This window comes from Semicossyphus pulcher, unplaced genomic scaffold (genome assembly GCF_022749685.1).
Source record: "Semicossyphus pulcher isolate SPU_LCO1_2020_fin unplaced genomic scaffold, fSemPul1.0.p SCAF_11, whole genome shotgun sequence".
Lineage (NCBI taxonomy): Eukaryota > Metazoa > Chordata > Actinopteri > Labriformes > Labridae > Semicossyphus > Semicossyphus pulcher.
The window spans coordinates 17,792,417-17,897,465 of NW_027211615.1; the positions used below are offsets into that span (position 1 = coordinate 17,792,417).

The following is a 105,049-nucleotide window of genomic DNA, read 5'->3' on the forward strand; positions in this document are numbered from 1 at the left end:
TTACATTCACCTCGCTAAACAGGGATGACATTGATCATTACAGGATATGTGCCTGTCACCTTCTAAGATAATATTTCACTTTGCAAAGCACTGACCTCATTAATCATCTCCGTCGCAGGCATGTTTCACGGACAACCTCATCACCGGAAGAAAGCTCATTTATGTAAACTGAATCTACCTGCCAAGGCTTGCAGTCACAGATTTTAAAGACATGCAGGTATGAAGAAGAGGCAGAAGCTGGAGTTTTTGATTCTAACCTTCAAAAGAGATTGATGTCACTTTGGGGACTTGTTTACATATCAAAGATGGAGGCTCACACAATGTTCAAAGAAGTTTCAACAGGCTGAGTAGCAGCAGGATAATGATGCTATTGTTGAAACTACTGTACTCTGTATAACCTGCTCGCACCTTCTGCTGCTGACACAACTTTTTTTAGGAAGTTTGTCTTCTTTTTTAAATCCTGAGAAGAGATCATATTTTAGAGGCCAAATTCACCAAATAAAGATACCTAAGATTTTTCAACCTATAGATGATTAGTAGCTAAGATTGTATTCCAAACATTTCTCCAGTAAGCTTTTAAGTGAGCCACAAACACAAGAAAACTGCTGTCTTGTCAATGCCAGCTCAGTTGCATATCCTGTTTGGCACATGAACACTCTTTTCTTTGAAGAGTGTGACATCCAATTAAAGTTGTGCATTGTAACCGAGCATCACTGCCAGCAGACACCTCAGATCAGATGTAACACATATGCGCTGTTTACAGTGACTGCGAGTGCTTTTCTTATCTCTCCCTGAGGTCACAACTAAATTGGCTGAAAGCGCCTGTATGTATCCAGCTCTGCTGCACTGTAGCAGCATCAAACCACATATCTCCAGACAGGCAGACTCACTTAAGAGCTGTCTGCGCTCTATTTAGTTAAGAATTTATATTTGTTTAGCCTGTAAGCCCTTTGATACGTTTGTTTTTGGGGGTGTAACACTGTCACTTTTCCTCCCATGATTCCACACACTTGGTTAGATCTCCTTCAAAGATGAGGCACTCTCACTCTCAGTGCGACTGCCTTATTAAATGAAGGTTAGATTCTGTAAACATATATTTTATCAAAGGATTCAACCCTGCTGTGCACCCTGCAGGTCATCTCTGCTCGTGTGCGTGAGCTGCTGGGGATCACAGAGACCCCGTGGAGCCGCAGCACCGCTGACCCTCCACGGGACAGAGTGGGCCTGTTCCTGGAGACGAAGAGCCGGACAGGTGAACGGGCGGACAGCCTCTCATGCGACCACCGGTTTCCTGGGTGACAGGTGTCAGTGAAAGTGTGAGTCACAACAGTAAAGGTGCTCTGCAAAAAAAACAAGACATGTCAGTGTCATTTCACATCACAAGCTGTCAGCTCAGGATGAGACAGTGCTGCAGTTGACCTTTCAATGCTTCAGTTATTATTATTAGTCATACTTATATTAGCCTATCATTATTATGTTTTTACTGCTTATATAAGTCATTTTTTGCTGTTATTATTACTATTATTATTGTCATTACTATAAGTCTCTTTTGTCTGTCTTTACCCTGTCTGTCTGTCTGTCTCTATCCATCTCTCTCCTGCTGTCTCTTCTTCTGTTCCATGGTTGTCCACCAATGAGCCTGGTTCTGCTCGAGGTTTCTACCTGTTAAAGGAAGTTCCTCCTTGCGATTGCTCATTGGTGGATTAAGTTGGATCTCCATAAAAATATATAACAAAGAATTAGACCAGCTCTTTATGTAAAATGACATGAGGTAACTTGTGTTGTGATTTGGAGCAATAAAGTAAAATCCAGGTTACAAAGTGCTCGACAAAGGTCGCCTACTAGCTTGTTAGTGGTCGCACAAACAGAGCAGAGACTTCATACCTGTAATATAAGTGAGCTTTTGCAGACACACGTTAAATAAACAGTTTAAATATCCAGCTCTGTATAATGTTGGATCTGCTTAAACCACTTATTCCCATTGATCTAAAGTGGATATGTTGTAGCTGGGTGGAGCTATTGATCTGGAGCAGAAATCCTTGGGGTAATTCTGTGGATGACAACCAAAACAACGCCTCATTTCAAAGTGCCATGAGGCTCCAGGGGCAGTGTGGGGTCATTGTTCTTTGGGAATAACAAAACACTGAGTCTGCACTGTAATAGACTTATGCAAAACATAAAGGCCACTTTGCCAAGTTGCACAAAAGGCCATGGGATCATTGCATCAGATAGTGATGGCTCGAGTGCCAACGGGGACCCACAGGGAGTGTGGGGCTTCCACTTTCAGCCAACTCGACATTTCGTAGCCAATAATCTATGTAATACATGCAGGATATTCAGCCATAGGCTGCTATATTTGGCTTTTTCCAGACCAGATGTACCAGTGCAGTACAGGTTTTATCCAAAGCAATGGATGGATTCTCAATAACACACTTGTTTAGACTCATTTTTCATCCCCTGTCTAATCTGATAAACATTGCTCTCCCCTTTTTTCCAATTTAATTTAATTGTTAGAGAATATTATAGGCCCTGCTGCATTTTCGTGCAGTGGAGTTCAATCTACATGAATAAATGATGATGCCTTGCCTGTGAGAGAGGCTGGGAGGCAACTGCATCTGTCTGTGCACACAAATGCTCTCTGTGCAGCTCGGAGCGCGCTGATTACCATTCCGAGCACAGCACCTCTGGTCAGAAATGGAGCCGGGTCGGTGGTTGACAGTAGTCCGGGGGCAGTAAGAGGAGGAGGGTGGAGGAAGGGGGGGGGACATATTATGGCAGCAACCTTTCAGTCAATCTGGATTAACTCGCAGTGAGCCGTGCGTCGCCAGGAAGAAAAAAAACGCGTGAAAGCGATAGGAACATCTGGCTGGATTCAGCAGCAGCAGCAGTCACTCGCAGCGCTGTGGATATTCAAGCAGGCTGCCGCTACAAAAGGCGTTTTCTCTCTTCTGGAGGTGCATGCAGGCGGATGCGCAGTAGAGGCGATCCCGCACAGCTGCAGCCCTCAGCGCCACACCGGGACGCGTCAGGTTGCGTTTTTCCAAGCAAAGCGTATTTTTCGCTAAAAAAGAGGGGGACGCCGATACATTTCTCCGGTGTGGCTTTATCGAAGAGGAGTCGTCCTTTATCTGCTGCTCATGGATTTCTTGAAGGGCATCGCTGGTTTCGCAGGCCGTCACATGTTATAGGAGCCGAGACGCGTGTTTCGGGACACCTGAATCATCTCACAGTCGGTCCAATTTTAAGGCAAGACGCTCTCAGGATGCTCTCCGGAGGAAATCAGCTCAAACACACCCTCCTTTGACTTGGCTTCATGTTTCATCTGCAAGGTAATTTCAATATTTTTCATTGCACAGGCTGCGATTGGGGTGAATTTGAGCCTCTGAACTCTTTTGGGGCGCAATATTGACTTAAAGTACTTTTCCCTGCAAGGGTTCAGGTTCTCCCTCGTGACAGGGGTTGTGGCTGTAACCCACCAGCCCAGGACCTGCACCGCAAGGTCAAAAAAAATCCTCAATTGCACAGGAACGCTGTCAGATAACAATTTGATCATTTGTATTCACTTGGCTGCATCCTGTGTTGTTTTTTTCTCTCCCTACAGGTGAAAGTGAGAATCATCCCTAATGTGGCCATTATTCAGCCCGCTCTGTGATCCGTGCAGGATATGATTGATGTCAGATGTTTCTTTGTTTTATTGTGTGTGTTATCAGCACACAGGATCCAGTGATAGGCTATCTAACTGCTCTGTGCTGTGCTTAAACCGTATGCAAATTACACACCAGTCATTAAGGTGTGATAAAGTCTAAATGAGCCTAAGTAAAACATCTGATAAAGGGATGAGTGAGTGGGCATGTTGTGACTGATGGAGACTGAGTGATTTCTTATAAAGGACGGGGTCTAACGCTCCTGTCTTATGTCGAGTGTTAGTTATCACATATCTTATTATTCATGAGCGCCTGAGGCTCCATTGTAACAGCTACACCAGTGAAATCAGGCCCACGCCTCATTTTGCTGCTTCTGTTTGCTCTCACTGCTATGTTAATGCACTCAGTCATGTAGCTTATGTGCTGCTACCTTCCCTGATAGCACACACTGATATGTATGTAAGGATGTTCTGCACACCAGCTCCACATTCACTGACCTAAATTTTTCCTACTCGCCACAAAATATGCTTTGAGTGCTTTCACGAGACTTGAAGCTGATTTTTTGACAGGCACACACTCGCACACACACATCTGGCCAACATATGTGTGTGTGTGCTTTTTGATTACACAACAAATAAGGAGAAACGGATGATGCATTATTTAGCCGTTTTGTTGCTGTGTGAGGTGGAAAACACAGCATCCTGGTGGTCTTTAAAAGAGGGGGGGAATGACTCAATGGAAACATGATCATTGGTTTTATTTTGGCGGGTTGTATTCTTCCACATTTATACTGTTACATGAAAACAGCCCATGTAACAGAGCATAGTGTTTTCACAAAAGAGAAGCAAGAATTGTGCTTCTTCTTTCACTTCCTGCTCCTGAAATTGCACTCGGGAGCTGGCAGTTTTGAAAGTCTACAGACCTGCGGGCCCATACTGTGAAGAATATACACTCGAGTCCACCATATTGATATTCAGAGGCGGTGTGCATGGATTCTGTATTCCTCTTTCCGGAAGAAAATCCCTGGTCATAAGCCCTGCTCACATCAGGGCACGTCACACCGGTGCAGGAATTAAGACCCGGAGTCAGTGATCGGCATTTAAATGTGGCCTCCCGCTGTAATACAAAACACCATCTGAAAAATGAGCGTTTTTTGTGTGTGTTTGTTTGCTGATTTGTTGGACGGATACTCCGCTGAGGAGATCTGCAGCATATCAAGGTATCAGAGAATTTCCTGTGATAGCGTGTGAAGGAAAACACTTGGACCTACAAGGGGGAGTTGTAAATGCTGATGAACAGCACTTCTATTGATGCAGTGGGGTCTGCTTAGTATGCTATCCCCCTGGCACGCACACGCGCACACACACATTCCCACACATCATTTCAACTACATCAAGTCATTTCGGTTTTTATTAGACTGGAAAACAGTAATGATTCAGTCAGTCCAAACACTGAATCCAATAGAAAATTAGCTGAATGTACAATCCCTCCTCTTCTCATCACAACAGGCTCATAAACGCTACAATGAGTCCGCCCTGGCCCAGAACCAGGGCCTCAATTGTCAAGGACCCCCTGTCATCCAGAGAGGCCTCTTTGTTTGAAATGTTATTAGGTGATCTGAAAACGAGCCGCTGATTACATCTCACCCTAAAACTGACGTTTTTCTGTGTTGCCATGGCATCAAGGCTGTCACCCAAGAGCTATCGCACTCTAACATTGGCAGACTCTGCAGGAAAAGGGTGTCACAGCACATGCACACATTCACAAACACAGATGTGTGAGCGAGACGCTCCATAACTGCATCAGTGTTTGGTCAGGATGTTTGGACTCGGACTACACGAGCAGTTACCCGACAAAATGGAATTTCAGTCAAAATATGATCCACTCCAGCAGATGCAGCAGCTCCATTTGGTCTCATAAAGCAGCCGGGCCAAGGACCCATTTCACTGCTTCGTCGATACCATTTTACCATCATGTTGCAGCATCAGTTTACCTCCTTGACACAACAGAGAGAGCTTATTTCTGGCAGTGGCACCCGTCCGGCTGCTTTTTCCCTGCGAGTGAACCAGGTGAGACGCCGCCATGTGCCATCGTGTCGACCTGCGAGGTAGACTTCATCTCATTAACTCTCCCTGATTCCCTGCCCAGACGTGGATTGCAGAGGCTTTCTCACACGAGCTCCAGCATAAGTTAGACCATCTGAAAACATATCCCCCATGACCTCACCGGTGCATTGGCATGCAGTGTGCTGCATAAGGCTTTTCTTGGAGAATGCTGCCCCAGGGAGAGCATAGATATCCTCTCCTACAGTACACCACCACCGCTGCTACTGCTGCTGCTGCTGCTGCACATGAATGTCTGTCTCCATAGCTGGGGGTTGTTGTGTAGTGAGCTACCTCTATTAGGCACAAATCCACCCACTGGTGCGTGTGTGTGGGTGTGTGCTGTCAGTCTGTTCTGCTCTCTGAGGGCCACAAAGACCTGCTCAGAGGTAGTAAACGCACATTTGATTGACTAAGAAGGAGATTACGGATAATGCATCAGTAGATTATCTGTTTTCTTGTTTAGTTGTGGCCCTCCCACGTCGCCCTGCTGTAATGAACAGACCAACATGAAGGATAATGATTTTCTGGGGGTGTGACATTTAAAGATGAAGTGTGTGATTGATGAATGCATTGATTGATTATCTACTTATTTGTTCCTGTACCTGATGAGTGCAACCTGTTATGCAAATCTGCGTGGAACGACCATAATTAAATGCAAATTAAGGGCAGACAGCGACAGATATTTCCTGCCCCGGCCGCAGCAGCGAGAGGGGCCCTCCTTTTGTCCTCAAGGAGCGGGATTACAGTTGCGACCGTTCTGTTCACGTTTGGCTGAGTTTTCAGCAGAGAGAAAAGGCCTCATCTCCACCGAGTGAATCGATATCACGTCTTCAGCGCCATGCGAGTCTGGAAGTAGCAGGTCCTGTGCGCCTCATTGCACATCCAGAGGCCGTGCGGTTCGGAGGCAGAGCAAGAAGGTGGTCGGCGCATCAACACCAACAAGCCTGTGAACACCTCAGCTTTGAAATGTCTCCTTGGATGCACACACAAATTAGATATAAAAGTTTCCACACAGGTGCTTAGAGAGACTACACATAGCTCTGCAGCAGCGCCTGACACTGAAATCATCTGCCGTCTTTAAGGAGAGTCATGGCAGCATTTAAGCATCACTCTCTGCAGCACTGCACCCCCAGACTAGCATCCACAGAAACAGGGCTCTTGTGTGACTAAAGTTGTCCCCTGTAAAAATGGGTCAAGAAAGACATTGATTCATCGCTGCTTGATCAGCAGTATTCATGAAAATGTCACATCCAGGGTGCTCCCTCCAATGATTTCATCCCTCCTTTCGCTATTACAGGCCGTTTTAAAGCGACCTCTTCCCTGCCTCCTTGTCGGCCTGTGAAACATTTTACCCGCCTGTCAAAGCGCGGCTGTTGTCAGCGGCTGGCACCCGGCTTTCCTAAGCTCCCCTTCCCCCGTTGAAAATGTGCCCCCACATGGCAGGCATGTCACTCTCATCCTGTCTGATGTTTTCTTTTGCTCAATGATATATTCCTCATATACTCCGACTGTCAAGGTTATTACACCTCGAGTTGTGTGTCAACGCTCCGGTGCAACAGAAGCTTTTGAAGCATGAAGACACTCATTTGGCAGGCTCTCTGCTGAGGCAAGGTTTTTCTTATATGCACACTCTCTCCAAGACGCAAACGCAGACAATGGAGGCATTACCAGCAAACCACAGAAAGCTATGATAATAAATCAGCAGTTCTCTTCGGTATTTAAAGGTTAGCCTTTGGATTTTTACTATGGCTGTGGGATTGGATCTCTTGTTCTCTGTGTTTCATTGGATTGTTGATCTTTCCCGTGTGCCGTAACGGGACACCCAGGGGCTTGAATATTGCATGTTCAACCAAAACGACACTAAATTTCATTGCTAAAAATAATCACAGCGCTCGCTTGAGTACACTTTGTGGCGCACCTTCAGAGTCGCGATCTGATCTCCGCTGTCTTACTTTTATGACATGCTATATCCCTGACAAGGTCTCAGGATTCATCAAATGGATCCCTCCTTATCCCCCATCTCAGCTGTGTCATAAGTAAGAGTAGCAGCAGAGAGAGCAGAGAGAAAATCAATAGTGAGGCACAGCACATCCTCAGCGAGGCACTGGGCCCAATCATCCCTTCCTATTGGCGATATGATCCTGGGAGATATCAGTCTAATTCTGATGAGGCCCCTGACTGCCGGTCTAGACTTTCATCCCTCTGTACACAAACATAAAAGGACGGGCATTATCACATCAAAAAAAGGACGACTGGGGGAGCAGGGGCTAAAAAGGAATCCTGTCACAGGAATCACATAAGATTACTGGGGATGTTTCACTCTCAAGTCTGCAGGTGACTAATTAGATTCATGTCTAATTGCACAGCGTTTATTGTTTGCTCAGGCATTAACTCTCCTTGCTGCCTGCTCAGATTTTTGACTCTGTAGATCTCAGCTGTGAGCTGGCAACGATAGTGTTTCATATCTAGCGGGAGAGCTTTAAATTGACAGAGCAGAATACCCCAGTTCCATTTTTAAAAGGAGTGCCTGTACGATTATCCAGCTTCAAAATTTGCAGTTTGATAAAAATGAGACGGACTACAATTGCAGTTTTAACGCTCTGCCTTCTTTACTGCTTGATAAATAGTCTGCCCTTCTTTCTCTCTCTCTTCTTCCTTTGATCTTTTCTAGGTGTGTTAACCTGACTGAAAAGCCAAATGGAGTCTCTCCTGGTTTATCTGATCGTCCTCGGAGTGGCTGTGAAGGCGCACAAAGTTCAGATCTGCCCTAAACGCTGCGTCTGCCAGGTGCTGAACCCCAACCTTGCGACTTTGTGCGACAAAAAGGGTCTTCTGTTTGTGCCCCCGAACATCGACAGGCACACGGTGGAGATGCGCCTCGGAGATAACTTTGTAACCAGCATCAAACGCAAAGACTTTGCTAACATGACCAAGCTGGTAGACCTGACTCTCTCGAGGAACACTATCGGCTCCATCGCACCTCACGCTTTCAAAGACCTGGAGAACCTGCGAGCCCTTCACCTGGACAGCAACCGGCTAGCCCGCATCACCAACGACACCTTCAGCGGCATGTCTAAGCTGCACCACCTCATCCTCAACAACAACCAGCTCACGCACATCCAAATCGGGGCCTTCAATGATCTGACGGCGCTGGAAGAGTTGGATTTATCCTACAACAATCTGGAAAGCGCTCCATGGGTGGCTATTCAAAGGATGTCCAATCTCCACACGCTCAATCTGGACCACAACATGCTCAGCTACATCCCTGAGGGCACCTTCTCCGGGCTGCAGAAGCTCAAGCGGCTGGATGTGACTTCCAACAAGCTCCAGAAGCTTCCTCCTGACCCCATCTTCCAGAGAGCGGGGGTCCTGGCCACCTCGGGGATCATGGGGCCTACGTCGTTCGCATTAAGCTTCGGAGGGAACCCGCTGAGGTGTAACTGCGAGCTGCTGTGGCTGCGGAGGTTACGCAGGGAGGACGATCTGGAGACCTGCGCCTCACCGCAGCACCTCGCCGGGCGCTATTTTTGGACCGTTTCCGAGGAGGAGTTCCTGTGCGAGCCTCCTCTCATCACCAGGCACTCTCAGGTAAAACCCTGTAAGACATAACACTCACTAAAGCTACACTCATCCAGACATCGGATTCTGTCTCATTTAATCCAAGGTGGTATTTTGTGCTTTCTTCGACTGTCACAGCAAATATTAGCTTTGCGAGCGAGCCAGAAGAGTCTTACAAGACTTCTGGGACTCATCTGGGGCAGCTCAGCTAACCGAATATTGTAAAATATATAGGACTTACTAAAAAAATGTAATCAAATTGTGGCCTGTGGAGGGTTTTTAGAGAAGTTCTTTAGCAGGATTTTCAGTTTCAATAAAGCTATTTGCAGGTTTACGATGGATCCCCAGTGAAGCTCTTATTACACAGTGAAAGCTTACAGTGGTTTAGCCCCTGATTCATGCATCCAAACAAAATTATCTGATCAAATCCTCGCCAAATAACTACAGCTATGTCATCACATTAACATTCAGCTGACATCTTTTGCATAATTGCAGAGAAAATTATCCATCATATGCTCTGCACAGTACTGTCATATTGATTATCTTGGCTTCGTAATCAAGCTAATTCAATATCTTGACATAATCAATTGCTGATTAGCCCGTATTTACATGGAAGGACGCTTTAAAACACAACATCATGAATATGGAAGTTAATTATGTTATCTCAGTTATTCAGACAGTTTTACTTGGAGCTAAAATGACTGTACAAAGGATAATTGTTTGTCCAAAGTGTTTTCTGTCTCACATTATTTAACATATGCGGAAGTTCTCCCGCTAACCGCCGCTCCTCCCTCCTCTCAGGAGCTGCGAGCTTTGGAGGGTCAGAGCGTGACCCTGCGCTGTAAGGCCAGAGGCGACCCCGACCCCATTATCCACTGGATCGCCCCCGACGGGCGCCTCATGTCCAACTCCTCCAGGGCGGCGGTCCACACAGACGGCACGTTGGACATCCTCATCAGCACCGTCAAGGACTCCGGTGTGTTTACTCCCCGGCGGCTGTGCTTGTGTTGTTGACTGAATGAAATGACTTGTTTGCTTGTGCAGGATGGAGACATCGGGGCTGGAGTATTTGCCGACATCAGGTGATAAAGTTTAGAGCGAGGAAGTGTTGGCTCATGCTGATTAAGGTCACAATGAATGGAAAAAATGACTTTTTCACCTTGTAAGCCACCAAGTTTCTGTCATCAGCTTCTATTTAGAAGGAAGTACTTTTATGTTTAAGTGGTTAAATAATCACATTTGAAACTTAACGTTTGACACTTTGGGAAATACACTTATTCACTTTCTTGCTGAGCGTTACATGAGAACATTGCTACCACTCTCATATCCGTCCATTAAATATTAAGCTACAGTGCAGCCAGGAGCCAGCCGGTAAGCTTATCTTAACAGGCTGTAAACAGAGAGAAGCAGCTAGCCTGTGTATCACTAAAAAAGTGTATTACTCCATAATAATACGGCTCCTGATAATATTTTTATCTTGTGCACAGAAGATAAAGACTTCTGGGGCTCCATGTAGTCCCTTAATGTCAAACTTTTTCATAAAATATGATTAGATATGTTTGTATTGCAGCTTGAATACGTTTGCGCCACAGTACAAAAACCAGGAAGGAGGATCTAATTAGTTTGTGTTGCAGGTTCCTTCACCTGCGTGGCCTCCAACCCGGCAGGCGAGGCCCAGCAGACGGTGGATCTGGTCATTGCCAAACTCCCTCACATCACCAACAACACAGTGGCAGAGCAGGAGCCCGACCCCGGCTCATCAGATATCGCCACTGTGACCAAGACGGGGGCAGAGGCGGGAGGGTTGCCTCTGGGGAACGCGAAGACGAGCCAGGAGAAGAAAGTCGTGATCGCGGAGGCCACGTCCACCTCTGCCATGGTGAAGTTTAACTTCCAGAGGAGTATTCCCGGGATACGCATGTTCCAGATCCAATACAACGGCAGCTATGATGACTCACTGGTTTACAGGTAAACAGAAAGAGATGGCCTGCTGTTCTTATACCATAGACTGTGTAAGAGAGGTGGACGTAACCAATGTGGGAGTGCCTTAAAGCTGCATTCTTTTTCTTTGCCAGCAGAGTGCAACTCTGATTGAATGAAACCAGATGAGACAATGGCTATATTTCTCGGTTGATTTATTAGACCTTAAACATTTTCCTAATGACTTTATGTTCTCAATCTGTAGTTTTAGGTCTTCTAAAACACCACAATGTGTTTATTTAGTAAATTATGCTCCCATTAAGAGTAAAATAGACAATAAAGCAGGGTGAGTTTTAGGTATGCCTACCTGGGATTAGTAAGTTGCTACCATGGCGGCCATTCAACTAGCACATAACGATGGGTATCCATACTGTTGTCCAAATATGGTCACTTCCAGTTAAAAAAATCCGAGATGGTGGCAGCCAAAATGCCTACTCCAGGCTTCAAAAGAGGGATTCACAAACCAATGGCTGGCGTCATCCTTTTATAAATACACAGCTTGAAATTATAAGTAGAAGAAGAAAAGGCTCCTTTCCTTAAAACACTGTCCAAATAACTTAAACAGCAAACAAACCTTAAATCAGAATCTGGAGGTATCTAAATAATCTGATTAGAATCATATTATACAAAATCCCCTGACCCATGTTTTACCTTCATATTCTTCTTTGAACGCTTAAGTCCCGTCGGATATTCAGTCATTAAGGAGGGGACCTGGCTGTCGACACGATTATTTGTGGTGTCTATTAGGCCTATCTGAAAGACGGACTAATGCACTCTATCTGACTTCTTATTCTTCGACTCCTAATCCCCCCTCGCCGGAGTGTATCGTTTACTATGTGCAAAACCTTGATAATGCTTAATCAACAAAATCAAAACAGAATGTCAGCACTAAGCTGCGGACTGATAGAAGATGAAAGAGTCGTCAGGCCGTGTTTTACAAAAAAAGCATCAGAGGCGTCGCACATGCCCGTCTGAGGAACTGGCACACAGAGAATTCTTTCATCTTTACCCTCCTTCGCTCTGTATTTACTGCTAATCACTGTGATGTGATAGGATCGTCGCACGGACCTCTTTTTAGAAAAGGAACTTGGAAGTCAACGACACATATGGTGTTCACGAGCCGCTGAGACATTAGAGAATCGACTCTGTAATCCTGATGTTGGTAAAAATGAGGCGTCGTGCGTCCCCAGCGACCGAACCTTTTATCAGTAATGACGCTGCAGAGAATAAATCAAATGTCACAAAAGATTATGCCCAGACAGATCTTAAATAGCCCTCTGAGAGATAAATGATTGTCATCTCATTTTATCCTACTAAACAATAAGCTGGATAATCTGATTTGCTTCTGCCTCCTTTCATTTAACTCTCTCTAATCTATGTCAGGACTCACAAAGCTTTTCTTTTCATGTCCTCAGAATGATTCCTCCGACCAGTAAGAGCATCCTGGTGAACAACCTGGCGGCGGGAACGCACTACGACCTGTGCGTCCTCGCTATCTATGACGACCAGGTGACCGCGCTGACCGCCACCCGTGTCATCGGCTGTGTCCACTTCACCACGGAGCCGCAGTACCTGAGGTGCCATTTCATGCAGTCCCAGTTTCTGGGCGGCACCATCGTGGTTATCATCGGAGGGATTATCGTGGCCTCAGTGCTCGCTTTTATCATCTTCCTTATTGTGCGCTACCGGGTGTGTAACCAAGGAGATGCAGATAAGGTCAGCTTGGCTTGATTCCCTCAGTTTTCTTCTTTCTCTTTTCGTTATTTCTGTTCATACTGAAGCAGGAAAGTCCAATAGAATAAACCATAATCACACTGCGGCCATTTTTATCTGAGGACCTCAGGGCGGGAAGCTCAAATTCTGTGATAATGTTGCACTGCTGTGTTCCAGGTAATAAGTCGTATAAAGGGCATCTAAAACTATTAGCATACTTCTTGATTAATGAGCAACTGCTATTGATAGTGAAAATCTGGAGACACATATAGCCATACTTCAACATAAAACAACATATTTAATATCCAAAAACTACTGTTAGACAGTGTTTAGTGCTAGCATTCAACTAGCCTACTTCCTAGCTAACTTAACCTTAGCATTACATAAGCTAAGAAGACATTAGCTAGTTATTAATGTCGTTATGGTATTGTGTAACTTTAACAAACAGTTATATTAGCTATCAACTACTTCCTAGCTAACGTGGCGTTAGCATTAACATTAGCTAGGAAGTAAATTCCCAGCTAACATGACGTTAGCTAGTGACTAATGAATACTGTGTAACATTAACAAGCAGTCATATTAGCTATTAGCCACTTCCTGGTTAATGCTAATGTTAGCCAGTAAGTTGCCGAAAGCTAGCTGTTGTCTGACCATAGCTCATTGTTGTTTCAACTTGAAATATGGGTCAATGTCCCTCCAGATTTTCACTGTTTATTTTCTGTTCAGTCGCAGTTTAATCGAGTAGTAGTGAAATTTGTAAGATACCCCAAATTTATACAGCTTGGAAAACTTGAAAACAGAAGTTTGACATTCACCCTGAGTATGATGTCAAAGGAAAATGGCCTCTCTGTAAATATGGTTGATCGCTTCCCTTCTTCTCTCTCTTTTCACGTACTCTCGTCTTGTCTCCTGTCATCTCAGGCTCTGGAGATGGGAGATATTCGGTCTCTGAGCAGTGACGGACAGCTACAGGGCTGTGGGATCCCAAAGTCTCTCTCCAAGCAGGTCCTGCGTCCAGAGAAGAATGACAAGGACTCCCTCAGAGTCGCCCTCCCGCCCCCGGAGCCAGCCAAGCAGCGAGCGCCGGCCGTCGTAGCAAACACCAAACCCTCCGTCCCCGACTGCACCGTCTCTACCTCTGCTGCCAGTCACAGCTGGCACCCGGCCTCCCCGGGCGCTCCGAGGCCCAAACGCTCCAGCGCTCCACAAAAACCCTCAGAATCTCGCCGATCAGAAGCACAGGCCGACGTCGAGCTCGAGAACATGAACCGGAATAACTCCTCAAAGGTTAAAATGGCTAATACCGCTGTCGCTCTGGCTATTCCTGGCCAGCCCATCAATTGGACTGCTGCCCCACCCAGGGGTCCACGGCCCCAACAGGCCTCTCGCCATTACATGACTGTGCCTGCAGGGGGCGTAAGGGTGAACCGCAGGCACTCTCTTAACGCAGACTCATATCGGGAGCGCTGCTACATGGCCTACCCCAAAACCGGGGCCAGCCTGCGCTCTAAGAGGAGCCTGTCGATAAGCGGAGAGCTGCCGCAGCTGGAGAGCACAACAAACATTCAGCGGGCCAGGGACAAGCTCTCCAGGTCTGAGTGGCTGCTGGAGAGCACTTTATGATTTGGAGTTTACAACCTGAGTTCTCTTGCTTTCTTGGATTGGATTTGTGGCCCGTTGTGAAACACGGACAGGAGTTTTATGCCTTGTTTTGAGCTTTTGTGCTCTCCGTTGAGGGACCTGTAAGCTTCTCTCATATATTTGGGGGCAAGGCAGGCGAACAAGGTTACGAAGGAAGGTTTCACGTTTGTTTTCTACCTTATAACCGATCAAAGTCTTCTTTATAACGATCAAACTTTGATGAAAGGCACAAAAATGTATAAAACAAGTTCATGTACAAAAATGTTAGGTTGTGTGAGAGGCTGTAAATCTCAACGCAACCATAAGTGTTCATGTGGTGTTGAAAGCAGCAACACGGACAGACTGTATTATAAGGAAGGAAGAAACACAAAGGTGGGGTTATTATACTCACATTCTCATCGCCTGTTACTTAACGTGATACAATCTCTGTAGACTTTGAACACGATTCTTGTCTCCAGCTCTACAGACAGACAATGACATGTCTTAATTACCTTGGCGGTGGTTTGGAGAGATTACGAATGTGCTTTACATCCCAGAGGTGTTGGAACAGAATGTAGTAGACAGACAGGCCTCCATCTTTTCATCCCTACACCCCCAGACGCAGCACAATGCAGTATTTTTGTGGCACAAGTCGTTTCAGCCTAATACTGCCCTCGGGTTTGAATCGATACATTTTTATCACATAATTACATAAAGACTCGGCTCTGATAGGATTCCTGTCGTGACTGATTCGAGCGACAATTGAGCCAACGACAACAGCATGACAGGTGGGGGGAGTAATCTGATAAAACGTGTGGATGAGATCCAGAGGAATGGTTCATTTCCATATTTTTTACTTACTGACGTTGTCGTGTCACGCCGACGACAGCCGTTGTAAATTAACTTGTCGATGTAAGAGAAACGATAATCACAAGTATGGGAGGACGTCAGCTCTTGATTTTGCTGTTGTTTCTGTTTGATGTTTACCAGTATAAATAAACCAGTGATAAAAGGGACACGCTCAGACTTTTCTCATTTTCAGCCTGTGAATTCTCACAACTTTTCCCGCAGAATTAAAAAGCCGCCCTCTTCGTGCTGTGAAGTTGTCTCAGAACAAAAACAAAAGATGCGTCCCTCACTTCTTCAAGCTCCAGCAGCCAGAGTGGTAATGAATTTGGGGTTTCAGCAGTCTTGCAGCAACATAATTCCCCTTTCTCTGCGAGTGGTGGACCTCTGACAGATCCCTGCCTTGAGCCCTTGTGTTTGTTCAAAGAGAGGAGGGAAGCAGATGATGAAAAGAGGCCATGCTAGTCACCGGGGACGCCTCTCGCCTGCGCATCTCCTCGCCTGTCTGACAGCGGCGTGCGTGTGCCCTCGGACTGCGGAAACCTGCCGCAGGAGAGCTTTAACACGAGCCCCGCAGTGGGAACCAGTGCGCGACTAATTCTCCAGTTACAGTAATGCCTGACATGACATGATATGCATTATCCGCAGGAATACGAGCTCTGATTCACTGTGCAGTTTGGTGGTCGGATGCAGCCTGATTGATTTTTACACACATGCACTGGTGTCTCACAGCAGGAGACTTCCAGGGATACAGCATGTTCAGCTGGAAATACAACAGTATGCAGGGCAAACCTGTTAAGATTAGCTGCACATACGGTATGTAAGACATAAATTAATTGCTGTCACACAAACAGGCTGCATTCAAGTACGTGTATTCATTATTTCTTGCTCATTAGGGGTGATTAAAATGCTGAGGAGCTTGGCCTGAACCTTGGTTCAGTCTTCTGCGAGAGCCAGAGGTGTGTGTTAATAATAGATGCATTTCTGGGGAGTGAGAGAGGCGAGGAGAACGAGGGGAGAGGAGTAGATGGAAGGTTCTGTGAAACAAATATGCCGAGGAGGGTGGGAGGCAGATTGGCAGGGGTGAGGATGAAGAAATAGAGGTGCAGAGAAGAAAGCGAGACAGCTCAGTGACGGAGAGAGCGAGAAGAGAGGAAGAGGGCACAGGGAGTAAGAGAGAGAGCAGAGCGAAACAGAACGAGGAGACAGAGAAAAGAGCATCCTTTGTAAGCCAGCCGCGCCGCCTCTGGCTCTTCGGTATTCAGTGCACCTTCACAAAAGGGAGGAGGAAGAGGAGGAGAGGGCAGCGGCGGGGTGAGTGCGGGTGAGAGACCTCGGCTGGAGGTCTGGCAGCGAGCAGAGTGGAGTGAACCCTGCGGCCACATCAGAACCACACGCTCCCCTTCACATGGAGCCTGACCCGCTTTCCAAACCCATCCCCCCATAATGTGTCTCCTCGCCCTCGTCTAGCCTTCCTCCTCCCCTCACCACCACCTGACCCCTCCTCCTCTTCCTTCTCCTCCTCCTCAGTCTACTGTCTTGCATCGTGCTGAGTCACTCCTCGAGTCCTGCCACGCTGCCAAACACATCCAACCCCTCAACACCTCCACCACCCACCCGCAGGCCCACTTGAGACCTGAACCTGCCAATCTTCCCCGAGCCCGACCTGCCTTCTACAAACAGACTGGCCAATCCCGCCTCAGTCTGGCCTGATTTGATATGCTGCTCAAATGCCACCCGGGTCAGAGTGATCGTCAGAAGCATTTTGATTAACTCTCACCCCCCTTCTCCTCTTCCTCTTCTCAATAGTAGCGTCAATGTTCCGCTGATTAAATTCATTTTCTGCTGTCACTGCTAATGGGCTTTTCATTCCTTTGTGTGAGTTTCAGTTGCTTCTGACAGGACGAGTTGCTTTACGGAGCACTTAAGCCAACGCGGCCTGCGATGCCACGATTGCTCGCTTTTAATGACACTCATGATGTGGGGAGAATCGCATTGGGGGCACTGATGTGTCCAATTGGTGGTCGATTGTCTGATTTAAAGAGATCGTTCAACCAACTGAAGAGCCAATTAGAATTAAAAGAGGGTTATAGGAATGCTTAAAGAAGACTGAGGCCCTTCAACAAGTGTGTTAGCACCTTTTGCTCTCATTGCAGCAGCTCGGGGTTTCATTATCTCTGCACAGCAGGCGGTCTAAGTCAGACTCACACATGAGACATTGCTCCCCTGGCGAGCTTTATCTCTGGGAGAACATGTAAAGAGGGAGCCCGGGGCCAGAGAGCGAATCCGTCCAAAACACCCCGGATATCCCTCTTAAAGGGGAGGGGGTGGCACCGAGTAAAATATGCACAGGCAATTCCAAAGAGTATGCATTATTGAGAGGAGTAAATGGGTGCAGGATGAACATCATGGCTCATTAATAGTGAATGTGATTACCGGTTCTGGGAAAACAGCAGTCTGGGCAAAGGGGGATCATAATTGAACTGGTCAAATTTAAACTAAAGACTTCCTTGTTTACTCAGCGGCAACTGTTACGGTCTAGTCGAACTCGCGATTAAAGCTGCTAACGAAAACAGAGCTAAGTGTCCTGTTATGATGTCAAAAGCTCACACTGACACCCACTCAGCTCCCCTCTTGACCAGTGCGCTCTGACTCTGCCGGTTCAAGGAGTTTGGAGAAGGGTTGGAGTCATTCATTTTTTATGATCTCAGCGTCCGAGTCAACTGTGCTTCAATTACCAACAGGATTCTGACAAAGCCGGGGGAGAAAATGACTGAGCAGTTTTCAAATCCCATTAGAAAGAGAAGGAGGCGGCTGATTGAAGGTCACACATCGGGGGGTTACTGACTGAGTGACTTCCCCTGTTTGACACGCAGCCGTACTGAGTGACGTGTCGTCATCCGGCAGCACAGGCACCAGATTTTGTTTGACGTGAACCCAGATTATCGTGTTGCCCCCCTGAGGGGTTCCCACGCTGAACGAACAGATGCTTCCTCCTCTTCTTCCCCTCTCCTGCCGCCCCCCCCTTCCTTCGGTTACACATGCTGCAGGGTGATGGACGACAAAGAGGCTGGCTGCAGTTTACACCAGACATACCAGGCACCATTAGGAACCATTTTCTGCCCATTTGCCTGATAGCTGCTATCGCTTATAGCAGTGATTTGCTCCCTGTGTCTGCACTGAGTGTCCCCAGTGATGGATCACACATTGATTTGAAATGTTCGAGATTACTAAGGGAACAGTGCTGCAACCAACAGATGTGCCAGTCAGCTACAAACACAGGGGCGTGTCCAGGCTTTAGACTGGGGGGCCCAACTGGGGCACTGACTTATGCAAAGAGGGGGTATTATGCTGTTTCACATTGTAAGACATATATATAATGTTACAATGTTGGATGTCCAGACTAAACATGGGTGAAGTTTTAAATCTGTAGGTAAAAGTATGTTGGAGTAATCCCCAGGCTTCTCAGCTCAGTCTGCAGGCTGCTGTGAATGCCACGTTTCACACTGTTTTTTTCTACACGCTGCACTTTGTGATGTCACAAAGTGCAGCCTCAGCAGGCTTCGGAGAGCTGGCCAATCAGAAGAAAGTGGACTTGTAGGGGGCGGGGCTTCTTAAAGGGACAGAGCTGACTGAGTGGTTTCAGGCAGAGGCTGTATGAGGGCCTGCACAGCGCAGCAGTGTGAGAAAAATGTTTTTTTAAACTGTAAATTATGCTAAGCTACTCCACAGGTATCAATAAATAGAAATATGAATATATGAAGAAATATGAAGCTTGAAATTAGCATAATATCCCCCCTTTAATTTCTGCCCTGGACGGACAGATAAAGACATAAAAGACAAGAAACTAACAACTAGACAATGAGACAATGAACCGACACACAAACAATAACAGTTACAGTAATGTATGGATGATGTTAATCTCTGTTTACATGATAATGTAGAATCTGTTGGTGCGGTTCCGGATTTTAATACAGGAAGTGTTGGACTCATTGGGCAGCTGTGACTCACTGGTAGAATCGGTCGTCTCCCAATTGGAAGGTTGGCGGTTCGATTCCTGTGTGCTGCAGTAGTTAGTTCCTGATTGGAAATTGACACTTTGCATAGTAGCCTTTGCCATCGGTATGCGAATGTGTGTTGGTGAAAGGGTGAATGTGACATGTAGTGTAAAAGCGCTTTGAGTGGTCTGACTAAAAAAGTGCTTTTTAAGACAGTCAATTCCAAGTGTTCTGGTTTCCCTTTGTAGTGTGTTTGTAGTCTGAGTAGTATTGACCAATTACATATCAGCAGACTTTGGTTGCGTGCAGGAAAAAGAGTAAGTGCAAGTGCAGCTAACAATCCGTTCTTAGTCGTCGTATCTCAACTACAACTCCATTCTGGCTCCTCAAGTTGCTAAGAAAGTTCTGGCTGGAAGTCCATTATCGCTAAACGCTGGCTACACCGGAAGCCCTAAAGAGGTGGCCGTCTCTGCCATAGGCTATATCATCGTCAGATGGCAGCCGATGGGTTCAGGGATTGGAACAGGAGTAAGACGAGTCTGGGAGTAGAGATCTAGTTTCGATTATAAAAAGGAGATAGAAAAAATCACATGTAGTCAATCATAGTTTAGGTTTATTTGATGGGAGCGCAATCAGATTTCAAGGGGGGCCCATGCCACCCCAGGCCACCCCCTGGCCCCGCCCCTGTTCCCAACCATCTATCAGCTGCTGGAGGGGGGGGGGGGGGGGGGGGGGGCAGCTTAAGCCTCTTTAAGGATCCCATTCACAGTGACTTACCAAAAGTGCTTATGCTAATCTTGTTATCGCTTCAGGCTGCTGGTAATGGAGGATAGGAAGCTGCTGGGAGGTCGGGGGCCACATTTTTTTGCATAAGCACCAAGTGGTCCCGAACTGTAACATGTTCCTGCTGCACGCCTGCATCTCGCTTGGCAGCAGCTGAATAGTTTCTACATCCACACTTGGCTTCGAGGCTTTCTTAACCAGCTCACACTACGGATTATCAGCTGATTGTGTTACTGTGTGCTAATCTTGTTTATTGCTCATGCGATCGCATCTAAGTGCGCTTGTTAAGTTGAGATATCAAACCATGGTGTCACATTTAACATGAATTTCACACTAATTGGGCATATAAAGCGTACATGCTAACACACATGGGGATAAGGACAGAAAATAACAGAGCAGTGGCCCCTCGGTTATCGTTTGATCACTTGTCATCGTCAGCAGCTGATGGGACAGAGCCACCGCGGCTAGAATTGAGTATGTCAGGTGTGTCTTCATAAACAGGGCTTTAAAGGTCTTTTGATCAGACTGTGACCACGTTTGCAGCGCAGAGCCCGCAGGCCCATCACCGCTCTGCACTGGCGTACAGTCACTGATCTGAAATGTAGATGCAGCTGCCTGTGCTCTTTTGAAGAGATTTCACCTTTAGTGACCGGGTGGAGCGAAGCGGGGACGTGATGAGGATCCTGAAATGAGGCATTAATCAAACAAAGGTCGATTTGTGATTGACGTGTGGCGGCTGATGTGGGAGAGGCACGGGGGGAAAGAGATAGATACAGACTACTGTGACAGAAGAGTACAACCTTCACACAATCTGGGCCATCGGGAACATCAAACACAAAAACACAAACTCAAAGCTATTAAGCAAAGAACAGACAAAATAAACGGCTGATTAATTCAGCAACAACAGAAACTGAATACAAAGTAGGTGATCATGATTTGGCCACTGAGACTGGTGGACAGAGACAAACCTGGCAACCCAGAGAGGAGCGTCAGCGCCAAGAACTGGATGTAGAGACTGAGCAACACTTAATGCTTCTCTGCTGTCTGTATGAAGACAGAAGAACCAGGCGTGTTACCAAAAAAAGACTCAACAACTGAGAGTTTGACACGCTCTCAGACTTCAAAGCTCCTCATTACAATAGATGATATTGTAGCGCTGCAACTAATTACTATTGTCGTTAGTTATTCATGTGTACATGTTCCTTCTAATGTGACAGTGATCGAGGAAGAACCCAAAGACAACATTGTAAAATACTCTATAATAAGTCTTGCTTTCAAACACATAGATTCTTTATACTTATGCCTCAGTGAGGAGCATTTTACTTTCAACATGGATTATGTTAGTGAGAAATAAGCTTGTATTTGACTCAAGGGGTTACAAAGCAGGGGCTGAGCCCTCTCCCAAGGGTCACCAAAGAAATCAGAGGGGTCGTTAAATGATTAATGTGTTAGCAGAGAAGACAATCCAGAGTTCTGCAGAGTTAATGCACAATTTTCATTAGAATATTATATTTTTTGGGGTGCCGGTTTGGCTCAGTGGTTGAATCTGCGCCCGGTGCACAGAGGCCACAGTCTTCTATGCAGTGGGCCTGGGTTTGACTCCCCCCTTCGGCCTTTTGCCGCATGTTATCCTCCACACTCTCTTCCCCTGTTTCCAACACTATCCACTGTTTTCTCTATAAATAAAGGCATGAAAGGCCAAACAATTATCTTTTAAAAAAAACAATATTAGATTTTTAGTAATTTATTGGAAATAATGAAATCTTTCGGGCCTCAGTGAACAAGAAGCCTCAGCTACACTCTGCTCATTGTAAGGCGTTACAAGCCAAAAAGGCAGAGGACTACTGGTTTAATCTTAAACAACGAATTGTTTTTTATAATCTAATTATATGTTTTTAAAGATTATTTTTTGGCCTTTGCTTTTATTCTGTAGGACAGTGGATAGAGTCTAAAAGGAGGAGAGAGTGGGGATGACATGCAGCAAAGGACCGAGGGTCGGAGACAAACCGAGGCTGCTGCATCAAGGACTGAGCCTCTGTATATGGGGTGTTTGCTTTAACCATAGAGCTAAACCAGCACCCCTAATTATATATTTTAATGTGTATTTAAATGTTGCCAATTACTGCAGCTGCAGTGACTAAAACTGATCATTATAGTGAGGGAAGAGTACAATATATCCGTCTGAAATGAAGCTAAATTAAATAAAAAAGTTGCTTTAAAATCGAAAATGTTAAAGTAAAGTAACTCAAAATTGTTGTTAAAGCTCCTGTGAGGAGTTTTTCACTGGTTAGGAAACAGACTGAAATTAATTCTGATGACTCTATACGAGCTACAAAAGCAAAACAGACCATCAGTGACGAGATTAATTATTTCTATATAGTTATTTTTATTGCCTGAAACTGCTGGTGGGGGGTCAGACAGCGCGATTAACTGCATGCTGCCTTTGTTTAAAATTTCAAGGGCAAAGATTTAAAGTTAATGATACATATGACTGGAGAGCTAACGCCATTATGGTAGGAAAAAAATGCTATTTTGCTCTGTGCCTTTGGAGGACGCTATCCGCTGCTCCAATGGGCCCTGGAAAACCTCCGCCAGACGACGTAAAACGCATCATCTGGTGGAGGCCAGGGAGCTCGCTAAACTACTTCCTCAATCTAGGATGCCCGCCTCCGATGGCATATCTCGTTCAAAATCGTCAGGTTTGAAATGTAGACTGCAGACCTGAAGATTCTTTAGACGATCCATCGGTATATTCTCGTTGCGTTTCGGATTCTGTACCTCTCTGAGCCATTGCCTGCAGCGATCAATGTCCTGGAAAACAGTAGTATTTCACTCCAGCGTCTCTCGCTGGGCCATTCCTTTCAGAGGGAGGGGCGCAATGCACGCTGGGTGTTGTAGGAATGCAGAATGGGCGAAACCACGAGCTGTTTGAACAACTTTCTCCACAGCTATGGCGCCAATTTCAAATATTATTGCTTCTATAGATTACAGAGAACACCAGCTTTGACAGGTACATGACAAAATCAGCAAAGAGAAAAGAAGTACGGCTTTGTCCACAGGGGGCGCCAAAATCGACACAAACCGAAACTTCCTCACAGTAGCTTTAAGTAAAGCACATATAGAGTAAATGTGATTACTTAACTGAACACAGTTTATCCTGTAGTGTGGTGGGTGGCCCGACAAAACCCCTTCAAATAGTTTGTTTTGTTCAAATGTGGGAGGTTGGAATCAGCAGTTTTATACTTTTTAGCACAAGAAATAACCCTAACTATTAAATGAGGTCTAGGTGATACACCCACACAGGAGGATAGGTGTAGCATATGGTGTGTGATAGTGTGTAATGTGCATGTCTTTTTAACATCCAGAATTATTTTAATGACTATGTAAACATTGCACAACCTACTTTGGCAACAGTTCAGTTAATTACGGCCTCGCTAGTGAAGCGTATTTGAGTTTGACAGACTGAGCGAGGAGGAGAATAAAGACAGGTGTACTCAGATAGAGAGAGAGAGAAACGCAGAGGAGAGAGAGAAAGGGAAAGAGGTCTATATATAGGTAGCGACAGTCAGAGAGAAAGCGAGCTGATAAAGGGAGCAGAGGTGAAGAAGAGGGTGAGGCGCAGAAAGAGCAGGGAAGTGGAAGATGAATTACAAGCTGCACCGCTCTGTGGTGTGACAGTTCAGCAAACAGGGACGGAAAACAAAAAACCCGACGACATTTAGAGCACGCGGAGACGGAATTCAGACGTGAGAGGAGAGTAGAAAATGTGCTGCTGACAGGGTGGAGCGATGTGCTCTACGTCTGCAGCGGCAGTCCTGGTATTCAGGGGGTATCTCAGCCTCTTACACACACACGCACACACACATACGCTCTCACTCTCCTCTGTTACCTTGGCAACATATTTTCTGCATGGAAATAGCATCTCTGGCTGTGCGTAACGCAAAAAAAAGGCACTTCAAGAGATTTAAACGCGTCTGGAACAGATTTAAGTTCACAGATTTGACCTGCAGATTGGAGGGAATTGAGCTGGGCTGTTCTGCATGTCTTCTCGTCCAATTGGCTGTTTGACGGAGCGATGGGGGAGTTAGGCATTATAGTCACTGACAGGTTGGATGTAGTGGAGGATAAATCTACATATAAGTGCATTTGTACACGTACGTATTTGCAGTAAACTCGCCTTTAATGGGCTTAAACTTGTGCGCCTTCCTTATATGAAGACTTAAACAGCATACACTAATGTAATGCTCGACACAGCTTATACACTATCATTTTTGCTCGGGTGGAAGCTTGCCTCAGGATTTATTTACATCTAACAACTCTGAAATTCAGCTCTTGACAAGCAGAGCACAAGCGCGAGAAAGATCCTGGCAGAGGTGTTATTAAGAAATGTAAAATAAATAATGAACCGCGGAGAGCTGAGGGTTGATCTGTGAGGATTTTTCTGATTTAGTTTTCCACTCACAGATGAAGGGCTTTAGAGTATCTGACTTGCCAAGGCTGCCTGGTACGCTTCGGCGTGATAGACCTTTGTTTGCTTGCAACAGAGAGGGAGTCAAACTAATGAAAGAAAATCCAGGCGTTCGAGATTGTAGGTGAGATCAGCCTCGGCTTCAAAATCAGCTAAGACTTGTCCAAAGCTGGAGAGAAAGAAAGGAGAGGAATAACATCCAGGTAAACACGCAGCAAGGAATTAAAAATAGACACAAAAAAAAGACATACAAGTGCTTTGACTCCTGGGAGAGGGGAGCCATAATGAAATAAGCATCTGAAAGAGAGCAGGTGTTGCAGGCTTGACAGACTTCAGCTGCATAACAAGTAGTGCATTTACTCTCCCCTGCCTTTGTCAATCAAAACAACCAATCCTGTGAATAAATGCTCCCTTAGAAGGAAAAAAACAAAAAGGCAGACAGAGCCCCCCAAGTGGAATCATGCCTGAATTAGACCCTACACACACACACACACACACGCGCACGCAGGGGATGGACTCACACATCACTCCGCTCAAACTTGGTCTCAGGTAGAGATAAAATGCGCCTGGTTCTGAATTTCAAGCAGCCCGTCTGAGCTGTTTGGAGGCTAAAAAAGCCAATAAGACATCAAGAATGCCCCGCAGCTGAATCAATTTATTCTCTCACAGAAACAACACAGCTCCTTATTTTGTTTTTCTCTCGCCCCTGCATCGTCCTGTGTGACTGACAAGCGAGGACACAAGTTATCAAGACCAAAGAGATCTCCTTAAACAAACAAATCAGCTCAATGAGGTCGTGTTATGCACCGCCTGGGGATCAGCACCACGGACAGCTCCGTCACCTGGGGGAGAATCATTACAGTTCAAAGCCAGAAGGGGGCAGCGATGAGAGCCGGTCTGCAGCTGGACGGCCAGGATCAGAGGCCTAAAGACCGGAGGATCTTAGCAGGACGCTGAGGCAGACAGTTGTGCTAATCCTGCCGGATGAGCCGAAAAAGGAAAGGACTTACTTAAACTCGAAAAACTGCAAGTGGAGACCTGGGAGAGGAAGGAAGGAAGGACTTAAGGAAGGAAGTAAGTTTCACCGAGCTGATGCAGCTTTTAAAAAAAAGTCTTGTAGCCTGAGTCAGATATAAATGAAGAGTGACAGGGAGGGTTACAGATTTATTTATCTCTGACAAAATACACTTTGGGGAGCTCGAGGTGTGTTTACTTACCCCAGAACCGAGGCCACAGGGGTGAATTTTTTAAAGCTGAAAAAACATAATTTTACTGGATCAAGCTTTCCTGTGAGAATATTTCTTCTTCTTCTTCTTTGTCTCCTTATAAGGGAGATTTGAACTGTTTTCTGTCTTTTCCCTGACAATTAAAAATTATTTGACTTAAATGGATTTTGTGTGGTCATTGATGGACTACTTTTTGGGCCTAAGAGCGGAGGACAGGGGCAGAAGCCTCCGGGTGATTGGACTGTTAAAATGAGTGGTTGGAGAATCAGGAGGGTTTAGCCAGAAGGTCTTTTGAACAGCAAAGACACATTAATCATCAATCCGTCCTGAGTGTGTTCACACCTATACTTAATGCTGTCCACTTGTGATATACAGAGGCTGCAGCCCTCGATGCGCTGATTGCAGGATCTGCTCCTGGTGTGCTGAGCGTTTGGTGCATGCCTCCTGTCTCTCTCCAGCTGTCTCCTGTAAATAAAGGCAAAAGCCAAACGCTCCTTTACAAGTGATGATCCCGCATTAAATAATGTACTGAAGTAAAAGTGCATATGTTTGAGTTAAGAATAAAGCAGTCGCTATGCAGAATGGCTCAGTACATCATTAGAACTGTTGTATCAACATGTCAGCAGTACATTAATGGAGCTAATTTGAACTGCTTTATATACCAACCTATAAATAAAGAAAGACAGATCATATGTTTTTCAGTTATTGGAAACGTCTTTGTTCTAACCGGCAAATTATCTAGTTAAATTAACTGTCAAATACATTTATTTTCTTTAGATATATAGTGGAGTTAAAGTACAAAATAACATGACATCTAAGTATTTACCTTAAATATATGTATACTACAAGCATCATGGTAATTGTATGTCCAGCTTCGAACACATTTTCATGAGTTGCGTTTGCACGTGTGGAGAAATCAAATCAAAAAAACAGGATGTTGTAAAAAGGACCTGATAGCCTCTTCCATTAGCAGCTCGCAGAATGTTCCTGTTTTCAAAGCAGGTCTTGAATGTGTGAAAGCTGATCTTCATGCATGACGGGTATGATTGTTATAAAAAGCTTCCTCACAGGTACAAACACAATGTGAAGATACTGCTTTGGATAAAGCTTGTCAGCAGTATGAAAAGAAGCTGCGACTAACCATTATTTTCTCATTAACCGACTTCTCTCTTACTACTCATTAAAGCAACCATTGTCCGATTCTTATAGCTGGCTTCCTGCGAGAGGTAGCAAATCTTCACGTTTATGGGGCTTAAATTAGAAAACGTTTGTATTTAATGGTTGCTCAAGCTGTGCTCAAGTTTTAGTCACCAGCACATGCTGGCGTAGAGGAACAATGGTCCATCAGAAAGGAACACTTGATAAAAGCGTGCGTATATTTCATCAGGGTTGGAATGACCCGTTTTATTGTGGGCAGTTGAGATACATGGGTGTAAATATGAACAAAGGAAGTTAATGGTCGACGTCTGTACATTACATTCTAACAAAGGTGATGGTCTCGCAGTCCACTCAATGTACGCTTCAACTGAGACGCTCCGAGCACGTTACTCATTCATCTGTGTAAAGTCAGTTCATAGAAAATATAAAGCAACTCATGACTAAAAGTTTAATTGGTTAACAGTTTAAATCACACCTCTATCTATGTCTACGTAATTTCAATACAGCCATACAATACAAGTATACAAGGTTATTCTGTGGTTAGAGAAAAATACAACCAAAGGTATGGAAATGCAAACATACAGCTGTTTTTAAACTTCTCATACATGTGAAACGTTTGTATCATAGGTACGACCTCATAATGCAGGAAGGGGGGAAATAATCACATCGTTACTAAACATAGCCTGAGACAAGTGTACAATATGCACACTCGAGGAAAATAAAAGCTATGTGAGAAAATAAAAATACTAATAGATTGCTGCTTCTCTCCTCGCTCTGGTAAAAATAAGTCTCTGATGTTTGTCCGCGAGTTCCATCTTCTGGAAGCTGAGTGCCACTGGAGAGAAAGAGGGACTGTGTTGGCTGGGGCTTCAGGGAATAGTCACTGTGTTCCTCATCCGATATGACAGCAGAAGAAAGGGGACGCAGGAAAACAAGCTGGATTTCAGTGTTTTTAAGTCTCTTAATCTGTCAGATTTTTTGTATAAATCAATAAGTCTTTTCTTTTCCGTGTTCAAAAGAGGATTCTGATGCTCTCTCTTCTTCTGTGTGGTTCTGACGCTGGTGGATGGGCTCTCATTGGTTATTTTTGGCTTTGGCGTGTGTGAGGATGTGAGACTTGAGGTTGGTCGACTGCGCAAACTTCTTATTGCAGCCGTCGAAGGGACAGACGTAGGGTCGGTCTCCAGTGTGGATCCGCACGTGTGTGCGCAGGTTGAAGTCCAGAGAAAACCTTTTCCCGCAGCCTTCAAAGGTACACTGAAAGACATGAGAGGAGCAGGGGGGTCAGACTTCACGTGGATTATACACCGTCTAAATCCTGGCCAAACGGCAAGCAGTTAAATCTCTCTGGGGCTGTGAAGCTTTTGATTTCTACTTTTGTCCATCGTTGTGAATAAGAATTTAATAAAAGTGATTTACTCTAAGAGCCTGTATGTTTCTTTAACCTTCACAACAGCAAAAGACAACAACAAACAAGTGCAAAAGTCAAGGGGTGTCTTTACCTACTCTAACTTAAGCAAAAATTGTAAATATCAACTCCCGCCCTCGGCCTTTTGCCACATGTCATCCCCTGTTTCCGACACTATCCACTGTCCTGTCTATCAAAAAAGGCCAAAAAAATAATCTTAAAAAAAAAATTGTAAGCAGGTCAAGCTTGATGGCTCAATAACTTGAAAAGTACTGAGCGTTGATTACAAGGAAAAGGCATAAACAAACTGCTATACACTAGTTAGGGGTTACAGGGTTTTGTTTAAAAAAAACCCAACTAGAATTACAACCTGCAGATCCGTAGTGTAGTGTTAACCTACTGTGTGAAAGCTGGCCCTCGATGATAACACAGTTTGAGCTAACTTTGAATGATCTGTTCCGCCTTTAATTGGTTTTTGGAAGGAACAGCCAAAGTTACCCAAAACAATGTAACCTTTGCTCAACACTTCAGTTTGTTCTTCAACCTAAAACAGTGTTAATATCGTTAACAAAAATGATGACCATCATTTCCCATGGCGTAGACGAGACGTTGACGAGCTAAAAATAGGTATTTGATCATCAAAACTCTGACGACACGTTGTCATGTTTTCTTTTCATTAACGAGACAAGACGGCACTAAAATGTGCTCACAGAAAAAGGGCCGTCATTTGACGCTTCTTACACACAAAAAGGAGCGATCACTGGCTGTCTGCTTCAGTCAGACTGTTTAAAACGAGAATCGACACTGCAGCTGCAACAAAGCTGTAACTGCACGGCTTCGTTCTGTTGCTCTGCATGCTTAACGTTACATTACAGAAGTTTCCATTTACACATATAACCTCAGCTGAGGATCTATATTACCTGTGCAGAACTTCGCCAGGAAACAATTAATGTAAGGACGGATGACAGGACTTTACAGCAGATTGAACCTGTATTAGGCTGATTCAGTTAGTTTACAGACAGAAAACGTTTTGACTAATGTTTTGTGTAAAATGTGACTAAAACTAAGAAGCTTTTTTGTCTTAAGACTAAGACTAAATCTAAAATAGCTGCCAAAGTTAAGACCGCCCTGAGAGCCTTTTCACTTGCAGCAATTACAGTGTGATAATACACAGAATGAACCAAGCAGCCAAACAGGGCAGTGACAGAACGCAACAGCAGTGTGATCTTACATTTTTGCATATCACGCTGCAACACAAAAATAAAACAGCTTCTCCTTTTCCGTCAGTTCCCGAGGGCGCTGACATTTGGCCTGGGGGGAGCAGCTTTAGTCTCAGCCTTTTAGCGTGATATTGTGTATGTAGCTTTTGAAACACGTAATACATTATTATTGTTTGACAAGATGCTCATTTTAAGTCAGGAGTTAGATGGAAACACTGAAACATCAGCCGAAGGCAGCTTAAGAACTTGAGCTTGGCAGGAGAAACAACAGTAACTAAGAGTGAAGGGTTTGGCAGACGGTCACCTGAAGAGGACTGTTTCACTTGTCAAAAATAGCAGCCAAATTATAGATTGTTATTGTTTTGGTCGGTAATTATAGCAATTCAAATAAAAATGGAGACTTTTGGAGAATAAAGTTAAACATAATGCAAAGATTTGTTACCAGCTAATGAGATGGGGACTTTTGGTTTATCCACCAAACACAAGGTTTTAATGACTCGTGCCCGTTAGTGGGTGATAATTTTGAACCCTGCGAGTGAGCGATTACTTATGATCCCATTCTCCTTGGCTTTAATTTGTCTTAAAATAGTCACGAGCTTAAGTGCTTAAAAATGTAAAAATAGTGCGAGTGTATGTATCTGTGTGGGAGTGTGAAGTTCGTCCAGATGCAGACCTGGAAGGGTTTCTCTCCTGTGTGAACGAGTTGGTGACGTTTGAGTTTGGAGCTCTCGACAAAAGCCTTTCCGCACTCTGCGCAGACGTGCACGCGGGGTCCGTGGGTGTGGAGATGCTTCCTCATGGCTGAGTTATCCCTGAACATCTTTGTGCAGCCCTGGGGACCAAAGTAAGTGCAGAACACAGCTGACAAACAGCAAATAATGGACGGGCCTTTGCAGCAGGCTTGTAAACTCTAAAGTGGTGCACCTAAAGGGGGGTTTGTTTTCTTGTGCACAAAAATAAAACTTAAGTGTCCTCAGTATTTTTTGTTTTAAGGGTTTAATTCCTAAAAAATCAGTGGATTTAGCTCTTTTTAATCGAGCTAATGAAAGCATTAACATTAGCTCAACATGCAGAGGTCAGATAAGGCCGGATTGTTCTGGTAAGTACATGAAAATCAATACACTCAAGTGCTTTCTCCACTTTTAAATAACCTTTAGAGACATTTTCGAAAACACCGACAGCAATATAAGACTATTAAACCCATCAGGAACAGGGACCTTGTGTTTTAGCAAAAGCATGACACAGTTCCTTTTGGGACTCTGTCATTAAACTCACTTTATGAGGGCAAGCTATCGTCCGGGGGGCATCGTCCTCTTTGACTTTCCTGGGCTTCATCCTGTGGAGGAAAGAACGCATGATTGGTTTGTTTGGGATTTTTAAAAAACAAATAGCAGACACATGGGCACAAAGCCATCCCTCTTACACAAGCACCCATGTCAACCACTAGTTCATTTTAATGTTGATTTTTACAGTTAATCAATAACCAGTATCAGTGCTGATAGAGCGGTCTGTGACAAGGACAACATCCCAACATGACATATCAGGCCACAGCAGCCCAGGAGAGTGAAAAGATTTGTGTAAATGTGCCAAAAAACAACAACAACAAAAAAACACCATTTAAATTCCAGAGGTCTTATGTAGCCTAGCCCTCATCAACCCCCAAATATAATCTGACACATTTGTGCAGCAGCACCATAGGTACCCTTTTTGCATATATATATATATAAGAAAAATAAAATATAGTAACAGGACATTGAATATTTTGCTCTACTTTAGCACATAGACATAAAAATGGCACACCTTCCCAAGTCCCAGAATACTTTACACATAGGTTACGGCTTGTGCAGAAACATGAATCAATAGATGCCAGACACACAAACGTGTATAAGTGATCTCAATTTTTAATATATTTATTCATGAACATCCATCTTATGTTTTCTAATCCTTATTTTTACTATTATTTAGAATTAGATTTCCCTCACATATTGTGTTTTTGTTTTCATTCTATTTAATTTCTAATCTATTTTCATATATTATATTGCACAGAAGTCTTTAAAATGCAGCCCTAAGAGTATCCTTCCATGCTTTAAACTACACATGAGCATGAGACAAATGAAACCAAAAGAAGCACAATTCCAATCAATACAAAATTACATTGAGAAAAATCTTAGAAATGTAAGTAAAATGCGTCTCCAAAATGCTGAGTATCATAGTCACATTTAGCTCATAAGCTTCACTTTTGGCACATCCATTAGACTTTCCCACAGTTTGCGTGTTCCTCAGTAAACAGATGTGTTTACACATACAGGATGCAGAACCCAAGGCACACACTCACCTGGCAAACTCTGCCAGCTGTTTTGGGTCTGACAGGTCGATCCCCGGGATGCCACCAGGGGGCAGCTTCTTCCCCGTCATGTACTCGGAGTAGTCTGGAGGGGAGTTCTCCCCGACGATCTGCTCCTCCACCACCGACTCATGGTCGATGTCTTCATGGTCATCTAGAAATACATTACAGAGACTGAACGGATAACATAACGGTGTTTCCCTAGCAAAAAGTGTGAGGGAGGGCAACAACATCTGCAGCTGCATGGACCCTCAAGTTTTACCAGGAGTCACATTATTAATGCATAATAACCTTGAAATTGTATTATTTTAGAAAAATTAGCTATATTCAAATATTTTCCACTTAAATCTGCTCAATACTTTGCATTAAACGCGCTGTAAACATGTAAATAATAACATTTAAAATTACCAAATTATTATGACACCTTGCTAACTAAAATAAGAAATAAACATGACAAACGTGCAAAGTAAAAACTAAGGAAAGCAAGTGCAAACATCGCTAAAAACCAATGTAAGTGAAAATATTACATTTTATACTGTACTGAACGACAATTTTACCCAAATAAGCTATTTTGGGGCCTCATTTAGACTCGAAAATACACTACAACTCATTACTTTGTACAATTAAGACCTGTAATACAAATAAAAACAAAACATAACTAGTTAAACCAATCAGCGGTGAGCCCTTAAAATAGCTCTATATAGCGGCTTAGTCAGACAGAAATGGACTAATAAAGTGTCACAAAGGGTTATATAAACCAGCCTAATTTTTAACAGCTGGCTATGAAAAAACAAAGACAATATAAGATATCTGTTGCTATAATAAGCCTCTGTTATTATAGCTTATCTTATAGACACTACTGTACATTGCATCCAGTAGCATCACACTGCTCAGAAGCTGTGAGCGCGCCTGACGCAGACGCAGAGCTGTCTCCTGAGTTTACGTCACCACCAGCAGCAACCAGAGCTAACTGCTAAACGATTAACTGCTGGATAAATAGGACTTGACTCAAAATTTCACGCTGGTTTAATTTTCATAGGGATTATACAACCCTCCGGCGCTTCATTAGTAAACAGTTTAGCACCACATTCACCACTCTTTTAAGGCATGTAAGTGTCCCAAACTCAGCTATCTGTCTCCCCCTCGCACCGCCGCCATCTCTGTCTGGCCGCGACTATCGCCATCTTTTCGGGGCCGCCGCCATACTTATGAGTCTCGGGGAATATGGCGGCGCCCAGCAACACCTAAAACATGGCCTCCCTTCAAAACAAAAACATTTCACTATCATGTAGAAGGGTTTTGCATCGAAAACTTGCATTATTTCTCGCTTTTCACGACAGTGAAACGGGCCACTCCAGGAACTAGTCTGGTGCAGCAGGACAACGCCCCGGCACGAGGCCTCATGCAGAGGCTAACAACAGACACTGCTTGGCTGACGTTACTTACCCGATGCCCACATTGTAACAGAAAACTCCCCCTCCAGTGTCTTTATTTGCACCTGCTTCTGTTCCCATTTTCTTCCGCCGGCCTCCGCGCCGCTTAAATAGCTCTTTTTGCCCGCTTTCTTTCCACCAGTGCCGCCTCCCCGTTTCACCCGACCCACCGAGCTCTTCCCGGCCACAGTCACTAGAGTCTGCTCGATGTACTCGTCCTCCACCCCCGGAGCCGGTACCGGGATGAGGATCTGGTCCTCGAACCCACTGCCCCCGTCCGTGTGCAGGTCCGAGTCATCCCCACCGACCACCTCCTCACGGGTCTGGACCAGGATCACCTCCTGGTGATGGTGCATCGAGCTTGGGTCGTCCGTCACCAGCGGCTGGAGCGCGATCATGGGCTGCCCGTCGTCGTCGTCGTCATCCCCGCCAACCACCGTGGTCTCGATAGTCTCCACTGGTATCGTTTCCACCTCTATCTCATGGAGCTCCACGATCTCGGCCGGCATCTCCGAGCCGTCTGTCTCAATGTACAGCGTATCTCCGGATGCCATGTTGTAGTCCGCCAGCTTGCCTCTCTCATTCACGCCGTGTTGTGCTCCTTTTTGGACCTCACAAACACACGCACACACCCCCTGCTCTGCTCCTGCCTCTGTCCGCTCTCCCTCTTCTTCGATAACAACTCTCTTCACTCCGTCCCACGCCAGTTCTCGTAGCCACTATGGTCTCCACTGCCCAAATATCGCGAGACTTGGGTGAACCCTGCGATAACGGCCTTGTACTGGTGGTGCTAGGGGGGTTCCCCAACTTCAGTGACATTGGATTTTGTTGTATTTTTCCCAGAAACACTTACATTCAGGATACATATCATTATACGGATATATTACATAATAGTATTCTGATCCAAGTGTTCTAAAAGATTTTAGCAATTAGAGCTGCACATATTACAAAACGTCACTGGTTGTAATTATTATAAGTAATCATTTTAACTATAAAATGTCAAAAATAGTAGTATCCATCACAAGTGATGAGATCCCAAAATTAGGTACCAAAAGTTGCCTATAATGACTAGCAGCTAGTTCTCAACCTAAAGGGATTAAATGAAAATGCATGCTTTGAATAGCCCTCAAACCTTATATATTTTTACTGTTCTGGAGTGACAATTATCATTTCTATTGGTTGATTTTAAATTGGTTAATAGTCCAACTGGAATCCTACAGGAGAGAAAATAGTTCATTAACACTTTCAGCCTTAAGCATCAGCTCTGTGACATATTACCTCAATATAGAGAAGATGAAGATAAATGAATTCAACCATGATTGGACAGACTCATTACAGGCCTGCGACTGCCACAGACCCCTATTACTGCTTTTCTCCCTCAAAGTGTTTGATTGATGTAAATAGAATCTCAACAAGTACACAACAATGCTTCTCAAATAAAAAAATCTACCCTAGCCTTAGGCTATGTTTAGAATTAAATCATGATCACTCTAAATATAGCACAACTCTCTGTAGATGGGTGGCCAATTAAAATACAACACTGCTGCTGCGCTGCTCTCTATGGGTTCAAGCTTTCTAGGATGCTGCAGCTGTAACCACACCTCAGTCCCTGGTGTCACAGCAGGTGCTTTGCCATGGACAGCTTTTGACAAACACCTGCTGTGACTTCACTAATTGTGATGTGGCCACATGTGCTTTGTGGAAAGCGATGCTTCAGCAGGTTTTTAATTTGATGCCATGCTTGGACTTTAAAATTATAACAATAATTGTGAACTGACAGTGTAATCATATTTCCCTTTTTTTCCCCTCAAAAGTAATTTCTGGGGTTTCTGTTGACTAATACATTTTCTCAGGAGTTTGTGTTTACTAGTAAAGTAGCCTGCAGTGTGTTATTCATCCTGTCAAACAGTGTGTGTACAGTTAAATCTGGACTTTATAACCCAGCTAAATAAATGAGAACCAATTTTCATTTTCCTATTTATGTTTGCACCAACTGCATCCTGTGGATGGAAGCAATACAGAATGTGTAGCTTATATACCACAGCTGCAAAACTACGTACATTATATGTAACCAAAAGGGGCGGAGTTGATGGGAACACACCACATGTGTGGTTATATCTAAAGTGCAGTTATGGGTAATTTACATCTACTGATTATTATAAGAAATACTTGCATGCCTGCCTCGTAAATAAATCAACTATTGCATAAAAACTGTACTATTTTAATTGATTATTTGGGGTTATCTTTATCTTTTAACAGGACACTAACAGCATCCTTCATCATGTACAACACTTGAACAACACAATAAGGTCGCACAGAAGCAGCTCAGATGTTTCACACGTCTCTGTGCTGCACCAGCTGTCCGCTGTGGCACCTCTTCATTGAAACTGTAGAGAAATATTACAAGCAGAAAAAAAGCACCAGACAGGCACAAAAGGAAAGAGACAGCGTCATTTATCCAAGACATTGTTCACAGTTTTATTTGAATTCATTTTAAACTGAGTGCGTTTCTTTTTTTCGTTGTCAAACCAGGAAGCACTTGGTCATAAAAGGAGAGAATAAAATGAACAATACTTCACCATATCCTTGCAGCCAATAAACATTTTATTAACAACATGATCACAAATACTCTGGTGTATTATTTAAATTTTTTTTTGTTTATAAGATTGCGATATCCAAAGAAGTTTTTTCCACCCTCGGTTTCAGGTCAGGGCCTGTTTTTTTTCTGCCACATAGCCGTGTCGGCCAAAAGGATAAAAAACCTTTAAAAAAATGTTCCAGGTGATGAAGAGAAAACATTTTTGGATGAGCTCTTAAACAAAAACAAATGAAAACAATATAAAATACAAAAGGCTGACATAAAATGATGTGCAATAATAATGATCAACATTACCATTACTATCAAATCTCATTATCATTTCCTCATTATTACCATTGTACTCACTACACTACTACTACTCATATTAACAATACATTGACAATCGTAAAAATGAAAGTAATAATAAGGAAAATGATAGTAATAATAAAAAATGTCGTGACAAAAGCAAAACAAATAAAAATCATGTGAATTTTATCCGTTTTCCTTCAGGCCGAGGACAGAGGGGCGAACAGGGCGAACAAACAGACAGAAAATGTTTAGAAATCAGAGGAATCAGTGCGAGAGTGAGCCCCGGCCACGTCCTCCAAACAGACAAACCAAACGCTACACAGACACGTCTGAGGTGTTACAGCAACGTCGCTGTGTTGCTTCAACACCGCAGCTGAACAGGATGAGTAGATGTCACAGTTTGGGCCTCTGTTCCTGATTTCTCCTCCTCCTCCTCCTCCTCCTCCTCCTCCTCCTCAGGGCCGCAGCAGCTGCTGTAGGGGCGATGTTTTTTTTCAAAAAGGTGGTTCATGTCGGGGAGTGGCTCTGAAAGATTATGTCGTGCTAACTCGACTGAGTTCATGTCTAATGGCTGCAGATAAAGGAGAGAAAACACAGGAACAAAGTCAGGTTGATTAAACAGATTAGGCTGATAATATACAAACGGTCTGTCTCAATTGTGCTTAAAGGGGACCTGAAGTGACTAGTTAAAGGGGCACTCAACACATCCTCTAAAAGCACTTGTTTAATCTCTTCTGTCACTGGAGGGAGCTAGGGAATAGAAACCTGATTACATCATAGTGATGTCATCATTCTTATCTCAAATTAGCCTGAGACTTGAAAGATGAAAGAGAAAGATGTAGCAGAAGCATGCATTACAAAGTTGGGGTATTAATCTGCAGGGAAGGGAGTAACAAAGATGTTGCAATGTGAAAAATGTAGGCTTTTAAAAAAAAGTTGCAATATCTCTGCATCTGCTGCCTGAAAGTTTCCTTATTTTAAATGTGCCCCTTTAAAGAAATAATATCAGTACAACTTTCAGTACGATGTAACATAAATAACAAATAAAGAAAAAAGGGAAATAAAATGCATTCATCTTTAAAAATATAATGGAAACGAGCCTTTCTGTAACATTGATTAACATCGCAATAAACAGGCCTATGAAATGCTTCATGTACACATATTATTTTGCATATTAACAATTGACTGGCATTTTTCTTATGCGAGTTATTCCATAATGTGTCAACATATCATTACATCATCTTCAAACAGGGTACATTTCTTTATAAAGTATATGGAAAGTTGGAATGTCTGTACATGTATAACATACATGTTACAATCAATATAATGTAATAGATAATGTCATTTATCAGGATTAATTTATTAACTATTATTGTTATTTTAATAGTTGTAGTTTTCTCATCCATTTTTTATCATAGTAGTCTCTAACATATGTGGTACAGTGACTGTAATAGAGTGTGTATTTAAACAGTGTTACGTTGTAATACTTAATCATTCATAGAAATGTATATGCTTTAGTCTGTAATGTAATTTTTAATGTAAAAATGTTGCATTGTTTTGGATGGAATATCATTGCTATATAATATTTAAAAATACATGCATTGTGTATTTTAATAATTTGTCATAATATTGTGCAAATATAAGTCCATTATATGTGTTATTACAGTTTTTATAATGTGTAGTAATAATAATTTAATTAACTGTATTATTTTTGTATGTAAATGTGTTGCTGTCCCTATAATGTAATTTTGGAATATCAGTTAGGCTGCATTATTCATTCATTTATAACAATGAGGTTTAACTAAAGAAGTACTAATAATATTGTTATAAGCACAGGTATTTGCATTGTTATCTATGTAAGCTACCACATTATATGTGTGTGTGTTGTAGCCCTTGACGTACAGTATGCTTCTTCTCTGTTCATGTTTCCTGGACTCTACTGCAACCTAGTGGTCACAGCTCTACATAATAACCAAACTCCCATCATCCCACTGGTTAGACTTCCAATTAAACATCATCAACATGTTAGAGGAGGGACTGTGCTACTGAGTGTTGATTGAGGACTCCTCCTTGGAGTGAAAAGAGACAGTTATACATACCATCAATGATTTCATCCTTCACTTTGTGCAATTCACGAAACACCTCTTCCAAGATTTCCTGATGACACAGAAACAAATACAAAAAAATGAGTGTTCATAAATCACCACACATCTTAATATAATGTATTTCAGTGTGTCGTCTTTACCTGTTTCATTCTATCAAGGTCTAACGAGTCTGCGTCGCTGCCTCCCCCCGCGGGCCGTACCCTGCATAACATAAACAATCATTCTCTGTTACATTGACTGTTGTTGTTTATGTTCATAATTACATCATATAAGCTGTGTTCCTTCCAGCTCTCACCTTGAAGCCATTGACCTGTCTGCAGAGTTAGCTCGGTCCCACGGCTTCTTTGCACCATCTAGACCAGAGGAGGGAGAGACGTTTACATTAAGCAGACTTTGAGCCTGCAGATCGACATCCAGGTATAAATACAGGAGGGGAGATCAACAATCTCTTCATTATCTGAATCTTAATGAACAATTAACTGATACTCTCTGTTCAGTCATCAAGAAGAGAAGAAAGAGGTTTCTTTAAGGAATTTACTTTACTTTTTGATTTCTTTCCAATCTGATTTGCGCACCTTAGTTATCACTTTCCTACATTTCCCAGAGTTCCCTTTAATATTTAAACAAAAGCCCTAATCTAAAATTTGAATTAAGTAAACATGGCTCCATTTTAAATGATAACTCCCCCCTATTAAATGGGAAATTTCAGCTTCGTCTGTCTGGACGCTGTTGATTGTGTGGTTTACAGAGAGTGAGTCGGCTTCTTTTTACACAAATCTACCTGTGGGTACAAATAAAGTAACCTGAACCTGAGAAGTAAGTTAATATGAATAAAAGGAAAACAATAACAGTAGTAATTATCGAGGAAATTAATATTTAAAAGTTTTGAAAACAGAAGCATTTGTGTAGGAGAAGAAATATTTGCTGTTGTAGCTGCAAGAGGCACTTACTTTTATTAAGTAGGTTATATAACTTTAGGAAGTTTATTCCATACAAATGCATTGTAGTTTTTTATATTGTATTATATATTTTTTATGTGTAATCCTAATCTGTAGAAGTGTACAGCGGCAGAAGAAAAACTTAAGTAAATACAATAATTAGGTTTTTTTAAATATATGTTTCAGTTGATTAAATCATGTAATGAGTCAGTCTGTAACTGGGAATATATCATTTTTAGGAAGCTGTAATTCTCGAAAGGCATCATCATGTATCACATGACAAACCCCCTGAAGAAAATACACAATGAACACAGGCATGTAATCATATAAGAGCCTCGTTCTTTCACTGTCAGTGGGGTATTGTGTGTTTATTATTGTTGTCTCTGAAACTGCAGCAAATCCAGGAAACATGTTTTACGTCATGACATCATGTGCTGTGTTTAGTATCTCCCACCTGTGGCGTTCTGTCCGCTCCGGGTGCTGGGTGACGGAGAATTTGGATCATCCTGAAGGGAGAAACAAGGCCTTAATTTTATTATAGAAACATTTTGATATTATTTTTTTCATCCTGTCTTCACTAAACACTACATGTTTGTTTTTTAACCCCAGTCCTTTGTGTGTAATGTTTTCCATCATTATTACTGTTATTGTTTGTATTTCAGACTTTCCTCACTATCCAATCAAAATAATGATCCCCTTAACCTAATCACCACCAACATAATCACGATCACTTCCTCAATCATCATCTTAATTACTGTAAATCACAGCCGCTTCATGATTGCAAACCATCACGGTTTCCATCCACTCACGTTTTGGCTGTCGTCAGGCCTCTCTGAGGCTGCTTTCCTTCTGGGGAGAAGAAGAAGCCTCAAGTAAGAACAGTGAACGTCAATAGTTTTATTTAGAGTTATAATAAAAATCACTATGAAAACTACACTTTGATTAAATGCTTTAGTGACCAATTATGTTCTTTGTGGCTGCAGTGTATCAATGCACAATGGTTCTGTGGTTTCCCCACTCATCTCCCTGACCTTCGTGCCAGCAGAGCGTTCATCTCCTCCATCAATCCTCCGCTTCCTCCGCTCGTCCGGTTGGCATCGTTTTTGGCGCTTGAAGAGCTGTCGTCAGGCTGAGGAGAGGACATGAATGACATGCGGATTAACTATAACCCTCAGATATGTACAAATAGCATGTCTGATACGAGATAATCCTGTTATCTCCTGTTTGACTTCATCACAACATCAAAGCCACAAAGATTAGCTGTCTCACTCTCTGAACGCGCCGCAGTTTGGCTCCTGCGATCATAGCGGCGAGACCCGTCGCTGCCGTCGGCTCATCCCCGTAACTCCCTCCACCGAGAGGAAGGGGAGGAGGGAGAGGAGGTTGGGGTGCCAACGCTGAGGGTGGCGGTGGTCCCGGCGGAGGTGGAGGAGGAGGAGGACCACCCATGTTCATAGGAGGAGGTATAACAGGGGGGGCTACGGAGAGAACAGCAGGGTGGCCTTGGAAAGGAGAACCTGGAGGGAAAGTGTGACGTAAGCTGTCATATATAACTGTGTATTTGGGTTCAGGTGCACTTCAAAGATGAAATGCATTTTATTTTGAAGGATACAAAAATATCCTCTTTACTGTGAGTACCTGAGTTGGACGACCGTCGCTCCCGCTCCATGTGTGCCTGCATCTGCTGCTGCTGCTCCATCATCTGCCTAAAGGGACAGGAAGGAAACACATGAGGCCACATGATATCACAAATGTCACGTCCTATCTGCGATCCTGTCATTTTACGCTCCCACGGGAGCAGAGCGGCCAAACACCTCACAGCTGCAGCCAGAGAAAAGTCCCCCTGCCTTAAACTTCAAACATCAGCAGGTCCAAAGAAAAGTGACAAGTGAACTAAAAAGGCTTCAGAGGCAGAAATCACTGCAGGAGGCTTTGAGCACAAGCTGGGAGCAAACAGGACTAAATATAGTAAAGATGAAGCTTCACAAATGTACTTTCTTGTCAGTTCCTCTCCAGAATTTCACAGCTGGATGAGAGATGATAAAAGGACCTCATCAGTGTTTGTGTTGTCAGATTGTTTTGGCTTTAGGTTCTTTCACCACATATCAGATTGATGAATTTATCCTGAATCATAACCGGTAATATTACAGATTTTTAGCCATACAACATGGACAAAGTTCACATGGCAAACATGCACGTGCAGCAAAATGTACATTCATTTAGAGTCAAGATTATGGCCAATTGCGGAATATTGACTCGTCATTTTTAAAGTCCTGCAGCAAATATCTCTCCTTCATCTGCTAGCTGCTAACTTTGTTAAGTGGCTGTAGTTTGATATTGGGTAGGTAGCATATTTAAATACTTTAAATATATGGTGGGTGTTTTCCTGGAAGCGGTTGGAAAGAACTCTTAATCAGAAATAATTAAGTTGCAGGGTAAAAAAACACAAAACAGCTGAAAGATGCCAAAACTCCTCTCTTAGGCGGGCTGAGGGGAACTGCAGCGTCAGGTGATTATTATGTTCGGGTTTGTCACAGCTCGCAACGCATTTCACATTACTTTAAGTTATTTGACCTTTGTGGAAATAAAACACATACATTTAGTGCAGCTTTAAATAAATGGTGTTATTTCTTTTTTAGTTTGGTGTGAAACTTATAGTGGGCAGCTCGGTGGTGCAGTGGTTAGAGCTGTCGCCTCACAGCTGTAAGGTTCCTAGTTTGAATCCCAGTTAGGATGTAGGGGGCCTTCGTGTGTGGAGTTTGCATGTCCAAAGACATGCTCGTTGGCTTCATTGGTGACTCTAAATTTCCCTGTAGGTGTGGCTGTGTGTCAGCCCTGTGATTGACTGCCGATCAGTGCAGGGTGATCCCTGCCACTCGCCCAATGACAGCTGGGATCGGCTCCAGCCCCCGTGACCCTGAACAGTAGTATGGATAATGGATGGATGGATGAAACTTATAGTAATGTACACACTCATTGTAACTTCTTGCCACAAACTAACTTAGAGCAAAAACATGACGTTGTTTTGATATATTTCCTCCTCCAGCAATAAAATAAAGTTGAATGAACTGAATAAATAAACTAAAACGTATATTTGGAGTACATCGAGAAAGCTGTTGCTGCTTTTTAAGACCAAACTCAGTTTCCATGACTCCCATAATTTTGTGCAAATTGCATCTAAATTGAATCTGATTTTCTCTGCTGACGTCATCACGATGAAGCCAGCTTTGATTTCTGTAGTTTGTCGTCTACTTGTCTATCTATTCAAAATAACTTTTTGGCACTTCAGCACAGTCTCCCCAGTAAATGTCTTCTTCCTCGTCTATCCAAACTTTAATCACTCTCTACCTCATCACCTTCTATCTCCTCTCTCAACCTTACAACCTCCTCCTCCCCATCAAACCCTCTTCATCTCTCTCTCTCTCTCTCTCAGCACATCTCCCCCTTTGATGCAAGAAGCATATGTATGTCAAGACTCGGGAGAGAAAGGAGAAAGGAGACAGCTCCTGGGGAGGGAAGTGGAATTTTCCAGCTGTGTGTTGGAGAGCAGAAGTGCTGAGGCAGCAAAACCTTCCTGATGTGACAGCAACACACGCAGCGGGACGGAGGTGCTGAGCAACACTTAGCTGCTACCACTGGAGAGCTCAGTTGAATTCATTTGCATCTGCTGACACACACACACACACACACACACACACACACACACAAACAAACAGGAAATCCGCTCGCATAAGCACACAATCTCCCCTCACCATCACAGACGTAATCCTTTGTGCAGGAGGGACACTTTAGCAGACATTGGATCAGAGAGAGCTATAACGGCGTCATATTTGTTCTCTTAAGCCGTGCATTTGGCTGAACCAATGGGCAGAGCTGGAGAAGGTTTAAAAACAGCAACAAAGACCTTGTTGTGTCTGAGAGAAGGAGCAGCCACGGTGGAAGAAATGCCAGATGCTTAGTAAGGAACAGAAATAGCCTCTAGTGTCATTTTGACACTACCCATCCATTTATTCTGGATTATTCAATCTGCTACAATGATGCAGAAAAAAGGAATATGTTGTGTTTTTTAAGCTCACTGTCTTTATCTGACTGTTCCCCACAGGAGTGAGTCCTGAGAGGGAGACAGAAGGTATTAAGAGGAGGAGGGGGATGAAAGAAAATGGGAATAAAAAGTCAGCTGTGTGCTTATCTCAGCTGCCAGGCTTCATTTCCTCTGTGTGTGACAGGTTGTCGGACACATGGGACTGCACTTATGAGCATAATCCTATCCAATATTCTGTTTTGGATGAGTTCACGCAGAGTTCATCTGCTGGTTTGGACATCATGTAGTAAATGTCCTGAACAGGCCATCCTGAGAGACAAAGAGTCTCACCGGTAAACATTTCAGAAGCAGGCAGTAAACGTCACATCACCAGTGGGACGGTCTAAATATAGCAGCCTTTGGAGTGTCTCTGTGTTTCTGTGCTTTTGTTGCTTTGTTACTCTACCAGCGCCTCATGATGAGCGATGGATGAAAACACAATTCTCTGACACAGTTAGAAAAGTTTTGGTTATATCACATCAGAGGTTTTCTGTGTTATGTGTTAGTCTGCTTTCACTGGTTGGAAATGGGCGTGGCTTTGTTTGAAAAAGATGATGTCACATAGTCTGGCCAATCGGAGTTTGGCAACATGACAGTGGCAGGGTTGTTTGCTTAAGTTGCCAGGCTCCTCTGATCAAATCAAACCCACATAGTCCGAGAGGGTATTAGTTTAGCATTATTGTATTAGCTTAGCATTAGTCTTTAAATCCCTACATACATTCTTCTACAAACTTTGATGATGAATGTAGCTTATTGCCTAGTTTACATCAATTCCAGCTGTTCTTGTTATACACTATCTAATCAGGTCTTATGTGTTTGGGGTAATGCGTCACAAAGTAATCCATTAGAGTAGTTGCATTACAGTTTTGTTGTGTAACAAGAAATGTCTCCTACTTCTTGGCCGGTAGCTGCGTACCAGCAGAAGGTAAACAAACAGGTGTCAGTGCGTATGTGTAGCTAGCTAATTCAACAAGCCAGTTGGCAGAGAGGACAGCATTTACTTCATGGAAATATTCCCATTATTTTGAATTTTTGGCCGCAAGGGACAAGAGAAACATGACGGTAAAATGTTGTGACCGGAGGATAAGTGCCCGTCAGCTGCGAAGAGCTCTACTTCAAATTTGAAGAAGCATCCGCAGCTAAACACAGCGCCACAACACTGGTGGGGACTAAGAGCCTGTGCTGTATTGTTGTCACGGAAACAGCTGTGTCTAATACTGTATGCTTCTGCCCAGTTCACTGGCAGATTATTAGCATAATAAAGAGCTGCAAAGGTTATATTGCATCTGTCATTCCTGTTATTAGGCTGCAGAGTGACAGGTTATGGGCTGTAAACTAGGCTGCAGTGATGAAAGAGTCAATACATTCAAAGGTAGACGTACAGTAGGCTACACGCTGTCCTGACAATAACTGTGATTTTAAATGCTATATTAATAAAGTTAATTATTATTATTATGATTACTATTCAGTCGATATATAATAAAGAATACATATAAACATAAACACTAGGCTGCAGTTCCCCTCAGCTTTAATTTCAGCACTGTTTTTTTCTCTTTAATATCCTGAAACTTTATTGTTTTGGTTCACTCTACTGCCTTATTTTTCCGTTTCAGGCGGCTGTTTCCAGTTATGAAGATTTAAAAAACCTATCTGCCCTCTCTATACAGTAGATAGACAAAGTTAGCATCTAGCTAGTGAACATAGAATAGCATTTAGCTGCTAAAGAGTCAGATATTTTCTTCAGGTGTTGGTGGAGAGCAAAAGTGAGCTAAAAGGAGAGTAAACATCAGTCTTACAGTTATGATGCTACTGTTGCTGCGTATCTGCTGGTAGTGAATAAAATTGGAGTTTTACTTAAAACTGCATAAAATTAGACGTTTTTAGGGGCATAGTTTATTTTGTGTTTAACCCTTTTACTGTTTCAGTTAAATCTTTACCTCGCTCTCTGAGCTTCTATCTCGTCTGAAGTCGGTCCGTTCTGGACTTGACGCTGCACAGCCGGACCTGGAGACACAAATGAAAACAAGGGGAGAGAAGGAGACACAGATGAAGTGGAGTTGACCTTAATAATCCATTACAAGCAGTGTAACGTTAATTGAAATTAGTCCCAGCGGAGACAATTAACAACCAAATGACAGGAAATTAAACGGCGGTTGATCATTATGTCCTCTTTCTTCTGTAATGACTAATGCGTAATGAAAAGCATATTAATCCTTCACTCAAGGTGAATTAACATAAATTGATTAATCCACTTGAACATTACAAAGCAAGCATTACAAAGAGTGTGTGAATGTGTGTGTGTGTGTGTGGCCCTGCTGTCGCTCTGCTCATTAGTTTACACATAATACTCTATTAGGGAACAATATACCGATCCGACACACACACACACACAGTCACACACACAGTCAGTCAGACAGAGTATTTCATGTGAAACGAAACTTGGATTTTGTGTGTTTTGTGTCACAGAGCGTTTAAAGCGAGGTCTGGATCGTGTCTGAGCTGCAGCCGTTAAATTGGAAACAGAGGAAATTCTGTCGTCTGCGGTTCTCGACATATTGACACACTGCAGCTTCACACATGCGCTCCTCGGGTCAAAAACAAGACAAGAGAGATTTTCCTGCATTTTTTTGCTGCAATTTTCCCCACCCTTTAGACGATTAAACAATAAACGCCCCAAAGATGTGAAATCACACGAGAGGAGACTCACTATCAAAGATTTGTGACTGTCTCTACCATCTCCCCTTCTTGCTGATGATATGATTCAAACTACAAGGCCCTTAAGATGTAATCCATTTAACAGCATAAGTGAGACGTGCAGATGGAGAGGCAGATAGGGAAGTAATTAATTTAAGACATGATAAGACGAGGACAACAGGGCGGCATCTCAGGGATTACAATCAAACACGAGTGAATCGTCAGCGTACGATGAGACTTTTTTCGCCCCTCTGGGACGTCGTTCATCTCAGAGCTCACATTTAACTTCTGGCACCTGCCTCTTTTCAAATTGAGAAATGCAGCGATATAAAGTTTTAAGACTTTGGTGTAAAGTCTGTTGGATTTATGATTGCTCGGCAGTTTAACGCTGCTGGGGAAACACTTGTTTCTGTCATTTGGGTTGCTTCCAGAGATCCAGTCTGTCTAATGAAAGGTGACCCTTACATAACAGCTTTACAGCTCCACACAGTCACTCTCCACTGCTCCCGTCTCTGATGGAAGTGACTCTCCTGCCAGCCGACGGTGCTAATGGCCGCCATTGATCAAGTAACAGACACCCAAAAATAGCAGGATGACAACAGACCTGACTCATACCTACTATCAGATACAACCCACTCTACAACTTCAAACACCTGCAAATACTCAACTGATTTACCTACCAGCAGACTTTTTCTGAACCCCGAATTGCGGGGGTATGAATGGGCACAGAGTCCTGATTGGTGATTGGCACTTAGGCCTTTGCCATGTGGGTGAATGTGACAGGTAGTGTAAAAGCACTTTAAGTGGTCTGAAGACTAGAAAAGTGTTCTGTAAGTAAAGTCCATTTACCAATATCAGGCTATATCATGTCCAATATCACTTCCAATATCAGGGGTCATACTTCCACTTATTTATAGCACCATCTGCAACACTACTTTAACTTTTAGTATCAGGACCAATATAAACTTTTCTTAATTATTATAAACAATTACATTCTATATGATGTGCTGAATTTAAATTCATAATCTTGTGTAATGCAAGTGTTTACTACCGTCAATGATACTGTTAATTCCCACCATCACTTTTTGATTATTATTGTAGATTACTCATTGTAATATTGTTTTTCTATTAGGCACCGTCTCTTTTGCATTAACAAATACACTTTATATTTTATATTTTCACGTATATTCAAGTTGTTTTTTGTATTTGTCTAATTTTGTTCTGTATTTTTGGAGCTGTCTAGTATTAGAATTCTATGTTATCGTATCGGAAATTAGTCGGACCAACAATTAAAAACCAGATGTATCTAATATACAACGATATAAATTATATTATTATTAATACGATATTCTTATTTTCTAAGTGTAAAGAATAGCATTTCTCCTTGGTAAACTATATATATAAATATAAATTAATTATCAAATCGTCAATTCCCTCCCTGGAGATGAATTAATTGACAAATTGTTCCAGAACTAATCTACATATAAAGACACACAGAGGTGTAATGTTGCATTGTTGCTTGAAAATTTTAAAGGTAAAGAAAAGTTTTTGCAGCAACTGTTTGAAGCAAAAAATTCACTTTTACTTATATTTGTACTCAGTGTCACTTGTCCAATTGAAATCTCATTTATTGAAGAGTTTGAATGTTGTTAAATCTCAGTTAGAGTCAGAAAAGCGTTGCTAACTGTCAAACCACAAAGAAGATAAAATTGTGAGCACCTTATTTTGTAAGTTATACTTTTGAATGTAAAATAATGTCTGAACACTGTCCTTTCAACTTTTTGAAAGCCATAACCATCAGGGAAGCATTTTTCTGTCTACTTAGTAGAACTCAATAATTTTACTGTTACTTAAGTTGGATGTAAACATTTTCTTTTAGCAGAAAAAAAGGTAAGAAAACATTCAACCTACTTTTACTTCAGTGATATATTTCAGTTCATATTTTCTATGGTAAAAAGTGACTTTGGCCTCCACTAAGAAGTTATTAAACTGACCCATCAATGAGCCACACACCACAAACTTTAAACACACACAAAGTGAAACTAATTACCTCCATGCAGACTTTGAGGCACACACAGAGAGCGTTTGTACCTACATGACATGCTGAAGAAGAGGAAGCGGCTGTAGCAGACGCAGAGGCACTGACAGACCCACTCCCTGCTCACCATCTCTCGCCTTCAGCTGCCCCGTCCTCCCCCTCCTCCATCACCTCCCTCTCTGTCTCTCTCTCTCTCCTCACCTGCCTGCCTCTACTCCCCTCCTCCACCCAGCCTCAGTATCATCTGTCATCTTCTTGTAACCCACACCTCCAGGCAGCAGCAGCGCAGCGAGCATCTCTGGTTAATGTTTCAAAAGGTCGGGTTTGTCTGTAGGCTGCGCGGCCTAATGCCACTCACTCACACACACACACAGACACACATACACACACACACGCACGCAAACATCAGAGCGAGCTGATACACGGGCATCTCTGGTTCAGATAGAGCCTCGTACATACAGATAGTTCAGTAAGATATCAAATTAAAATGTGACTCGATGTGTTGTTCACTGAAAGTTGACCTTTAGCAGCCAGGGGTCAAACACTTAGAGCTGATTAAAACGGGCTGCTAAAGATGCACTGATAAATCCTTATGTCAGCTACTTTTTCCAAGGTAATAAAATGAAATCATTTTTATTACATAATTTTTTGTGGACTTTTTGCCTTGATTGGCGAAGACAGCCAAAGAGAGACAGGAAATACAGGGAAGAGAGAACTGGGGGACGATACCTTGGATGCACCAAGAGGCCAATGCTGCAACGTCTTATATCGTCTGTATATCGGACGTCTGCCCTACCAACTAAGCTAAACCACAGACTGTATAAAAAGATGGACCACCTGACAGCTCCCAAAACATCTCTATCGCCCCCTGCTGACTGGCTGCAGTATAGGTCATAAAGCCCGCCTCCTCCATGTTAACAGATGGGACATGAGTCAAACTATAAAATCAAAATACACACCAAATAAATGTTTCTCAAACATGGTTTCTGTCATTATAGTTAGTTCTTATCATGCTGATTTACGTCCAAGTGTTCATTTTTCTGACAAGTTAATTTTTAATTAGTTATTTGATGCTGTAAAAAGGATGATTGACAGATCTGTTGACAAATACGAAACCTGCAGCCGATCTGTTCCTGATTAGCAGAGCAGAGGAGGAACGGCGAGAGGAGACGTAACTAAAACAATCACTACAGTCATTGAAGTTTACATATCTGTGAACGTCTGCTTCAGACCAACACAAGAAGCTGTTCTGCTGTTAAATACGCCGACTTGCGGGATCTTTGCTGGGTTTTTTTCGGTAATTTAAGTGTGTTTTGGTTAGTGGAAGTGGCTATGGCGGTTCCACCTGCCGATCTCTACTGGCAGCGCCTATCACGGGGGCTATTTTGGCTTCAATTAGAGTAGATGGAGATGTGTCGTCCATCTTTATACACAGTCATTGAGCTAAACCTGGCCCCCAAAAAAAAGTGGTCAGAAAAGTAGACATTTTCACTCCTATGTATCTATTCAAATGTTATTTACTAAGGAGGATTGTGAGATAGAATAGAGAGCTTCAAACAGCCGGTGAATCTCAGTCTGTTCTGAAAAATAAACAATGACTCAGTTACTTTATTAAAGGCAATAAATAAGTGTATACCCATCATAATTTGTTGGACAATTTAAATATGTCTAAAAATTGGATCATATAATTTATTTATAGGCAAAAATATCCTATAATTTGGAATAATGTAAAACAGAAAATGCTATTTTTCATACTTGTGAGGCTGTAACCAGCAATTGTTTGTTATATTTACTCAATTAAAGAGTTAATTTCCCTTCATCTGTTGATGAAGTATCTAAATGTTTATTGCCCATTAATCCCACCACAATCTACTGAATTTACTCTGTGCTCCAATATGTGAACACTGAGGACAAAAGGTCAGGTTGTGACCTTCTTACCACTAGAGGGGGCAGCACACTGGCTTACAGTCGTGGGAGAATCACACATCATCCTGATCTTTGGTTTACAAAGTGGGAATGTGTCTCAAATTCAGATCTTTAGCAATCTTTTGTAAAGGAGAAGACACACTCCTCTTTTTCTTTCACACGAACGCACACATGAAGACGAAAGCTGATATTCATTGTACTCAGAGTTTGAGTGTGTGAGAGTCTTGATTGTATCTCTGTCTATGCAGCAGAGTCACAGCTGTATTATATGAAGCTGGTGGCATTAAAGCGCCGCTATATCAGTCTGACTATCTTTCAGTGTGTGTGTGTCCTCCTCTAGTGTGTTTGTGCTCTTGTGTTTGGCTGCTGTCACTCGAGCCTCTTTGTTCTCGGTCCCGTGTTATTAAGCAGATGAAAAGATCTGCTCTCTAGCACGGGACCCGAGGGAGAACTTCTCAATGACTCACTCTAATTAAGAGGCTGGAGGGTCTGCAGGGGGAGACTCTCTGCTGCTGCTGCTGCTCGAATAATGACTGAAGCTGTGAGACTCACTCTGCCCCTCAGTCTCTCCTTCTTTCACTTTATTACACCCAATTTATACATGTCTGTCTCTCTCTTTCTGATACACTCGCTGGTGCAATAACAGAGTTCATAAGGATACAATTGCCTGTTTTTTATTTATATTCACCACTGCAGGAAGTCTTTAAATAGACCCTTTTTTCACAGGAGACGTTTTAATGTCGGTGGAACCAATAACATAAACAATGGTGTGTTTTTTTACCACTACAGGTCAAAATAAAAAATGTATAGCAGATATTACTTTCAGTTTTTTGAAACAACTGTCTCACTTGAGAGGCTTCCTGCATCTTAAATTATTATTGGCTGGTGATGCTGTGTTGTAATTTACTTTCCAAAGTGCCCAGCAGAGGGGACTAGGAGTCAAAACAAAGCTTCTCCAGCTGTAATACTGAAGACTGTTGAAGAACAAACAGGGAACACAAGACGACTTTTAGGCCTTTACAGAGGTTCTTTCACTTATTTTGTCTAATTAGACGTCTTGTAGGGGGACCATGTAAAGACTGTTCGATTTGCAGCTCTCTGGCCCTCATATTTAAAGTATTGCACATCTCAAGTGTAGATCAAAGTTGTTGAAAAGCACACTGAGGTCAGATGTTTATGAGAACTACAGGAGCACTTTGAATTTGTCTTTCAAATTGGAAACATTTTTTTTACATAAATTGTTATCATTATTACATTCTCAAATTGAATAAACTACTGCAAGGACATTTGTACCCCTACACTTCTTCTACGCCCATTACCACCACCACTAATGCTAGAATATTGCTAACAGCACAAAGACAGATTTAATCTTTGAACTGACAAACTTACTTGTTTCTTGATAATATGCACTAATTTTGAATTGGATGACTGCAATTTTTTATTCATTTTTCCAGAGATGTGGACTCGATGATGACTTCCGACTTGACCTGACAAAACATAAGTGACTTGAGACTCGACTTGACTTGAGGCATGATGACTTGGATGACTTGCGTGTGTTCATATCTTTGAATGTTCGCTGTTAAATATAAAATGATAAAATTCAATGTTGTCAAGTTTCTGTCTAACTATCAAGTATGTACGCAGCGCAAACTGGGAGTCATGTTCGGACGACTCAAAAAGCTCCCTGGGATGTGATTGTCATGATAGGATGACTGGCTGTCAGTCAAACTCCTCGCTATGGCAACATGCAACATCCAAGACCTCCGTGATGGGGAATATTTTATATGTATGAAAGGGAATACTTTTGGGATTGAACGAAATTTAAGTTATTTGTTTTGCGTTTGACGTTGTCTATCTGTCAGTATTTCACTCTTTAAAAGTGATAGGGAATATTAAATAAATAAGCTATTTGTTTTTGCTATGACTACACCGAATATCTATAATTATAATACAGATACAATTCATTGTCATACTTTTTTTTTTTTAAGATTATTTTTTGGCTTTTTGCCTTTATTCATAGAACAGCCGAAGAGAGACAGGAAATGTGGGGAGCAGAGAGTGGGGGATGACATGCACCAAATAGATCGGCAGACCGGGAGTCGAACCTGCGATCAGTGAAATGAAGACTGTAGCCTCTATGCACGGGGCGCCTGCTTTACCAACCGAGCCAAACCAGCGCCCCTCATTGTCATACTTTTTGAACAGGTTATATAAAGTGGCCAATAATATCATTATTATTAGGGGCTACTAATACCTTGTCTTTTCTCTTTATAAAGACTGGATACTACAGGTAAGAGTGCTGGATCTTGAGTGGAAAAAAAGTGACTTGACTTGGGACTGGACTTGCCTTAACTAAGGACTCGACTTGACTTGACTTGACTTGCCCAAGAAAGAATGACTTGAGACTTGCTTGGGACTTGAGCAAAGATGACTTGGTCACTACACTGCATTTCACACAGCGTCCCTATTCTTTGGGAATTTTGGTTGTAGTATACTATCACCACTAATAATGTAACACAGTATTACAGCTACTTTCAGCATCACACATCAAGTTTTTTGTGTACTTTTCCGTATGTGCAATGTTTTCTCCCACTTTTAACTTAGTATGTTGTTCAGTACGATGAACCATTCTAAAGTCAGAGTTGTGAAACATCAGCACAAGTACCTCTGCATCGGATCAATTTACTCTGCATGCTGTAACTTCATCTACATAGTGAAGTTGTACAACTTAAGTTGCTTTGTGGCCAGAAAAAAAGTGTGTAGTCTAATATAAGTCTCACATAGCTTATAAAATATATTATTTAATAGTGAAGACATAAACTAGAAACTAATGTCCAACATGTAGGAGAAAGTAGCTCCAGTGTAAGACAGGATGCGTGACATTTCAGCAGCAGTCTGAATCACTGTCAGTCAATCAGTGGCTTCCTGCTGCACTCTGAATCTCTGCTGCATTATTGATACGTACCGTATTAACATTTGGCTGAGTTTGTAAAGAACTGCATTCACAATTTAAGAGTGTGATTATCATTTCTGGAAGATTATAAAAAAATATTATTATGACTCTCTTTCTTTGCCAGGTTTGGTCATGTAAGTTAAAACCAAATTGTCCGTGTGATGCACTGGGGGGTAAACTGACCTCCATCCTGAGCGCTGAGCACGTTGAGCGCAAACAGCATGGCGTTGGAGAAGGTGGTCGCCTCCTCCTTGCTGGCAAAGTTGAGGCCATAGACCTGCCGGGCGTCCCTCCACTGGTGGAAAGTGGGCGTGGCCTGGTTGTATTTGAGGCCCTTCACTATGGAGTAGTTTATAACCACCTGAGAGAGACGAGGAAGAGGAGAGAGATGTAGTTTAGTTATGAACACTGTAAACAGATTTGTCTCTGTGGAGGATTTATCTTAAAGAGCTGTTTTTATTCTTTATCTGAAGGTGATGAACAACGACAGGCTGGGGAAGAAACACAGCGTAAACACAGTTCTTATAACTCTGTTGTGTTAGTGGAAGAAAAATAAATGTTGGAGAATTGATTCCTCTGTGTTCAAGAGGATTTTATTATTTGTATTTTGTCATTGGCTCTATTTAAGAGACAGAAAAGACACAGTCAGTGTTCATAAACAGCACGGCCGGTAAAGGCCTATAGATTTATCAACTTTAATATCTTTAATGATTCTTACATCATTCGCTACATTTTGATTAAACAAGGTGGTACAAATACTGCTGGTTATTATTTTTTTTGCAATAGCTAATAACTGAAATTATCACAGGACATCACATTATTTTGTCTAGGAGTGGGAATCGCAGGGAAACTCGCGATACAACACGCGATACGTTGGCCCACGATAATGATGATATCGCAATACAGGGATTCTGCAATAATTGATATATTCCAAGACAATCATATATTGATACATCACGATAGCTGATAATTAACTTCTTCTCCGGCCAATTAATTTCCGTTCACGTTACCTTCATTCATGTCATAAGCGCCACCATGAGGAGTCATGAAGTAGTGACGCGGTGAGTCAAAATCGCAGGGAAATCTGTTTACAGCGCCGTATATTTTAAATTAAAATATTGATATTTTGCACCAGCCACGAGTCAGGACGATGATATATTCCTGTATCAATATTTTGTCCCACCCCTAATGTTTTTGTATTCTCGTACTTATTGAGGACATGAACACTTTTTTAGACCATTTTTTAACAGGAAAAAGTAAATGCTACACAGATACATTTCAAGCCTTTTTCTCTTAGTTTTTAACATTTCTGTTACCTTTTTTTTGTCTGAAAACTTGAGTCTATATGCCCAAATGTGTCATTCTTACTGTAGAATAAAACATCTTATACATTAAAAAGTATTGGTGTGTTTTTATTTTGGCTATTTCATACATACGTCTTCTTTAATCAGCATTTTTTTTACCAATAAAACTTCTTTGAAATTATGTTTGAATGTGGAAATTTCATGTTGTTTTAAGTATTTGCTTTTAAAATAGTTTATCAGAGTTTAAATGTAAATAATATCAAACCAGTCTGACCAAATTCAGGGGAATGTAGATTTTAGATTTTCACTGTGTTGCTTAGGTATCTGAATCCAGCATGGACATGGCAGCCTCCGCCACAACAAACAAAAACATATATAGGGAGATAATCAGTGAAATACATGAACACTATATACAATACATGGTACACCACAAATATTCTTAAATGGGATTTCATAACATGAAAATCTTGATGTTTATAACTACAAAGGAAACGGCCCCTTTTATGGATCTTTGTCTTTTTCACTCTATTTTCAGTCTTTGTTGTTTCCAGCTCAAATCCTGTTTGATTGGTGTTGTGTGTCATTATTGTTACATAAACAAATCACACATGGAAAAATAGATGAGTAATAATGTGAAGGGTCACAGTTGAGAAGCATTAGTGCTACTAAAAGACTAGAAACACTACAGGATCGTGAACAAACAAACAGACTTTCATTACAAACACGTGATAGGCTTCTTCGGTTTTCACAAGCACCCTTTTCTGTTTCAAACACTACTTTACTTTTATAATACTCTGCTTTAGTGATTTTGTCTCTTCAAAAGAAAACTCAAGACTGTTCTTTGTGTTGCAATCCTCCAACAACCCGATGAAATCTCTCTGGTGACAAAACAGCATAAATTCCCCCAACTTTGTACAGTAAGACTCACAGCAGCATGTTGTAGTCCTCTGTCTGTTACCTGCTGGTCCTGCAGTTTGACGCCCACCACTCTGAACGTGTTGTTGGCAGTGTTGTGGTAGATGTTGATGCGGCTGAATCCCTGCTGTCCAGGCTTGATGGGCACCCACTTCTTACTGGTGTCATCGTAGACCATGACGGAGGCCCGCGCCTGGCAGATACTCTGCTCACTGAGGAGGAGAAGGAGAGAGAGGAGGGAGAGAGTTTAGTGTGAGCAGACTCAGAGAAAAGAGTGCATTTAGCTGCTGTGTAGCGTGCATGTAGGTGAAGAGAACATTAGTCACAGATGAGTGACAGCAACATGAGTTGTGGTTGTAACTCTTTGTAAGTAAATGTATTTAGTTAGGCTTCTAGTTCTATGAATGTTTTAGCACTCAGCCGACACTGACCGCAAATGAAGATGCACATAAAATGTTCACAATGAGATGTGACTTTATTTAAGGGGATTTATGTGCACATCTTGTATGTGGGTCAGGTACAGATTCAGCAAAGTATCCACACACAGCCATATTTAGAGTGCTGATAACTCCAAGCAGAGATTGCAAGAAAATTAAGAGAATAGGAAAATGGAAAAGACAAACATAGTAAAATACATACAAAAGTTGTCTCTCATTATTCAAGGAAAACAGTGTCATGAGAAAAAAATCGTCCTTTGGTGTAAGGGGGCACAACTTCTTCCCAAGAAAACAAAGCTTTAAGAGGTGTAAAGAGGGGGTATTAGTTTCAAATCTGGGGTTAAAGTTTCAAATCTGTAGGTAAAAGTATGTTGGAGTAATCCCCAGGCTTCTCAGCTCAGTCTGCAGGCTGCTGTGAACGTCAGGTTTCACACAGTTTTTTCTACACGCTGCACTTTGTGACGTCACAAAGGGGCGGGGGTTTCTTAAAGGGACAGAGTGGGTGGTTTCAGGCAGAATGTATGAGGGCCTGCACAGAGCACCAGTGTGAGAAAGATTTTTTTTAACTGTAAATTATGCTAAGCTACTCCACAGGTATCACAGAGTGAAATGTGAAGCTTGAAATGAGCATAATACCCCCCATTTAAAGTTATTATAAAGGGGTTGCAAACCAAAAAGCTGTTCAGTCTCAAAAGCAACGATCAAGTGAAGTAAATTCTCTTCTTTTTGTCTGAATTCAGCAAACTTTATATTTGAAATAATAAGTCCAGCAATCAACAAAACAGTCCAATAAATACAAGGTTTTTAAAAGTATATTTAAGGTCAAATGAACCTTTAACAGTAGTGACTGATGTCTGAGGATGTAAATGAGATAATTATGGTAAATACGCATCAACTCAGTCTCCTAATCCTTTGTTACACTAAGAGTCTAATCCAAATGTAATCAAGCGCCTGTCCAGCATCTGTTGATGTTCTTAATGAGAGGCAATACTAATGTGTGTGTGTGTGTGTGCCCACGTGCGTGTGTGGCCCCCAGTGTTGAGTCTGCATGCTCTCACATCTGACTGCATTTATAAGCACAGTGAAGCTCACATTCGCACACATTCATACACACACTGGCTGCAGTATATTGCAGCACTGTTCATTACAAGAGCAGTGTTTCTTGACCTTCTCCATGTGTTTAAAAGACAGAAGGCACACGCTGAATCACCACAGAGTGAAGGGAAAAAGAGATGACCAAGCTGGATGTATATGAGAAATGAGGAGAAAACACACGGAGGAGGAACAGAGAAACAATTTGAATTGCAAATGAGATTAACGAGAAGCGTCCCATCTGTGTCTTTGCCTGTTTGCCGAGCTAAAATTAGAGGATCGACCCCCAAGGCCGAGTGAAAGAGCTGCGTCAGAGAAGAGAAGGGGAGAAAAAACAGAGAGGGAGGGAAAAGTCTTGGCTTGTACAGTTCAGTGTTAATGCAGCATAAAGTACAGTTAGTATATATACTCTCATGTCTGTAGGCTAGGAACACTGGGGCCTGGACACAATAAGCTTAGCCTAGCATATAGACTGAAAGCAGCAGGAAACAGCTAGCCTGGTTCTGTACAATTTTACCCAAAAAACCCTACAAGTATTTTTTCAAAGATAACATGATTGAAAATAAAATATAAAATAGTTCCAATAATTAAAACACCAGAACAAAAAAATATATTTTCAGCCACGCTAGCTGCATGGCTAGCTGTGGAGCTGGAGGCTACACAAGTAACTTAGCTTGACAAGGAGACTGAAAGCAGCAGTAAAACAGATAAAACTGCCTTTAAGTACTTCTGGATACACAGTTGTTTTCCTCAAGAAATAGTCCCGACATATAAAAGCCTCTGAAGTCACTAAGTGTTGTTAGCCACACAAGAAAGGCTGGCAGAAATCACTGTGAATAAGGTGCATATCATGCAAACATAAGACTAGCATCTAGATGGCATGGACACTTAATGCTAATTACCAAATGTTAGCACACTTTGCTACACTTAGATGGTAACCATACACCTGCTTACCATTAGCATGTTAACATTGTCATTGTAAGCATGTTAGCTTGATGACACCTCATGACAGAGCTGCTAGCATGACTGTGGACTCTTGCTACATTCTTGTTAGCTTACTTCTGATTAAAAAAACATAGTACAAAGTGGAGCCTTGAGGCTCTAGCTTTCACACATGAAGTACATGAAAGTGGTGTCAAGATTGTTTTCGAAGTGTCTGCTAATAAACTAATGAGCTAATCCTAAAAATGTTGAAATAGCAAATGCCTCATAGCATTCCTCACTGAAGCCTACAGGAGGAGATATGCTAACTACTGTTCCTGACTTGGGCTCATATACTGTAGCATCGAATGCAACGTGTTTCTAATTTCTGGAGCATTCATGAAAACACAGCACCAGGCTAATAGATGAATAACACCAGCTTTCCCTCTCTTTCACTTCAAAGCACACTGAAAGGAGAGCAGTGGGAAGCAGCTGTAACGTGTAGGACCAGAAACCATCAACTAACAAAATGAAGTGGAAAAAAAATCCATATAATACTCCACTGAATACATTTTAAAGTGGAGATTAAAATAACTCTCCCAGGTTGAGTGTTACTCTCTGCACACGCGTTAGCGGTTTCAATGTGCACACACTTGAAACCCGCCCGAGCAGCAGCAGGGCAATGATGTGTTTAATTTATTGTCTTTAACTTGTCGACTCTGTTAATTTTTCAAAAGGAGTTCTTGGCGACTAGCTGGAAATGGCATAGAGGGCCCAGAAGCATGAATAAATGAGGCTCTCGAGCTAAAAGAGACTCGAGCAGGAAAAAACAGAGGAGACAGGGAGAAGGAGAGGGAGTGGTGGAGGGAAAAGAGAGAGAAAGAGAGGAGCTGTGAAGGAGCTGAGGCGTTTTTTTTATGACTGACAGTTATGGGACACACAAACACACACTCATACATGCACATGCACACAAAAACAGAAGTGTAGTGTAGAGCGCTTCACGTCACACTCGCTGAAAAATTAACAATTGCTCCGCAGGACATGAATAAATCAGCTCCTTGAAGTTACCTTGACAGCACACAAGCTGGAACTCAAGCACACACATAAACACACACACACACTCTAAATGCCATCCTTTTTGGTGTGTTCATGGCGAGTCAGAGCTTCAGTAAATTCAAGCTGACAGGGACAGACAGAGAAATCTCAGAGAGCTGCTGAGGAATCGTCTCCTCCAATCATTTACACAGAAACGTCCAATCACAGAGCAGAATGAGGACACACAAGTGTGAAAGAGGCTCAGTCACTATTAAAGCTCTGTCCTTACGTCTAAAGAAGCCATTTTGCATGATGAAGCACATTCTGGTTACTTTCTTGGATTCATAGCATTGAAGCTGTTACATTAGAATTCAGCTTTCTTCATCTCTGAATGACTATAAACATCCCAACATCCCAATATGACCTTGAGAGAGCAATTGGTAATAACATTTGCCTTTTAAAAAATCCACTTTTCAAGACTCAGATTTTTCAGATCATATTCTACATCAGACTCATGGACTGTATAAAAGAAGTGAACGTATCCAAAGTACTATTACCTATTGGTTCGCACACCCCACTTTTGAAGCGCCGTGTTTGGCATTTTGGCCGTCGCCATCTTGTTTTTTTGGAACCAGAAGTCTTGGTAGCGACTTGTCAATCACAGGTAGCCACGCCCTAAAGCAGTACCTGTTTTATCGTCAATTTTAGTCGTAATTGGACCATTATTTACTAAATTAATTAAAATTAATCATGCTGTATTGAAGAAGACTTGAAACTATGATTAAAACCATAAACTCATTAGGACAATTTTTACTGAGGTAATAAATCAACCGAGGAGTAGGGTCATTTTCTCATCTGCTTTCATACAATCAGACTACTATTTGCTACCAATGACTGTAAATATAGATATATAGACGGGTCTCCATTTGCTCTCATTGTACGGAATTGATGCCATAATAGCATAGCTATAGCGTAGCCACTTCCACTAACCAAAACACACACTTAACTTACAGAAAAACAGCAAGGATCCCGCACGCCAGCGTGTTGAACAGCTGAACAGCTTTTTTGTGTTGGTCTGAAGCAGACGTTACAGATATTGGACCTTCAATGACTGTAGTGATTCTTTTAGTTAAGTCTCCTCTCGTCATTCCTGCTCTGCTAATCCGGAACAGACGGCTTTTTACAGCATCAAATATCTAATTAAAAATAAACTTCTCAGAAAAATGAACACTTGGATGTAAATCAGCATGAGAAGAACTAACTATAATGACAGAAACCATGTTTGAGAAACATTTATTTGGTGTGTATTTTGATTTTATAATTTAACTCATGTCCCATCTGTTAACATGGAGGAGGCGGGCTTCATGAGGCTTTTAGGAAGCTGTCATGTCGTCCATCTTTTTATGCAGTTTGCTACCAGTGATCTTGCCTCCTGCTGGCCATTAAAAAGGGGTGGCCATTCAAAGGGTGAAGGGTGCATTCAGACCTGACAGCTGCGGTCCAGACTTTTGTTTGGACAGGTGAGAACAGACATTTGAACTCTCGTGCGGAACAAACTACCGGACGCTGGTCTGCCAGAAAACATGGGACTCAGTCAGTCAGTTTCTAAATCACGGTCCGGTTCGATTCAGGTAAGAACATAATATGACTTAAAGCTGGACCTAATATAGGAAGCAAAAAACCCCTGTGCATTGTGGGTTGTTAACAGATGTTGACACTTCGCCACACAGACAGGCAGTAAGATGACTCCACTGCTCTACTTTGATTTTAACACAACATTATAATAAAGCTTCTATCCCAATTGAAATATTTCCCTCATAAATGTTTTGTGCAATAGATGAACAGGAGTGTGCTCTCTCTCTCTTTGTCAACTTCAGGGAGTTTTCCCACGTGGAAAGCAGTCTCCTCATGCATCAAAACTTTTGGTCCACTGCTAAAAGCTGCCGTCTGAACACAAACCAAACTCAAGGCAATATATATAATATTATTGTTCCCTTCATAGCCATGTTGGAATCATCAATGAGTGCATCCATAAAGTCTGTTTACTTTGTTGCTAAGTCGTAAATATTAAGACAAGCTAAATATTTGTAATGATGGCATGTATATATGCAAATGCAAAGATAACAAAAGCATGATTCAGTCTGGGAAAACACATACTACTACACAACAATATTTATGCAGACCAGGAAATCCACACTTTCCCAAAGTCTATAAGAATCCTGATGCTTGCACTGCACACAACTGACTGCAACAATGACGCAAAGGGCAACTGACAGTCTTTTGTGAAGACGGGGAGCATGTCAAGCAACTGCAAGAAAAGCATGATAGATGTTGTGTAAGTGAATGCTTTTATCTCTGCAGCTGCTGACTGTGATGGATTCACTCTGAACAGTCTCACACTTCTGAACTCTTTAAACAAGAATCCCAGAGTGGCTCGTTCACTCTGATTTGTAGCTTAAATGACTTAAACACAAAATAATATTACACTATCATCATCACTATGTTTTGCGTTGGCTTCTCAGCATTGAAACCTGTTAAGTTAATGGGTCTGTGTGTCTGTTGAAGGTCACATTAATGAGGTCTGAGATGATAAACACATGAATTATTCAACCACACTGCTGATGTCGGCTCGTTGAAAAGAATAATTATTGCTCAAATGCTTCTGCCTTTTCCCCCATCTTCCTCTTTTAAACACACACACACACAGCACCACCATTAAGTTGTTCTAGTTTGTGTCTCAGGTCATTGCAAGGTTAATGGGATGCCTGTTTCACCCAAAATCCTTCCACCATTGTTCTCTTCTCCTTCACACAAAAATAAAAATACATCCTGCCACATTTCCCTGAAATCTCCAGTAAAAGTTGTCAGACTCGTTTCCCGAGTACTCACAGTTCTGCTCACACCTGGACCAGTCACGCTGTTTCTTCCCCCTAAGCAGCGTCAAATCGTCAAAGCGTTTCGTTCCCCTCTCTATTCCCGCTGCCAAACATCCTGTCTGCCTGCACTAAATTTACTCCGCTAGCATCGTTCCTCTGATCCGGTTTGAAGAGCACGTCCGGGAGCCGTCAGAGGAGAGGGATACGCTTTCAAATCACAGAGGAAACCCAGGTAGAAACCGTGCAGAGGAGAGAGAATTAGGGTTGGAAATACACACAGAAGAGAGAAAAAACCCTGAAGCATGAGGCATAATTAGCACTTTGATCCTCTCTGCTGCTGATGAGGGAGGTGGAATTTAAATTTGGCACAATAACTGCTTGGTAATGGTGTTTTTGCAGCGGAAGAAAGGTGGAAATTCTCATATTTCTGCATAAATTATTGCCGTTATGAGAAATGATTTTCCATCTGGGACAAATAAAGTGCTTATCTGTTTAAAATGCATTAAATGTCTGACTTTTTAAGCAGTTTTCATTCATTTTTCTGCATGTTTTTATGAATGAGCCTCAGCCAGAAGGCCACAGTCAGTTAATATCTCTGAGTCACTTTGGTAATTGCACCATTATGTAGGAAAGTCTTTTACCGCCACTGCGTCCTCTCATGAGCGTTTGTGCTCGTCTCTCTGAACGCGCTCCTGTCACAGTGTTGAGTGTTTGCACGTGTCAGCGCAAGTCTGCCTCTTACACTAATCTGTGCTGTCAGAGGGCCGTGTGTCCGTGCAGCAGCTCTTACACCACCCTGCAGACATCACAACATCAGAGCTACTGCGCTGCTCCATTTTCTGCGGCCTCCCAGCTCAAGGCAGCCGAGCGCTAACAACAAAGAAGGATCGGCCTGAAATAGAAGCGCAGACACATACGTTGCTGCATGCTGATTTGAGTATACACTCACATCACAGATTCATATTGTTCATATACATTGCATTATGGGTGAATGACGACTGCGAAGGCAACCAAAGCTGTAAAACTCAAGCTCAGATGTACTTTGTGAAGGTTGACCCTTGGATGTTAGCATTGAGGAAATAGTTAGCGAGTGAAAATTTAGTTACATGAGAATTTATCTTTTGGTAGACATTGCTAAATTAAAACAAAACCATATATACACCAGACAGAATCAATCAAAAGTAAGGTACTTTTGGAATATAGGACACCTTCAAACCTGTTCTTTGTTGCCCTTTGCTTTCTATAACACCTCCAAGAGGAGGTGAAAGGAAGGACGTGAAAACTGCCAACAAATTGATGTTATTTTCAAAAATTGACGTCCAAGTTGCTGCACTGAGATGAGGTGTTGAAACACAAAAAAATGCTCACTCTTTGCACAAAAGATTTCCATCAATAAACCAATCTTTGAAACATACAGAGGAGCAGGTAATGAGGGGAAGACTGACAAAAGAAGTAGTCGCTATTGTGATGCTGTGACGTGACGCTGTTTGGACAATCATTTCTGGATGTAGTTTTTGGTTTTAAGCTCGAAATCTGTAAATAAGTGTCTCTTGACTTCATGGCTGCACTGGTTTACGGTGTGAACGCACTGAACGCAAACTCGCGCGGACGAAAAATTCGCCCCCATTCATTGTGTATTTCAAGAGGCAGATTCGCTGCTCAAAGCATGCTGGGATACTGAGCAACGTACACCAGGCCATCTGCGCCACTTTCTAACAGCTTTTCTCCCTCATTATGTCAGGATTATGCATTTTAAGAAAATGATAGAATACTACTCTGTAAATAAACCTTGTGAGGCGTTTGTTTGACTGAAAAGACTCCTCAGTTCAAAGTTAAAAAAACTGTGAGATATTAAAAGAGATGCGAACAGGTTGACTTTCTTCAACCAGCTGCTTCAGACAAACTCCTGATCTGTTTGTCTGCAGTTTTCAGTCAGAGGCAGACATCCGTTTTTTACACTATAACACAGTCAAGCTAGCAAACTGGCAATATCTTCCCTGAATGGAAACCTGCCAGTGGGCAGCAGCGGCGGTCATTAGGGGATCAAAAATGTCCTAAACTGATTTGATGGATTAGCTGATCCAGTGATGCTGCTGAGGCCAGAACAAGAGGTTTATACACAGTAAACCTCCTGATGACCCTGAGAGACGGAAACTGGGGAGACATTGTGATGATTACAGAAAGGTCGGAGCTGCAGCCCACCTGCCATGCTGAGAGATAGTACTATTGTGTTAGTTATTACACAGCTATTAGACAGTTAATAATAAGCTATTCATTATTCCATGTGAAAAGCACTAGTTGTTAAAAAAAAGTCAAAACTGACTTTACATGTACTTAAACACAACACCTCTTAAAATACTCACTGTCCACGCTGTGCACGACACTAAGTCTGGTAAGTGTATGGCACACATGCGTACTCTAAATGGATGTGCCCGTCATCAGGGAGATGACTTTCAGTGTGGCAGTTAAGGAAGAAATCACTGCTTGTATTCTGAAATAAAAAACGTGCGTCCATCTATGTGATCTGTTGGGTAAGAGTTAGATCCAAAGTGTGCATGTTGGCACCCACACACACACACACACACGCACACACACGTGCGTCATTTGCAAACCAACTATTGGAATCTCCTCTTGATTTGTTGCTTCTCATTTTCCAAAACAACACTCCTCTCCTCTCTCAGCCTCGACACACTCATCACACACGACAGCAGCGACCTTGAGACCAGACGAGCAGCTCCATTATTCCCAGACTGTAAGATTTAGCTGTCGCACTCCTGGCTAATATCGCTTGTGTGCTGTTCTGCCGGCTCAGCAGACTGAGAGTCTGAGTTATTCCTCTTCTCTCCTGCCACATTCATCTGTTTTTAAGGACATGTTGGTACATTGAGTCCCTACAGGTGAATAAGAAGGCAGTAAATCAGTAAAGGATGGAAAAGCATTCAGACTTATGGTTTAATAATCTTTACTTTCGTCCATGTCTGTTGCTGATTCACCATCATTTGTAACTCTGCACCTACATGTTTGCATTAGTGGTTAAATGAAAGAGGAGGCACGCGGATCACATAAAGTCTCTTTGTGCCCCGCATGCAGCTGCTGAGAGGGAACAGCCAAATCCAGAGAGTTAGCTGGCAGAACAATCGTACCCACAAATTGTTTGTCTTTTTGTCTCACTCTTCACAAAATGTTCTCTGTTTTCATACACGAGGAGGAACACGATGGAAAAATCCTCTGCCTGCAAAGCATCCAAAAAGGGGAGCGCGACAAACTTCTTGTTTATGCGTACGAGTGTATTTCTGCGCGTGTGAACATCATCTGCATGAAACATCAAAGCTGCATAAAGCAGGAAGAAGAACAGCTGACAGCTTAAACATTTATGAGCGTGCCAGGCAGAGCTACATTAGCAATGAGCAGACCGAGCTAAACCTCAGCTTTCAAACAAAATGGGATGAATTGTGCTAAACCGGCACTGCAATCCAACCACAGGGGCCAGTTGGCATATTTAGGAGCCACTTTGGTTAAATAGCGTTAATTTCTGCTCCCATCTGAGTCTCTAAACAAACACTCATCTGCTGTCGACAGACTGCAGGGAGGAAGATGCACGAGCAGAGACACAGAGTTGTCCCAGTTGTTGCTGCTGCAGTGTTTGTGCAACTAGAGCTCTCAGTGTTGGATGTCAGCCATGTTTGCTCTGCAGAAATGTTCAGGCAGCTTGTTATTTCTAATCTTTGTAAAGTTGTACATGTATTCTGAGTGCACGAAAAAGTCCACTTTAAGGACAACTAAGGGGGTCTGCAGTCAAAGCAGGCAGCAGCACTATGATAGGTTTGGAAGGAAAAAAGCTTTTAAGCTTTAAGCTATAACTACAATATATATCCCTAACTAATTTAAGTCACTAATAGTAAAGTAAAGAAAGAGTATTAGACTTAAGTGTTTCCATAGTCACTGAATTTGCTAAAATGCAACAAAAATACAGCTATAAAAAGCTAATGAGCTAACAAGCTTGCTAACTGACAGTTAGCTTGAACGGCTTGTTCCCCACCTCAGTAACTCTTAAATGATTGAAATGTTGTACATTCCCAGAGTTAATGGTGCGGTACAGAGAGAGTAGAAGCTCCCCAGGCTTACTAATGTATAGTGACTTGACTGACTACCACTACCATCCAGGTAGGATAGCATGTTAGCTGTTAGCTAGCTAGCAACACTAGTTCACCCCTGCTCATGGTGGATTCATGTTGGGTCTCTCTCTTAATAATATAAACAAAAGAGTATGTTCTAGACCTTCTCTCTTTGTAAAGTGGCTTAAGATAACTTTGGTTATGATTTGCTGCCATACAAATAAAATTTGACTGATTGAATTTGAACAACTAGCTCTGGTGATGCTCCCCTACTTCACATTTTCACTTCCTGGTTAGGCTGAGCCATAAGAAATGTTCCGTTTTGCACTTAACTGTTAAAAAAAAAACATTCAACACTGATGCTGTAATAAGACAATGTGCTTGTAAGTTCGTGTCTGTTTCAAAAAGACGCATTGCACTGCACTGCTGTTGAGAGAAATTTGTCAAGAAATTTTATTATCTTTTTGGTAAAGAAATTTATTTTTTGAAGAAATGCAAATTTCTCGTACTTTACACGTTACAATCATTACATTTAAAGGGATTTTTAAGGTAACTAGCATCACACCTGGCTCTACTGGGGAGGAAAGAGACTGCATCTTCTTCATTGTGTTTGTTGTAGGCTGGTTTGTTCAGATTCGTATCTGAGTTCATTAAAGGCCAAATTTGCTGCATACAAATTTCTATACTCATAACGATCTTAATGATCTGAAAGTATCCCTTACAATTTGAAAACTGCAAACATTTTAATTGGTCTCGTTAAGATGTAGGGTACAGACAATGTAGTTTAGTCAATCTTAAACAAGGACTAAGAGTTAAATATTTAAAACAAAAGGCTGTATGCCAAGATTAATTACAACTTCACATTTTTAAAACAGACCCGACTCCTTCATCATGAGTCTAATAACATTCATGAGGGCAACTACAGTACATCCCCTGTGGATCAGTGAAGGTAATTTGTGGCCACTTGAGCAGTGATTCTCTTACATTGTGGTTAAAGACGATGCAACGATTATTAAGAAAAACCATAATGTCTCTACCAGAATACCACTGATGGAGACTTTGTTTAAGTGATGATTGCTACGAAGACTTTGGTGGTGAAAGTGTAATCTTAAAATCTGACCCATGCGATAAATGCCCTCTGAAAGAACCCACCTGTCTTCAACAGTCTTTATTTTCCAAAGACTTCTCCCATTGAATCCTCTACACAGGCTGCATTAGCCTACAGTGAGTGTGTGTGTATGCGTGGGCTGCTGTCCCATGGTATAAATCATTGCATGTTTATGCGTAGAAGCATGTTTATGCATATATCTGTGAAAAATGGTCCGGGGGAAAGTAAACTGTCAGGCTGGTGTGCAGGCCGGTTACATAAGCAGCTTGCTTGCGTATTTGAGGTTTTGGTGGTGGAGGGAGGAGGTGGGAAAAAAGTGAAGCAGGGAGAGTAAAAAACAGACAGAAGACTCGGAAGAGAGAAAAATGAAGCTGCGCTGACAGCAGACTCTTAAACAGCCCGCCGGCTCGAATACAAACTGTTATAAAACAAACCAAAATGTTCAACTTGCAAAGGAAAAGTCTAAAAATAACCCTGTCCTTGGCTGAATCAGGTTACAGGTTTGATATGTGTGGAAAAACACTCGCTCACTGTGTGCTTGTGTAAATGTCAGCGTTAAGCACAGATGACCTGACAGAGGAGATAGCCATCAGTCTTTCCCTGGAGTTAAGCAGCGGTTCATGGGAAAGCTGTAGTGTGACTCAGTAATACGTGTTATTGTTGGATGACTCTGCACATTAAACCAAAATAGAACAGCGGGTTTTAAACTTCATCTCTGTGGACTCAGAGTTTTAAATAATCTCTCACTCTGGCCCAATTTCTGCAGGACTATTGTGCGAGGCAATGTAGCAACTGTGCACTGATTTTAAACCAATGACAGTTCTGTTCACATTTCCCTTAACTATACAGTTGTATAACCATAGTACATACAGCAGTGTATGACAGGCTGCACTTATTTCTGTTTATTGCCACACTAGAGGTATAAATGACAATGCATCAAACTGTTTTGTCCAGGGGAAATATCTCAACAACAATTGGATGGATAAACACGAAAATTGGTACGGCTATTCGTGGTTTCCAGAGGAAGAAGCCCAAAGACAGTGGTTGAAATTTCTGGTTCAGAGTGAAATATGTGGACAACTATTGCATGGACACCATAAAAATGTACTTCAGTTATTTAAGGTACTCAGAGGACACCGGCTTTGGCAGTGAGCTGACTTTTCCATTAGCTCCACCAGCAGGTCAACAAGTTCACCCGAGATAAATGGCTTCACATCTTCAAAATGGACTCACAGAAGTTGACCTGTTGATTTGTGGCTCAGAGTTAAATATCTCATCAACTATTGGACGGAGGTCAGGTGTAAAAGTAACAGGTGAATGGGAAGTTAGTTGTGCATAAGTGGAGGGAACACACAGTTCTTGCAGTAACACGTAATATGTGAGCACGGCAACATTATCTGCAAGCGACAGCAATTAACTATCTGGATTTATCATCATTTTCATCCCACCAAACAGTAATCATTCTGTCTGTTTTTATCATTCTACAATAAACGGGTTCGGGTTATCACCCAAAGCTATATTCATTCTGGATTTAATACGCGTCAAGACCTTCCTACACATCTATGCACGTGACTCTAGTTTAAACATTGGAACGTTGGATAGTAGCTGCTACATCAGGTTTAATCTATGAACTCGACTTAGCGCTGGTTTAGTGCTAATTAGGAAATGCTAGCATCCTAATTAAACTAACCCTAATCCAAACTAACATGTTATACATGGTTAACTTCGTACCTGCTAAACATTTAACAACAGTTAGCATAGTCATTGTGAGCATGTTAGCATGCTGACATTAGTATTGATTTCAAAGAACTGCGATGGCCGCGCACAGTCTCACAGAGCTGCTGGCCGCAGACTTGTTTCAGTTCATAAAGGTGTGACTGGGTTCAGTTAATGCAGTGCTGTAGAAAAATCTAATTGCAGAGACATGAAACTTGTTGGCATTATAAATCCAATTTAAACGCCTGTTAGAAGCAGTGACATTTTTAGCTGTAGCAGCTTTAATGCTAATTCACATAATCCTTTTAATGATGTTTTCCAAGAAGTTTGGGGGTTTTTTCGGCACAAAGTTGAAGAATTCATTGCTCTGTCACTTTTCCTCCATGTAATATCATGTGGAAACACTCCATAAATGTTCATCGTTACGCAGATGATACTTAATTATACCTATCAATGAAGCCAGAGGAATCCAAACTAAGTAGAAGTAGCAGCGATTTTCTGCTACTTAACTCTGAGGTTATTGTGCTTTGCCCCAAAACACCTAAGAGATATATTTTCTATCATGCTTCAAGACATTAAAGATTTCTGTGTGTATCGGTCCACCGTTCACCTCTATGTGATGTAAGAGTTTTTTAAAGCCATGCTAATCAAACAGAATGTGTCTGAGTGTGTGAGCATGCACTTGTGTGTATTTGAATGCATGCCAGAGCCTGCAGAGTACACACACACACACACTCATAGACTCTGAGACCACGCAAGAGCACGCTAATCTGTTGGCATGACAACTGGAGTGGAATATTCGCTTGGCCTAGAAAATATGTCTGTGAAGAAAAGATGAATGAGCAGTGAGTTATGAATAAAAAACATCAACATGAGCCCTACGACAGTCTGTGCTTTAATTACAGACCCCGAGTGTCTTTGCAAAAATAAAACACAGCGTCCCGTCTCATCCTGTCAGCATCAAGTCACTGTCTCTGGAAGCTGCAGCTGTGTGTTAGCACGCGTGTATGAGTGTGTGAGTCTGTGTATGTGCTGCTATGAAATGTTGTGTGAGCTCTAACCTCTGTCCCATCGCCCTGAAGGCAGACGCTACAGACTCTGCAGACCGTAAAGCAGATTTACAACTATTTGCTGTGTCTACTGTACATGTTTTCCTGCTTTGGGAGTTTTGTTGTGCTCTTTTCAAACCGCTAATAAAGCCTTAAACATCTCTGACAGTTCATAGAGGTCAGCTGGGACAGCCAAGAGGGAGCAAAGCCACGTCCACGGTGCCATAAAACAGGTCTGAATTTATTGTTTAATTCAAGCTGAGAGCCCGCGAAGAGAGAGTGCAACAAGGAGGTTTCTTTTACTGCTGCTCTGCATGATGGCATAAAGCATTTAAGAGTTTCCTCAACCTGCGAGCGCTAATGTCGAGAGGCTGAAAAAAGCAGCACAGCGGTGGGAAATCTGGTTGGGGATGGCAGAAGCAGGAGGTTTAATGTGAGGTCAGGTATTCGCTACTTTAATGTTTGGCCAATAAGAGTATGTATTATGAAGTGTGAGGGATGAGAAAATCCTGCCTTAGCATTAAAACACAGTTTAATGGATGTGTTAGTGGTTTGAAGGAGGATGCTGTGGTTTCAAGCCACATGTATAAAATTTTAAAACTCATAAAACCTGATTGTCACGTCAGCAAATGGCCGGTATAAGAAATCTAATAGAGAGCAGGCTGCTTGCTTTGGATGTACTTTACTTGCTACTGTAGTCCTGACATTGCTTTGTTCCCGTCTGACTTATCCTCCCATCAGTGAGGGAGAAGAGGCCAGGCGGAACTATTGAAATTAAAGAGAGGACAATCTGTGTCTGACCCCGCTCGCCTTATATCAGAGAGACAGAAGAGAGCGGAAAATAAACCGAGCGACTGAGCGGCGGAGGATTTAGACTTCAGATGGTCCTTTATGTCTCTGCAAAGACGGCCAAATCCTCTGACATAACAGGAGCGTCGGCAGAGACAACACATGGTCAATAGATCTCTGATGAGTAGACGGCAGGCATAAACATAAACGAGTTAATCTGCTGTGAACTCGGTTCAACCTGACACACGCCGTTATGATCTGATGCATGTAGATCTCCTTAAGGAATAGTGGGACATTTTGGATGCATGTTTGCTTTATTGCAGAGAGTTAAATAATGAGAACAATACTGTTGAAACTGAAGCTAAGCCAGCAGCCAATTAGCGTAGCTTAGCTTAGCTTTAAGACTTGAAAAAAGAGACAGCTAGTGGCTCAGTCCAAAGTTCAAACTAGCACATATAAAGCTAGCTAAACAACTTTATAGATTGTTTTATTTTATCTAGGCTAGCTGTTTCAACCATTTGCACTATCTGTTAGCTTGACATAGCTACAAAAATATAGAATTTGAATTAGACTGAAACTTCTCAGTTAATATTAAATACACAGGGGTCACTATCAATTGGTCCAAAATGCCTCTGGACGCTAACACCAATCAGAGCCACAAAACATGTGAAATAGCAGCAGGCTGCTAGGCTAGGAAGCTAGTTCACTAATACAATTCATAGCTTCTGGTTCAACGTAACACACGTGACACGATTTAAAAAGACTTGTCATTTTATGTATTGTGAACTAACCACGTAGTTTGCTTGATAATGAAGCAAATGTTGATTCAGGACATTCTGCATCATCAGCAGCCATCTTGGTTTTTTATGAAAGTGACTCCATGGTGCTTAAACCCGCCCCTTTAGCAGATAGATGGGTTGTGATTGGCCTGATCTGAATTAGGGGAGAACTCTGTATCAACCAAGAGCAAGTAAAACATGAAATCCCAAAGTAAGCTAAGCTAACTGTCTCCTGGCTCAAGTTTGATCTTCAACAGACTATACGAGTGTCGTATCGATCTTCCTATCTAACTTTCTGCCGGACCGAACCAAGTGTATTTTCTCAAACCTCTAAGTGTTCCTTTAACAGAAATTTCATTTCTGCTTTATGTGTGGCATTAAAGACTTCAAGCCCCACAAGGAGCCAGACATTCCTGTCTAGTTTGTTGTTTTTGGGAATCTTGATCTCAGTTTAATGAGCGTTTGCCGGAATGTTTCATACAGAGTCTGGAGCCTCAGGCCGACCTCCAACTGAAGCTACGCGCTACTGTAAACATATTAAAGGGAATCAAACTTTGTCTGGTGAGTGTATAGGGAGGTAAATTCTCCTGGTTAACCCAGGCATCAGCTCACAAACAAAATGGTCGGGCAGGCAGAGGCGCCTCGACCCCATGCTGCGAGGAAGAGAGAGTGGAAAACAAGAGAGAGAGAAATAATCGAAAGAGGCAGAGAGACGAGAAATTAAGACAGAGACGGAAAGATAAATGGAGGAGGCAGAGAGATTCAGAAGATAGGGAGCAGAAAAGCGAGGGTGGCTTTAAAAATTCATGCGTCTCCATTTGGCAGAGGGGAAAAATTTCCCAGCAGAAAGACTGTAGGTGAGGAGCATTAACGCTCAGATTGTCTACAAGAAACACTTTCTTGTGTCTCGTAGAAAAGAGGAAGGAAGGAGAGAGAGAAGGAGGAAAGGAAGCTGTGGAGATGCCCTGAGGCTCTCTCTCGCCCCCGTGATGCCATTTAACTGCTGCTACTTACAACAGAGCCTCACACACAAACACACACAGCGCAGACGTGTTTACATGTCATCCTTTTTACGGTTTGCTGAAGGCCATTAGGTTAAGTGCTCTCATCACAGACTACAGAAGGATCTGATTGTCGGCATAACACACACGCACGGCGTCTATAATTGGCCGACTCCTATTTTGAAACACTTACAGCGCCATAGTGGACAGGAGATTTTTAGCAGCTCATATTTGTGCCACAACTCATCAGTCATAAGATCCAATGACCCAGAATATTTGACAAAATTCGAGCAGTGCTTTCCGATGTTTGACATGCACGTGTGGTGGGCTGCGGCTCTAATCTCTCATGCAACAGTGCGCTGAGGGAACAACAAAAAGCCCTTCCATCATGCAAGATATAATCCTCAAGCAATAACGTACATTACAGCAGCTCTTGGACGCAAGTCAAAGGCTTTCAAGGTGAATAAGACATGAAGGAGCTGACGGGGAGAATCAGATACAACTGGATTCCTATTTCTGAAGGGAGCGGAGGTCAGAAAGTCAGGTTGATTCGAGCAGAAACTTCTGAAAAATGCAGGCATCTTCTCATCTTTTGGTCAGTAAAGCTGAAATGTCTCCATGTTCAAAACACAGGGCATGTTGAGGTAAGGAGATCTAATTTTGCTTTAAAAGTCGGTTGAAGTCCAAGTCATAGCTCGGTTATCTACTGACAACGTGCACTGAAGTAGCAGCAGCATCAGGAGGCAAACTAATACCACTCTATGCTGGATATCACACCTGTAGGGTTTAGGGTCGCTGCATCCCAGCAGTATTTTATCAAGTTAGCATTGTGTGAAATTAGCTTAAAACAACATGAGATTGATTTTTATATTCTTGTAGTCCTGCATCTTTTGTCTTCCTGTTTGACACAGTAACGCACAACAGGAGCTACAAGAAGGTTTCTGCTTGTAGCTTGTGCTCACTGAAGCATATGGTCTCTCTCTCTTTCTATATGTGTGTGCGTCTGTGCATACATGTACCATACAAGTCTGTTCGCTCCCATGGATTGGCCAACGCTGGTTGTCATGGTTATCTGGCTATACCGTGGCTACTTCGATCTCCATGGAGGCTTACACATCCCAGCATCTCTCACACAGGTTTTTCCAGGGCGTGTGTCTTATTAAAACCCCACCAAAAAACACCATTAAAGATATTTTTATTATTTCTTATTCATCACTCCTTTCTCCTCTAATTCCTCCCCCATCGCTCTGACTGTTTCCCTCTCACATTTACATCCTCTCTCTCTCTCTCTCCTCCTTTTGCTTAGGTCTGCTTTTCTCACCATCCCCCCTCTCTCCCCTGCTCTCACATTTTCTCTCCCTCTCATCTCATTTCTGTCCTCTCTCTTCCTCTCTCTCTCCCTTGATTTCTCATTCTTCATCCCCAATCTGTCCTCTTCTACTTCTTCTTCTTTTACTTCTTCCTTTCCATCACCTCTAATGAGCTCACCTTGTTAATGATATGGTTAATGTTGCTGCTGTGTAGCCGTGCCATTTCCTGTTAACAGTGTGCTGAACTTAAGCAGCGAGACAACGATGACAAGTGCTAAATCTGCACAGAAATAACTACAGCTGTCTGTTTATTTATGTGCATTTACTATGAAATCTCTCTCCGCTTTTCAAAGTGAGTATTCAATGCATGAAATCTGATTTGTGCAACATTAATATTGCTTAAGGGCCTGGATTGGTTTTTGTACAAACACGTCGCACTTTAAACCTCTTTAATCTCCGCCAGTGCACAGAGTTTATATGTGTGTGTGTGTGTGTGTGTGTGTGTGTGTGTGTGTGTGTGTGTGTGTTTGCCTCTCTTACACGTTCCAGTGAAAACAGGAGAGGTGTGAGGCACAGCCGGAAATGTGCGAGACTGTAGTGTTTTTTCATTAAGGCTGCAGTCTACAGAGATACATCAAACAGTGATATTTGCTGACCTTTCCCGATGTTTGCTGATGTGGACATTTCACAGGAGGTCACAGAAGTAACACAGCAGTTAATCGAACCTATTGAATTAATTATTTGGTTTAAAACTCTGAAGAGTAACCCTTATGTCCAAAAGTGAAACACTAACCTGGGTTTAACAGCAGGTGTGACAAGATGTTACTCCTTCTCGATATATCGCTGCCTAAACTTGAGTGTATATATATATATACAGATGCCATAGCAATCTAATAAATAGCTTTAGATTATACATCCAACCCTGAATGGATGGAATATTGTTGCTGTTTTTGCTGTATAGCCTCAGTACACTGAAGGAATCTTAACCTTACGAGAAGCTAAACACCTACTAGCTAACGTTAGCTAACGTCTTGACTCGCAACCTCTTCTGACGCCCTGCGTACGCAGAGAGTCAGAGAAACCCTGTCCTGTTTTTGTTTTTACATTTTTATGAAAGGTTTTATCTGGTTTTATTGTCCTAAACTTAAAAAAAAACAGCCTTAAAAAGGTTTGATTGGAAAACACCGACTGCTGACTTTAAGCTAGCTGTGACTAGCGTTACACTCTGCGCTGGCAGCACACTGTTCCTGTTTGCCGCTCTAAAACTGTTGCTAATGGCAACCATTTTTTTTTTTTTTACTGTGTAGGCTACTTTTTGGGAGAGGAAGGAATACGGGGAATCTTTTGGGGGGCTAATAAATTATGGTATTAGAACAGTGTAGAGAACACACTCGCTCAACTGATAACTGACATTATGCTAGCTTTGACTAACGTTACACTCTCCGCTGGCAGCACACTGTTCCTGTTTGCAGCTCTAAAACTGTTACTAGTGGCAGCCATATTTATTTTTTATTGTGTAGTTTACTGTTTTGAAGAAGTAGAAAGTAGAAGTCAACCTTTTTTTGGCTAATAAATTATAGTATTCGATCCGTATCCACTGGTGTACTAACAGATAACTGTATTTTAGGCTGTATAGCAACTAATTTAAGGGATTGGGGTAATTTAATGAATACTTCAGAATAACTAAAATTAAGTGGATGCAGACAGTGTTCACAAGAACCCTCGCTTTCTTTCCCTCTCTTTCTCTTGGTGTTACCACCCAGCTGTGAACGCCCTCGGACTCCCGTGGAGCAGTCATGGAGCTCGGCCAGGCGGTGATAGTGACACGCTGTAGCCCCATAAAGCTGCTCCAGCCTGGAGCACCGGCCAAACTAAAAGCTGCTTAGTGGGGCAAAACTCTGGCTGAGTCCCTTAAAGCTGCACTAATCAGAGCTGTTAGAGGAGAAATGTATCGCACATAAGATTACAAGGACATCTCAAAACAAGGATGTAAGGATGAAGGATGGATGGATGGTGATTGATACAGGGGCAGATGGCTTAAAAGAAGATAACTTAATGTGAATGTGTGCTCCACTGGAGTGAAAAGACAAATATTTCCTCGTGGATTTCACAAAGCATCAGGTCTGAATGGAACGGCTCCATCTGACACAATTACATCTGAAGAAGACAAAGAGCAGGGAAGCTGTTGCTCATCTGAGCATGCGTCCTCGAGCCGTCTGCAACCATGACGCCAGGCGTCAGCTGTGGATGCAACAAGCCACCCTGAGCACTTTCAGCGTTGATTGGAGAAGAGAGTAGCAGAAAAAAGAAAGAGATAGGCGTAAACACTGAGAACAAAGAGCCTCTGAGGCGGCAACCCAGCCCTGGTCAGAAAATATAAGACAACTGCTGCACTGTCACCCGCTCTGTCCAAACTTGGCAAGCTCCCACCACAGGCCATCAATGCCCTCTGCCTCTCTCAGGAGGAGAACACTTTTCTGCACAGCTAGCTTACACATTAGCATGCAGCCCCATCCCCCTGCAAGGGCAAACAGCTACTCACAGCACCACTGAATGTACACAGGAACGCTTCATATGCAGCAGCAGCAGCTGGGATATAATAGAAACACTATCCTGATGCTAAAGCTACATTTTGGGTGGATCTAAGAGGCACGTGATGCTGACAAAAGATAATGGTGACATCAGACCTGGGTGTCTTCACCACTCAGGAATCAGTGATGGATCTCTTATCAATAATAAACACCTTTCCCACCCTTGAAGGCTTACCTGACTTTGAACTCAGTGAGCTGCGGCTGTGCCCCCGGATCAGCACAGTAGATCTGGGGGAAGTAAAATCGGTGCGACTGCAGGTTGATGTCCATGGTGTCTACACACAGCAGACACACAGGTCAGCACTGTTTGCAACGGGGGAAAAAGTCTGGATTTGTAGAGTCAGTTGCCGTTCCTTTTTCCTTGTCTCTCCAGAATTTTGTCGCTGACACTTCCACTAAAGGTCAGAGTTCAACACCAGCATCCCAAGTCACCTTCTCCCGGTACGATCGTAGGACTACAGATCGTTACCGCCAGGAAGTCATCCCCCTCCTCTTCCTCTCCGCCGCGCACAGACCACTCAATCACCTCTGCCGCCCGGCACCGAACAGGCACACTAACCTATTTCCCCACTAGCAGCCTCAGTACACTCAGCAGCTGTGAGAACAAAGATGACCCCAGTAAAAGATGCTGCCTCCTAAAGACACAGGAAAAACAAAAATAATCCTTTTTGAGGTTTTTTTAATTCATCCTTTAGCTTGACAAGAAGCAAAATCAGGTGGAAAAAAGAAGGAGAAGAAGCAACAGGGGGGAAAGAGAGGCTTAAAAATGTGTGCGAGCAGCCCTCGGCCACATACAGAGGAGACTGAATGGGAGATGAGAGTCCTTTGGTTTTTACGCTTCAGAGACAGAGGAGGGGGAGAGAGAGAGAGAGAGAGAGAGAGAGGGAGATGGAGAGAGCTTGCCGGTGCTGTGAGGCGTTGCCCTCGCGCTGCCTCTCCTCTCGGTGTCTCATTGGATTACCTCCTCCCTCTCCATCCCCCCCCCCCCCCCCCCCCCCGCCACCCCCCGCCCTCCTCCTCCTCCTTCCTCCATCCCTCCCTCCCATCCTCCCCTCCCAGCTGTGACAAGAGCGATGGGCCGCCAGCCCCGGAGGCTGCTGGTCCTGCCCCTCCCTCTCCTCCTCCTCCTCCTCCCCTCCTCTTCCCGGCTGCAGGATTGGCCGAGGCGGGGATGCGTAAGCCCCGCATGGAGAGAGGGAAGGGAGGCGAGGAGGAGGAGCAACAGATTTTTAATTCATCTGATGGCTTCCTTCTTTTCTCGGGTATGATTTGAGGTGGCGTGCCGGGCTTGGGTGGAGCTCTGGATGCAACATGCTGGGTGTTAAATCTACTGGATGTTCATTAACACAAAGGGACGCAGGTGGAGGCAGAAAAGGACGACGTTCCTCTGTTGGAACTTAATGTGGCTCAATTGGCTGTAAATAATTAATGTACAGCACATTCAGTAAGAAGCATGTTACATGTACCTGAAGGAGCATTTACATGTGCGTAATACGGTGGTCGAGAAGGGCAAACAGGCTGCAGGCATGCACCACCAACATTTGCCCCTTTAAAATCCCCTCACTCTGTCTATCCAGATGCATATAGATTATATCTTATATACAGTAAATGGTGCGCGGCGATAACATTAATCTTCTGCCTGTAATAAATAAATCCCTCCCATATTTACCGTCCATCCTCTGACATCCCAGGAATGTTCTCTTTCTAGTACAGCTCACATCGGCCACATCTGTCCTGCTGTGTTCTGCCAGCAGGCTTTTCATTGATTGGTCCGGCTGCAGAACTGTTGGGTGACACAGTTCGCTCTGTAACACGAGCGGACGACTGCGAGCTTTGCAATTTGACGGCAATTTAGTGGATGTTCGCTCAGCTCTCGACATGCCGATAACATTTAATCTTTGTTTGTTTATTACTGTGTGATATTAGTTCACATTTGCACTTCAATTTTACAAATGTCTGCTTTTACTTGCAGAGAGTTGCATCATGTTTCCTTCTCTCAGAAATGAGGCGTCATTACAGCTCCACGGCTATTTGAGCACTGATTTATACGGGTACTTCAGTGATTTAGGACTGCACTTCCACAAAGTCAGGAGTGCAGGAAGTCGGCAGTACTCAAGAGAGACACACAAAAAGTGTGGCTTATTTTATGAGATCAAATAAAGCCTCATTCCTCCCTCGCTTAAACTGGTTTACAGTTGTACATGTCATCATTGGATCAATGTCACAGACTATGTAACAACTGTCAGAAGCCCCTTTTTACACTGCCAGTTTAAGGCGGGATTATAACGCCAAAAAACCCACTAACACTCTGCTTTTTTGCTCAATGGGAAAGGTTACAATTGGCATTCAGACACGAGCCAAATGGCTCTTCAGTAGGCATTGATGGGAACACTAAACCCAGGTCGACACGTTAATCCCCGCCTCCTTTCCGGCGCGATGCTATGCTCCGTCGGTAACTTCTGCGACTCCTCATCATCTCAGCTACAAATTCCGCCCGCCTCTCTCCAAGCAGCGCTCGAACATTGTTACAAATTAGTTGGCGCCGAGTTTGATAAACAGACTGAATGAGTAATAGATACAATAAAGACCTCACCACCGTAACATCTTCACTGTTTACTAACCCTGCTCCAGACGCTTTTGTGACGTCAGACAATGACGCAGCAGAAAAGAGACAGAATGGAGTATACTTCACTGGCAATGGGAACAGAGACAATCAGCATCTATAAGCGGGTCTTCTCGGGTCTGAAAAACATGCGTCAACGTGCCAATTCCGGTGGGAAAGAGGTATATGTAAAACATGCGGAGGCGGAACAGTGGGGTGAAGTGGTTCCGCCTCTGAGCCGGCATTGGAGGTAGTAACAGAGCTGAAACGGCGTCACTGGAAACGGCGGAACAAAAGTGTGTGTTGTGTATGTAAAGCACGCGCTTTTTGTTTACATGTAGCGTAACATTTGCTTTCGCAACACCAGAACACAATGGAATAACACTGGTGCGGCTTTAAGCCAACGTTGCTCGGTTCAATGTAAAATGACAAAGGTGGTGTAACGGTGTAGCTTTGTTACGCCGCTGTGACAGAACTTCAATGTAATTTTATTGGGAAATCATGAGGTAGCCTGAGTGCTAATGCTAATTTCGACCCCTAACACTTCTCAACCTGTCAGGTGTTAGGGGGCGGAAATAGAAATCATAATGGGGCAGAACAGTCAAACATCATGACTCAATGAGATGGGATGATTCAATGAATCTTTAAAGCAGAAGAAATAAGACACTTGTATTTACTTCTTGATACAAGTGCACAAATGTGTCTTTGTATGTATTGTACATCTTACCAGCATCATAAGTGAAATCCCCAAAAAGCTGACATGAGACAGCATCATTCGAAAGTAGTGATGTTTTTTTTGCCATGCATTAGTACATTGAGAGTTGTATTTATATCCACAGTGGCCTTTGCATGTCCTGGATGATTACACAGAGAAGGACAGTTACAATAAATCTTTCCAAATTAAACTTTAGCACGCAACGGGCAGCATCCTTTTCTCTGAACTCTTAACAATGAATCACTGACTGAGGAAGCAGACTTCTGACGCAGCACACTGGGCCGCATTTATATGAAAGAAAAGCTTAAAACTTCTCTCTATGAAAAGCAATGACTGTTGTGCTGACTGAACAGTCACAAATCAGTCATTCGTCCTTCTCTCTCTTTTACTGTTCAAGAAAACAAGGACTGTCAAGTGTGTGTGTGTGTGTGTGTGTGTGTGTGTCCTTGCTCTCTGATCTGAGCTGTGGAGAAACTGTCATAGTGAGCAGAAAACACGAGACAAGAGGGAAAAAGTAAAGACAAAATCATGCAGCAGACTTGCAGATGAGGGGAAGAGAGCAGGAATGGTTCTACAACAAACAGCTGAGAGAGGGAGGGAGGAGTAAAGAGGAGGAGCAAAAAGGGGAGAGAGGAGTAGACAGATGGACGGACAGGTAGAGGGAGATAAATGCCTGAGTGGGATGCTTGGAGAGAGAGAGAGAGTCAGGGGGAGGGCAAGATCGTGGGGGAGAGATGGAGAGAGAAAAGAGCAGATCAGGAAGGTGAAAGGACGTCCAGCCTCCTCTTACAGCACACACCCCTCCCCCATCCCTCCATCTCTCAGGTTAGACCCCGGGCAGCAGATTGTAGTCTAATCCTCAGAGCTACACACCTCCGGTTCTACTGAGTGTGTGTGTGTGTGTGTGCGCATGGTGTGTGTGTGTGTGTGTGTGTGTGTGCTTGTGTGTGTTTGAGAGAGAGAGAGAGCAGCCAAGTGCTACTGTAACAACGTGCCTATTAGCATACAGCAGGAGGGATGGCCTTCTGTCTGACACACAGCACGACAGAGTAAGTGTGTGTGTAGGTGTGTGTGCGGTAGGGGGGAGAGGACGGAGAAAGGAGGATAGATGGCATTTCAGGGTGAATATAGGTGAGGCAAACAAAGATGGAGAGAAAAATGATGCTACAGTTAAGAAACTGAAGAGGGACAACAAATTGTGTGGGAAATTTGTGTAAGGGCAGGCTGCAATGCTGAGAGTGTTTCTAGTTTCAGCTTTAGTAGGAAGTCACATAAATGATTTGAGAGATGCTGATAGGTAAAGTAGTCCGAGTCTGAGTCAGTATATACCAGTCCCTCCAAGAATTCGCAGGCTTTTTCTGTGATTGTTGTGGATAAAAAACATCTGATTTTGCAGCAGATTTCTTTAAAAGTTCACATCCACTTTGAGCAACTGGGACAAACGCTCCAATAAAGCCATTTGCTGAGTGAGGTGTTTGTCTTCTGACATCACATCCGGCTGATTTCAGTGTCAGGATTTCAAATGTGTACAAACTGATTGACACTGAAGTCAATAGAAGTCAAAGAAGAAGTGAGTTTGGTGACATAAATTACTTCTGCTGGGAAACAGGATAACTGTTTGTGCAAAAGTTGCACACATTTACCAAAATTGCAAAGTCAAGAAAAAGTTGAGGCAATTGGTTGAACTTGCGTAAATTCGCAGGAAAACAACTTCCTGGAGAGAACTTTAGATGTCTGAATAAACAGCCTGATATGTTGTTAAGTTGTGGACTAATTATTCCTAATTTTTCCAACAACAAATCTTGAAACCCAAAGAAATCCATAATTTTTTCAAGATAACACATGGTTATTTGGTTGCCTGTCTTCCAGGTAAATACAGGTGACACCAGATGGCCGTTTGTTAGCTAGCTAATTGGGGCTATTCAATAAGAACAATTGAGACAATTGAAAATGTTGTCACATGATGAACATCACCTTATCTGCAAAAAATGTTTCAAGCTTAGGTTACATCAGATTTGTTGTTACTGTTGGTCACATTTGTAACTGTGTTCACACTGAGGATGAATGACTCCATGATCTCTGTAACTCTGACTAAAACATCCACACAAACACATGATTTAGGGCGATAATACAGGTACAGAGGTATTTACTGACTGTTCACTGACTGCTGGTTGTTTAACAGCAAAGCCAAAACCCCCATGCCAGTTGTGTCGTGTGCATATGTAGCTAGCTAATTTATCTAGCAAGATGGCAGAGCGGACAGCAGTTACTTTGTGGGAATATTCACATTATTTTAATTCTTTGGGCGAAAAGGACGAGAACAACATGACGAAATGTAAGTTGTGACTGGAGGATAAGTGCTCCTCAGCTGTGAAGAGCACTTCTTCAAATTTGAAGAAGCATCTGCAGCTAAACACAGCTCTGCTACACTGGTGGGACTAAGAGCCTGTGTTGTATTGTTTTCATGGAAACAGCTGTGCCTCACACTGTATGCCTCTGCCCAGTTCACTGTTAGATTGTTAGAGTAATAAGGGGCTGTAAAGGTTATACTGCGTCCGTCATTATTAGGCTGCAGAGTTACAGATTATGGGCCGTAAGCGAGGCTATACAATGACGATAAACTCAATACATTTAAAGGTAGACGTAGCTAAAGTAGGCTACATGCTCTCCTGACAATATAACCGTCAAGCGTAACAAGTTGCAAATAGGTTTTTATTTCTAGTAATGTAAAAGTAATCTAATGCGTTGCTTTTCTCAGTCGGTAACGCAGTAACATAACAAGTTACTTTTAAAAGTAACATTACTCAACACTAATTGTACACATGGGTCTATTCTGGAAGGCATTCATGGTATTTCACTTGTTTGTACACAGGAAAAGTTGCAAATGTAACTGCGAACAGAGCGGGACAAAAAGAGAGAGAGAGAAGTTCAGCAGAAGTCGGCTCCAAACACTTCAGTAGCGGTGTGAAGTGTGCATTAATGACAGCTTCTTGCAACCCCGTCATGTGACACCTCTGTGAAAGAGAGCTGAAAACTGTGCATGATAGTATCAGCGCTGCAGTGACAGCACACTCCACAAGACGTCAGGCCTCTTTCCTGTGATTCACACACACCACATGAAGACGCTGTCACTGAGGAGACAAGTCACACACTTTCCTGAGTGATGTCGATAAATTCAATCTGTCTCTATATGTACAGTATGCACCCAGAAACACACGCGTACATGTAGGACGCACACATACCCACAACAGATTCAGTGTAGTATTTAGTATTTGCATGATTCTGTGGAATCAGCATTTTTCCTGCTGGAGAAGAACCAAACCACAAGACAAAACAGTGGTTTCCTTTTCTCCTTACATTTTCTACTTTCTGTTTCTCTGACCTTTGTTTCAATTCACACGAACTCTACAGGACACTCATTTGCAAACTGTAACCTTTATAAGTTATATCTTACAGTAGGGTTACATTGGTCACATCCTGAATCCCAGTTGAACAATATGCGGCTTGTGTCTGATCCACCTGTCTTTCTCTAACCAAGCTAAAAGTTAAACAAAAAGACAAAAAGGCAACAAACAAAAGCTTACTGTGAAACAGTCCAGGTACAAATCCAACAAAAATATCCAACTGAAAGGTAAAACCAAAAATCCAACAGACACGTAGGGAGCCATAAGAAAGTCCAGGTACAGGTTCGGGAAACAGGATGACCGACAAGGATTCAGGATAAAGACGACGACGAACTGACAAGGGAGCACAAAGACTAAATAAAATTAGGAGGTGAGGCTAATCAGACACAGGTGAGATAATCAAGGGACAGGTGAAAACAATCAGGGCAGGGCACACAATCAAACAAGCGGGAAACACACAAAGGCAGGAAGTGGATATCACAAGAGACAAGGTGTCAAAGTAAAACAGGAAATGATCTAACCAAAGAGACACAAGTGAAATACTTAACTAAACAAGACTAAATTGTGACCAGAACACAGAATAAACAAAATACAAAACTAAACGATGAGAACTCATGACAAGAGACAAAGTGACAAGGTGAAACAAGAAACAATAAATGAAAAACCGAAATACAAATCAAAACCAGAACTAGACTAGAATAACTCCTGACACACTGGGGCTGCACGATATTGGAAAAAAGTATCTAATAACTTTTTGTTCTGCAATATTTATTGCAATTTTAAAAAATACAGGGAATTATACCAGATAAATGCAGTATGTTACTATAATTCCAACAGAGTACATTATAGATGTGTATGGACTCGATTTAAAGCCGACTTTGACCTCATTGTTTCATTTCTTCTCCACAAAGTGTGTCGCTGTACAGAAACATCCACATCAGCTATACGTTTTTATCCAGTCACATGTTGTTCTATATAATCCAATCTCCTTCTCCTTCATCCCCATAAACACCCACAATCCACCTGTACGCAGTCACGCTATACAAAGCGAGGTGAGGCGGCTAAAGAATAAGGATAAATCAGGGTGAGAGGTGTGACAGAGGCGAGCTTCAGGATCTCTGACGTTTCCTGTCGTCTCAGTTAACTCACACAGGCTCATCCTCTCAGCCAGGGGATTGTATTCCGGCTGCAAACAAACACACACACATGCGCGCGCACACACTGTCTGATTCACATGAGCCCATCATTTTAATTACGCCACACACCAATGGGAGCTGGCAGAGGAGAAACAGAGAGGGGGAAGGGTGAGGGCGCGGGGGAAGAGGAGGGGGGAGTGATTTCCCTCTCATTCACAAAGATTTGATTACCTCTCTCTCTCTTACACACACACACACACACGTCTGTGCAGATCAGCTTCAGCGCTCTGCCTCGCGACGCCTCAGAGTGCATAATTATGACTCATAAACCACACTGTTGTCACCCAGAATGCATTGTGTTGTTATACAGATTCACAACAGAGGCAGGACTCGTGACCTCACACCTGACACTGGATGCATCACAGTGTGTGTGTGTGTGTGTGTGTGTGTGTGTGTGTGTGTGTGTGTGTCGGGCTGCGTGATGACAGATGTGCAGAGGCTTCAGCGTACAATCTGCTAGCTAAGGCTCTAAAAGATATGAATATATACAAGACAAGCCACAGCAGGAAGTCATTTCATTTTCCTCTTGACGCTAAAATGCTACGTAAGCGCTAAAGGCAACCAGATATTAACTACCTGTGGGTTCATTATGAGTGACCTCTTTCACATAAGATCACAATCATATGGTTTCTTTGTTTGTATAAGAATATTTATCATAGCAGCTTTAGAAGCCAAACTGATGTTAGATCATATTTCTAGGATCATAAACCTGATTAAAAAGCAGTGAAGTGTCAAATATGTTGTGGGAACATGACTGCATCTTTAATAGTTTGCAGTTGAAAATATATCAGATTGTCCAACATGTGTAAAAGAAGAAGTAAAAAAAACTTTAGGGTTGTAACTTTGTAACGACGATGTAATCGGAGCGCACACCTGCGCAGCTTCAAAGCACACAGCTGCACGGAGAGAGAAACCTGACCTCCGCTGAGAGTCATGATTCTGTGCGACAGCAGAACATTACAGGCGGCACAATAAACCGAGACATGTTGATTTATTTCAGGTCGGGCAGCAGGTGCACGTAATATTGTTTTACTGTGTGGGAGTATTATGGAAGTTATTCCCTCCTGTTTGCAGCCTCTTTACACTTCAACACACCTACAGTCCTTTAAGAAGCCACACGTTCCCTGTCACTCGTCTCTGTTCTCACATTAGCATGCGTGTTACTATGAATGAACAATCAGGGTTTAATTGAGTTCACCTCGATGTGCTCGCCCTTGTCCTGCATTAATTCAGCACACAGTTACTATTAATATTGCGATTCATATGGGTCACACACAGACCACCAACTGCTCCTGTCGATACGCATCAGGCAGCAGCGATGAGGCCGGATCGATGGAGCTCACTTGTTTTATGCACTCATGCAGAAATGGAGGTGGTGGGAGGCCAGCGTGGGCCGCAGGCGGGACCACACATCAATCCTGCTGCTTTCAAAGTTCACCAAAGGGGTGGGGCAGGTTAGTTACAGAAAACCCCATTCATCATATAGTTAACAAGGCTTCATCTGAGGATGTGTTAAATTAAAAGAGCACAAAATATCACACTGACAGATACAAATCGTTAAAACGCAGCAAAGCATCCTCGCAGTGTTGTGCCTGATAACTAGCTGACAGGCAAAGCTAACACTGGCAAGGCATACAAGCTAATGTTTAACAGGTATACAGTAGCTGTATGAGACAAATCGGGGTGTTTAAAGGTCAGCTGCGTGATCCCGGAAGGGCATACAGGTTTTGACTGCTCTACCACGATGGCTGCTGGACCATTTTCTGCTACTATTTATGGACCTTTTTCTCTGGAACGCACCAATGGATCAATAAATGACACACAATTGGGACTGCAGGCATTTCTGTTACAGCTCAAACACAGCATCTACTACAGTTAACTGCAAACCGCGGCCAAGCGCACCAGCCAGGTGGCTCCTGGATCGAAACATCTTTTGATAATTAGCACTGAGTTCAGCTGAGGATCAAGAAAATGTCATTATTTTTGTATTTGGTTAGGTATTTGGTCATAAAGTAAAACATTTAAAGGTAAATCATCCCAAAGTAGTTCAAATAAATATATAAACCTCATCACCAAAATGATGAGTATCAACATTATAGTGTAAGCAGTCAGGAAGTCAGCAGAGTCCACATGTTGCACACACCAGTTCATCATTTATAATCCAGGTTTACTGGTGTCGTGTCAAACCAGTAGATTAACATGGAAAACAGGCTGCTGCCTTTACTAATCAAAGCCTGTTAATCAATAAGTGGGAGTGAGGGAGGAAACAGGAACGGTAAAATGATCAGCCTCCAGAAGAGGAGTCAGACACTCAGGCCAGTCAAACCAGGCATCGGTCCTTCAGCTCAAATCCCCAGACTACAAACACTAACCCCGGCTTTACTGTCCCGGGAATTTTTCCCCTGAGACGTTCAGCACCTCCGACGTCTCAGCAGCTGGAGATAATTACACTAATGTGTCTAATGCTGACTAATGAGAAACAGATACAGGAGCTGTGTTGGCTTCAGGCTCCGGACTCGGTCGGTTATTGAAAAGGGGAAAAGTGTTAGATGTTTATATTTAATAGTATTTTATTTGTGCTGATATTAAATCCACACTCCAGCAGTGACCTTTGACCTTTAAACGCACTTTCAAACAGCCTATTTTCAGCAGTTTGCCTTGATACTGCTGCTTATCTGACCTTGAGTAATGTATGTTTGAACTGCAGAGATCAATGCTCATTGGCTCACTGCAAAGGAACACACTCCAACAACAACAGCTGTCAGAGCAAACAAACACTGTCGCACATCACCAAAACACATGCTACATCTTGCACATTTAAAGAAACATGTCAAGGAAGATCAAAAAATGCTTAACAAACAGACTGATCGCACACTGACGAGCAGGGACACACTCGCATGCACTAGTGTGAGCGTGGTGCGTCAAACTGTGTGGAGTGGCGGCTTGTTGTGTTGAGTCACAGTCTTTGTTGCCACCTACAGAGCGGCTCTGCACAGCACACAATCACTCACACTAAATCACAGCCTGTTTAAGTGGCTGAAAAACAAATGTTACAGCAGCTTGTCAGGGTTAGTTATCATCAAATATGCGCTCACATGCAGGTGCACTTCTTTAAATGGCAGTGATTTATGGGTTTGTTGACACAGTGCAGCACGAGTGACAAATTGAAGTATAGTCATAATAAGTCTGTGTGCTTGCACGCTTATGAAAACATTAGCTTTGTTTATTGGTGATGTTTTGTCCCATAATGCAATGCATAAAGAAAACCCACTCATAGCTGTTAAATTAAAAGTGATACTGCAAAATGGTGGTATGGTTTATTCTTCTGTGTTAGTGAGACATGATTGCTCCTATAGGCCAACTAGATGGGAAGAAAACTACTACTACTGTAATTTGTATATAGTAGACACTATATGGTGTATGATAAGTATGTCATCATCATCAATTATTCATGTGATTCCTCAGAAAACACATTGAGAGAGAGCCTTCACTTAGTGCAGAGATGCAGACAACAACAGAGCAGACAGAACAGAAATCATTATTCCTTCGAGCAATGTAAGAGTGTGTTTGGCATGATCAGTATCAGACAAAGCAGAGATGCTAGTAGAGACAGCAGCAGCAGTGATATGTTCAGGGGCAGCTTGTAAAACGAGACACTGACCTAGAGTAAAATCCCCCTCTGACCTTGGGACAAACACACACAAACATTCACACACACTCACAGATTTTGATGCCAACAACAATTACAGTCAGCCAAAGGTTCCTCCTGTTCATGCTGAACCTGTGCCAAGCTCTGCTGCCCCACCCACGTCTGTGTAGCAGCAGGCTCGCAGCTGATTGGCTGCCCTGGTGAGTGCTGCCAGCAACACCTCACCTGATTGGCTCCTTCAGTTAGCCAGTAAAACCAGTGCTAGCATCCCTGAGACAGCTGTGTCTGGATGCTGGAGTGGATACCCGCAGCTGATTGGCTCTCAGGTTGGAAGGTGTGTGCGCGTGCATGCGCATGAGGGCTCCATCTAAGCGCGCTCACACGTAGGTGTGATTACACAGATGAAACACATGAGATCGCTTTTGAATCCAGTGATCACATGTGTGTCGCAATTAAGTGTCATTATAACAAATCTGCACGTGTTGTCTGGTTTCCATGACAACAAATCTTTTTATTTCTCTGCAGACAACCTCCACGTGACTCATCACAGAGCGCGAGCAGGAGTCAGAGATGTTAGCTAGACTATCAAAGCCCTGTCACTGCGTTCATGTGTGACTGTGGACATCTTTATGAGCTGCTCTCAGACCAGCCGCTCCTCTTAAAGGGTCATTTCTGTCGGCCAACAGGTGACCTGTCGGTCAATAGCAGCGCGTGCTCCTGTGGTACACCTTTGTGCTGTGGTGACATGCTCATCACAGGCCTGTGAATGAAACTGCGCTGATAAAACCAACATAATACCCGGTAATAGGATGTCTGGGCTTATCTCGCTCTTTCCTGTAATATCCCGGAATACTGCGCAGAGGAATCACAGCAGTGTGCTGCAAGAGAGACACGCATGCTTCTGCTTACCTCATCTTCCTCTGCTGCCCGCCTGAAGGAGATGAAGAGTGTTTTCTGTCCGCTCAGAGCTTCGTCCTTGAGTTCAGTTCTGGTAAAAATGATCCAGCAGCAGCAGCTCCGGAGGTCTGAATACAAACAGCGATGCAGCCGGCTGATGTGCAGATGTTGAGGTCTGAAAGGCGACAGGGTGTGGAAAATGCTACAAAGATGTCCACAGTTTTCAGGTCTGGCTTTTAAAAATAAAAAAGATGCTCTTCGGTGTCTCGTCAGGAGGCTGCTGGTTCGGTCGAGGCCATCTCAGAGGGCAGCACGCCGCTGTCCGCAGGACGAGGAGCCGGGCGGAGTGGCTGACAGCGGCGCATGAGGTGCCATCTTTTCCTCCCTTGGCTTCAACCACTGGGAGGCTGTACGGAGAGAGAGAGAGAGGGAGAGAGGGAGAGAGAGAGAGAGAGAGAGAGAGAGCGGGAGAGAGAGGGAGCAGGCTGCTGAAATATTCAGGTCTTGGTGGTTGTTTGCTGCACAGTAGCGCCCTCGGCCAGGCGACGCAGCTGCCTTGCAGGCAGGAGTAGAAATCAAATGCACACCGTCCACTTTAAGAACAAGTTCTTTCAAAATAAAACAATTTATCTTTATTTGTATCCAAAGAAAATTAAATACAAGAGTAATTACAAAAATTCAATGGTTTCATTCCACAGCAAAACAATTTACAGTCTCATAGGAATGTGACCGGATCAAAAATACCAGGATTACAACAAATACTAGGATCCTTTAAGACCCTGCAGACCCCCAGAAATACTGTTCTAATATTATATTATGTTTCTGTGTTATTTCCTAAAATTAATTCGATTTTTACTTCCTTATAAATTGCAGGCTGCACTTCAATCCAACACAAATACAATCAGTAGCAATAATATTTCATAAAATCAAAAAAATTTAATTTCTTCTGGGATTTTTTCAAACTCTTACTGATCACTAAGTCTTTGTACAACTGATGTATATTACAGAGTGTTTCATGTAGAAACAGACAGATTGTAATACTGTTTATAAAAGAGTGTAAGTGGAACACACCTGTCAGCAGCAATCGACCCGCTAACATCTGTCTGTGTCTGCAGCAGCAGCAGCAGCTGTTTCATGAGGACAGACAGCTCTGTTAAAGCTCCACTCAGGACCTGAGCTCAGGCTGTGCGGGCTGCTACAGGACAGGCAGGCAAGTCAGACGTTTTCAGGACTTATTGACCATCAATACTTTTGTAAAGACGTAGTTAGAGCTGCGTGTATTTGCAATAACACCTTTAAGTCTGACTCCACTTTGCAGCACATCTGTCTGTCCTTTCTATTTGACTAAGAAGTGTGTGGTCATTCAGGAAGTAATCTAAGGTATTTGTTTCCATTTGTACTTGTATTATGTTATAGAAAATAAACCTCATCACATTAAAGTAAACTAAAAAGTTTCACTTAATATCCTGCAGACTTCTCCCTGAGTATTACATCATATTCAGAGTGTGTTTTTCTTCCACATAAAGTTGCAAGTTTTGTTTTAATGTGACACAAGAAAAACACAGTCAACAGGAGATTTAATATATTACAATTTTGTTAAATGTATGGAGCTTTTTTTCAATCATAAAGAAAGCTCTTAAATATGATCTAAGATAATTTAACCGTATGCTACATGTGAACCTGTTGCAGTTTTGCCTTCTCGCCAGCAGAGGTCCTCCTAAATCCCACAAACAGCACAAGCGCTTCTTCTGTGGTTCTGTCAGTGGGAGAGCGTTTCGGATCCACTCTTAGGTCAAAGCGGCCATATATTGGCTCATAAAAAAGTCTAGCATTGTTGAGTAGTATTTTTATTTTTATTTTAGTTTTTGTGCAACTTTTAAACCGCCATAAAGGACGACGGCCTGTGTCGTTGGTATTTATCTCCACAAGAGGGCGCTGTGGCTGAGGATAGTGGAGTCTACTCACTTTATCATGCCTTCAACACGTTTATGAAGGTAAGGGTGAAAGATACCTTTATTATTATAGTTACAAACAGGGTTAAAAGCGTTTCTACATTGTCAGGATTTATGTTTTTACTTAAAAGGGATGATAATTGGAACAATGCAAGCAGCTGTAAAGGGACATATGATACCATAAGTCGGTTGATGCATCTTAACACAGTCTCACGCTTTATTGCAGTGAATTAGGTCCTTACAAGTCCATCTTATGTAGTGTAAATGTTGCACCAGAGACAGCTCTACTGTTACACATGATTTTCACTCTGCACACACACACAGGCAGATGACATAAGAAAAAACAAACACACGTTTTTGATTAAAGTTATTTATTGTTCGTCCTGAACTACAATGAGTCTTTTTGACTGGATTGGTACACACTGTTTATTATTTAAGCTCAAACTACAAGACTAGAAACATCACAGCACACAGACATGAGACGCACACGCTGACATCAAACACAGGTTCCCTCTTCCATCACACAGTCTCTGCTCAAAGACGTCTACAGACGCACAACCTCACTTTCTTACAAACACGTCCCCGTCTCACAGACTCTAAACTTCACACACAGAGTGACGGAGGGAACAAAAAAACACAGAAAAAATCAGATCTATGACTACACTGTGGATTCTGAGGAGCTAAAAATGCTTTAAAGCTTTCATACTATGCTTGGAATAAATAATCATGGTGTTAAACATTGTATTAAGGATAACTGAAACTTGTAAATGGGAACATTTTAAGAAGCTGCTCAAGTTGCACAGAACCAAAAGCAACAAAGAAGACCAACAGAGGAAAATCAAGTCATTCCTGCACCTTAGCATTTGGAAAAAGTCTTTCTTGTTTAAGAGGTCGATTGCGGCGTTGCAGACTGAGTTTGGGTTTAGTAACAGATCTGAAAGTACTGGCTGGGTGATTTCAGAGGGCTCTTGTAGCTGGATGTTTCCTGCACCGTGTTCTGGCTGGTGGTGGTTTTCTGCAGGTTTAAGGTGAAAGATGGGGTCGTTTTCCTCGCCTCCGACTTGCTGCCTCCCTTTGTCTGAGGGTTTTTAGGCGGCGCTGTGGGCCCGCCGTTGGCTGGCACAGAGGCTGTGGATTTGGCGGCCTCAGAAGACCCAGTCTTTCTTGTTAGGGGGCTCAGATAGATCTGCATAGTCACTAAGTGAAGTGGTGAAGTGAGGTGAGGAGGGTGAGCGGACGGTCAGACAGTGTGGATGTTTAAAGACGAGATGGAGGAGGGAGGAAGAGAGAAGGGGTGCAAAGGGGCGAGGGGGCGGCACACAAGTCATGGTGAGATGTGAAGAAAATGAAGGGTGGGTATAAAATAACAGCTCAAACACAATACTCTCAGTTTTCAGAATTTCCTGAGATACTGAATGCCACAAGACTTCATCATTATGGGGTGCCATTTATGTCAAAACTACAGTATGTCAAGCAAAGGCAAACATTTCATGCATCAGTTAAGCCAGAGTTTATCGATACGGACTTCCAGGCAATGTCTACCCTCCAGTGTCATGTCTTGGTTCATTAAATCTGCCCCCGGAGAGCCTGCTCATCTGTTTGTGGTGAGTCTCAGTTTCCCTGTAAAAAGTAAATTACACAGAGGCTGCACTCTGGCTTACTTCAGCGGTATATAGACGTAAAAGAAAAAGAAATTCTTGTTATTGACTTTAATTAACGGGGCTTAAGTTTGCTGACATTTCAACATCATGATGCAGATTAGTAAAAAGTCAAAATGAAGCTTTGTCAGGTCTTTCCTCAGGAGGAGAAGAAAACTACTTTAAAATGCTCGTTTGTTGAACGGAGGTCTGATCGATAATTTTTAATGCATTCAAGGAAGTCGGGAAATGTAAACGCTGAACAGATTTCGTGACACATCGTCATGGGAGTTTATCTCAAGTTGAATTTTAGATTTAGAGCTGATCGTTAGCTGTTAGCATGCAGACGTCTGTTTATAGAGATTAACAAGAAGCTAAATCGTCGTCAGATGATGTTGATGGGACTACATTAGGTTCCGCCTGCTTTTGCTCTCCTCACGGAGTGTTTTTCCTGCGTACGCCGCAGCCTGCTGATACGTGATTGGTCAATACTTCTCGGACTACAAGCGTAGTTCAAACGGACACAGAACACTTGACATACTAGAGTCCGGTCACGCGCCTACAGATTACACATTTTAATGTAGAATATGTAAACAGAGATTAAGCACTCAATGACCTTTGTACTTTCACATTGAACCAAACAGCACCGTCATATTGCTGTCACAGTCTACAGCTTGTTGCTCTCCCTGTCATTTGATTCTTTTTCGTCGTCCTGGTGTGTTAGTATTAAAGTCATCCTGTGACGTCGAACTGTGTGATTATGTAAGCTGATGTGTAATCTGTCTGAATTCAAACCAGGTTTTAAACAAAGAAAGCTTCCTGGTTGTTGATTGGCCCGATGTAGAAACATGAAGACGACAAATGAAAACGATCAAAGGACAAAGGATGATGTTTGTAAGGATTAAAGTTACATTGTTTTTGTTCGGTGAGCACTTTATATATACAGAGCGTATTAGACATAATTTTGGCACAAACAGCACCCCATACATAATCCAGGAAAGTCTATCAGATACATAGTTTGGGATGAATCCTACCTTTGCAGTGTGTCACACGCCTCGACCCTGCACCAAACACACAAACGCAGAGCTCCCAGTCATTTACAGGTCATGTAACAAACACTGTCAGGTCAGTCTTTTGCTAAATCATTATGTTTTGTTAAATGGAGGCTTAGTCAGCAGCTGTTTCACATTCCTGCTTTGAGGCCGAACGCTGCCAGAAACAGTCTCAGAAAAAAAGAGAGATCACTTACCGACACTAACTGCTGCCTCCTTTGACTTGCTGCTGCTGCTGCTGCTACAGTGAGAGAGGAAGAGACACAAGAGGACACGGCAAGGAGAGAGAAACAGTCATACAGAGAGACAGAAAATGAGAGAGTCAGCAGCTCTAACCAGAGATTTAGTTTCACAGCGTTAGCGCTGTCAGTTTCAGTTTCACTAAACAGTTAAAGAGCTGCCCTGTGGTTTGAGAGGTTTTCATATAAAACAGGATGTCGGGTTGGAAATAACCTTCATTTTATTCTGACTTCTTAGGCCAGGAATAACTACGTCACCCCAAAATCAACTGAAATGGGTACATGCACTGGTTTGCAAGAGGTGCAGTGTGAATATAAACATCCTGTCATATGAAGAAATACAATAATGATGAAGTGTCTTGTGTCTGGAGGCTTCTCACCCTTCCTGAGGCTTCCTGCAGGTGGAGGCTGCTGATGTCGGTCGGGATCTGGTCGCCTTACAGGGACTGTCCTTCACACTTCCTGGTGGGCTCTTCACACCACTGAGAGACAGACAAATAACCGGAAGGTCAAAGCTCATACTTTTAAGAATGCATCCATCTCACGCATAAACTGGTGTCCGATCCTTCGTGTCACTGTGATTACAGCGTCAGTGACGTGAAACCCTTTTAGTCAACATTTCAGGCACAAAGATAAAGCTGCTTCAACATGGGGCGACGCCTGCGAGGCAGTTCAGGCAGGCAACTCGAGCTGCACTGATTTCACACTTCACATACAGTACGTCACTCTTCACAGTCACACTACTTAAGCTGTAAACTGCTCTCCCTCTGCTCTGTCATTGCCAACGCTGCCTTGCACCAGTACTGCACTCATACTTTCAGCACCCAGCATCCACCTGCAGGCGGGGTTTAAGATATCATCTCATCACTCCTCAAGTTTCGGCGTGTAAAATAAATCTGCGAGGAGTGATGAGGTTGTGGCCTAGACGCCAAACACAAGCTCTGTTCTGCTGCAATAAACATTTCACACTATCACAAACGTGAGTTGACTGACTGAAATGTTGCTGTGGCGCCTCGGCCTGCAGCCGCTGTTATAGGTGCATCACTTTGGATGCAAAGAAAAGGTAGCAAGATTTAGAATCTTGCAAATGATTTAAATATAATAAAATCTCATTGTAATTCTCAATTTGGACATTTTAATGAAGCTAGTTTCATATCATCCACTCATTAATTCATCATTCACATCACTCTCTGCCTCTTCCTGCTTCTCTGATCAGCTGATCATTTTGCCACCACCTTTAATCAGCCAATCACGCTGCTACAGTCAAACTCCAAGTCTGCTCTCTCTGCTGCAGTCAGTTTGCTGTTTCAGTGAGGATTGTTGCGACCCCCCTTCTTCACCTGAGTCACCTCTAATCCAATTCTTCAAGTGTCCAGGTTCACTCCTCATCACACCCTGCATCCTTCCTTCTTTCCTTCACCACCACCACCACAAGTGTCTAGACTCCATCGGCAGGTATCCTATCCTGCTCTCGGCCTCACTACACCTCTTGTTACAGTGTTACAGTTTCATTCAGCAGACGCTTTAGTCCAAAGCGACGTACGTCTGAGAGTTAATACAACACCAGAAACGATCAGGACAGGAGGGAACGAAGTCAGTTAGTGGCAACAAACAGCTTCAAGTGCGATCAGACACTGGTGCCGACAGGCAGTGCACAGGACGTTTTATATACAGTATATATATTAGGGAGAGACCGATTATTCGGCATTTTGACGCATATCGGCAATGGCTTCTTCTTCTCATTTCTCTGCAAATTTTATTTAACTTTGTTTTATTTACTTTATAAAACTTCAGGAAGTTATTTATTTATTTAAATTTTCAGTTAACTTTATAAGAGATGCTGCTGACCCTGGGAACTCCCTGCGCTTTTTGTTTGTTTAATAAACATATGCTTAAAGGCATTTAAACAAAGTTAAGTGTTGGAGTTTGTATTATTCAAAATTTTGACGCCAATATTTTCACTTTTACTGATAAAGAATATCGGCTCCAAATATTGGTTATCGGCCTCCTTGACTACTAATAATCGGTATCGGTACCGGCCCTGATAAAACCATATCGGTCTATCTCTAATATATATGTATATATAATCAGCAGCAGCAGCATCAACAAGGTCAATATAGTCATTGAATACATGAAGACGTCATGAAGGAGTCTAATCGGCAAAAACGTTGCACATTTTTGTTCTTTTGTAAACTTGTAAAATAAATAATTGTTTACTCATAACGATGTCTCTCCTGGTTGATAAATCATCAGATTGACACCATTTGAATATTTTATTTTGAAAAAACATTTCTCTGTAAGTGTGAGCTGTAAATTCTGTGGTATTTTATTAGCTTTAACTCTTTTTCTAAGTAATTGCATCACCATTACAGTATTAGTCCCAATAGAATGCGTCCATAACCGCTGTGATCTCTGAAGCTCTCAGGGTGCAGTTCATATTTTTACAGGTCTAAATGCGAATAGTCTTATGCATCAATTTAAACACACTGCCTTAAAGCTCAGCCTGACATTTTGCCCAGGAAGAATTTGAAGGTGGAGATGGAGCCACTAAAGAGGCCTGCGTGTTGTTACAAGCAGAGGAGAGGTGAGACGAGAGTGCAGGGAAATAAATCACCGCCGCTAACGATGATGGTGATGGAGATTCAGCTCTCTGTATATCAGTAAAGCTCGGTTATAGCACATGAATGCACCAGAGAGGAAAACAACCCTGCTGCTCTCTGACTAATGTTTTTAATGGCAGTATCATTCGAAGGTAATTGAGAGGAAGACGTGCGGAGAGGTTTCCTGCTTTATTGCGCTGAAATAAAGCCGAGTGTACGGGTAATTATTGAGCATCCATGTGCAGAGTTTCTTGGATAATGGAGGGTGTCTGCCGCTCGCTGCTTTTACACATTATAATGAGAGCTGAAGCTGCTTTTAAGGACCATTTTTCGTGAACTGTGTGGAGTACTTTTTTAATCTCCCTGAGTGTGTTTCATGATAACCTTGACCCTTTCGCGTTAGTGTTCAACCAGAAAAAAACATTCAAATCAGAGCGAAACATATTGTGAGTATTAAAATTGTACTGAATTGATCTCCTCCTGTGTGTTACCTGCGGGGCGGTGTGGGGCTGTAGTTCCTGGCTGCGGAGCTGGAGGGCAGCGTGGAGCTCTTCTTCACGCCGGCAGAGCTGGAGGTCACCATGGGTGCTCTGGAGGGCAGAGCCAGGGACACGGGCCTGGCTGCAGGGACACACACAACAAGGTGAGTGTGATACATCAGGTCCTCATTTTTTATATAAACTCTAAGTTAAAGTACAGTATAAACTTCTTAATATATATGACTAACAAACCAGAAGCTTAATATTTGAATAAATTATTCATCTTTTCCGGCACTTTTCAAGCATCTCTCGAGTATTTGACACGTTTCTTCGTCTTATCGTCTACTGAATATCTTTGGGGAAAACTATATGAAAGATGTTCACTTAACATTCAGCAACATTTATTATTAATGCAATTGCATCGTGCATATTGCCATCATAAAATTATAATTGTTACATATAAAATGGTACTTCCTGTTACAGTTTCCCTCAGTTGCTTTGGCTCAGCTCTCATCGACAGCTGTAGTCGTCACCACGCATGTTGCTCACGACAGAGAGAGTGTTTCTGATTCTTTGCAAGTGATTTGTCACATTCGGATAAATGACGAACACAATCGTCTAAAAAAGGGCAGAATTATTGTTTGTATGTGTCTCTCTGATCAAAATAGATTCAACTGACCAGTTTTACTTTCCAAGATCAGTTAGAAAGCGTTCAGTGTGTGAGTCGTCACGTGCAGAATAATCCGCTGAACTGTCCGAGTCTGCAGAGAAGCATTGATGTGCATTGACATGGAGAGTCAGTAATGTCTGCCAGGTAGGTTAATGAATTGAATGCCAGGTGTGGCCAAACAAAAGGTTTATCATCACACTGTAACTTTACTTTTTGCTGTAGTATACTGCATATAGTCAGACTGTGTTTTCTGTCCAACAAAACAATAGTTTTACTCATTGGCATGTTCTTTGTGCCGTGCCGTACTGAGCACGTTTTCCGTTTTTTTCCTGTATTTTACTGTGTTCTTTTCTCACATTTCATGGACGTCGAAGTGCTCTTTTGCTTTAGAGAGTAAAATATGAAACCTTGGACTCGTAAATTGAGCCTTTAAGGAGTATTCCCTTGACAAACATTAGCAGTCAGTTAGCATCAGAAAAACACTGGTACAGAGGGTGTAAAAAAATGGAGTCCACTTTTGATCTGACAAAACATCGAAACATTTTGGTTTTACACAATGTCAGTCTATTTTTAATAATCCGTAAGTGCTGAGGACTTATGAGTCAAAGTGGTGGAGAAACACCTTAAAGAAATATACAGTACAGGTCTACATGATGACAGCTGTTGTACATAAACCTTAAATCCTCCGACTGACACATGGTAATAATTTGCTCACCTTTAGCGCCTGATGTCCGCCTACCTCCTGCGGCAGCAGCAGCGGCAGCTTGATGCTCCTCTGAGATGTTGAGTCTCTTCAAGACGTCGGACAGAGCGAGTTTCAGCAGCTGGATCTCATCCTCCTGCATCTGCATCCTCTGCTCCAGGTAGGTCAGCCGGTCGGCCACGTCCAGACCGCTCGCTGCTGAGCTGCGGTCATCTGAAGGGAGGAGAGAAGACGTATAGAAGTGTATAAATGATAGATAGATAGATAGATTGATAGATAGACAGATGGATGGATGGATGGATAGACAGATAGACAGACAGAAGGATTGCGTGATTCAAATTTATGCCAGGACACGGATTATGTGTCTGTTATGCTTTTCAATGCCATTACATAACCTGAAACATGCTTATTCATCCAGTGAACATTTGCTTGCCTCCAAACCATTTCTGTACATTTTGTTCACTATATTTAATGTCTAAATATGAAGATTATCACATAGCAACAATCAGGAAGACCTTGTAAACCAACTGATGGTAACAATGACATAGAGTACATAACCAAACACACACGACAAGGCTGAAATGAATGTGCAGCTAACTCATCCTGAAACCATACGCCTGTTTGGTGAGAGAAAATATTGAGTAAACGTGTGACAAAAACAATCCAGTCACGAAGTAAGAAAGCTGTATTCAACCACCCACTCGCTGAAAAACCTGTAGGGGAGACGGGTTGCAACACATATTTTCCACCAATCAGAATCATGCTAGAGACATGGCTCGCACACATGCTCAGTTCGACCTTTTCGCCAAAAGAGGAAGAGAGAAAACACATTCAATTATTGCTGCATTTATTGAAAAAAAAACTTCCTTTGGAGGCATAAAAACAACATTTCTTTAACGTACTTTTCTTAATCCTTTGTTTCAATGAATCAGAATCCTTTGTTGACGTCTCATTGACACGGTTAGCATGCGTCAAAGTCAGTGTGTCTCGCTTGCACAGGATGTTTTATGGAAACTGATGGGATGCAACTTATGCCAATCATATATTTTGTGAATTAACACATTTTAATAGAATATCAAATTGTGGTATTCATCCCGCCTCACACTGAAATATGTAAGGGATAACGTACAGTGAGCAGGTTGTCATCGCGGAATGGAACCCCGACATGGTGAGCAGGACTGTACAGGAGCGTACTGTGCTCTGTTTAATGTTTCTTTTTTTCTCCCTCTGTAAACAGGCCGACATCAAATTTACCGGACTTCTTTCGGCGGATTGGTACGGTTACAGTTAGTCCTCCGGTGATTAGAGCCACATCCCTAGCAACGGTCTGTTCTTCATAGCAACAGTTTGTTATCTAGATATAACAGACCTCGGAATGCCATAACTGACCAATCAGAATCAAATATTTAACACAACCGTGTAATAAAGAATGATTGAAAGGCCTACTGTACACTGACGGTATGGAGGCCTTTGTTCGAGGCATATACATGCTAAACTCAAAAGTTTTAACTTGTTGAATACTACCAAATAAATAAACAAAACAATAACATATTCATAAATCATACTATAATATAGCAAAAAATTTCTATTTTTAGAATACGAGGCCTATCACAATCTGACCAGTTTTGCAGGTTTTGGGTCAGCTGTAACATCAGACTTTGATTCTAATATATACTCTTAAGGATACGGTATTATCTTTAATTTTTTTAGGTTAGAAGCAGACTGATGTTCGTTCAACATATATAAATTTGGTTGGTCTAGTCCACGTAGTCTTTGAGTAACTGAGAGATATGCAAAGTGTTGCAACCGTCCCAACTGTCCCCAGTCTCCCCTACTGTAAGAAGCAAAAAACACTTCCACATTCAAATTTTATCTAATGATTTTAGCCAACTCATTACTTTATTTACTCTATGAAAGCGATTTTTAAGTCTCATGTAATATGCCAAAAAAATATAAATCTCATGACAGAAAGGAATAAGCTCTGTGACACGGCCTGTTTGTGCCTGTACAGCAGAAATCAAGCTAATGAGGTCACCGCACAGCTGGACGCATCAGATCACACACACTGTCATCACACGGACACATGTAAACAAAGGGAGGTGAGCACACAGCCAAAACACTTTGAACTGGCACGAACACGCTGTAATTTCTTTTTCAATCAACTTGCTGTGACTTCAATAATTCAGAGGTGGATACCGTGGGAGACGCTGGACCCTGATGAGGAGTCAGGGTGCCTCTGCTGTCCTCCAGTTTGACCCTCCTCCACCACAGCAGACGTCTTCCTCCTCTTCCTCTCCTCTCGCGAGCACACCCTCTCGCCTCTCTTCCCTCCTCTGGCTCCGCTCAGACAGGCCGGCTCTCCCTCCATCTGATTTTGATCCACTGGCTGGTGTCCACTAAGATCTCATCTCCTTCGCTCCACTTAGGTCACACACACACTCCGGGAGCAGCCTTTTCTGGTGTTATGTCCTCTGCAGCTTACAGCATCCAACCAGTGTTACAGTATCTGAGGCCCGAGGTGAGGTTAATGATGTTTTGATCCTCCCATGTATCCTTGGTGGTCTCTTGACTCACTCTGGGACGCGGTGATTTGTACAACACAGCTTTAAGTCTCTTTGCTCCGGGTGTGTGCTGGTATAAAGGTGGGGGTGGGGTTGATAATGCTGAAAAATCTCAGTAGTCGTCCAATTCAGCCTAAATTGTCTTTGCACGTGTGTGTGTGTGTGTGTGTGTGTGTGTGTGTGTGTGGCTGTGCAGAGTACAATGATAATCCCTCAGACTGAGCCTCTCTGACCCCGCCCACACACATAAGCCCCATGTCACTACCAGAGATGAAGATACAGTAGAAATAAACCTGAAATGTGGCCTGTTGTTGTTATTGTGTAGTGCTGCAGTAAATATGGTGGACATCCACAGAGTAACAGAGGTCACAGTGAAGGTCACTCTGAGGAATAGTCAATCGACTGTAGCGGGAAAATAACCACCAAGGCCTCAAACACAAAATCTGCTATGAAATCCAGTTATGTAATAAAGCATCACGTGCCGTGTATCTACTTTTTTTTTACTTCAACTAAGTCACCTAATTTGAGGAGGTCCTCGCTTGGAGTTTGTGGAATGGCTTGTATGATCAGATAAAAAACAACATACTCCCTTACATAGTTAAATCAAACCTGAGCACCACATGTTGTGATAGTGAGAGCGCGTCAAAAGTAGTCAGCAAGCAAAGCTAAAACTGTTAGCTTAAAGTCGTCTTCAATGTAACGTGTTACAGTTCAAACAAGGTTGTGTTCTCTTGCCATGTAAATGCTGTCTCGGCCTCATCACATCCGCGGATGTAGTCTCGTACTAAACTGAGACATATCAACAGGTTGGTAAAAATTAGGATCCAGAGGTATAGCCTGTTTCCAATATAAAGCTGTGATGGTACATTGCAGAGCTCAAACTCACATGGTTGACTGCATGCAAGTGTTTATCAGTCAGCATAGTTTTCATATCATGCAGGCTAGATCTGGTCTGTAAGGAACGTCAAAACATGGGCAGGACCAGCGGCTCATTTGTGACACATTTTACATCTCTGACTAGATCTGTGAGTGCGGCTTGATTAACTTCCCCCTTTTCAGTCAAATGTCATTCACATATAATCACATTACTGTTGGATCGTATATTTTCAACTAACATTGATTTACTAAAGATGCAGGCGTACTCACTTTGCCAAAAGGAAGGACATTAAAAGGCCAACTTGAGCATCTTTAAAGTTATATAACATCTTTGTGTTTTGTACATAAGGTCTATCTGATCACATCCTTGTTATGAAATCAAAGTAAAAAAAGATATTGTTATAAGAAATGTTTTACAGCTATGATTTTAGCCTAGCTGAAGCTGTTACAATATACTCACATGCTCTTTAATTATACCATCAGACAGCTCAGTTTAATTCCTCACAGCTTGTATCTCTTTTAAAAACTTCAGTGGTTTATGATAGGAGTACGTGTTTATCTGAAAATGTAACATTTGTGGGTTAACAGAAATCTCTGAGTAAAAGAGTAAAAAGTGAAAATTGTTAAAAATTGTTATGACTCTCGCCTATTAGAAAAACAGGTAGCTACAAGTAGGCTAATGGGCCAGGCTAAATTATCTACCTACTGACAACCTGTTAAAAGCAGACAGACTAGCTAAAAGTATGGAATACATTTTTGAAAGAGTTAGCTAAGTGTAGGCTAATAGGCTAATAGCTAAACTGTCAAAATAGCTAAAAGTAGGCTAGTAGATAAACGATTAAAAAAGCTAAAAGCATACCTAATGACAAAATGTTTAAAAACATAGGCGAGCTAAACTATTGAATGACTAGTTGAAAGTTTAGAAAGATTTGATCACCTAAACAGTTGAAATAGTTTGCTAACAGTGGCCTAATAGGCCTAGCTAAATGGTTAAAATAGTTGCCCGGAAAGTAGGCTAGTGGATAAGTTGTAAACAGATAGTAGCTAAAAAAAGACTGATAACCTGTTAGAAAGATAGTCTTGCTAAAAGTAATGAATGACTAGTTGAAATAGTTAGTGCAGAGTAGGCTAAAAGAGCTAGCTAAACGGTTGAAATGGTTTGCTAAAAGTAGCTGACCAAAAGTTGGCCTACTGTAAACCTCTTAAAATAGATAGGCTAGCTAAAAGTTATGAATACAAAGTTTATAGTCTATATTAGTTATGTTATAAATAACTGTGAAATAGTTAGCTAATAAAAATGGGCAGACTGTCAAGAACAATTAAGTGCTCTTAATGTTATAGCATTTTGTTAATAGTATAATGGTCTTAATAACTTAAAACTAGTATTTTAAAGTTAGGCCTACAGCTTTACCGCTCCATGAGCAAACGTTTAGTAAAACAAACCTAGTTAATTCACGTTAATAGAATACTTTAATATCCACTGTTATATCTACCTTTAAATACTAACTGACATGGTAGCTGAGTTTATCTGACAGTGATGCAGGGGTTTAGTCCACAGTTTAGTGTCCATGAAGCCTCAAAATCCTCTAAAATGCTTGTATCCATTGTTTAAAAATTGGATAACATGAAAAGATTTTCTTCCCTCAGTTCTTGGGGGGATAAAAATCATTTAAGATATAAGATTTTCCTCCTGACAGAGCTGATCTGCTGTGGGCGAGGACTTTCAGTATAATCATTCAAGCATGCGGCCAGCAGTAATCTGTCTCTCGTGTAGAGTTGTAACTCGGTGTAGGCCTGTGATTTTCTGTTTCTCCTCTTGTCCTGGCCGTGACACCACCCTCGTGCCACCTCCACACACCCCATATGGGATTGGGATTAGAATAGCACATAATCCCAGTGCTGTAAAAGGGAATTAGCAGCCCAAAGCTCAATCTCTGCACTAACTCAGCTATACAAAGAACAGGCAGGCTCCCCGGACGCCTTCTTATGCAAATGTAAACACACATAACACGACAAGTCTATCTCTTTTCCTCTGACTCACACACACACACACACACACACACGTGGCTTTGACGGCGCTAACAGTTTCAAAATGCATATGCCTGTTATGCATCTTAGCAAAATGAAAACACATTAAGGAACAGAGCAGCAGCGGAGTATTTAATCTCTGCTCGCAGATGGTGTTTCTTGAATGAAAGAACAGCATCTGTCTGCTCATATCGGCCGCCTGCATGCTGACACATACAGGCCACGTGTGCACAGGCAATTCTTCGCACATTAGTCCACTGATACTCACATCCCTGAGGGGACAGGGCATTTCCCTAAACCTCCTCAGCTGAGGCTCACACCCACTGTTTGACTGTGGGGCACGTGATAGGCCGGACAGGAATGCAGGGTAAGTGTTTGAGGTAAACTTGGTTGTTTAAATAAAGTTTTATACAGGTTAAGTGATAACTATAGAGCCAATGTCAACGAAGAAAAGAACAGGAAGAACTTAGGCTTTTTACTCACTGTATTTATAAGGTTAACCAACAGGAATTAAAGAGCAGGAAATGTGAACATAAAGATGCACCTTTTTGAGCACCACTAACAAAATTGCATTTACCTCCATTGAACAGGCAGAAATCACAAAGTTGTTAATTTTTCACTTAAGCATCCACAGCGGCTCAGCTCTCTACCTGTCATGAAGTCCGTGTCGGGTGCCAGCAGGGAGTCACTATGGTAGCTCTCCTTCAGCGAGGGCCTCCTCAGCAGGTCGTGTCCCGTCTCCTCCATCCCCAGACCCTGGTCCAGCAGCTCCTCCATGTGTGCGTCCCCCTCCGCTGTGCCCGCTGCCATGGCCCTGATGGAGTGTGTCCGTGTGATCCTGTTTATGCCTACTAAGTCTTCACTGCTGAGGCTAATTCACCTTCGCTAAACCAGTTGCCAGCACCTCCCGCGCTCCCTCCCTCCCACCGACCTTCTGCCCTGCTAGACAGAGAGGAGTGTATGAAGGGAGAGGGTGATGTCACTCAAAGGACAGATTAAAGACCTGGTAAGCCATCTGAAGCTCAGGGGACAAGACTATGAGAGAGTCTGATATGTGTGTGTGTAAGTAAGAGACTAGTACAGACAGGGGCGTGTCCAGATTGTATTGACTGGTGGGGTCCAACTGGGGCATTGAATTATGCAGGGGGGGCATGAAGTTTGTTTGCAAACATACAAATATAGGAATAGTTTTTATTTATCATTTCTGTCTCCAGTAATATTATCTACTTCAACTTAAATTAAGTGTGGAATTAAGTTGAACTCATGTTTGACTCATGTCCCATCTGTTAACATGTAGGAGGCAGGCTTTATGGCCTATACTGCAGCCAGTCAGCAGGGGGCGATAGAGAGGTTTTCAACAGGTTGCAGCCTTCAAAAGGAGGCGTTCTACGGAGGATGCTCCATTCATAGCCTGCGTAGACCATTAAAGCCGAACTGAAATGAGACGGTCTGGTCTACGGAGCATTTCCTGTTTGCGTCACCAGCTCTTCCCACCCTTACCCTTGCGTCACCAAACGCCGCTCCTGTCGCCTGGCAACCGGTAGCTAGCGGGCTAGCTAGCTAGCATAACGAACGTCCAGTAAGTTCACCTATTATTTCAAAGATAATTTGTTTCAAGGGCTCTT

The 105,049-nt window shown here is 42.6% G+C and overlaps 4 protein-coding genes across 8 annotated transcripts; 1 reads left to right on the plus strand and 3 right to left on the minus strand.

Moving 5' to 3' along the window:
* The first annotated feature begins 3,274 nt into the window (after positions 1–3,274).
* lrfn5b (leucine rich repeat and fibronectin type III domain containing 5b) lies at positions 3,275–15,634 on the plus strand. The gene is made up of 6 exons (XM_069686631.1): positions 3,275–3,329; positions 8,421–9,337; positions 10,109–10,283; positions 10,942–11,275; positions 12,703–13,003; positions 13,922–15,634. Exons 2-6 carry the CDS (start codon positions 8,447–8,449, stop codon positions 14,621–14,623), a joined length of 2,403 nt encoding a protein of 800 aa, XP_069542732.1. The 5' UTR covers positions 3,275–3,329; positions 8,421–8,446; the 3' UTR covers positions 14,624–15,634.
* An 11,685-nt stretch (positions 15,635–27,319) lies between these two features.
* On the minus strand, positions 27,320–34,211 carry yy1b (YY1 transcription factor b). Its single transcript, XM_069657588.1, has 5 exons — positions 33,518–34,211; positions 32,063–32,213; positions 31,003–31,063; positions 30,401–30,559; positions 27,320–28,356 (listed from the first exon to the last, which is right to left on the minus strand). Exons 1-5 carry the CDS (start codon positions 34,056–34,058, stop codon positions 28,174–28,176), a joined length of 1,095 nt encoding a protein of 364 aa, XP_069513689.1. The 5' UTR covers positions 34,059–34,211; the 3' UTR covers positions 27,320–28,173.
* A 1,752-nt stretch (positions 34,212–35,963) lies between these two features.
* On the minus strand, positions 35,964–89,001 carry evlb (Enah/Vasp-like b). Of its 5 annotated transcripts, none has more exons than XM_069656089.1 (13): positions 88,640–89,001; positions 55,359–55,557; positions 53,310–53,487; positions 45,453–45,519; positions 41,073–41,140; positions 40,704–40,951; positions 40,466–40,563; positions 40,244–40,283; positions 39,889–39,940; positions 38,792–38,849; positions 38,637–38,697; positions 38,491–38,548; positions 35,964–36,962 (listed from the first exon to the last, which is right to left on the minus strand). In XM_069656089.1, the coding sequence occupies exons 1-13, from the start codon at positions 88,642–88,644 to the stop codon at positions 36,925–36,927; spliced, it is 1,170 nt and encodes a 389-aa protein (XP_069512190.1). In that variant the 5' UTR covers positions 88,645–89,001; the 3' UTR covers positions 35,964–36,924. The 5 variants fall into 5 exon arrangements, with proteins under 5 accessions (XP_069512190.1, XP_069512198.1, XP_069512182.1 ...); XM_069656097.1 differs by lacking the exon at positions 88,640–89,001 and adding an exon at positions 76,340–76,941 and having other exon boundaries at positions 40,244–40,280; positions 55,389–55,557; XM_069656081.1 differs by lacking the exon at positions 88,640–89,001 and adding an exon at positions 76,340–76,941 and having other exon boundaries at positions 55,389–55,557.
* Positions 89,002–90,992: 1,991 nt separating this feature from the next.
* On the minus strand, positions 90,993–104,234 carry LOC138585371 (echinoderm microtubule-associated protein-like 1). Its single transcript, XM_069657682.1, has 7 exons — positions 104,075–104,234; positions 97,972–98,172; positions 96,599–96,728; positions 93,888–93,989; positions 93,466–93,494; positions 93,251–93,277; positions 90,993–91,776 (listed from the first exon to the last, which is right to left on the minus strand). Exons 1-7 carry the CDS (start codon positions 104,232–104,234, stop codon positions 91,502–91,504), a joined length of 924 nt encoding a protein of 307 aa, XP_069513783.1. The 3' UTR covers positions 90,993–91,501.
* Positions 104,235–105,049: the final 815 nt, after the last annotated feature.

Coding starts and splice junctions, on each gene's coding strand:
- lrfn5b (XM_069686631.1), top strand. CDS start 8,447: ATGGAGTCTCTCCTGGTTTATCTGATCGTCCTCGGAGTGGCTGTGAAG. Junction 10,284..10,941: donor CAGCACCGTCAAGGACTCCG/GTGTGTTTACTC, acceptor TTTGTGTTGCAG/GTTCCTTCACCTGCGTGGCC. Junction 13,004..13,921: donor ACCAAGGAGATGCAGATAAG/GTCAGCTTGGCT, acceptor CTGTCATCTCAG/GCTCTGGAGATGGGAGATAT.
- yy1b (XM_069657588.1), bottom strand. CDS start 34,058: ATGGCATCCGGAGATACGCTGTACATTGAGACAGACGGCTCGGAGATG. Junction 32,214..33,517: donor TGTTACAATGTGGGCATCGG/GTAAGTAACGTC, acceptor ATGACCATGAAG/ACATCGACCATGAGTCGGTG. Junction 31,064..32,062: donor CAGCTGGCAGAGTTTGCCAG/GTGAGTGTGTGC, acceptor TTTCCTCCACAG/GATGAAGCCCAGGAAAGTCA.
- evlb (XM_069656065.1), bottom strand. CDS start 76,434: ATGGACATCAACCTGCAGTCGCACCGATTTTACTTCCCCCAGATCTAC. Junction 45,520..53,309: donor GCTCAGCGCTCAGGATGGAG/GTCAGTTTACCC, acceptor TTGTGTCTCCAG/GTCCGGCTGTGCAGCGTCAA. Junction 40,564..40,703: donor AACTGCGGCGCGTTCAGAGA/GTGAGACAGCTA, acceptor TCCTCTCCTCAG/CCTGACGACAGCTCTTCAAG.
- LOC138585371 (XM_069657682.1), bottom strand. CDS start 104,234: ATGGCAGCGGGCACAGCGGAGGGGGACGCACACATGGAGGAGCTGCTG. Junction 93,495..93,887: donor TGCAGGAAGCCTCAGGAAGG/GTGAGAAGCCTC, acceptor CAGCAGCAGCAG/CAAGTCAAAGGAGGCAGCAG. Junction 93,278..93,465: donor GGAGGCAGCAGTTAGTGTCG/GTAAGTGATCTC, acceptor TGTTTGGTGCAG/GGTCGAGGCGTGTGACACAC.